General features: G+C 43.9%; 8 protein-coding genes across 11 annotated transcripts; 3 read left to right on the forward strand and 5 right to left on the reverse strand.

Annotated features, from left to right (window-relative positions):
- The first annotated feature begins 9,114 nt into the window (after positions 1–9,114).
- Positions 9,115–22,306, forward strand: cdcp2 (CUB domain containing protein 2). The gene is made up of 7 exons (XM_039003260.1): positions 9,115–9,130; positions 16,073–16,420; positions 16,623–16,774; positions 16,980–17,175; positions 20,981–21,334; positions 21,487–21,665; positions 21,995–22,306. Exons 1-7 carry the CDS (start codon positions 9,115–9,117, stop codon positions 22,304–22,306), a joined length of 1,557 nt encoding a protein of 518 aa, XP_038859188.1.
- Positions 22,307–22,507: 201 nt separating this feature from the next.
- tceanc2 (transcription elongation factor A (SII) N-terminal and central domain containing 2) lies at positions 22,508–24,714 on the reverse strand. Its single transcript, XM_039003545.1, has 4 exons — positions 24,285–24,714; positions 24,025–24,166; positions 23,518–23,714; positions 22,508–23,262 (listed from the first exon to the last, which is right to left on the reverse strand). Exons 1-4 carry the CDS (start codon positions 24,381–24,383, stop codon positions 23,074–23,076), a joined length of 627 nt encoding a protein of 208 aa, XP_038859473.1. The 5' UTR covers positions 24,384–24,714; the 3' UTR covers positions 22,508–23,073.
- An 86-nt stretch (positions 24,715–24,800) lies between these two features.
- Positions 24,801–32,938, forward strand: tmem59 (transmembrane protein 59). Its single transcript, XM_039004320.1, has 8 exons — positions 24,801–25,017; positions 25,461–25,566; positions 26,425–26,519; positions 26,800–26,952; positions 27,194–27,269; positions 28,415–28,541; positions 28,740–28,857; positions 31,685–32,938. Exons 1-8 carry the CDS (start codon positions 24,862–24,864, stop codon positions 31,835–31,837), a joined length of 984 nt encoding a protein of 327 aa, XP_038860248.1. The 5' UTR covers positions 24,801–24,861; the 3' UTR covers positions 31,838–32,938.
- Positions 32,939–36,957: 4,019 nt separating this feature from the next.
- Positions 36,958–43,499, forward strand: LOC120056128 (low-density lipoprotein receptor class A domain-containing protein 1-like). 2 transcript variants are annotated; one of them, XM_039004323.1, is made up of 6 exons: positions 36,958–37,202; positions 37,370–37,409; positions 37,654–37,803; positions 39,197–39,334; positions 41,299–41,427; positions 42,154–43,499. In XM_039004323.1, exons 1-6 carry the CDS (start codon positions 37,173–37,175, stop codon positions 42,309–42,311), a joined length of 645 nt encoding a protein of 214 aa, XP_038860251.1. In that variant the 5' UTR covers positions 36,958–37,172; the 3' UTR covers positions 42,312–43,499. The 2 variants fall into 2 exon arrangements, with proteins under 2 accessions (XP_038860251.1, XP_038860252.1); XM_039004324.1 differs by lacking the exon at positions 37,654–37,803.
- lrrc42 (leucine rich repeat containing 42) lies at positions 41,980–46,695 on the reverse strand. 2 transcript variants are annotated; one of them, XM_039004322.1, is made up of 7 exons: positions 46,139–46,695; positions 45,815–45,946; positions 45,194–45,312; positions 44,851–44,936; positions 43,492–43,605; positions 43,336–43,420; positions 41,980–43,063 (listed from the first exon to the last, which is right to left on the reverse strand). In XM_039004322.1, exons 1-7 carry the CDS (start codon positions 46,540–46,542, stop codon positions 42,714–42,716), a joined length of 1,290 nt encoding a protein of 429 aa, XP_038860250.1. In that variant the 5' UTR covers positions 46,543–46,695; the 3' UTR covers positions 41,980–42,713. The 2 variants fall into 2 exon arrangements, with proteins under 2 accessions (XP_038860250.1, XP_038860249.1); XM_039004321.1 differs by having other exon boundaries at positions 45,194–45,315.
- An 11,955-nt stretch (positions 46,696–58,650) lies between these two features.
- Positions 58,651–65,585, reverse strand: LOC120055398 (zinc finger protein Xfin-like). The gene is made up of 5 exons (XM_039003261.1): positions 65,191–65,585; positions 61,393–62,100; positions 59,837–60,613; positions 58,880–59,473; positions 58,651–58,658 (listed from the first exon to the last, which is right to left on the reverse strand). The coding sequence occupies exons 1-5, from the start codon at positions 65,453–65,455 to the stop codon at positions 58,651–58,653; spliced, it is 2,352 nt and encodes a 783-aa protein (XP_038859189.1). The 5' UTR covers positions 65,456–65,585.
- A 3,888-nt stretch (positions 65,586–69,473) lies between these two features.
- Positions 69,474–78,813, reverse strand: LOC120056129 (zinc finger protein 16-like). Of its 2 annotated transcripts, none has more exons than XM_039004326.1 (6): positions 78,377–78,813; positions 72,472–72,507; positions 72,173–72,206; positions 71,729–71,786; positions 71,369–71,570; positions 69,474–71,244 (listed from the first exon to the last, which is right to left on the reverse strand). In XM_039004326.1, the coding sequence occupies exons 1-6, from the start codon at positions 78,731–78,733 to the stop codon at positions 70,135–70,137; spliced, it is 1,797 nt and encodes a 598-aa protein (XP_038860254.1). In that variant the 5' UTR covers positions 78,734–78,813; the 3' UTR covers positions 69,474–70,134. The 2 variants fall into 2 exon arrangements, with proteins under 2 accessions (XP_038860254.1, XP_038860253.1); XM_039004325.1 differs by lacking the exon at positions 78,377–78,813 and adding an exon at positions 77,459–77,936.
- An 11,500-nt stretch (positions 78,814–90,313) lies between these two features.
- On the reverse strand, positions 90,314–95,967 carry LOC120056130 (zinc finger protein 808-like). The gene is made up of 2 exons (XM_039004327.1): positions 95,598–95,967; positions 90,314–95,495 (listed from the first exon to the last, which is right to left on the reverse strand). The coding sequence occupies exons 1-2, from the start codon at positions 95,694–95,696 to the stop codon at positions 93,864–93,866; spliced, it is 1,731 nt and encodes a 576-aa protein (XP_038860255.1). The 5' UTR covers positions 95,697–95,967; the 3' UTR covers positions 90,314–93,863.
- Between the last annotated feature and the right edge of the window lie 28,192 nt (positions 95,968–124,159).

Raw genomic sequence — 124,159 nt, forward strand, 5'->3', positions numbered from 1 at the left:
CTTCAGATCAGTCTGTTGATGTGAGCCATGACCAGCCTTTCAAAGCACTTCATGGCTACTGACATGAGTGCCACGGGCGGTAATCATTTAGGCAGGTTACCTTCACTTCCTTGGGCACAGGGACTATGGTGGTCTGCTTGAAACATGTAGGTATTATAAACTCAGTCAGGGAGTGGTTGAAAATGTCTGTGAAGACACTTGACAGTTGGTCCGCACATGCCTTGAGTACATGCCCTGGTAATCCGTCTGGCCCAGCGGCTGTGATTGTTGACCTGTTTAAAGGTTTTGTTCACATCGGCTACCGAGAGCGTTATCACACAGTCATCCAGAACAGCTGGTGCTCTCGTGTAAGCTTCAGTGTTGCTTGCCTCGAAGTGAGCATAAAAGGCTTGTGTCACTGGGCAGCTCGCGGCTGTTCTTCCCTTTGTAGTCCGTAATAGTTTTCAAGCCCTACCTCATCCGACGAGCGTCAGAGCCGGTGTAGTAGGGTTCAATCTTAATCCTGTATTGACGCTTTACTTGTTTGATGGTTCGTCTGAGGGCATAGCAGGATTTCTTATAAACGTACGGATTAGTCTCCCGCTTCTTGAAAGCGGCAGCTCTAGCCTTTAGCTCGATGCGGATGTTGCCTGTAAATCCATGGCTTCTGGTTGGGATATGTACGTACAGTTACTGTGGGGACAACGTCGTCAATGCACTTATTGATGAAGCCGATGACTGAGGTGGTGTACTTCTCAACGCCATTGGATGAATCCCGGAACATATTCCAGTGTTGATATGATAAGAGGTCTGATAAGAGTTCTGACAGGCTTTTGAATATGTGCTTCTACCAACACAACCTCCAACAAGATCCATGTCTATTTACCCTTGGGGTCTTCTGAGCTCAGACATTAGATTCTCGTCAGAATAAATGTTAGCTCCTTGTCCATCACATCATTGGCATGTTGTTATTCCTCCATGCGTCTTCCCTTCCCCCTGTGTACTATAACCAAATCATTGTCAGTTAGGAAGGAAAAACACATGGTCTCTCCATCAGACCTGGGTTCAAATATCCTTTTTTTTAATTAGCTCAATCAAGCATAAAGCTAAAGCATTTGAAATAAAAAATATGATATACTTTAAACACAGGTCTCCACAACATCCTAAGTGCCTCAATCAGAGACGGCCTGGGTTTATAGAGGATCATCAGTAGCCATTAGGGAGGGAGGCTTGTTGATGAATGGAGGGGCAACTATACACACCACCTCTCAACCCATCCTCACGCCCCTAAACCACCTCTCAACCCATCCTCACTCACCTAAACCACCTCTCAACCCATCCTCACTCCCCTAAACCACCTCTCAACCCATCCTCACTCCCCTAAACCACCTCTCAACCCATCCTCACTCCCCTAAACCACCTCTCAACCCATCCTCACTCCCCTAAACCACCTCTCAACCCATCCTCACGCCCCTAAACCACCTCTCAACCCATCCTCACTCCCCAAGGGTGCACAACTGACTGGGTTTGCTTGAGTTCCACCACTGCTGCCCAATGTCTAATTCGTCCATAATTAGAAAATACGATTTTATCAACTTCCTGTTTTACTCCACGGAACCCAAGCCATTACTAACGATGTTTGGGAATATGTGTCTGTTCAATTAGAACTTGTTATTGGGACTAATTGGCTAGAATCTTCCCCAAAAGCACGACTGTTCAATAGCCGTTACATCTATAACGTTTTATTATCAACCCAGAGCCATTAGTAGTGGAGTGGTGGGTTCCATGTCTAAATTAATCTCTAAATGGCCTCAGGGTAGGGGTTTACAGTACCAGTCTAAAGATTGGACACACCTACTCATTTATTTTTACTATTTTATACATTGTAGAATAATAGTGAAGACATCAAAACTATGAAATAACACATATGGAATCATGTAATAACCAAAAAAGTGTTAAACAAATCAAAATCTATTTTATATTTGAGATTCTTCAAAGTAGCCACCCTTTGCTTTGATGACGGCTTTGCACACTTTTGGCATTCTCACAACCAGCTTCATGAAGCAGTCACCTGGAATGCTAGGAGTTACCACATATGCTGAGCACTTGTTGGCTGCTTCTCCATCACTCTGAGGTCCAACTCATCCCAAACCATCTCAATTGGCTTGAGGTCAGGTGATTGTGAAGGCCAGGTCATCTGATGCAGCCCTCCATCACTCTCCTTCCTGGTCAAATAGTCCTTGCACACCCTGGAGGTGTGTTGGGTCAATGTCCTGTTGAAAAACAAATGATAGTCCTACTAAGCGCAAACCAGATGGGATGGCATATGGCTGCAGAATGCTTTGGTAGCCATGCTGGTTAAGTGTCCCTTGATTTCTAAATCACAGACAGTGTCACCAGCAAAGCACCATCACACCTCCTCCTCCATGCTTCACGGTGGGAACCACACATGCGGAGATCATCCATTCACCTACTCTGCGTCTCACAAAGACACGGCGGTTGGAACCAAAAATATCAAATTTAGACTCATCAGACCAAAGGACAGATTTCCGCCCGTCTAATGTCCATTGCTCGTGTTTCTTGACCCAGGCAAGTCTCTTCTTCTTATTGGTGTCCTTAATTATTACAACGTTACCATCCTAACATACACGCTTCAAACTTTACGAACTACACCCGAAGACATAAAAAACCTAGCTAACACACCGTTTGATTGCCTTCACTCCAAAAGTGTGTTGCTATGATAATAATCCCCGTTACAACAGTTCTTTAGCCACGTAGTTCCGCTTGTCTTACCATTCCCCCCGCATAGCGAACACGTAAACAATTCAAACACAACGACGTAGACTGACAGGTTAATTGTCAGTTACACTGTATATGTGACTCCATTATGGATTTTTATTTTATTTATCCTTTATTTAACTCGGCAAGTCAGTTAAGAACAAATTCCGATTTACAATGACGGCCTACACCGGCCCAACCTGGACGACGCTGGGCCAATTGTGTGGATTCAGCCTGGATTCGAACCAGGGACTGTAGTGATGCCTCTTGCACTGAGATGCAGTGCCTTAGACCGCTGGGCCACTCGGGAGCCCATTCATTATTTATTCATTATACCCAATCACTACCCAATCCCTAGTACCCAATCACTACCCAATCCCTAATACCCAATCACTACCCAATCCCTAATACCCAATCACTACCCAATCCGTCATTTGTTAACAGTTGGAAGCTTAATGTTTTGTATTTTAGTTGTTTCCTTTCTACCCTTCTCTCTAGTGTGTACTCTTTAAATGGCCAATTGTGGATTTAAAAACGAATAGACTAGTGGAAAAGAATATGGTGAAACTTTCTCTACAGCTAACCCATGAATGAGTACACATTTATCTGTGTATAGAATGGGACTGCAGAGCCTAGTCTGTAGCTAGATAGATCCAGCTGGTGCCACCCAGAGCCCTGGCCGTGGTGCATACATGGTTCAGACCCCAGTCCATCTGGCTGTCAGGAAGCAGAAGGCAGTGCCAGTTCATAGCAGAGCCAATGTGTCACCATGGGGCCTCACTTATCAATCAGGCAACAAATCAGAGCGTAAATCAATGCGTGGGAAAATGTCCATGCAAAGTGTGAGATTTATCAATATGAACTGCTGCTTGAGAATTTGAGTAGATTTACACACAACCCATGACCATACGTACTCACAGTGCCAAGTGGTGGAATAAGGGAACTGCTTGTCAAGCGTAGAATGGAGAAAATAAATGTTGAAAATGTCTGAAATTGTAAGAGTAATAATTCAATAATTTTTCGGTTTCCATTGTGAATTCAATCAACATATCTTGACAGGCATATCTTTTGACCACATCAGTACAAAAAATTACGATAATTATCTATATAAAGTATAGTCATTGGTAAAACTTGAGTGAAAGTGAAACTATTGTGTAAATACCATGAAAGACAGAGATGTTGAGAAATCGACTGAGAGGCTGATCTCACTCTGTTGGAAGACTTGTTAGACTCTGCATTTTGCAGAGAGCGTGTTTTTAGATACAGGTGGGACTTTTTGTTGTTGTTGCAGAAAGTGAAGATTGTCTCATCAAATATCGTTCCCCAAAGCCAATCTTTAAGGATTTTTGCGAGGATTTAAGACCTACTTTTGAATGGCAAACACATGCCATTCCGGTGCACATCCAAGTGCTATCCACCCTTGAGTTTTTGGCAATGGGCACTTTTCAACAGGAGCTTGCCGATCAGCATCTCACAGCCCTCGATGAGCCAATGTTTTTGATGCAATCATCAGCATACACCATCGCACAACAGATTGAAGTCAAGATGGGTTTCTTTGCCATCAATGGGTTCCTAAATACGAACGGAGCAACAGACGACACCCATATCTTCATAAAAGCTCCATCCCAAAATGAGTTCAACTCTGTCAACAGAAAATACTTCCACTCTTAATGTGCAGGTGATTGGTCATGTGATGCGGGAAAAACACTACATGACCAAAAGTATGTGGACACCTGCTCATCGAACATCTCATTCCAAAATCATGGGCATTAATATGGAGTTGGTCCCCCCTTTGCTGCTATAACAGCCTTGACTCTTCTGGGAAGGCTTTCCTACTAGATGTTGGAACATTGCTGCAGGGACTTGCTTCCATTCTGCCACAAGAGCATTAGTGAGGTCAGGCACTGATGTTTGGCGATTAGGCCTGGCTCGCAGTTGGTGTTCCAATTCATCCCAAAGGTGTTCAATAGGATTGAGGTCAGGGCTCTTTGCAAGCCAGTCAAGTTCTTCCACACTGATCTCAACAAACCGTTTCTGTATGGACCTCGCTTTGTGCACGGGAGCATTGTCATGCTGAAACAGGAAAGGGCCTTCCCAACTGTTGACACAAAGTTGGAAGCACAGAATAATCTAGAATGTCATTGTATGCTGTTGCATTAAGATGTCCCTTCACTGGAACTAAGGGGCCTGAAGCATGAAAAACAGCCCAAGACCATTATTCCTCCTCCACCAAACTTTACATTTGGCAATATTGGGGCAGGTAGTGTTCTCCTGGCATCCACCAAACCCAGATTAGTCCGTTGGACTGCCAGATGGTGAAGCATGACTCATCACGCCAAAGAACGCGTTTCCACTGCTCCCGAGTCCAATGGCGGAAAGCTTTACACCACTCCAGCCGACGCTTGGTATTGTCCATGGTGATTTTAGGCTTGTGCGCGGCTGCTCAGCCATGGAAACCCATTTCATGAAGCTCCCAACTAACAGTTATTGTGCTGACGTTGCTTCCAGAGGCAGTTTGGAACTCTGTAGTGAGTGTTGCAACCGAGGACAGGCCATTTTTACACGCTCTTCAACACTTTGCGGTCCCGTTCTGTGAGCTTGTGTGGCCTACCATTTCACGGCTGAGCCGTTGTTGCTCCTAGACGTTTCCATGTCACAATAACAGCACTTACAATTGACCGGGGCAGCTCTAACAGGGTAGAAATTTCATGAACTGACTTTTTGGAAAGGTGGCATCCTATGACAGTGCCACATTGAATGTCACTGAGCTCTTCAGTGTGGGCCATTCTATTGCCAATGTGTGTCTATGGAGATTGGAACAGGTGTGGCTGAAATAGCCGAATCCACTAATTTGAAGACGGTGTCCACATACGCTGCTGAATGTGGTGGCCAGCTGGCCAGGTGGAACGCACGACTCGTTCATTCTGTTGAGGATGGATGGCTTATTGGTGAGGATGGATGAATAGCTTATTGGTGAGGATGAATGGCTTATTGGTGAGGATGGATGGCTTATTGGTGAGGATGAATGGCTTATTGGTGAGGATGGATGAATGGCTTATTGGTGAGGATGGATGAATGGCTTATTGGTGAGGATGGATGGCTTATTGGTGAGGATGGATGGCTTATTGGTGAGGATGGATGAATGGCTTATTGGTGAGGATGGATGAATGGCTTATTGGTGAGGATGGATGAATGGCTTATTGGTGAGGATGGATGGCTTATTGGTGAGGATGGATGGATGGCTTATTGGTGAGGATGGATGGCTTATTGGTGAGGATGGATGGCTTATTGGTGAGGATGGATGAATGGCTTATTGGTGAGGATGGATGGATGGCTTATTGGTGAGGATGGATGGATCATTGGTGAGAATGGATGAATGGCTTATTGGTGAGGATGGATGGCTTATTGGTGAGGTTGGATGGCTTATTGGTGAGGATGGATGGCTTATTGGTGAGGATGGATGGCTTATTGGTGAGGACGGATGGCTTATTGGTGAGGATGGATGGATGGCTTATTGGTGAGGATGGATGAATGGCTTATTGGTGAGGATGGATGGCTTATTGGTGAGGATGGATGGCTTATTGGTGAGGATGGATGGCTTATTGGTGAGGATGGATGAATGGCTTATTGGTGAGGATGGATGGCTTATTGGTGAGGATGGATGGCTTATTGGTGAGGATGGATGGCTTATTGGTGAGGATGGATGGCTTATTGGTGAGGATGGATGGCTTATTGGTGAGGATGGATGGCTTATTGGTGAGGATAGATGGATGGCTTATTGGTGAGGATGGATGGATGGCTTATTGGTGAGGATAGATGGATGGCTTATTGGTGAGGATGGATGAATGGCTTATTGTTCTTCTCTTTGTAGCTGTGTTTTCATTTTTACTGGTCAAGCAACAACTGAGCGAGCAAAATAAAACCTTTAGGTTGTACTCAATCTCTGAAAGTAGCAACTCTATTTCAGTCTGAGAAACGTTTGTTTTTCTTATCTTTGTTTGGTTGCGACGTTGTCTTTCATGGAACAGTGTTGTATTTCCCCACGGGCTTTAAAGGGATGATTTTGACCATATATGGTTAATTAGGGGCGTTTCTAAATGCAAATAGCCAAGGTCTTGTACAAGCACTTAAGGTTGAGAACAATTGGTATTTATCAATGGTTATCTCCTACCGGTGTGCATGTGATGCTCGTAGGATTGTTTGATAAATCACACTTTTTCTATGCGTACCAACATTTAAAAAATCTATTCGGAAGTATTTTAGAATGGTTTCAACACAATTATGATAAATGAGGCCCCAGAGCTGCTAGGCCCATCAAGGTTGCTAGGACCATCAGGGTTGCTAGGTGCATCAGGGTTGCTAGGTGCATCAGGGCTGCTAGGCCCATCAGGGTTGCTAGGTGCATCAGGGTTGCTAGATACATCAGGGTTGCTAGGTGCATCAGGGTTGCTAGATACATCAGGGTTGCTAGGTGCATCAGGGTTGCTAGGCACATCAGGGTTGCTAGGTGCATCAGGGTTGCTAGGGACATCAGGGCCATAGGGGGTTGCTAGGGCCATCAGGGTTGCTAGGTGCATCAGGGTTGCTAGGTGCATCAGGGTTGCTAGGTGCATCAGGGCTGCTAGGTGCATCAGGGTTGCTAGGGGCATCAGGTTTGCTAGGTGCATCAGGGCTGCTAGGTGCATCAGGGCTGCTAGGTGCATCAAGGTTGCTAGGTACATCAGGGCTGCTAGGTACATCAGGGTTGCTAGGTGCATCAGGGTTGCTAGGTACATCAGGGTTGCTAGGTGCATCAGGGTTGCTAGGTACATCAGGGTTGCTAGGTAAATCAGGGCTGCTAGGTACATCAGGGTTGCTAGGTGCATCAGGGTTGCTAGGTACATCAGGGTTGCTAGGTGCATCAGGGTTGCTAGGTGCATCAGGGTTGCTAGGTACATCAGGGTTGCTAGGTGCATCAGGGTTGCTAGGTGCATCAGGGTTGCTAGGTAAATCAGGGCTGCTAGGTACATCAGGGTTGCTAGGTGCATCAGGGTTGCTAGGTACATCAGGGTTGCTAGGTGCATCAGGGTTGCTAGGTACATCAGGGTTGCTAGGTAAATCAGGGCTGCTAGTCCAATCAGGGTTGCTAGGGACATTAGGGTTGCTAGGGACATCAGGGTTGCTAGGGCCATCAGGGTTGCTAGGGCCATCAGGGTTGCTAGGGCCATAGGGTTAGCTATGTAGAGGGGCACTGTGGACCATGTTGATCATTCCTTTATCTATCCACAATGCACTGCATGTGTTTATCCCCTGGTCATCTGTCCATGTATTCCTCCTTTATCCCCTGTCATCTATCCATGTATCCCCCCTCTATTCCCTGGTCATCTATCCATGTATCCCTCCTTTATCCCCTGGTCATCTATCCATGTATCGCTCTTTTATCCCCTGGTCATCTATCCATGTATCGCTCTTTTATCCCCTGGTCATCTATCCATGTATCCCTCCTCTATTCCCTGGTCCTCTATCCATGTATCCCTCCTCTATCCAGGTGTCTCACTGAGATCCGTTATAGCAACAAAACATTTCACCATGTCACTGGATTTAGTTAAAAGTTCGGTACAAAAAATACCAAAATGTCCTTACGTTGATTACTTTTTGCAAATCCAATCCGTTTTCCATGTTGATTTAATGTCATCGCATTGCTTTTTGTGGTTGGGTAGAGGGTAGCTATCACAGTGGGGAGTAGGGAGGGAGCCCTGGAGAAGAGGAAGAATCAGAACACACTCTGGTCACGTTGAAAGGATTCACAGGCCTTAAGACATATGGAGGACTATGGCAACTTCCTGTAACTATTAACTTTGGCACCGACTAGATCACACCCATGCGGAGAACCATGTACATTCTCAAGCTGGTGAATAACCAACGTTCCACGGAAAAGGCCACAGACAACTGACCAGTTCCAGTAGCTGTAAAAGTGGTGAGGAGGAATATTCTACTGAATCTCTACTGTATCCTATGGAGGGACATTCAGTTAAATTGTCTGGCAGCAGGTTTCCTTTCCTTTTTGTTTTGTTTGTTCATATACTGCATCTGAAATGGCACCCTGTCCTCTATATAGTGCACTGCTTTTGACCTAACACCTATAAACCCTGGTCAAAAGTAGTGCACTGTATAGGGCACAGGGTGCTATTTCAGACACAGCCATCTTGAGAGGATTGACTCATCGGATTTGAATATGATCATAATCACCCGTGTTTTTATTTTGATAATTCTATTCTGTATTTTTAATTAGTTTTGTGAATATTCATGTGAGATCATAGCCGGATCAATCTGCTGATTAGGTGAGGTCATCATTATGACTCGGACGCTAGTGGTTAGATGGTAACGGCTAGAGGTACAGCTTAAAACAAGAGTCTTCTCACACACACACACACACACACACACACAGGCACGCACACACACACACAGGCACGGCGCACACACACACACACACACACACACACACACACACACACACACACACACACACAGGCACGGGCGCACACACACACACACACCAGCACGGGCGCACACACACACACACACACACACACACACAATAAATACTTTATCTGAATCCAAGAATGACTCAAATATTTCAAAGGTCTTTGTATACATGGACAGAGAAAGCTACCCATAATACCCACCGACACCGAGAGTGGTAAAACAGCTTAATGAAGTGTCTTTGCTGAGGGCTATAATAGTAGCGTAATGTTTATCTGTCTGTGTCGGGGCCTCTACATCTCTCGCTCCTCCTGTTATGTATTCTAGACTAGACTGCCGCATCACGTCGCTCACTGTGTCATTCATTACATCAGGCTGCCAATGCTTAAAGGAAAACTCTACCCAAAAACTAGATTTTGGTATTCGTTTCATTAGTCCAAAAAGATACTTTTTAGGGTGGAATTTCCCTTTAAATAGATAAGACAAACATACAGACAGACATGTTTTTCGGTGACATTTCACCTGAAAGAACAACTAAGATTATTGCACTGCACCAATGGCTTCTTCTTAGACTGACAGTGTGTGGGGAAAACGTCATGCTGCATTACATTTTTATGGGACTTCCTACGCTAGGCTAATGTCTGTGTTCAAAAGATAATTGGCATCTTTCTCATTCCCCCGCGTCCATTTGTGCTGTATCAGTTTCCGTCTCGTCTTTGAACTCCCATTTTGTTATTTTGCCTTTCCACTAAGCCGCTGTGTGATCTTCAGAAAGTAAGACTCATCCATTGCAATGCAGAACGCCAACCAAGCAGCAACAGTAGCAACTAGCAAAAAAACAAAATGGCCACCTATAGAGAACCACATCCTGCAAGGTCAAGAGAATCAAAGAGACTCCTTATCCTTCATCACACAGCCCACACAGTATAATGCATTCTTCTCGCTCTCTAACGTACCTCAGCCTACTGTTATTGCTTTAGGAGGGAGGATTTAATTGTATAGCTATTGGCCACGGCGATAACTATTGGCCACGGCGATAACTCATCTCCTCTAGTTGTATAAGGACGATCTCAATGGCGGATGTTTATTCACGGTAGTCCTTGATGGAGAGAGAGAACAGTTATAGACCCACCAGTTATAGACCCACAGGAGTAAAGAAAGGACAGTGGTGGAAAAAGTACCCAATTGTCATACTTGAGAAAAGTATATACATCAAAGTGTCTTTTTTTTAAGTCTGCTTAGTAAGTCCGCCAGATCAGAGGCAGTAGAGAGATGACAATGCGTTATATTGATATCTGTGTGAAATGGACCATTATTCTGTCTTGCCTGAGCATTTGACATGTACTGTAGGGTGTACTTTTTGGTGTCAGGGAAATTGTATGGGAGTAAAAAAATGACATTTTTTATTTAGGAATGTAGTGGAGTAAAAGTCAAAAAAATCTAAATCTAAATAGTCAGAAAGTTAAGTACAGATAGCACATAAAAAGACTTAAGTAGTACTTGAAAGTATTTTTACCACTGAGAAAGAGACTGACTGTAAGGGATCTTCTTGTTGGGAACACAAGGTGACGGTTCAGTCATTAGTACAACGTCTGAATGAATATGCAGCCACAGAGTTTCAGGGCGTAGGGGTTGAAAAGATCAACCTACTTGGTTAATTAACGCTAATCCACAAGGCTATGGAGCAGCCTTCTGTCTGGATGAACATGTTTGTGTTGTGTAACAGTATAACTTTAGTACGTCCCCTCGCCCCGACCTCGGGCGCGAACCAGGGACCCTCTGCACACATCAACAACTGACACCCACGAAGCGTCGTTACCCATCGCTCCACAAAAGACGCGGCCCTTGCAGAGCAAGGGGAAACCCTACTTCAGGTCTCAGAGCAAGTGACGTAACCGATTGAAATCCTATTAGCGCGTACCCGCTAACTAGCTAGCCATTTCACATCCGTTACAGTTGCAGCCTGCAGATGGAGGCAGGACACACAATACAACGTCTGAATGAATATGCAGCTCAGAGAGATTCAGAGGGTTGTTATTGTCAAAGAGAACAACTTCAATGACATACCTGGTTAAATAATGGCAATACATAGAGAAGTGGTAGCAGCCTTTCAGACGGTAGCGCAGCAGCACACAACATCTCAACGTACCTTTTAAATAAGATATAACACGTGTCTTGGTGACACTAGTATGGATTCTCCCCCCCCCCCCCCCACCCAGCCGCAAGGTTGTGCTTTTTTTCTACTCCGGCACTAGTTATCTGATTCAACTGTTCAGTTTATGAAACGCTCCAATCATGTCTTGCTACTGCTGTGATAGAAGAAAACACGTGAAATCTAGTGAGGGGCATTCTACCGTTTGCTTCAACTGTACGCTCTAAGTCAACACCAGAATTAAAAAAATATATATCCTAAATCCATTTAGTGCTTTTAATATTTCTGAATTCATAACAGCTTTTAAGTGTTCTAAACATCCTCTCGAGAAATGAAGAATTCTATATGTTATCAGCCTGAGGTATTCACAAGGACCTTTCCACTGTAAACGTGGCTGCTTTGCTGTTAATTGAAAGGTGTTTAGCGGTCATTGGGTTATTTCATTGCTCTAAACAACTTATATCTCACTGAAACACATTTCCTCCAGGTTGTAATATACAAAGCCTTTCGCTTTCAGAAAATTACTCAAATTATGTGCTGAATCTGTCTGCAAAATCGTAATCCAACTTTCTTGGAAACCGGAGGCTTGTATGTATTTTTGGTTCCAGGAACGGTTGTGACTGAGGAAAACATGAGTGATTTTAATCTGGTTCTTATTTATTTCAGTTCAATTCAGGGCTCAGACACAAACCAATCATCAAACAGCTTGACTCCTTACATTTCCCGGAGTTGACTTTCAGGGTGGTTCTCAATGCAGCGCAACAGCGCCATCTAGGAGACCGTTTGTGGAATTGCTGTATATGTCAGCAATTCCACAAACGGTTTTCTAGATGGCGCTGTTGCGCTGCATAGCTTTTTTTCTCACTTTACTCTAGCAGAGGTCTACATCACAAAAACCACAGCAATTTAGTTAAGTGAACACACGTTAATCGGATGTATTGATCAGCCATTAAAGCACTGGAAGGCAGATGAGTAAGACATGCTGATACTAAAGCACTGTGTGCAGTCTCTCTATCTTTATCCCTCTTACTGACAGTTGTGGCTGTTTCCTGTGATATATTGTTGTCCTCTACCTTCTTGCCCTTTGTGCTGTTGTCTGTGCCCAATAATGTTTGTACCCTGTTTTGTGCTGCTACCATGTTGTGTTGTTACCATGTTGTTGTCATGTGTTGCTGCCTTGCTATGTTGTTGTCTTAGGTCTCTCTTTATGTAGTGTTGTGTTGTCTCTCTTGTCGTGATGTGTGTTATTTCCTATATTTGTATTTAATTTATTTGTATTTTTATTCCCAGCCCCCGTCCCCGCAGGACACCTTTTGACTTGCCTAGTTAAATAAAGATTAAATAAAAAATATATCCCGACACTGACCACAAGCAGGCCTAGCTCATGAGGACCTGCTCAACAGTAGGGTTAGAACCAAAACCTGCACACACAGAGCTCCCCAGGAGAAGGGCCAGCCCTGCTTTAAGGCTACACAATGAAAGTGAATGTGTGCCCACTGTCCAGATACTCCACCAACTTCATCAGTGCTCCAACAAGATCTGGGACAGTCTCTCTCCCTCAGTGAACCCCCCATCGCTCTCTCTCCCTCAGTGAACCCCCATCTCTCTCTCTCTCCCTCAGTGAACCCCCCATCTCTCTCTCTCTCTCCCTCAGTGAACCCCCCATCGCTCTCTCTCCCTCAGTGAACCCCCCATCTCTCTCTCTCTCTCCCTCAGTGAACCCCCCATCGCTCTCTCTCCCTCAGTGAACCCCCCATCTCTCTCTCTCTCCCTCAGTGAACCCCCCATCTCTCTCTCTCCCTCAGTGAACCCCCCATCGCTCTCTCTCCCTCAGTGAACCCCCCATCGCTCTCTCTCTCCCTCAGTGAACCCCCCATCTCTCTCTCTCCCTCAGTGAACACCCCCATCACTCTCTCTCCCTCAGTGAACACCCCCATCGCTCTCTCTCCCTCAGTGAACCCCCCATCTCTCTCTCTCCCTCAGTGAACCCCCCAACTCTCTCTCTCTCTCCCTCCCTCAGTGAACCCCCCATCTCTCTCTCCCTCCCTCAGTGAACCCCCCATCTCTCTCTCTCCCTCCCTCAGTGAACCCCCCATCTCTCTCTCTCCCTCAGTGAACCCCCCAACTCTCTCTCTCTCTCTCCCTCAGTGAACCCCCATCTCTCTCCCTCCCTCGGTGAACCCTCCATCTCTCTCTCCCTCCCTCACTGAACCCCCCATCTCTCTCTCTCCCTCAGTGAACCACCCATCTCTCTCTCTCTCTCCCTCAGTGAACCCCCCATCTCTCTCTCTCTCTCTCTCTCTCGCCCTCCCTCAGTGAACCCCCCCCATCTCTCTCTCACCCTCCCTCAGTGAACTCCCCCATCTCTCTCTCACCCTCCCTCAGTGAACCCCCCATCTCTCTCTCTCTCGCCCTCCCTCAGTGAACCCCCCATCTCTCTCTCTCTCTCACCCTCCCTCAGTGAACACCTCCATCTCACCCTCCCTCAGTGAACCCCATCTCTCTCTCTCACCCTCCCTCAGTGAACCCCCATCTCTTTCGAGCCAAAATGAGCCCATTTGGTTTTGTGATAGAGGGATGAAGTGTCCTCCATCCTGGTGCCGTCTCCTTTATAGACTCTGCTGTCTACTTTATAAACACCATAGCAGCAGGATGGTGTCCAGTGTGAGTGTGTGGCACCGTCGTTACTAATTTATCCCATCTTTCTATACACTGTCCTGACAAGCCACCCTCGCCGCTTGTTCACTCGATATCGGTCATAAAAAATGTAGAGGAGGCAAGGCCACGGGGGGGGGTTACCCAACATATCGGGTTCCTCTTCCAAGATCCTATTACAGTTACTGCCACCTCTGCCATCAACCCAGAGCTGTGGGGACAGGACTTTGCTCTTGTTTTTCTATTTATTTGTATTGCCATTGGCTTTGTGATCCTATTTGAAGTGTGACAACAACAACGACAACAACAACATGACTTTTAGGATGGATATACTCCTTTATTTACTCTTGGTTGTTGACAAGGCTGTTTCTAAGAAAGGTGAGATTTTTCCATTGAATATATTTCTAGAACATTTGCCTCAGCAAATTCAGTTACAATGCTCACTGTGCCTTCGGGAAGTATTCAGACCACTTCACTTTTTCAAAAGATTTTACATTACAGCCTTATTCGAAAATAGATTTTTTTTAAATATATATATACATCAGCAATCTACACACAATACCCCATAATGACAAAGTGAAAAAAAAGAAGTTTTTAAATCTTTGCAAATGTGTTACAAATTAAAACCAGAAATACCTTATTTACATAAGTATTCAGATCCTTTGCTACGAGACTCGAAATTGAGGTCAGGTGCATCCTGTTTCCATTGATCATCCTTGAGATGTTTCTACAACTTGGTTAGAGTCCACCTGTGGTAAATTCAGTTGATTGGACATGATTTGGAAAGGCACACACCTGTCTATGTAAGGTCCCTCAGTTGACAGTGCATGTCAGAGCTAAAACCAAGCCATGAGGTCAAAGGAATTGTCCGTAGAGCTCCAAGACAGGATTGTGTCGAGGCACAGATCTGGGGAAGGGTACCAAAACATTTCTGCAGCATTGAAGGTCTCCCTCGGGGGAGAAGGGCCTTGGTCGGGGAGGTGACCAAGAACCTGATGGTCACTCTGACAGAGCTCTAGAGTTCCTCTGTGGAGATGGGAGAACCTTTCAGAAGGACAACCATCTCTGCAGCACTCCACCAATCAGGCCTTTATGGTAGAGTGGCCAGACTCCTCAGTAAAAGGCACATGACAGCCCGCTTGGAGTTTGCCAAATGGCCCCTAAAGACTCTCAGACCATGAGAAACAAGATTCTCTGGTCTGATGAAACCAAGATTGAACTCTTTGGCCTGAATGTCAAGTCTAGAAGAAACCTGGCACCATCCCTACGGTGAAGCATGGTGGTAGCAGCATCATGCTGTGGGGATATTTTTCAGGGACTGGGAGACTAGTTCGGATCGTGGCAAAGATGAACGGAGCAATGTACAGAGAGATCCTTGATGAAAACCTTCGGGACACGTCTCTGAATGTCTTTGAGTGGCCCAGCCAGAGCCCGGACTTGAACCCGATTGAACATTTCTGGAGAGACCTGTGCATCAACGCTCCCCATCCAACCCGACAGAGCTTGAGAGGATCTGCAGAGGAGAATGAGAGAAACTCCCCAAATACAGGTGTGGCAAGCTTGAAGCGTTCTTCCGAAGACTGAAGGCTGTAATCGCTGCCAAAGGTGCTTCAACAAAGTACTGAGTAAGGGGTCTGAATACTTATGTAAATGTTATTTTTTTATTTTTATAGATTTTGAAAAATGTATAAAAACCTGTTTTTCATTTGTCATTATGGGGTATTGTGATGTCATTATGGGGTATTGTGATGTCATTATGGGGTATTGTGTGGAGATGGATGAGGGGGAAAAAATCATTTAAATCCATTTTAGAATAAGGTTGTAACGTAACAATGTGTAAAAAGTCAAGGGGTCTGAATACTTTCTGAATGCACTGTCTATGTGTGTTGTAAGTAACTGTTGTTACTGATGTGTAAATTATAAACTAATACATAACAGGAAACTAATTACAAAACTTTTACAAAACCCTCTGTGAATCTACACTATATAAAAAATAATATGATCTATAAAACTACACCTTTTACTCCTCTACCTTATATTTCCAAGGGGTGAAATGTGGTGGGATCCTCTCTGCCTCTTCCGGCAACATCTCCAGCCCCAACTACCCAGGTCTGTACCCGTACAACATGGAGTGTGTGTGGCTGATTGTAGTGGCCGAGGGGTCCTCCGTCCTGCTCACCTTCCACGACTTTGAGTTGGAGTATCACGTCACCTGCTCCTACGACCACATCAAGATCTATAACGGTGTATCCGAGGATGAGGGAAACCTCCTGGGGACGTTCTGTGGTGTCATGTCCCCTCCTCAGTTCACCTCCTCCTGGAATGTTATGTCGATCATTTTCCACTCCGATCGTCATGTGACTCACAGAGGGTTCTCTGTGAGCTACAGGAAAGGTGAGCTTTAACTTTCTCGCACAGGATAAACAAAGCCATTGATATGCATGTATGGCTTTGCTGAGTACAGCCACTCAAACCTCACAGTACCCACAACAAGGAACAACACAAGGCAGGACCTTGAGTAGTTGGATCAGGTGTTTTAACTTAGAGCTGGGCTGGAACAAAAGCCTGCACACCCTGTCTCTCTCTCTCCCGCTAGATATGTGTGGTGGGGTCCTAACTGGTCTGTCTGGCATCATCTCCAGCCCCGGCTACAGTCCAGATACCCAGTACAGCAACAACGCTGACTGTTCCTGGACGGTCCATGTATCCAACCGCAGCGTGGTCAGTCTGGTCTTCCTCGACTTCCAGGTATGTTCTCTAACATGTAAAGACAATCGATGCATCTCAAATCGTACCCAATTTCATCTATATAGTTCACTACTTTGGGCCAGAGCCCGGGCACTATATGGGGAATAGGGAGCCAATTGGGATGCACATACTGTAAGTTTCTAAGTATCCCGAATGGGTCATAAATATGACGTGAAAAAATAAAAATGTAATTCATTCACTCCAGCTGGAGAACAACGAGGGCTGTAATTTTGACTTCGTGGCTCTCTTCGACGGCCCCACCGTCACTCACAGACACCTGGGGAACTACTGTGGAGGGGAGAAGCCTCCTAAAATTGTTACTACCTCCAATCAGCTGCTGGTGATGTTCAAGTCTGACTTCAACATCGGGGGACGAGGGTTCAAGGCTTACTACTACTCAGGTAGGTAGGATGCTGGAAGACGTATACTACCGGTTTACTGACCACTAAGTCACTCCCTCATGGCTGTCCTGTACTATACCGAGGCACATGGGGAGGGATTAAACTGTCCTGTACTATACTGAGGTCCATGGGGAGGGATTAAACTGTCCTGTACTATACCGAGGCACATGGGGAGGGATTAAACTGTCCTGTACTATACCGAGGTCCATGAGGAGGGATTAAACTGTCCTGTACTATACTGAGGTCCATGGGGAGGGATTAAACTGTCCTGTACTATACCGAGGCACATGGGGAGGGATTAAACTGTCCTGTACTATACTGAGGCACATGGGGAGGGATTAAACTGTCCTGTACTATACTGAGGTCCATGGGGAGGGATTAAACTGTCCTGTACTATACTGAGGCACATGGGGAGGGATTAAACTGTCCTGTACTATACTGAGGTCCATGGGGAGGGATTAAACTGTCCTGTACTATACTGAGGCACATGGGGAGGGATTAAACTGTCCTGTACTATACTGAGGTCCATGGGGAGGGATTAAACTGTCCTGTACTATACTGAGGCACATGGGGAGGGATTAAACTGTCCTGTACTATACTGAGGTCCATGGGGAGGGATTAAACTGTCCTGTACTATACTGAGGCACATGGGGAGGGATTAAACTGTCCTGTACTATACTGAGGTCCATGGGGAGGGATTAAACAGTCCTGTACTATACTGAGGCACATGGGGAGGGATTAAACTGTCCTGTACTATACTGAGGTCCATGGGGAGGGATTAAACTGTCCTGTACTATACTGAGGTCCATGGGGAGGGATTAAACTGTCCTGTACTATACTGAGGTCCATGGGGAGGGATTAACTGTCCTGTACTATACTGAGGTCCATGGGGAGGATTAAACTCTCCTGTACTATACTGAGGTCCATGGGGAGGGATTACACATGGGGAGGGATTAAACTGTCCTGTACTATACTGAGGTCCATGGGGAGGGATTAAACATGGGGAGGGATTACACTGTCCTGTACTATACTGAGGTCCATGGGGAGGGATTAAACATGGGGAGGGATTAAACTGTTCTGTACTATACTGAGGTCCATGGGGAGGGATTAAACATGGGGAGGGATTAAACTGTTCTGTACTATACTGAGGTCCATGGGGAGGGATTAAACTGTGCTGTACTATACTGAGGTCCATGGGGAGGGATTAAACTGTCCTGTACTATATTGAGGTCCATGGGGAGGGATTAAACTGTCCTGTACTATACTGAGGTCCATGGGGAGGGATTAAACTGTCCTGTACTATACTGAGGTCCATGGGGAGGGATTAAACTGTCCTGTATTATACTGAGGTCCATGGGAAGGGATTAACTGTCCTGTACTATACTGAGGTCCATGGGGAGGATTAAATTGTCCTGTACTATAAGGAGGTCCATGGGGAGGGATTAAATATGGGGAGGGATTAAACTGTCCTGTACTATACTGAGGTCCATGGGGAGGGATTAAACATGGGGAGGGATTAAACTGTTCTGTACTATACTGAGGTCCATGGGGAGGGATTAAACATGGGGAGGGATTAAACTGTTCTGTACTATACTGAGGTCCATGGGGAGGGATTAAACTGTCCTGTACTATACCGAGGCACATGGGGAGGGATTAAACTGTCCTGTACTATACTGAGGCACATGGGGAGGGATTAAACTGTCCTGTACTATACTGAGGTCCATGGGGAGGGATTAAACTGTCCTGTACTATACTGAGGCACATGGGGAGGGATTAAACTGTCCTGTACTATACTGAGGTCCATGGGGAGGGATTAAACTGTCCTGTACTATACTGAGGCACATGGGGAGGGATTAAACTGTCCTGTACTATACTGAGGTCCATGGGGAGGGATTAAACTGTCCTGTACTATACTGAGGCACATGGGGAGGGATTAAACTGTCCTGTACTATACTGAGGTCCATGGGGAGGGATTAAACTGTCCTGTACTATACTGAGGCACATGGGGAGGGATTAAACTGTCCTGTACTATACTGAGGTCCATGGGGAGGGATTAAACTGTCCTGTATTATACTGAGGCACATGGGGAGGGATTAAACTGTCCTGTACTATACTGAGGTCCATGGGGAGGGATTAAACTGTCCTGTACTATACTGAGGCACATGGGGAGGGATTAAACTGTCCTGTACTATACTGAGGCACATGGGGAGGGATTAAACTGTCCTGTACTATACTGAGGTCCATGGGGAGGGATTAAACAGTCCTGTACTATACTGAGGCACATGGGGAGGGATTAAACTGTCCTGTACTATACTGAGGTCCATGGGGAGGGATTAAACTGTCTTAAACTGTCCTGTACTATACTGAGGTACATGGGGAGGGATTCAACTGTCCTGTACTATATTGAGGCACATGGGGAGGGATTCAACTGTCCTGTACTATACTGAGGTCCATGGGGAGGGATTAAACTGTCCTGTACTATACTGAGGTCCATGGGGAGGGATTAAACTGTCCTGTACTATACTGAGGTCCATGGGGAGGGATTAACTGTCCTGTACTATACTGAGGTCCATGGGGAGGATTAAACTGTCCTGTACTATACTGAGGTCCATGGGGAGGGATTACACATGGGGAGGGATTAAACTGTCCTGTACTATACTGAGGTCCATGGGGAGGGATTAAACATGGGGAGGGATTACACTGTCCTGTACTATACTGAGGTCCATGGGGAGGGATTAAACATGGGGAGGGATTAAACTGTTCTGTACTATACTGAGGTCCATGGGGAGGGATTAAACATGGGGAGGGATTAAACTGTTCTGTACTATACTGAGGTCCATGGGGAGGGATTAAACTGTGCTGTACTATACTGAGGTCCATGGGGAGGGATTAAACTGTCCTGTACTATATTGAGGTCCATGGGGAGGGATTAAACTGTCCTGTACTATACTGAGGTCCATGGGGAGGGATTAAACTGTCCTGTATTATACTGAGGTCCATGGGAAGGGATTAACTGTCCTGTACTATACTGAGGTCCATGGGGAGGATTAAATTGTCCTGTACTATACTGAGGTCCATGGGGAGGGATTAAATATGGGGAGGGATTAAACTGTCCTGTACTATACTGAGGTCCATGGGGAGGGATTAAACTGTTCTGTACTATACTGAGGTCCATGGGGAGGGATTAAACATGGGGAGGGATTAAACTGTTCTGTACTATACTGAGGTCCATGGGGAGGGATTAAACTGTCCTGTACTATACTGAGGTCCATGGGGAGGGATTAAACTGTCCTGTACTATACTGAGGTCCATGGGGAGGGATTAAACTGTCCTGTACTATACTGAGGTCCATGAGGAGGGATTAAACTGTCCTGTACTATTCTGAGGTCCATGGGGAGGGATTAAACTGTCCTGTACTATACTGAGGTCCATGGGGAGGGATTAAACTGTCCTGTACTATACCGAGGTCCATGTGGAGGGATTAAACTGTCCTGTACTATACTGAGGTCCATGGGGAGGGATTAAACTGTCCTGTACTATACTGAGGTCCATGGGGAGGGATTAAACTGTCCTGTACTATACTGAGGTCCATGGGGAGGGATTAAACTGTCCTGTACTATACTGAGGTCCATGGGGAGGGATTAAACTGCACATTCACTGACACCAGGACTGTGTTCAGTAGAGAGTAAATGTTTTGAAAAGCTGAACCTATTCAATAACAACACATTTTTTGTTACATTTTGGCTACTGTGTGACCTACTTAAAGACAACCCTGTTTTCCCTCATATGTCCATCTGTCTGACAGGTGAATGCCAGCAGGTGCTGTCTGTACCAAGTGCGAATTTCACCAGCCCCCACTACCCTAACATCTACCCAAACAACATCAACTGTCACTGGACCATCAACCTGGCCGGGGGCTACCGCATCAAACTGTTCTTCAACGCTATAGAGCTAGAGGACAGGAACAGCCTATCAGACGAGTGTGACTATGACTCTGTAGCGGTGCATGATGGGAGCAGGGAGACAGCCCCGTTGCTAGGGCGATGGTGTGGCTCGGAACAACCCGGGTCTTTGATCTCTAAGAGCAACAACATGCTGGTGGTCCTCAGTACAGACAGGAACTATGCTTATAAAGGGTTCTCTGCTTCCTATGTAGGAGGTGAGTGTCTGAACTGAAGTACGGCTGGCCGAAAGTTATCCAAACTATCAACTTTACACTTATTTAATCATTCAAGAGACAAATGCAATTACAAACGTGTGTGTGTGTGTGTGTGTGTTCGTGCTTGTGTTATGTCTCCACCTCAATCCCAGTGGTACCAGTTAACATCAGCTGTACGAGGACAGAGTTTACCATCCACATCTCCCAGCAGTCACTGCCTGGGCTGGAACGTGAGAGTATCTATCTGGGGGACCGCTCCTGTACCGCCCAGCTGACACCTACCACCTATAAGATACTGGCACGCTTCGAAAAATGTGGCACTGCAGGCCAGGTAACTAACTACCCACTGGTTGATTCAAATTGTTTCCATTTGAATTCAATTACATTGAGCCAACGTGGAATAGACGTTGAATTGTCATCTGTGCCTAGTGGGTAGCCACTGGCATGATGATGACGCCAGTTTATAGCGGTTTAATTTTTCTTCTTAATTTGTCCATTTTATTGAAGCGACAGGACAGTGTATATGTGAATTGAGGATACTAGAGGATGTGACAAAATAACAGTGGGACTGGGATTTGATCCCACACGGTCACAAGCATATGTTGTCTGATTGTTGTCCATCTGTATAACCCTGACCCTTAACCTCTAACCCCTGACCAGCCACGGCGTAACATCACCATGCTGGTGAACACGCTCTACATCGACTTCTCCGACGGGAAGGGGCGGAGCATCCAGGAGTATGAGGTACAGTGCGACGCCCAGCGCAAGATGGCCACCATTCACATTGTCTCAGCCGAGGAGCGCCAGAAGATGAACGAGCTGGCCCGACGCCAAGCAGAGGGGTCCGGGGGAGGTGGAGGGAAGGAGGCAGACCCAGAGCCTCACGACCCCAGTGATATAGTGTTTATTAGCATCTGTGTGCTGGCTGTTGTACTGATGGTGATTGCTGTAATCTGGCTGGTACTGCTTTAGTAGAGATGGGGGTAAGAGGAGGGAGAAGAGAGCAGAGGTGGGCGATGCAGTCTGTGAGCCAGGACACGTTGAGGTTTATAATGAAAACTGACAGATTTATTTTTGTAATAAAATGACTATATTGCTCATTTCAATTGTACCAAAACAATTATTTAATATTGTCACCACTCTTGACATAACGACATTCAATAAAAACACAGGCAGAGATCAACATTTGATTTATTTAAATATATAAAATCTAAGATGAATACAAAACGGCTCAATTAAAAGATGAATGACCGTGTGCTCCATTGTCTTTCACCATTTTGGAAAAAGGCACCAGTCCAGATTAATGACCGTGTGCTCCACTGTCTTTCACCATTTTCGAAAAAGGCACCAGTCCAGATTAATGACCGTGTGCTCCACTGTCTTTCACCATTTTCAAAAAAGGCACCAGTCCAGTAAAAATATTTGCCAGAATGTCCCAGGTTTCCACACAGGCGTTTGGGGCTGAGGGGCAAGCTTCTTCTTCTTCTTGTGATTAGAGACCAGCTTTTTTATTTTTAAAGCACCAGTCCAGAAACAACTGGTATGTCGCAGTCTTCCTTTGCAGCAGGTCTCATGGGTCTGGGCTTAGCTACCAACATATTTGAGTAGATCCATTTGAGCAAAGTGAGGCTCAGAATCCACCCCATCTTGATCACAGATTTTATGGTAGAACCCTTTCACCCACAAATAACCCTTTTAGATATTCATTTTCCATAGAGAAGGTTCTGAACAGAGTGCATTTACTTCTTGTGGGTGGACACCAGCTGGTTTACTGGGATCTTACTCTCCTTGACTTGACCCCTGACCTCTGGCTGGTGTTTGAGGGCGAAGACCAGCTTCCTGATAGTCCGTCTGTAGGATCCACTGACCAGCCGAGAACTCTGGTGGAACACCTCTCTCTCTATGTTCTCCACCAGACCACTGTCTGTCTGATAGATCACATACAAGGAGAGGAAAATTACTATATTGTCCAATGTTCTAGAATGTCCAACAGAAATTGGTGTTCTGTGAGTATGTGTTCTGTGTATGTGTTCTCCCAAAGACAGAGCAAGAGACACCGAGACAGAGGGAGAGACCGAGGGATAGAGCGAAAGACACTGAGACAGAGAGAGCGAGACAGAGAAAGGGAGACAGCGAGAGATGGGTGTATTGACAATCCCAGCACACAGTAAAAGCCCTCTCACCTCCGCTCCCAGAGCTTCAGACAGCATTCTCCTGGCGTTGTTCCTCAGTCCCTCAGTCTGCTTGTCACAGCGTACTTCTATGGAGGGCTTGTTGGAGTGCTCTTCAATGAAGCGCCTCCATACAGTGTACACTTCAGCCGCTAGGGAACTGACCTCAGGGTCGGGGTGATGCTTACGCATCTTGTTAACAGTGTGGCCTAAGAGGGAAAGAGACGAGAGGAGTTATCTGTGAGTTGGTGTGTACACTGTATTTGTGTACCAGAATGAGATGAGCTGAACATAGAAGACAAACTTTTAACAGGTGTAGGTTTTTAGGAAATTAATTAATACACTACTAGACTGTTTTAATAGATGAAGTGAATGGCAAGGGAAGGGAAGCAATACCATGATCCAAGTTCACAGACAGTGTGCTAAAAGAGAACTAAAGAATGACTCTCCTTCCAGTTTGTGTGATTACCTCAAGTGAAGCGTCCCAATGGCAACAGGGTTGTTGGACATTTCCCTTACCTATTCTGGTTGACTTGAGCACCTCCTTGGACGGCATCTTCTTGTTGAGCTCTGCCAGGGCTAGTAGCAGATTCTCCTTGGTCTGACCAGGCAGTTCCAGCATGGACTTGTACCTTTCAATGTCCTCAATCACCACCACTCTCTGGTACGATAGGAAGACAGATCATAGATGTATTATGTACACATGCTTATTAGGCAGCACTAAGTGCACAATATCATATCATGTTTGACTTGAGAAGCGGTTGGTAACAGACACTTACGCGTAGAGACTCAATAGTTGCTTGTCGATACACCTTTTCTTTACCCTTCGTTTCCTTGGGTACTTCCCCGTTTGGTAGACGCACCAGGAATTTGTCCATTTTCCAAGGTGTCTTGGATTTATTTATGGATGGGGGGGACCGATCATCGATATAGTATTTTATTTGTAATCATTATTAAGAGTTCGTAAACGAACAGAGAAAACAACTCTTCAAAATACTTATTCTCCTGCGAAGAAAGCGCGTTTGTTTTTGTTCGGTTGACAAGCGTCTTAACTAAGCGGCGCGAGTTCACGTACTACCTACCGGTAGATCGATTTCAGTGGCATTGACAATGCGTAAATAGCTCCAAATTCAGGGTGTTTTCTAGTATTATCCCCGTATGGTGTAAAATAAAAACGCCTCAAGAAGATTGGTGGACTTTTCTTTTCTCTTTGAAATCTGCGCCGCTAGGGACTAGTTGTAACATCCACGAGCCAGCCATCCCGAATCATGATTTTATTCTCGCGAGATTTTCACGAACGAGGAAGAAGAAGGAGGAATCGCTTGTTGTTTGTTGGGATTTTCGCAGCAGGCTAAAATGGGGACATTGAAGTCCTTTAGTGTGTTAGTGAGTCTGTGCTTCGTGCTCGCATACACCTCGGCAATCGCCGATGTTTTTGATGGAGTTTTGGGAAATACTGCGTCTTGCCATAAGACATGTCAAATGACTTACAGTTTGCACACATATCCTCGGGTGAGTTGCTGCAAGCTAGCTTGTAATGTTAGCCGTTTTGCTAGCTAAGCAAGTCTACTGACGGTATACCGAAAAACTGGATAAGCTAAACTGTCATTCAGCAACCGAAAAGGTACTCTGTGGCACCTACAATATATTGAGCTGTTGAAGACTTCTGTCCTGTGCATGGCAATAATGAGTGATTCAGATTGGAGGTGCCGAGTGGGCTTTTTTTTCCCCTCGATTGTTTGTAACTTAACGTTACATTTTTGGAAAGTACATAGCGACGGTGACGGGAGTAACGTTAAATGTAGATTACAGTAGTTGCTCAGCGAAACGAACGTACTTTGACGTAACGCTTGCAGAGCTGGGGAATGGGAGTTTGAATCGGAGCTTTCTGAGCGTTAAAGAGCACAAAGATACTGGTTCAGTCCTGTTCATGACTGTGTTCGTTTGTGTTGTAGGAGGAGGAACTGTACGCCTGCCAGAGAGGCTGTCGCCTGTTCTCCATTTGCCAGTTCGTGGGCGACAGCGAGGATCTGAACCAAACTAAAGTCGAGTGTGACTCCAGTAAGATTCTTATGCAATGTCTTCAAAACAGATAGTACTAGTCATGTTGCAAGCTAAGTACATAGACTCATGTGCAGAAAACAGATAATATTGTAAAGGCTGTTTTCAGTTGAACCAAAAGGTTTATTACAAGAATTCTGGGTAAAAGAAAGCAGAAGCAAATAAAATGTCTAACGGGCCTCATGGAAATATATTATATATTCTAATCAGAAAGTGCCAAATGTTCTCTAAACATCAGCTTGAGAGGCTTGTAGGAAGTCAAAACAAAAGACAGTGACTTTTCAAGCTGCTACAGAATCAGTGTTCGTAATGTCATCAATACAATAATAATCAGGGTGTCCTTGTAGAAGAATCTAAACATTTAAAAAAAAGTCATGGCTTGGGGGGGCCGCATTGATTTTGTTATCATCTTAGTTACTCAGATAGCATAAGAACACGGCATAAGCCATAACAAAATGTTTAGAATTGCAGGAAATTAGCTTTAAAACTGTACAATTCTCTCTGCCCCCCCCCAAAATGTGTCTGGGCCAAGAGGACAGAACAACATAGTGACAAGTTACAACGTACACTGAGTATACCAAACATTAGGAACACCTTTCCTAAAATTGAATTGCACCCCCTTTTTACCCTCAGAACAGCTTCAATCGATTTGAATTCGTCATGATATTCCCAATCATGTGTCCTTGCAATCTGCAATATGTCTGACTAAATTATAGAAGATCACCTATACAGTTCTTAATAAAAATTTGTTAAAATTACATCATTTAGACAGTCTTCTGGTTCCACGAGACGAGTGTTATCTGTTCTGTCTGTAACCTGTTTATTTTTTTATGTTTTTACTTCCTGATTCTCCCCCAGCTTGTCATGAAGCATACAGCCAGTCAGAGGAGCAGTATGCCTGCAACCTGGGCTGCCAGAGTCAGCTACCGTTTGCTGAGCAAAGACAAGAGCAGGTAGTGTTCTACCTGCTGCCATTGTTTTGTTGAAGACTGATATTGACAACATAAATATTGTTGGTGAACTGGGTGATATGTAGGAAAATAGACTGGAGACAGCCTATTGGAATAGAAATGTTGTTAACCAAGTGTGTGTGAGGAGCCTGGTCCCATATCTGTTTGTGCTGTATAGCCAAGTCCTGCACCATTGACAATAACATTTGTCAAGAAAGCACAAACATTGCCTGGTCCCAGATATGTGATTCCTACCTGACCCCATAATACTATCATCCTCCAGTTACTGGCCATGATGCCCCGTATCCACCTGCTGTACCCTTTGACTCTGGTGAGAGGGTTCTGGGATGATGTCATGAGTCAGGCCCACAGCTTGATCTCCTCCTCTTGGACCTTCTACCTCCAGGCTGACGACGGGAAGCTGGTCATCTTCCAGGTAGTGTTTTTTTTTTGTGGGAGCAACTTCAACCCTATTCATCCACAGTGGCACTCCTTTAGGATTTGTTTTTCACTTCCTGTTGCACATAGCCACTAATGGAAATTGAGTAGGTATTTTTAAAATTGTATTTAACCTTTTATTTAACTAGGCAAGTCATAAACATAAGTTACCAAACAATTTACCTTTTATCAAAGTAATTGTTGTGTAACTTGAGTATGTCATTTTGTTTTTTTGACAGACTGAACCACAGATCCAGTTCATTCCTGCGTTTGAGCTCCAGAAAGAGGAAGTCAGGGGAGAACCACAGAAGAGATGTAAATCCTCTTTATCATATTCAGAGTTACTAGCCAGCTACCACCCGGTACTCTACCCTGAACCTTAGAGACTGCTGCCCTATGTACATATACCCTGAGTGAACAAAACATTAGGACACCTTCCTAATATTGAGTTGCACTCCCTTAAGATCATCCTCAATTCATCGGTGCATGGACACCACAATGTGTCGAAAGCGTTCTACAGGGATGCTGGCCCATGTTGATTCCAATGCTTCCCGCAGTTGAATCAAGCTTGTTGGATGTCCTTTGTGTGGTGGACCATTGTTGATACACACAGGAAACAAGTGACATCAATAAGGGATCGTAGCTTTCACCTAGTCAGTCTGTTATGAAAAGAGCAGGTGTTCCTAATGTGTTGTACACTCAGTGTACATGTACATAGTCATTGGACACAAGTCACTTGAATAATGTTTACATACTGTTTTACCCACTTCATATGTATACTGTATTCTAGTCAAGGCTCTTCCTATATAGTTACTGCTGTACACACCTTTTTTCTATTAATATACTGTCTATACACATCATTATATATAACTATATCATGAACGAAAGTAGGTGGACGCCTACTTGTTGAACATCTCATCCCAGAATCATGGGTATAAATATGGAGTGGGTCCCACCTTTTCTGCTATAACAGCCTCCACTCTTCTGGGAAGGCTTTCCACTAGAGGTTGGAATATTGCTGCATATATACACCTCTTCAAATTAGTGGATTCGGCTATTTAAGCCACACCCGTTGCTGACAGGTGTATAAAATCGAGCACACAGCCATGCAATCTCCATAGACAAACATTGGCCTTACTGAATAGTATGTTCTGGACTGACATTGCTTGTTTCTTAATTTTGGGGATTTGTGTGTATTGTTATGTATGCTGCACTGTTGGTGCTAGAAACATAAGCATTTCACTTCACCTGCGATAACATCTGCAAAATATGTGTACGCTGCTGATAAAATTTGATGAAAAAAATATATATATTTATCAAATTGACAAACTGGGGGAAAAAACTAAATGCTGTGAGTGTGCATTTAGGATTTACGTATGAACTTTTACACAATCACAATGTTTACTGTGTAATGCAAAAAAAATAAAAAAATGGAAACATGTCCATCTCTCCCGCTCCAGATCCTGGCCTTGGTAGCCCGGTGTACAAGGACTACCAGCGTAGTTTCGTCCAGGAGAGGGACAGGGACATGTATGTGGACCGCAGCATCAATGAGGACGACTACAACCTCTTCAGTTGTCTCTCCAGGTCAGTTACAGAAGGACACGTCTTCTACGCAAACTATTAGGTTTAGATGGTAGGTTTATCAGGCAATACAGCTGAGGAAGCAGGAGGCAAAGGTCGGGGTGCTAAAATATGTAAAGAAGGAATTGTTTGGGAAAAACACTGAGCTCCTGATTTGAATGACTCATTGATGTGTATCTGACATCCCTCTCTCCTCTCTAGGAACCCCTGGCTCCCAGGCTGGATCTTGACCACCACTCTGATCCTGTCTATTCTGGTTCTCATCTGGATCTGCTGTGCTACTGTGGCGACCGCTGTTGACCAATATGTCCCAGCTGAGGTAACTCTTCAAAAATATGAAGGAATATTCTAAAATCCCACAAGTCTTTGCATAAATGCAAAAAAAAATAAAGGGACTATCTTAGCAACGCCACTGGTCCCATGAATCCCACTTAACCTGGGTACAGATGTCAGATCTTAATTTGACCCGTTTCAGGAGGAAAATAATCCTGCAGCAGGAGGATTCGATTGAATGTTTAGAATCGCCACCAGGGGGCGGCTGGCAGAGGTGTTTGTAGGCTATACAATGCAGTACTGTACCATAGTTTCTAAACCCAGGGGCGCAACATAGCGAGACTTCCAGGAACGCTTGTGAAACAAACCAGGCAGAACACGCCAGGGTTTGGTGTTTGAGATGTAAATGAGAGAAGTTATTTTTTATTATTCGTTAATTTTTTCAAAATTTTAAAGGCGCAACCTAGATTTGAGCCAATTTCTTAAGTAGTTGAACATGTTATTATTCAAACCTCGTGGAAGTGACAAACTGACACTGTATCCCATAATTACTAAAATACACAGGTAGGTTATGCTACAGTTAACACCATCTGCTATAAAATTCACTCACTTTAGGCAACGTCATTCAAAACACCAATGTAGGCTATTTTAAACGACACTATAATTCAACAAGATCTAAAGGCATATCCCCATGAAACTGACTGACGTCAAATGGTTACTATGCAGATGTTGAATAATTATCATTCACGGTTGAATGTGGTGGTGTTTTTGTCTTACAGTAGATCTGGAGCTTCCCGAAGCTTCACGTGCAGATCACGTTACGCTCGTGTATGTTCTCTTCGTAGAGAACAGGCTACTCAGACGAATGGTGCCTATGCTGTTTGGTGGAATACTGAGACGGTTGCGAATACTGAGACGGTTGCGAATACTGAGACGGTTGCGAATACTGAGACGGTTGCGAATACTGAGACGGTTGCGAATACTGAGACGGTTGCGAATACTGAGACGGTTGTGATCTTGCAGACATTGATTCAGCTTTGATCAAACATATATTAAACGAGCACCATTCGTCTGAGTAGCCTGTTCTCTACGCAGAGAACATACACATGAGCGTAACGTGATCCGCACGTGAAGCTTCGGTGAAGCTCCAGATCTTTTAATCCAGCGGACTAAACATCCCCAGAAAGTTGGATTCGCAGCCATAGCCTAAAATCAGTTTCTGGTACGGTCATTTATTTCCAAGATCGGGGGTAAAATATCCCTGGACTGCCCGTATTTGAAATGTGTTAATAAATCTAGTCAATCGGGGGGATTAAGTTATTTGTGCCAGAAGGGCGAGGGTCGGAATCGAACCTTCACCGTCACGGATGTGTGCTGAAGGCAGCTCGGGTTGAATTTAATCATTCTAATTCCCTTCTCCCCTCTGCCAATTCGCCATTCTCCGAAGCACCTCCTCACTCACATGGCTCTCTCTCAGATATCTTAATTCTTATTCGCCAATGTCCGTCACGTGATCGGGGTCCTTCTCACAGGCATCTCAGCTCTGAAGTAGGCTACAAGTGAAGACCGACACATCGGGGACGTAACTGTGTGAAATTCCAAGGCACATATTGAAGATATTAGAAGAACTGTCTAAAGCCTCTCCTATCCCCCCCTATATCAATCTCTTATCCCCCCTATATCAATCTCTTATTCCCCCCCTATATCAATCTCCTATCCCCCAATAGTACAAAAGTTTACCTATTCTGTTGGTCAACTTGTCCTTCTGTGTGAGAAATGAACATTCCAAACATAGTCTGGGACAGTTGTGGGATGTGATAGATCCCAAATTAATACAACCACTAGCATAATTATTATTTTTTAAGCAACGAGGCTACTAACGCAATAGATCAAAATGTTGATAAACTATTAGGCTATTTCTTCACATTTATAAGCGCAGCAATGTGCACATGGTAGTAGGCTATAACCGCGACTGTTACAAAATGCAATCAATTAGCAGGATAACACTGTTCTCAAATGCTATCATTCATGTAATAATGCTTTATTATAAAGGTGCAATTTTTTTAACAGTGAAAATTGTCTTAACTCACGCTATGTATGCCAGTCAGGCTCTACACCGGTTGTAAAGTTATTTGGCAACTTTAGTTGTGATACAAACCTTATCAAAACATATATAAGCCTTGGCTAGGCTACATGAGGTGTGCGACTATGATTTTTGAAAAAGTCCCCAAAAAAAGGCATGCACTGTTTCTTGCCTTACTGCACAGAAGCTGGGAGTCATTCACAAGTGATATTGTCACCCATCAGACTTCTTGATTTAATCTTGTCTTTATAAATACTAAATAATATACTGTATGTGAAATTAGTTTTGATTTAGAATGGACCGTTATCATTCACCTGTCTCCGAACAGGCAGGGGGGGAAAATACATGTAATCTATGCACTTAAATAGCGAATGGAAGACGCTTCTCCTGTGGTTCATTTTCATGCCAGCTAGGTAGGCTATAATACACCTGTTGTAAAGTAACGCTTAATAAAATTGTATTTGTCACATGCGCCGAATACAACAGGTGTAGACGTTACCATGAAATGCTTAACTACAAGCCCTTAACCAACAATGCAGTTTTAAGAAAATAGAATTAAGAAAATATTTACTAAAATAAAATTGAAAAAAGTTAACAGCTATTTGGTTAATTATTTATCAGTCTTATGGCTTGAGGGTAGAAGCTGTTCAGGGTCCTGTTGGTTCAACTGACTGGTTGTAGTGAAATGGTACTTAACCGTGGTTTATTAACACATGTTAGCAATCAAGACGGAACCAAAGTCTCCCTATCAATATTGAAAATCCAACTTTTACGTCTTTTGTCTTTGTAGAAACTGAGTATCTATGGAGACATGGAGTACGCCAAGGACCAGAAACTGCTGACCCCTTACCCAGCATCCTCTCTGGTCATCATCACCTCTGGGCAGGAGGAGGAGGCTGGACCCCTCCCTTCCAAAGTTAACCTGGACCAGTCCAATATCTAAACATCTAGGGTGTCAAACCAGCTAGCCTGGGTACCAGTCTGTTTGTGCTATCTTTCCACTTCTTGCCACTCCTAGACTGGCAAGGATTGACATAACACAAACCGATCTTTACCCAGGCTACAAACCAACAGGGGGGAGGATGATGATTAAGAGTAGAAGGACTTTTTATGGAGATTTTCAAGACTACGATTAATCTGGGTCCAGACTAGTGAATTGAAACATGATTGAGGAAGGAAATCTAAGAAGATTACTGAAAAAGCATGCTAAATTGGGTATCCATTGAAAGGGGTGATCTTCAGTCCAGGAGTAGGTTTAATCTGGATCTGCAAACTGAAGCTGGACCTTTTTTTGTTTTGTTTGTTTGTTTGTTTAGAAAGCCCAAGTCAGTCTTACTTTTTCACACTGTTAGAACCTGTTTTAGTCAAACTGCTTCCAGCACATTTTTAATTTTTTTTTGTATTGGCTGTTGTCTTGTTCCTCTCTCAAGCTCTAGAGATTGGCACAAGAATTGGGGGGTGTTAATTGTTGTTCTGTGAATTGGCATAAAGTGAGGCACTATCACAACGATGGCAGCGCAGTTACATTAGCTTATTTTAAAGACGTTCTTTGTTGGTGTGTGTATTCCAGACTCTCATTTGATGTTTTATTGAATAATTCTTTTGTTGTTTGAATTCTCTTAATGAGTCCCCAATGGCCCCCTATTCCCTAGATAGTGTTGTCAAGAAATACTGCACTATAAAGGGAGTAGGGGGGCCTTTGGGGATGTAGCACAAGTTTTTTGTGCCGGTTTCATTTAGAACATAGAAACCCTAAATACATTTTGGTGAAATTACACGGGTCAGTAACGGGCTATGTGCATCTACTATTACCGCTGTATCTATCCCTTTCACTTATTGTGGTCGTGTTTAATCTGTAGTGGTTGGATGGAGGTTTTCTGTTTTATAAGCAGCCCTTTGTCACAACAGAGATTGTTTAAAATATTATACAATAACGCTGAAATGTGACTTGAGATTTGCTTTAGACATGACAGCGCTGTGGGTAGTTGTAACTTTACTTTTCTCCTGATGAGGAATGGTTTTGAAATAAACAAGATTGAGTCAAGCGGCTGTTTGTCTATATGTTATTTTGACAGTGATACTTCAAATAGTTTAACTTGTAGTCATGTTTACCATATTGACCATTAGGTCCTAAATCCTCTAAATCACAGCAACATGGCAAAAGGAGAACTTTGGAAGGAAGGGGTGTAAGTATCCAAGAAGTACCTGCGTCACCCACAAATGATTTCCCTGTCCTCCTCCCTCTCTCTCTCTCTCCACTCTCATTAGTCTGGTCCTCCCTCCCTCCTCCTCCTCCCTCCTTATAACGCACTGTTTTAAGGGAAGAAGGGAAACGAAGTCTATCGACAATCAACGATTGAGTATCTATAGGGACGTTTGAGCTCCAGAAAGAGGAAAGTAAGGGGGAATCACAGTTTATATTTTTATTTAACCTTTAACTAGGCAAGTCAGTTAAGAACAAATTCTTATTTACAATGATGGTCTACTGAGGAACAGTGGGTTAACTGCCTTGTTCAGGGGCAGAAAGACAGATTTTTTTTTTTACGTTGTCAGCTCGGAGATTCGATCAAGCAACCTTTCGGTTACTGACCCAACACTCTAACCACTAGGCTACCTGCTCGTAAGGCCTCACTGTACCATTGTCCACACAAGATCAGAGACATTATCTAATAAATCATGACACAATGTTGTATTGCAATAATTTGGATTTACTTAGTATGAAGTGAAACACAATTTTGATTAAAACGTTTCCATCTCCTACCACAGTTCCAGGCTTGAGCAGCCGGTGTACAAGGACTACCAGCTTAGTTTTGTCCAGGAGAGGAACAGGGACACGTATGTGGACCGCAGCATCAATGAGGACAACTACAACCTCTTCAGCTGTCTCTCCAGGCCAATTCTCACAGGACACGTCTTCTGCCATTGGGCCTTTGAGCAAAGCACTTAACCCCTGAAACTGCTCCAGGGGTACTGCAGACTAGCTGATCCTGCTCTTTCAATCTCTGTGTGTTTTCTGTTCTCAACCAGTAAAGCAGGGGTTGGAACCTAATACTGGAAAATAACATTTTTCGAGGAACAGAATCAGAACCAGGAACAAACGTGATCTCTACTGTTCCAGAACAGAACCGTTATTTTAAAAAGCATGGGAACCAGTTAATAACTTTATTTTACATTCCAGGCACTTTTTTTTCAGTCCCACAAAAAAATGCAACGGGGCGCCACACTTCATCTTCACTAGGAACCCCTGGCTCGCACAATGGATCTTTCTGATCCTGTCTATTCTGGTTCTCATCTGGATCCTGACTCTCATCTGGATCTGCTGTGCTACCATGGCAACTGCTGTAGTTCAATACATCCCAGCTGAGGTAAGTCTTCTCCTAGGCCGAAAACATAAGTGTTAGTATTCTAATATCCCATAACTCTTTGCATAAATGCAAAAAAACAAATGGATATGGAACGAACAAAATTGAAAATGTTTCTGTTGTCTTTGTAGAAACTGAGTATCTATTTGTATTTATTATGGATCCCCATTAGTTCCTGCCAAAGCAGCAGCTACTCTTCCTGGGGTCCAGCAAAATTAAGGCAGTTTATACAATTTTAAAAACATTACAATATATTCACAGATTTCACAACACACAGTGTGCCCTCAGGCCCCTACTCTACCACATATCTACAGTACAAAATACATGTGTATGTATAGTGCGTATGTTATCGTGTGTGTATGTGTGTATGTAGTCATGGCTCTATGTAGTACTGTACACCTCCCATAGTCTGTTCTGGACTTGGGAACTGTGACTTCTCCTCATCTTAGCTACTACTGCATCAATATGTTTTGACCATGACAGTTTTAAATCTAGGGTTACTCCAAGCAGTTAAGTCATCTCAACTTGCTCAATTTCCACATTATTTATTACAATATTTAGTTGAGGTTTAGGGTTTAGTGAGTGTTTTGTTTTGTTCCAAATACAATGCTTTTAGTTTTAGAAATATTTAGGGCTAATGTAACAGTATAACTTTAAACTGTCCCCTCGCCCCGACACGGGCGCGAACCAGGGACCTTCTGCACACCAACAACAGTCACCCACGAAGCGTAGTTACCCATCGCTCCACAAAAGCCACGGCCCTTGCAGAGCAAGGGGCAACACTACTTCTAGGTTTCAGAGCAAGTGACGTAACTGATTGAAACGCTAGTAGCGCGTACCCGCTAACTAGCTAGCCATTTCACATCCGTTACACTCACCCCCCTTTCAACCTCCTCCTTTTCCGCAGCAACCAGTGATCCGGGTCAACAGCATCAATGTAACAGTATAACTTTAGTACGTCCCCTCGCCCCGACACGGGCGCGAACCAGGGACCCTCTGCACACATCAACAACGGTCGCCCACGAAGCATCGTTACCCATCGCTCCACAAAGGCCACGGCCCTTGCAGAGCAAGGGGCAACACTACTTCTAGGTTTCAGAGCAAGTGACGTAACTGATTGAAACGCTAGTAGCGCGTACCCGCTAACTAGCTAGCCATTTCACATCCGTTACACTAACTTATTCCTTGCCACCCACTCTGAAACTAACTGCAGCTCTTTGTTAAGTGTTGCAGTCATTTCAGTCGCTGTAGTAGCTGATGTGTATAGGGTTGAGTCATCCGCATACATAGACACTCTGGCTTTACTCAAAGTCAGCGGCATGTCGTATACATTTTAAAAAGCAAGGGGCCTAAACAGCTACTCTGGAGAATTCCTGATTCTACCTGGATTATATTTGAGAGGCTTCCATTAAAGATAACCCTCTGTGTTCTGTTAGACAGGTAACTCTTTATCCACATTACAGCAGGGGGTGTAAAGCCCTAACACATAAGTGTTTCCAGCAGCAGACTATGATCGATAATGTCAAAAGCTGCACTGAAGTCTAACAAGACAGCCCCCACAATAATGTTATCATCAATTTCTCTCAGCCAATCATCAGTCATTTGTGTAAGTGTTGTGCTTGTTGAGTGTCCTTCCCTATAAGCGTGCTGAAATTCTGTTGTCAATTTATTTACTGTGAAATAGCATTGTATCTGGTCAAACAGTATTTTTTCCAGAAGTTTACTAAGGGTTGGTAACAGGCTGCTTGGTCGGCTATTTGAGCCAGTAAAGGGGCTTTACTATTCTTGGGTAACGGACTGACTTCAGCTTCCCTCCAGGCCTGAGGACACACGCTCTCTAGTAGGTTTATATTGAAGATGTGGCAAATACGAGTGGCAATATCGTCTGCTATTATCCTCAGCAATTTTCCATCCAGATTGTCAGACCCTGGTGGCTTGTCATTGTTGATAGACAACCATTTTTTCACCTCTTCCACACTGACTTTAACGGAATTCAAAAGTACTATTCTTGTCTTTCATAATTTGGTCTGATATACTTGGATGTGTAATGTCAGCGTTTGTTGCTGGCATGTCATCCCTAAGTTTGCTTATCTTGCCAATGAAAAAGTCATTAAAGTAGTTTGCAATCTATGGAGATATGAAGGAACCAGAGTCATTCAATATTGAAAATTTAACTTTTCCGTCTTTGTAGAAACTGAGTATCAATGGAGACATGGAGTACGCCAAGGACCACAAGCTGCTGACCCCTTACCCAGCATCCTCTCTGGTCATCCCCTCCAAGCTGGAGGAAGAGGCTGGATAAGTCTAACATCTTAACATCTAGGGGACAAACCAACATGGCGGAGATCAGAGTTGGGCTCAATTCCATTTCAATGCCAGTCAATTCAGGAAGTACACTGAAAATCCAATTCCAATTCTCTTTTAATGCTCGTCTAAACATTATTTTGATAGTGATACCTCCAATACCTAGCATTTCCTTTAAAGCCGTATTCCCATATTGACTGTTAGGTCAACCGTAAACCCTCAAACACACAGTAGCTATGGCAAAGAACAATTCAAAGGCTTTTAAGTTTCTAAGTGACTATAAACAAACCACTAAAAACTGATTTAGAACTATTGCCCCATTCAGACTTCAGTCCACTGAGCCTTGGTGCCCAGTTTATTATTAACATGGGCATGGCCCACTGTTTAAGGATAGATTCTGTTTACCTTTGTCACTGTGGGCATGTCTGAGCTGGCGTGAGGTGACTGAGGGGAAACTGTTGTTTCCACAATGCCTCAATGGTAACCAAGTAACTATCACTGAACCTATCAACCTACCTATAATTACCTACCATAATAGTATTATGCGACTAGTTTAGCTGTGCTTTAGTAGTACTTAGATATGTTGAATGGGGAATATTGAAGAGCTGCAATATGAAATCTAACCGGACCCACCCACAGCAGGTAATGTCTCAGAAGTGTCAGTTGGAACGGAATTTGTAACAATAGTGTTTTTTTTGTAAACATCCATGGAATCATTTTAATTTCATCAATACGGAAACAACTATTTCCTCTATGTTGGAAAATATTTCCTGGGACTTAAAATGTATCACTTTTCTATTCCATGTCAGAGACTGTTTGATGACCGTTCATTGGGGTCACCTGATAAAGGTAAGACAAATGATTTGTCTGTCATCACCTAGAAATGGTGTGCTTTAATGTGTGGTCCAATTATGGTAAACGTTATGGTTACAGTATGATACACACAGGGCCTCCCAAGGAATCCCAACAATACAGGGCTCTGGCCAAAAGAAGTGTACTAAACAGAGCATAGGATGCCATTTGAGAAATAACTATAGCCTTGTACAGGATCTGTCGCTGGGCTGTGGTCTTTCTCCCGTCTGTCTGTCCACAGACTGCTGTGGAGAGTGCTGCAGGCCTTGCTGTCGGTGCTGCAGCAGACGAGCTGTCTGTCTCTCCAGTATAATACTAACTGTAGGAACAGTCCTGGCTGTAGTAGGGGTTATACTCACTCTGGTCTTTGGGATCCCCAAATCACCTCCTGGTAAGATAAATAAACACACTGGTCTTTCTCTGCTGGATCACTATTATCGAGGAGGGGACTGTGGATATGCCTCTGTCCATTAGTACATTAGTCACACACGATATCTCAGACAGCACTGGCACGATTCTGGCAAAATTTGGGTGAATGGTGCATGTTTTACAAAATCACACTGATTGGCCAGATGGTGGCACTTTAATTAAGCAATAGGTCCCGAGGGGGTGTGGTATATGACCAATATACCACGGCTAAGGGCTGTTCTTAAACACGACGCAACGCTGAGTGCCTGGACACAGCCCTTAGCCGTGGTATATTGGCCATATACCACAAACCCCCCGAGGTGCCTTACTGCTATTGTAAACTGTTTACCAACATAATTAGAGCACTAAAAATAAGTGTTTTGTCATGCACGTGGTATACGGTCTGATATACCATGGCTGTTAGACGATCAGCATTCAGGGCTTGGACCATCCAGTTCATAACAAAGAGATTGAAAATGCTAACTTTGAAATGTCACACCACTCACCCTGTTTGAGTCATGAAATCCCATACATAAGTCCCTCTCCTCACAAGGAGCACATTTGACTCAGGGACCCATAAGGTCCGCCATTGATGGAGTTTCGCCATTTAGAATTGTGTGAAAAACACTTAAAACGCTACTCTTCTGGCACCGAATGTCCGATCTGCACGAAACTTGACATGTGCCATCTTTGGACAAAGGTCTCTCAACGCAATATTTTCCAGACTAGTACTTAAAAACAACATTGGCGTGGTCTGGCACATAAAGAAGTCAAGGATATTCATGTTGTAAATAAATTTGGTACACATATTGCAAACACTGTCAAGACTCAACATATGCAAGAACATTCATATCGACCACACGGTGGCACTATAACAGTCACGTGTTTATATCTCTTGATGTGTTTGACAGTGTTGAAATGTGGCGCACATGCTTAGGGAAACGAGTCTAGCTAACCCACGTGATATCTCAGACACCACTAGTCTGGATTTGACAACTTTGGTAGATGATGAGTCTTGCCATAGATATCTGTCAGTTACAAAATTACACTGATTGGCCCAAGGGGGGGGGGGGGGGGGGGGGGGGTGCGCTGCATCATTCGTAGGGGACGACATGTTTACTGTTGTCTTGTTGTCTTGTTTATCCATGTAATGGAGTGTTATTGTATGCAGTTACTGATATCTGACACAAGATGGCAGTAAATACTACCCTTCGGTGATATCCTGGGTTTGAAGGCCTATTTGTTGTGAAGATTTGGGGCCCTATTCATAAAACATCTCAGAGTAAGAGTACTGATGTCAGATCAGATCAGCGCCCCCCGTTATCAGATACTGATCCCCAGTTCTAGTAATGAGAGTTTGTAATGTCCCCTTGTAGTAAACCGTGTCTGCAGGACAGCAGACAATGCGACAGGCTTCATGTGTGACGACAGAGTGACCTGTATCCCGCCCTCTGACCTCTGTAACGGGGTCGTGACCTGCCCCAAAGGAGCCGATGAGGACACACACTTGTGCAGTTAGTCACTGTTCCAATAATGTTATTTATTTTTCATTTTAATCATTTATTTTTATTTAACCTTTATTTTATAAATTGTATCAAACACGATCATTAAAAAACACATTCATCAGTAATAAGTGATGTACCGATATTACATTTTTGGTCGATATCCGATATTTTCCTTGCCAAAAAAAAAACCCTGATACCGATAACCGATATAAAACATTTTAGCGGCCTTTTAAGCATTCTAGTACAGTTAAATAGTTAACACACACGCGGACGCAGCGGTCTAAGGCATTGCATCTCAGTGCAAGAGGCGTCATTACAGTCTCTGGTTTGAATCCAGGCTGTATCACATCCGGCCATGATTGGGAGTCCCATAGGGCCGCGCACAATTGGCCCAGCATCGTCCAGTTTTGGCCGGTGTAGGCCGTCATTGTAAATAAAAGTGTTCTTAACTGACTTGCCTAGTTAAATAAAAATAAACATAGTTTGCATCCATGAGCTAGCTAGCTTTTTTTATGACAACCACTGTAGGTGCGCATTACTATCACTACGAGTGATAGTGTAATCAATGTGTAATATCTACGTTAAAAAAAGGTATGAACGCGTTAAATTATGTGACGTGCAGTCATATTCAGGTTCTGATTGGTCAACAAGCTTATTTGACGTATATTTTGAGACACGAAAAGACCCAAACAGCGTTCAATAGAAATCATGGTTGAGAATGAAATGACTGAACAAATGAACAATGAAACAGCGCAGCAAGTAAGTGAGAGGAATAGGTTTTGATTGTTTTACTGGTAATGGGGACATAAGTAAACGCAAACAAAACGTTTTGGTCAGTGTGGTGTCTGTAACCTTTATTTAACCAGGCAAGTCAGTTAAGAACACATTTTTATGTACCATGACGGCCTACCGGGGAACAGTGGGTTTAACTGCCTTGTTCAGGGGCAGAACGACATATTTTTTACCTTGTCAGCTCGGGGATTCATTAGGCTACAAGTGGAATAAATTATGATAAACTTCACAGGGTGGTGAAAATGCACCGTGATCTTTTTTGCTCCTATCTAATAAATATCGAGGGTCTTATTCTGGTGACATGATGATCGATGCTCGACTGCCATTTGACAAATAAAAATAGTTTTGCTCTTATCCATAATCTCATCACGTAGACTAGTCTACCCGCACTGTCACTGTGAACTGTTGGCTAGAGCGCATATGCCAAGACCGGCTGCAAGACCAGAGCAGTGGCGGTTCTGGACCATTTCAACTGGAGGGGCCAAGCTGGGGCCAGTTGTACTGTTAGAGGGGTCAGTTACATTAGACGTTATTGTTGTCATCGTTTTCTTCACTGCATTGCAGGCATTAGCAGGCAAAAGACCATGTTCATAATCATCATCGTTGCCACTGTCTAATAACGGATGTAAAAAAAAGAACATTAGCAAAAATGTTCCCCCCCCCCCCCCAGAACCGCTAGTGGACCAGAGTAAGCACATTTGCTATTTAACAGCCTGTGACAAAATTATCGGTAGAATTGAAAATGTGACGGAAACATATTGAACGACAGATTTTTTTTATTTGGTACAAGAAAACTTAGGCGAAAAGGTACATTTTATGTACCCTGCGTCATCAGGTACTGATTTATCAGCAACAAGTCAGTTTGGTGGAAACACACCGCTGTTGGGAAAATGCCCATATTTTCTTTATGCAGATTCTAGAATATTTGCATGAAAATCTGTCACCAATTGGATGTAAACCTAGCTATTGTAAGAAAAAACCTTTCTTCAGTAAAGCAGCTATTAGCAAAACCAATGCTATTCATTTTCCTAAGGACCTTAGTTGGGTTAAGAACCTCAGGGGGACTAGAACCCCAGGGGGACTAGAACCTCAGGGGGGACTAGAACCTCAGGGGGGACTAGAACCTCAGGGGGGAGAACATCCTCTGCTCTAAGTAAACATGTCCATACTTTTCCTTTCAGGTGATCTCCCCAACAACCTTCCAGGTGGTCTTGTGTTTCGATGTGGAAACCCTCAGTTCTGGGTCTTTACTGACAAGAAGTGTAACAACTTCAACGACTGTGGCGACTGCTCTGATGAGATTGGGCCTTGTGAGTTGTATTATTCAAGTTTAATGCTGTTGTCGTGCCATACAGATTACCGTCATATTTAACTAGGCAAGTCAGTTAAGAACAAATTCTTATTTACAAAATGACAGCCTACCCCGGGCCAATTGTGCGCCGCCCTATAAGACTCCCAATCATGGCCGGTTGTGATACAGCCCGGGATCGAACCAGGGTCCCGGGCTGTATCATGCTTGAGTTGAATGGTGCTACTCACTGGTTTTTTCCCCTGCTGTCCAGTAACCTCTTCGTACACAAAGGAGGGATTCTTTATTGTCTCCTTAGCAACCAGGCTGAACTCTTGTTCTGTCTGTTTAGACTGTCACCATTGTATTAACTCCGCTATCTTAAGACACGTGGGCTATGAAAACGGGTTACAACCTGCTTTTATTTGTTTTAATGCTTTAAAAAGGGAGTAGAGCGAAGGAACCCTTATCGCTCACGTAAGCAGTACTTTGTGTAAATGACTAGATCATTTGTATATTTTTATGTTCTTCCCCAGTATATCTGGAGTTAACTTCCTTGTAATTGCTTAAACGCTTTTTTTTTTTTTAAGGAAAATGATCTATCTGATCCTTGGAATAGGTTTTTCTTCAACAAGACATTATTTAAGTATCAAATTGTATGTAATAGACTGTGTTTACCAAGCTCCTATATTCAGACACACACACAGTGACGGAGAGGTGGCCTGTGCTTCTCATCTCCTCTCTACAGATGCTGGCTGTGCCCCCTGTGGTGTGTACTGGTGGCCCTGCATACCAGTGGACTTCCAGTACTGTTCCTGCATCCCTCGCTGTCTATGCCGTGATGGACGCCAGCACTGCTACGACTGGTCTGACGAGTACACCTGCCCCAAAAGTTTAACCTGCTAGGCTAACTGCCACATCCATCCCCTAATCTCTGAACCAAATCGAAGGTCTATACTCCGGCCATGTGAACAGTCTCTCATCAGAGACTGGATCCACACCAATGGTCAGAATCTTGGGAACAGTCACAATAAATAAAACATTATAATTTTATTTGTAAAAAGTTAAAAACGTAAATAAGCTGCAGATTGACTAAGAAAACACTCCCAAGTGTTCTTCCAGCTAAGGAGTGCTTGGGGTCCACTTAAACAAACAAAAACCACCAAAGCTAAACTAGAGGTGGAAGCTGAACTCTGCTGGATGCATGACATCAGGAAGAGTTCAAATTGAGCAGTGCATTGTCACGCCCCCCCACACACACACACACATTTGGGGACTGTGGACCTCGGCTACGGAGGAGACAAAGCATCAGTAACTGTTGAGTAGATCCAAATCGCCTGCTGTGAGAGCTGGTGATGAAGAAGCACGTTTAACAGGAGGGCTGTGATGACCACTGTCCCCGACCTGCTGTTTACCAGGCCTCTTCTTGTTCCGTGAACAGGGTTTTACATGTCCGTTGGTGGACCCTGCGATTTCAATGCTGTTGAGTGACGAGTGCTTAATTTGTCCTCTTTTAGCCCCTGTGCATTGGGCCTGATGTGTGTGTGTGCTTGTTGCTGGTTTATACAAATGTATCCTCTCCCTGGTTTTGTCTTGTTCTTTATCCTGGATCAGAGGTGATGCGCTCAGGATTCCTCTGACAAACTTCTCTCTGCCAACTGAAGAGCAAATAGTATTTGTCTTGTTTACAACAACAGCACCTGTACTGACAGCCAGATCTTGTTTATAAAAACAGCACCAAACTGGCCACTGCAGAGACAGACTGGCTTAAAAAAATAGCCTGGTTAAGATCGGAATGTGCTTATAGCCAATTCCCCTAACCTGTAAGACTGTCCGATTTGGCTAAAGAACACAGATCTGGACCTGGTTAGATTTAAAAATGGTCTTTCATTAAAATAGCGATGTAAATACAAAGGATGTTTACACTTACAAAAGCGAATAGCTGATGTTCTTGACTCTTGGATCTTCTTTAGTTTGGGCCGTTCTGTCGCACTCAACTCCCACCGGTTTACTACCTGTCACAAACATACATGAAACAAGTTATCAATAAACTACTTTAGTACCATAAATGTGCTTTTTGTGTTACCTGTTCTGCCCAGCCTTGTGTTTTACAACAGGAGTGGTCGAAGGCCTCCAGTACTTTCTCAGACAGGACCAATCCAATGCTGTTCCTCACGGTCTGCTTGAATGACGGGCCAACCTGGGAATCAAATAGTATACATTTCACCCTCAGTTCTGTTAGGGATCAGTGGTGCCATCTTGTGGAAGACATGTGACAGATAGGAAACAAAGAGGTCAGTTAGGGTCAGAATAGAATCTTAGCTATGGTGTTGTGTAGGGCTCCAGGCGGTGCGAGCTGCACATTTTACATGGTCACCTCACTCAAAAACATCTTATTTTATAGAAAGCTAAAACCATGGATTTGGTCAAACAGTAAAGTAGTACATTATTCCTGTAATGAAAAAGTGTCTGCCTGTCCCTTTTCCCTGGGGCCTGCTGCTGTGTACCAGCGAGCCACGCTCCCTCTCCCGGGAAATAAAATGTGTTCTGATTGTATAACATTTCAAAATCCTATCCTACGGAAAACACAGCTATCATGTTGTCACCATTGAAGAAAGGAGATTCAGCTTCCTGTAGGTAATTTTTTTCCTCAGCTCTCAATAGCAACTATTTTACAACCAACATATTTGATATGGCTTTGAGATACGGACCATGCGAAATGCGCATAGGCCTCATTGGGCAATAGGCTACAACATTTGAGACATTCAAAATGTACTGTTAGATGAATACATGGCTACTAGAAGTGGGTAATATCTTTAGCGTCAGTGATCTTACTAATGTGTTTTCACTTACTCAGGTGGTGAATTAGCCCCAATTAAAATTAGCCTAAGATATTAGTGCGCATTAAGATGCAGGCTAATTCGCCTCCCGGCTAGCAGCGCTAGCTGTGCCACCAGAGATTCTGGGTTCGAGCCCAGGCTCTGTCGCAGCTGAGTCCGTACGGGAGTTGCAGCGATGAGACAAGACTGTAACTACCACCAATTGGATACCACGAAATTGGGGAGAAAAAAGGGGTAAAATTAAAATTAAAAGACGCATGCTAACTCATCTCTATTAAAAATAAAAAAAATTACAGACATTTCTGGAGCTCTATTTTAACAGTAAAATATAACAAATAGCCTAATTTGTCAAATCAAAATGCATGACAATCACTAGAATATTTTAAATCACAACATGAAAATGACAAAATGTAATTATTGTAGTCTACTACACTTTTTAATAAAGCACTGAATTACTTTATATACTAAAATGTTCTATTACGTGCATAGGCTGGTGCCACCCAACTGAAAACCTTAGATGCACCAGTACCACCAGGGAGGGGAAAATGTTAGTCTGGAGCCCTGGTCTTGTGACAGGGAAAAGTACAAAGTCAAAACCTTCTCACCTTTATGTTAGTTCCTGATACATCAAGACCTTGTAGCTTTGGGAGGCATGTGAGATATCCAACTGCCTTCTCAGTGATCGGGTTGTCTGTTGGAAAGAGAACACAACTGGTTTAGAGCTATGCTGTGGGTCCCCTGGACCATCTAAGACTTCCTGTCCTTGTCTCCCCTCCATCTTCACTAGCTGGAAAGAACAGGACAGATGAAATCATCAAACATGTATGCCATCCCTAAGAACAATCTGCTTTCACGATTCAGATTTCCCTCCTAGCCGTGCAAATAACTAAGGATGAGACTAGGAAGCCATGCTATACTATTGAGATGCCCCCATAACAGACTACTCACAGGACAGGTCCAGTATCTGTAGGTGTCTCAGCCCCCTCCTCATCATCCTGACAGGGGCTGTCAGTCTCTGGAGACCCTGGTCTGACAGGCTGTTACCACCAATGGACAGCTGGACCAGGCTACTGAGAAAAAGGAGAGGAAAACTACAATTGGACCAGGCTGCTGGGGAGACACAGACACAGGACTAACTTTACAAGGAAGTGGATACTCAGCACGCACATCGAAAGCTTAGACATAGAGACCTAAATTGGTTGAGGTTACGATTGGGGGTTATTTCATTTAAAAAAGGCAAGTTAGTTAAGTACCAATTCTTATTTACAATGACAGCCTAACCAGGATGACGCTGGGCCAATTGTGTGTCACCCTATGGGACTCCCAATTACGGCCAGTTGTGATACAGCCCAGAATCGAACCAGGGTCTGTAGTGACACCTCTAGTTCTGAGATGCAGTGCCTTAGACCGCTGTGCCACTCGGGAGCCCAATATGGTTAGGTGAACCACCGCCCAGAACCATTTTAAATCTGCCTGCTAAAGATAGGTCAGGGTCCAGCCTCAGTGAATTAATTAGGCATTGTACTGTACAATTGTACTGTACAACAGAACAAAAAAATCTATTCATACCTGGACAATGCATCTGATGTGAGATGTTGGAAGATGTCGTGGCTGTCTCCCAGTCTGCAGCCAAAGAGATCCAGGCACTTCAGACTATGAAACGTTTTGATCTCTTCCAGCTTTTCAGACAGCAAGGGAAACCTGTACGGAAATAAGGCAACAGGCAGCCAGCCCATGTATGAACTGTCAATGAAGTGCATCGCAAGTTCCTAAATGGGCTGTAGGTTGAAGGTTACAGAATGTTGGTGGTAAAGGTGGGGTAAGTAGGCTAGCTACAATGTGGCATGGAAGGTGTTTATAACCAAGCTTTGTCCCCTGCCAATACTGCCTTACCTATGCCGTAAACAAAGTGACCCGAGCACTATGTCCCCGTATGCATCACTGAACAACTGCAGAGCCTTAGGGGCTGCATCAGGATCTGAAAATATCTGTTTTTCCTCCGCGGTGGCGAAGAGTCTGTCCCCTACTTGTTCAGGAAATCCTTCGAGAGAATCGACATGGTTGATGTTGTACGCTACAAACAGCAGAGATATGTCGTAGAGGGATTTGGCAGTGTACTTCAAACTGCCTTCTTTGTTATAGGTGAAGACGAAATGCTCCTTTTTCAACGCCAGAGGGTTTGTTGTTCTGTGTGATGATGATGAAGGTGGCTTCGTCTCCGCGAGCACAATGTTATTGACGCGACGAAGCTGTCCTCTCTCGCGTACATATACTATGCCAGAGTCAAGGTCGCCCATTTTATAAGACTTTACTACGAATTAACGTCTTTCCACACCATTCATCTAGCTACAGTAGCTAACCATCAAGTCGTTTTATCCAAAAAGTTAACTAACGAGATGTTCGATTCTGCCGCCAGCTTCCGTTAATAATTCTGGCTGAACTGGGCCTGTCTAAAATGACGTCTAGGGTATTATTTCGTCCTTCACAATAAAGGTCCCTCGCGTTGATAACCTACAATTAATGAGGAAGGAAAAAAACTTTTGCTCCGTCAATTTAGTACAACAATATTTCAACATACAACAAAACTCACAAAAGACAAGAGATAAGTTACTAAAGATAACAAATAAAAGAGGACTTAACTATAAACTAAAGTTGTATTATAAACTCAGTAATAGGTAGAAAAGTCAGTTGAAAGATTTAACAGTCATAGGAAAGAAAGTGTTAAGGGTGTAAAATGGCATAGTGATGCCACCTGTTGGTAAATGTTAATTACTGCAACTCCAGTGTTTTTACCGCTGTGCTTGCGATACCCGGAAGTGTTGCAATGTACTGAACAAGACTGCTTACTCGCATCAATGCCCCTGTCTCGTCATTTAACGTCCAAACAGAAAGATTCTTATAACGTTTTTTTTTATATATAACTGAGAATAGGTAATATATCTAAACATGAACTCAAGTGAAGTTTGCTATATCTACAAAAGAGAATGAAAATGTATGAAAACTAAGAGGAACATTGGACTAGATCAGGGATGAGGAACTTTGATGGGGGTGGGGCCACAAAAAAATTTATAAAAAATATCCTCTGCAGCAGAAGTAACTCTGGGTCTTCCTTTGCTGTGGCGGTCCTCGTGTGAGCCAGTTTCATCATAGTACTTCATGGTTTTTGCGACTGCACTTGAAGAAACTTTCAAAGTTCTTGAAATGTTCCGGATTGACTGACCTTCATGTCTTAAAGTAATGATGGACTGTTGTTTCTATTTGCTTTTTTGCCATAATAAGGACTTGGTCTTTTACCAAATAGGGATATCTTCTGTATACCACCCCTACCTTGTCACAACACAACTGATTGGCTCAAACACATTAAGAACGAACAAGGCATACCTGTTAATTGAAATGCATTCCAGGTGACTACCTCATGAAGCTGGTTGAGAGAATGCCAAGAGTGTGCATTACTGTCAACAAGGCAAAGGGTGGCTACTTTGAAGAATCTCAAATCTCAAGTATATTTTGATTTGTTAAACACTTTTTTGGTTACTACATGATTCCATATGTGTTATTTCATAGTTTTGATGTCTTCACTATTATTTTTACAATGTAGAAAATAGTAAAAACATTATTATTTTTTTTAAACTTGAATGAGTAGGTGTGTCCAAACTTTTGACTGGTACTGTATGTATATGTATATATAGCTAGAGAAATGCATTTATTAATGTCTACATTCGTTTTTGACACGTTTATTATATAACATACACCTTAATGCATACTTTTAAACTATATTATGTAAGCTAAACATAAAAACGAATATATAAACACATTTTTTTTGTACTAATGTTACTGTCCCCACTACAACAACTAAAAATACATGTAGTTTTGTCCTTGAAACATTTAATTGAAATTCTGTAGAATTCCATTCATTGCTATGGAGAACTGCTCCTACTGAGGAGAGCCAATATGGCCGACCGGTGGCTTCAAAGCCTCTCAGTAGCAATTGCAGTTCAGGGTTTATATACATCATTGTTGCCGATCCAGTAGCGACGAACCTACCGATTCTACATGTAGAATCACAATACTTGTCAGTGGCCAAGAACTTAACTTTAAGTTAATCAGGGAACACGAACCCACACTTCAGGGGAGCCAACAATGAAAAAAAATAGATAAATAGAAGATTTTTTAAAAGTTTTAAAAAAGGGTGTGGCGCTGTTAAGGTCATCAATGGATTATGGAAATATAGGATATGGATCAGCAGCTCAGACATCTTTAAAAAAGCTAGATGTTATCCAGGCCCAAGCCCTAAGAATATGTTGTGGAGCACTCAGGACCTCTCCGGTGGCAGTGATGTGGGTAGAGTTGGGAGAGATGCTGTTAAAGTTAAGAAGACAACAGCTAGCCATGACATATTGGGTAAATCTACAAGGACATAAGGTTACACATCCTACAAAAAAAGATGCTCCTAGAGTGCTGGGAACATGAACAAAATCTGAATACAAGCTTTGGGTGGATAGGCAATTGCATGGCGAGAGAGATGGGGTTGTTTGGGAGGGTGTTTAATAACCCCTCTGTGGTTCTTCCTGCTATCCCACCTTGGTTTCTCCCTCAATCAGGGATAGATCTAGAGTTGCTTGAGAGGGTAAGAGCTGTTGAGGAAGGAGTAGATTCAGTTGTAAGTGAACATTTTAAGAACACAGTACTATGCTTTCTTTAATATATTCACAGATGGATCTAAGGACCCTAAAACAGGAAGGGCAGGAGCAGCTTTTAGTCTTCCTGAGTTTAATAAAGTGGCAGTGACAAAAAGAGCAACGGATCATTTATTTGTTTACACAATGGAGTTGTTGGTCATACTATTGGCTGCAGAGTGGGTGGAGGAGGTGAGGCCAGACAGGGTAGTAATCTGCTCTGACTCCTCCTGTACAGCACTGATGAGCTTAAAGTCATGTGTGTCCCAGAGCAGACAGGATGTATTGTATGAGGTTTTGCAGTGCTTGTATAGGGTGACACAGATGGAGGTATTACAACCGCCCTACAGGACTCCCAATCACGGCCGTTTGTTATACAGCCTGGAATCATATGGGGAGCCCGTTAAAGAATAAAACGCCTGTAGGGAAACTAACAATGTTGCTCTATCAAATAGAATAATTTCTCCATCCTTGAAATGGAATCCCTTACGCTAGCTAGCATAATTTTAGATGAGTAGCAACAGTTAGCTACTAGTTATGTAGAAAATAAAATAAATTTCACCCTTTTTCCCAAAAAGTATGTGGACACCCCTTCAAATTAGTGGATTTGGCTATTTCAGCCACACCCGTTGCTGACAGGTATATAAATACAATGATAAGCCAATACAATGATAAGAATGAAGTGACTTATGTCCAGTGGGCAACTGTGGATAAGGAGCACAAGAATGACCCCAATGGTGGAACATTCAAAGTCACCATAAAAATAAAAATAAAGTTCCAGACCATCCAGGAGCAACTGCTGGAACAGCTGAACCTGATGCTGCGCAAGTTTAAGATGCACACTTACAACATCATTAATCAGTCGACCCACTACAGGGCACTGAAACAAGGCTTGAAAGCACATTAATGCTTAATTCATGTTGACTTTTCCCGAAAATTACCTCTACGTACGACACAGAAATACAGGCAGTCCACTTCGGAGCATCACACCAACAGGCAACAGTCTACACAGGTGCATAGAGCACATCCAGAGGTCTCCACTATCCATTTTTACAGTGATGGCCCTTGCACTCAGTACAAGCTCATTACATGGAAATTGACAATGAAGTCTGGGCCAAACTAGAGACTGTTTCTTACATTTTTGTTCATTCATTTATTGCAATTCTATATGAAATACAATTGTGTTTGTAAGTGAATTTTGTGTTTTATATGCATAAAATTGTATTTTCTAGTTAATATTAGGTACTGGTAGTCAATATAGAGATCTGAGGATCTGCTTAATATGCTCATCTTTTTGTATTTGTTGTCTTTCTTGCCTTTTGTAGAGGAAGATGGAGAACCCATACTGTGCAGAGGCAGGAGCCACATGCACGCACACACAATGGTTACTGCTTTTATGTTGCTATTTAGACTAAGATATTTTGTGCCAAATATAATGACCTCTGTTTTATCTTTTGTTTAATTGAAGGAAGTTCTGTGACATCCAGTTATACTCACACACACAAGCGCTCATTCCTGTTACTCAGTGCTAATTCCTGTGACTTAATTGTTTTTTTATTTAAAAAAAATATATAGATAAACCACTTATTTTTCAATTATGTTTGGTCAATCATTTAAACAAATGCTTGATACATTTTTAATAAAATTGAGGTTGGGTTCTCGCTTAAAAAACAATAAAAAACGGCTTTGTGTAAAACAAGTCCTATATCGACATAACCTGAAAGGTTGCTCAGCAAGGAAGAAGCCACTGTTCCAAAACAGCCATAAAAAAAAGCCAGACTACGGTTTGCAACTGCACATGGGGACAAAGATCGTACTTTCTGGAGAAATGTCCTCTGGTCTGATGAAACAAAAATGTAACTGTTTGGCCATAATGACGTTATGTTTGGAGGAAAAAGGGGGAGGCTTGCAAGACGAAGAACACCATCCCAACCGTGAAGCACTGGGGTGGCAGCATCATGTTGTGGGGGTGCTTTGCTGCAGGAGGAACTGGTGCACTTCACAAAATAGATGGCATCATGAGGTAGGGAAATTATGTAGATATATTGAAGCAACATCTCAAGACATCAGTCAGGAAGTTAAAGCTTGGTCACAAATGGGTCTTCCAAATGGACAATGACCCCAAGCATACTTCCAAAGTTAGTGCAAAATGGCTTAAGGACAACAAAGTCAAGGTATTGGAGTGGCCATCACAAAGCCCTGACCCCTGATCTTTTGTCAAGCTGAATGTTTGAAATATGAGTAGGTGATTTGAGTCAATAAATGGTAATTAAATTGTTTTCTTTTCAACTTTCACAAAAATGACAAATTGTGGATTGAGTGGTCATGGTAAAACATGTTTTTAAATTATTCAATAGTATCCATGTTTTAAAGCTAAGCTATTGGCGGGATTCATATTCACTTTTATGATTGGTTTGAAGACAATGGCCTTTGTAGGCATTCTTAGCTTAAAGGGCAAACACTTATGAGTAGCCAATGTGTATGATTACTGTTAGGACCAGCAACAGCTCATAGGTGGATCCATATGTACCTTTTTAGACATTTTCTAAATTAATATATTATAAAGGGAACTTTGTAGTAGTTTTATGATATAGAAAAGTTGTGGGCAGAACTGAAAAAGCATGTGCGAGCAAGGAGGCCTACAAACCTGACTCAGTTACACCAGCTCTGTCAGGAGGAATGGGCCAAAATTCACCCAACTTATTGTGGGAAGCTTGTGGAAGGCTACCCGTTTGACCCAATTGAAACAATTTAAAGGCAATGCTACCAAATACTAATTGAGTGTATGTAAACTTCTGACCGATTGGGAATATGATGAAAGAAATAAAAGCTGAAATAAATCATTCTCTCTACTATTATTCTGACATTTCACATTCTTAAAATAAATTGGTGATCCTAACTGATCTAAGACAGGGAATTTTTACTAGGATTAAAATGTCAGGAATTGTGAAAAACTGAGTTGAAATGTATTTGGCTAAGGTGTATGTAAACTTCCGACTTCAACTGTAAGTGAAAAGCTAACACAAATATTAGCGCTGTAGCACATATTGCGGGACTTTGTGTGAACGGAGCCAAATTAACTAATCGTCTCGTTTAATTTATATAACAACGTTCCAACCTTGTTTAGCATCTAGTCCAAAATGTGGCATTTTGTATTGATACACTATTTGTATCAATTTGCATCGGTTTCAATAGGGAACTTTTATTTTGAAGGCAAACCGCAAACACCACTATTGTGGCTAATCCTTATTGTGGCTAGCGTCACAAAGGTTTGGCTCTAAGCTAATTGTACAATTTTTTTGTTACTGTAAATACTAGAAAAGTGAGCACCAAATTTGCACGGGCAGAAATAGGAATCTCATATAAATATGTTTTTTTTTACCGTCAATAAGTAAAACAGGGAACCTACAAGATTTGCATTCAGAATTTGACATTTATTAAAGAATACACCAGCAGATACAAAACAACAAAGCAAACTTAAGAGTGCGTTTTTGAACACAGGAGTAAAAAAAAAACGAAATAATTTGAACTACTCAACGAGTACGGTTACATGCACACAATAATGCGATTGTGGATAGTCTGATTAATATAATAATTTGATTAAAACGTTTACATGCTTTGCAAGAAGAGCCATTTCCCTAATAATCCTGTTTACATCTTAAATCTTAACCTGATGGCACTGATAAATGCAGAAAATTGCCAATAAAAATAAACATTCTACCACAGTGACCATGTTATTTTTGTGAGGCATATTTGATTCGAGTTCGGACTTATAAAGTTTGTATGTGAAAACTACTTATAAGACCCGTTGTTCCCGAACTCACTTCACTCGCGCTAAAGAGTGAGGCTCGCTCGGCTGGCGCAAGCACGTGTGCAGATCAAACACACAGGTAGAATGCTGATTAAATCCAGGAACCACACCGAAACCACAGACATTATTTTTTACACTTAAAACAACTTTTACTAGTTGAATGTAGCCAAATATTTTTTACTAATATGCAAATGAGGCAATACATCATTAAATATGCGCATACAACACAAATACATTTTTCGGGACACTGAATTAAGTCAGCCTAAATATTTTCATTTCATTTTAAGACAGTCCAGCACCAGACTTGTCCAGAGCAGATTGTGGATACATATTTTTTTAATCTTTCTATCAGTAAAATAAAGACATTTACATTTTTCCAAATAAAATGTTACCTAGAATAAAAAAATGTAGAGCATATCAACAATTCCCTCTGGGCAAGTCTGGATAATATATCTATGGATAACCACACAACGCGGTGAATGCTGATGCTTCTGAAGCTGATGAAAAGGAGTTGGCATGTGGTAAGAGTCTGACTTTCAGGAAATGGCAGTTAAAGACAAAGACACTGAATTTAGACCCAATCATCATCATCTCTTCAAAGTAAGTTACTAAATGAAGTACAGTTTGTAACAATCTCTATGAAATGGGCTTGGAAATTGTGTAATTCAATGTAGTGAGCTTTGAAATTATCGATGCATGTCCGGTTGAGCTAACGTGCGCTAATGTGATTAGCTTGACGTAAGTAACAAGAACATTTCAGAAAGCTTAAATTCTTGTTAATCTAACTGCACTGTCCAATTTACAGTAGCTATTACAGTGAAAAATATCATGCTATTGTTTGAGAGTGCACAACAAAACTATTATCATGGCAACTGGTTTGATACATTCACCTCTGAAGGCAAATAATGTACTTACATTCAGTAATCTTGCTCTGATTTGTCATCCTGAGGGTCCCAGAGACAAAATGTAGTATAGTTCTGTTTGATAAAATCCATTTTTATATTCAAATGTAGGAACTGGGTTCCCCATCATCTAGATGTGTGAAGGTTAGTGTTTCTGTAGGGAAGCTATTTATCCATAATTTATGACATTCCTGGGAGTGTGTAAACTTAAATTTCGTATTACCATATCATTTTTGTATGTTGTCTATAGTTATGTACTTGAAAATGTATCAATTGACCAATTCGGCACAGTTGGGCAGACTTGATACAACATTTTGAACAGTAATGCAATGGTTCATTGGATCAGTCTAAAACGTTGCACATACACTGCTGCCATCTAGTGGCCAAAATCTAAATTGCTCCTATACTGCTAAGTGATATAATGGCCTCTCTTGCATTTCAAAGATGGAACAAAAAATAAAAAACACGTTTTTTTCTTTGTATTATCTTTTACCAGATCTAATGTGTTATATTCTCCTTCATTAATTTCACATTTCCACAAACTTGGTATTAGGAATTTGCATATCCTTGCTTCAGGTACTGAGCTAAATAAAAGGAGTTAGATTTGGGTTTGTCATTTTAGGCAAAAAATGAAAATAAAAGGGTCCGATCCTTTTAAGGCATTCTAATAATTAGAAAGATTACTCAGAAAACCAGGCGTTTTAATCGGCGTATGCTTTCTTCGATTTTGACCCAACGCCGATTAAGATAAACGCCTTACTCTGCTTACATGACTATTGCATAATATGCTCACTGCCATAATCAGTTTAATATTGAATTATTACTGTGCATGTAAACATACCCATTGAGTAATAAACATTGATCCAACGTCTTCATACAAAACAAAAAGATATGTAGCCCACATGTTAAATTGGATCAATGATCCATACGTTTGATGCAGGAAGAAAAACGTTGATTATAAATAGTTTTTCCTTAAACACTTTTTTTTCTCCCTTCTATATACATTATTGGAGAGATACCTGATGACAACTTTATAAACTAAGAACTACTAAAATGTTCATTTTCCATAGCCCCAGCATTTGAATATCTTTAACATCCTTGGGGCTCCCGAGTGGTGCAGTGGTCTAAGGCACTGCATCTCAGTGCAAGAGGTTCGAATCCAGGCTGCATCACATCCGGCCGTGATTGGGAGTCCCATAGGGCGGAGCACAATTGACCCAGCGTCGTCCATGTTTGGCCAGGGTAGGCCCGTCATTGTAAATAAGACTTTGTTCTTAACTGACTTGACTAGTTAAATAAAGGATTAAAAAAAACACAAAATGTATTGGAAACAAATATGACATCACAATTTATTTGGACTTCTAAATTGTTACCAATAGCAGCCAATTGTCCCATACTCATTAACCGGTGTTGATTGAGTTTTGATGAGGACCAAACAACTTTCAGTAAGGGTGCATCCCAAATTATAACCCATTTCTTATATAGTACACTACTATGGTCTCTGGTCAAAGGTAGTGTACTACAGTGGCAAGAAAAAGTATGTGAACCCTTTGGAATTACCTGGATTTCTGCATAAATTGGTCATAAAATGTTATCTGATCTTCACAACAACAGACTGTCACAACAACAGACAAACACAGTCAGCTTCAACTAACACACAAACAATGATACGTTTTCATGTATTTATTGAACACACCGTGTAAACATTCACAGTGCAAGGTGGGAAAAGTATGTGAACCCTTGGATTTAATAACTGGTTGACCCTCCTTTGGCAGCAATAACCTCAACCAAACATTTTCTGTAGTTGCGGATGAGACCTGCACAACCGTCAGGAGGAATTTTGGACCATTCCTCTTTACAAAACTGTTTCAATTCAGCAATATTATTGGGATGTCTGGTGTGAACCACACTCGAGGTCATGCCACAGCATCTCAAATCAGGTTGAGGCCAGGACTGACTGGGTCACTGCAGAAGGTGTATTTTCTTCTGTTGAAGCCATTCTGTTGTCGATTTACTTCTGTGTTTTGGGTCATTGTCCTGTTGCATCACCCAACTTCTGTTTAGCTTCAATTGGCGGACAGATAGCCTTACATTCTCCTGCAAAATGTATTGATCAACAGAAAAATTATTTTGCAAGTTTATGATAGCAAGCTGTCCAGGCCCTGAGGCAGCATAGCAGCCCCAAACCATGATGCTCCCTCCACCATACTTTACAGTTGGGATAAGGTTGATGTTGGTGCACTGTGCCTTTTTTCTCCACACATAGTGTTGTGTGTTCCTTCCAAACAACTCAACTGTAGTTTCACCTGTCCACAGAATATTTAGCCAGTAGCGCTGTGGAACATCCAGATGCTCTTTTGCAAACTTCAGACGTGCAGCAATGTTTTTTCGGACAGCAGTGGCTTCTTCCGTGGTGTCCTCCCATGAACACCATTCTTGTTTAGCATTTAACATATCGTAGACTCAGATGTTAGCATGTTCCAGAGATTTCTGTAAGTCTTCAGCTGACACTCTAGGATTCTTCTTAACCTCATTGAACATTCTGCGCTGTGCTCTTGCAGTCATCTTTGCAGGACAGCCACTCCTAGGGAGAGTAGCAACTAGAGGTCGACCGATTATGATTTTTCAACGCCGATACCGATTATTGGAGGACCAAAAAAAGGCGATACCGATTAAATCGGACGATTTTTATATATATATATATTTTTTTTTTTTTTGTAATAATGACAATTACAACAATACTGAATGAACAATGAACACTTATTTTAACTTAATATAATAGATCAAATCAATTTAGTCTCAAATAAATAATGAAACATGTTAAATTTAGTTTAAATAATGCAAAAACAAAGTGTTGGAGAAAAAAGTAAAAGTGCAATATGTGCCATGTAAGAAAGCTAACGTTTAAGTTCCTTGCTCAGAACATGAGAACATATGAAAGCTGGTGGTTCCTTTAAACATGAGTCTTCAATATTCCCAGGTAAGACGTTTTAGGTTGTAGTTATTATAGGACTATTTTTCTCTATACCATTTGTATTTCATATACCTTTGATTATTGGATGTTCTAATAGATACTTTATTGCCAGCCTAATCTCGGGAGCATTGCGAAGAGCTGTTGGCAAATGCAGGAAAGTGCTGTTTGAATGAATGCTTACGAGCCTGCTGCTGCCTACCACCGCTCAGTCAGACTGCCCTGTCAAATCATAGACCTAATTATAATAAACACACAGAAATACGAGCCTTAGGTCATTAATATGGTCAAATCCGGAAACTATCATTTCGAAAACAAAACGTTTATTCTTTCAGTGAAATACGGAACCATTCTGTATTTTATCTAATGGGTGGCATCCATAAGTCTAAATACTGCTGTTAACATTGAAGGTTGTGCAATGTATGTCATAATTATATAAAATTCTGTCAAATTAGTTCGCAACGAGCCAGGCGGCCCAAACTGCTGCATATACCCTGACTGCAAGTGACACAATTTGCCTAGTTAATATTGCCTGCTAACATGAATTTCTTTTAACTAAATATGCATTAAAAAAAATATACTTCTGTGTATTGATTTTAAGAAAGGCATTGATGTTTATGGTTAGGTACATTAGTGCAACGATTAGGCTTTTTTCGCAAATGTGCTTTTGTTAAATCATCCCCCGTTTGGTGAAGTTGGCTGTCTTTGTTAGGAAGAAATGGTCTTCACACAGTTCGCAACGAGCCAGACGGCCCAAACTGCTGCATATACCCTGACTCTGCTTGCACGGAACGCAAAAGAAGTGACACAATTTCCCTAGTTAAAAGAAAGTCATGTTAGCAGGCAATATTAACTAAATATGCAGGTTTAAAAATATATACTTGTGTATTGATTTTAAGAAAGGCGTGGATGTTTATGGTTAGGTACACATTGGTGCAACGACAATGCTTTTTTCGCGAATGCGTTTGTTAAATCACCCGTTTGGTGAAGTAGGCTGTGATTCAATGATAAATTAACAGGCACCGCATCGGTTATATGCAACGCAGGACAAGCTAGATAAACTAGTAATATCATCAACCATGTGTAGGCAAATAGTGATTATGTTAAGATTGATTGTTTTTTATAAGATAAGTTTAATGCTAGCTAGCACCTTACCTTGGCTTCTTGCTGCACTCACGTGACAGGTCGTCAGCCTGCCACGCAGTCTCCTCATGGAGTGCAATGTAATCGGCCATTATCGGTGTCAAAAAATGCTGATTACCGATTGTTATGAAAACTTGAAATCGGCCCTAATTAAATCGGCCATTCCGATTAATCGGTTGACCTCGTGGCAACAGTGCTGAACTTTCTCCATTTATAGATAATTTGTCTTACCATGGACTGATGAACATCAAGGCTTTTAGAGATACTTTTGTAACCCTTTCCAGCTTTTTTTCAAGTCAACAATTCTTAATCTTAGGTCTTCTGAGATCTCGTTTGTTCGAGGCATGGTTCACAGCTTCTAGTGAACAGCAAACTCAAATGTTTTGAGTGTTTTTTTATATGGCAGGGCAGCTCCAACCAACATCTCCAATCTCGTCTAATTGATTGGACTCCAGGTTAGCTGACTCCTGACTCCAATTAGCTTTTGGAGAAGTCATTAGCCTAGATGTTCACATACTTTCCCCAAACTACACTGTGAATGTTTAAATGATGTATTCAATATACACAAGAAAAATATAATTTGTGTGTTAGTTGAAGCTGACTGTGTTTGTCTATTGTTGTGACTTAGATGAAGATCAGATCAAATTTTATGAACCAATTTATGTAGAAATCCAGGTAATTCCAAAGGGTTCACATACTGTTTCTTGCAACTGTATGTATATAGGGAATAGGGTGCCATTCGGAACACAAACTAAGACTCTTTGGCCCTTGATTAACCTGTATGAAGTCTCTGATGAGCTTTCAGGCTGCTCTTCTGAGTGAAAGTCTTACCACATATCTCACAGCTGTAGGGCTTCTCACCAGTATGAGTGTGCAGGTGTCTTTCAAAATGACTATGGCGATCAAAACTCTTTCCACAAAAGGAGCATATGAAACATCTATTTCTTGTGTCGTCTGTAGTGGCACTGCTGCCCTCTGTACTGTCAAAACTGTCTATGCCAAGGGCAAATAAAATCCCCTCTTGACTGTAGTTTGGTTCTGTGATGTAAGCGCTCATTGCCGTTTCCTCCTCTACAGGTAGTTGTGGCGGTGGTACCCGGGTATGAAACCTGGGTAGTATTGTCCCATCACCATCCTCCCTGTTCCTTGCATGTAGAACCATCCCTGCATACTGCTCTTGCTCAATCACATCCAACTTGTCTTTCTCTTCCTGAAAAGACACGTCTCCCAGTTCCACCTCTCTAGAAGCTGATGTGTAGAACCCGTGGTGGTGGTGCAGTCCATCAAAAGGACTGTGATGGTATTTGACACTGGGTGAAACAGGATGGGAGTTCTGCTGCTTTGTCACATCGGAGGAGCAACCTGGATGTAGTGATCCAGACTCAGTATCACTGTGCCTCTCTGTGAAAGATCTACACAGCTGACTCTCCCTCTCATCCATGACATACTCTGGGTCGTCCTGGTAACCTGGTTGCTCTGTGCTTTGTTGATGTGGAGGTCCTGACTGACTGAGTATCTGGGATTCAAACTGCTTCTCTTTCTCTGCTTCCCCCACCAACCCCTGCCCCCTGCCCTCCTCCTCCTCCTCACTGTACCCGGAGCTAGGCTGTGCTTCAGCAGATGTGGGCTGATCCCTCGGTTCTTCTGGGTACTCCGAGGGTCTAGGATAAACGTCAGGCTTCTTATCATCTAGCGGAGGTTGACCCGTTAGCATGTCAGCACCGTCTGCTTGACAGGAAAAAAAGTATTGAGTATTTTAGCGTAGATTTTAACAACATGGCAATTTAAACAATGAACTGTTTAACGTCATCTTAAACCACTGATAGAAAACGGGAAAACACTTTGTATCCATCCCAAATGGCACCCTATTTTGTATGTAGTGTACTACTATTGATCAGAGCCCTTTGGGTCCTGGTCAATAGTAGTACACTATAAAGGGAATCGGGCGCCATTAAGGATGTAGCCGTAATTATATAACAGTTATACTGTCTGTTAATTACAGAATAATTGACTGATTTACACACTTAAGAGCAAGCTTTTTCATGTATTAAAAGCATGAAAAAAATCTATATTATTCTCATCTCTTACCTCTGTGTGTCTTTAGATGCCCTTTGAGGCTACCCTTCTGGTTGAAACACCTTCCACATATGTCACAACTATACGGTTTCTCACCCGTATGAATTCGCTGGTGCCTTTCTAGATGACCAACACGCTCAAAAACTTTCCCACAGAATGAGCAGATGAAGCACTTCTTGTCCTTGGTGACTCCTTGGAAGGTTTTCACTTTCCTTTCCGGAAAACTGGAGAAGATGGGAGGATGGTTCAGAGAAGCCCCGTCCATGACCCGTGAGTTTGGCTGTACTGTACCGTCACTTGCTATCAAGAGTGTGTCTGAAGATCCATAATGTTTCTGCCTGAGCTGTAAAATCATATCCTCGCTGACATCTACATATGGTTTCCCTGGAAATGAACCACTGCTGCATGACGCCTCCACCATTCCTGGGACAGGAAGTACAGGAGAGTGATCAGTGAGACACTGGGAGTTCTGACCTGAACTGCTGAAATATTCTGAATTGCTCGTCTCCATATCGTTGTCTGCTTGCGGACCGGACATCCACGGCTGGCTGTCTCTCTCGTACATCGACAATTCCTCATCCAGTTGCTGTTCTGCTCTCCCTGCAGTCTGTTCTTCTGCTTTAGGATCTAGTGTCTGGAATGCATCCTTCTCCTCCCCTGGCTCAGACTTCATAGGCATCTGAGGAGCAGTTTGGAACACTTCGTCCTTTCCGTTGCAACGCTCTTCCTCAGTCTGACGTCTATCCAGGGGAGGCTTCTCTTCGTTGTTAGCTAGTCCGTCCATCGATACTGTGTGGAAAGATTACATTTGATTGATAAAATATCGATGCATCGGTCATGTCCTAAATAGCACCCTATATGGGGTCTGGTCAAAAGTAGTGCACTACGTAGGGAAAAGGGTACCAATTTGGAGTGTACATGGAATGATCTGTTGTATAATAGTGTACTATCTGCTGTCATTAGCTAGTGATTCTAGTCTCTTACCTCTGTGAGTCTTCAGATGCCCTTTGAGGCTACCCTATGGGCCCTAGTCAGAAGTAATGCACTATATAGGGAATAGGTTGTTATTCGGTATGCGTACATGGAATTGTCTATGACCTATAACCTAATAAGTGATTCTCATCTCTTACCTCTGTGAGTCTTCAGATGCCCTTTGAGGCTACCCTATGGGCCCTAGTCAGAAGTAATGCACTATATAGGGAATAGGTTGTTATTCGGTATGCGTACATGGAATTGTCTATGACCTATAACCTAATAAGTGATTCTAATCTCTTACCTCTGTGAGTCTTCAGATGCCCTTTGAGGCTACCCTATGGGCCCTAGTCAGAAGTAATGCACTATATAGGGAATAGGTTGTTATTCGGTATGCGTACATGGAATTGTCTATGACCTATAACCTAATAAGTGATTCTAATCTCTTACCTCTGTGAGTCTTCAGATGCCCTTTGAGGCTACCCTATGGGCCCTAGTCAGAAGTAATGCACTATATAGGGAATAGGTTGTTATTCGGTATGCGTACATGGAATTGTCTATGACCTATAACCTAATAAGTGATTCTAGTCTCTTACCTCTGTGAGTCTTCAGATGCCCTTTGAGGCTACCCTTCTGGTTGAAACACCTTCCACATATGTCACAGCTGTACGGTTTCTCACCCGTATGAATTCGTAGATGCCTTTCAAGATGACTGTAACGTTCAAAACTCTTTCCACACAGTGTGCAAATGAAGTGTTTATTAACCTGGAAAAATCTCTTGGTCCTCGCTCTCCTTGCCGTATTATAATTTGGGTCAGAACCCAATACACTTTGAGGGTCTGGATTTGACTGTACTGTGCCGTCGCTTGTTCTCCTGAGCGCGTCTGACTGCCGATAACGTTGTTGCTGTCTGAGCTGTAAAATCATATCCTCTCTGACGTCTGACTCTAAATATGGTTTCCCTGGTAATGAAACATTGCTGCATGATGCTGCCGTCATTCCGGAAGTTCCAGGAGAGTGATCGGGGAGACACAGTGAGTTTGTCTCCATATCATTATCTTCTTGTGTACTGGACATCCACGTCTGGCTGTCTCTCTCGTACGTTGACAGTTCAGCTTCAAGACGATGCTTGTATTTTCTCCTTGTAGTCTGCTCTTCCTGTTCATCCTCCCCTCCCGGCTCAATCTTGACCAGAGTCTCATCCGCAGGTCCAACGGCTTCATCCTTTCCGTTACCATCTCCCTCAGGCTGCAGTTTTTCAAGTGAGGTCCTCCTCACAGAAGTGGTACCGCTTTTACCAGTCCCTGTGAAAATATTCCGTCATCAAAATCCTTCATTGTTTGTTTTAACAGTAATCCAAATGGATTTGGATTATACACACACACACACACACACACACACACACACACACACACACACACACACACACACACACACACACACACACACACGTTATTCTTATTGTGGTCTTTTTTTCTTAATTTTTTTACTTTAGTTTATTTGGCAAAATATTTTCTTAACTCTTCTTGAACTGCACTGTTGGTTAAGGGCTTGTCAGTAAGCATTTCACGATATTCGGCGCATGTGTTATTCGGCGCATGTGGCAAATAAAGTTTGATTTGAGGCTGTCGGCGATTGGGTTCAAGGGTTGTAAATGGTTTGTAATAATAAATTATTTGATTTCACAATCCTACTATCATGACAGTGAGTAAGCCTTGTTCGAGCCAGGACGGCCCATAGGGCAAGAGCGTCCTGTTCCTATAGTGGGATGCACAAGTACACCAAGGGGTCACATTGAATTTTTCACAGCAAACACCCCCCCCCCTCAGAATTTTTTAGCAGCAGCATTGTTTATGCCCGTTAGCAGCCGCCAACGGGCGTTGAATGCATAGGGCTAAATGTGACATGGGTCAGGTGTAACAGCGAGGCCTACACTATATTCACAGTACGTGATCCTTGGGTTGGCTGTGTGCCAGCGGAACACTTTTTTGGGGACATTTGAATCATCAATATATTGCTATAACTAGCAACTATGTTTAGACTTTAGAGTTTGATCTATCTAAAATTGATCCCAGTGGTGGAAATGCAGATGGGCAACCCTCTGATGTAGCCCACCATTTAAAATCAGGTGGGCTACATCAGGTGATAATGCTTATTGCTAAATAGCACAGCGGCCTGATTTACTTTAACTAGGCAAGTCAGTTAAGAATAAATTGTTATTTACAATGACGGCCTAGCGGGGAACAGTGGGTTAACTGCCTTGCTCAGGGTCCAGGGGGGAACAGTGGGTTAACTGCCTTGCTCAGGGTCCAGGGGGGAACAGTGGGTTAACTGCCTTGCTCAGGGTCCAGGGGGGAACAGTGGGTTAACTGCCTTGCTCAAGGTCCAGGGGGGAACAGTGAGTTAACTGCCTTGCTCAAGGTCCAGGGGGGAACAGTGGGTTAACTGCCTTGCTCAGGGTCCAGGGGGGAACAGTGGGTTAACTGCCTTGCTCAGGGTCCAGGGGGGAACAGTGGGTTAACTGCCTTGCTCAGGGTCCAGGGGGGAACAGTGGGTTAACTGCCTTGCTCAGGGTCCAGGGGGGAACAGTGGGTTAACTGCCTTGCTCAAGGTCCAGGGGGGAACAGTGAGTTAACTGCCTTGCTCAAGGTCCAGGGGGGAACAGTGGGTTAACTGCCTTGCTCAGGGTCCAGGGGGGAACAGTGGGTTAACTGCCTTGCTCAGGGTCCAGGGGGGAACAGTGGGTTAACTGCCTTGCTCAGGGTCCAGGGGGGAACAGTGGGTTAACTGCCTTGCTCAGGGTCCAGGGGGGAACAGTGGGTTAACTGCCTTGCTCAGGGTCCAGGGGGGAACAGTGGGTTAACTGCCATGCTCAGGGTCCAGGGGGGAACAGTGGGTTAACTGCCTTGCTCAGGGTCCAGGGGGGAACAGTGGGTTAACTGCCTTGCTCAGGGTCCAGGGGGGAACAGTGGGTTAACTGCCTTGCTCAGGGTCCAGGGGGGGGGAACAGTGGGTTAACTGCCTTGCTCAGGGTCCAGGGGGGAACAGTGGGTTAACTGCCTTGCTCAGGGTCCAGAGGGGAACAGTGGGTTAACTGCCTTGCTCAGGGTCCAGGGGGGAACAGTGGGTTAACTGCCTTGCTCAGGGTCCAGGGGGGAACAGTGGGTTAACTGCCTTGCTCAGGGTCCAGGGGGGAACAGTGGGTTAACTGCCTTGTTCGTGGGCAGAACGACAGATTTTTACCTTGTCAGCTCAGGGATTCGATCCAGCAACCTTTCGGTTACTGGCCCAACGCTCTAACCACTAGGCTACCTGATATTGACCAATATGTTATATCGGGCTCATTTCTTGAGGGGGAAATTATATTTGAGATGTCATCATCATGTTATTTTGGAGTAGGATTTCCTTCTAAAAAGGTCACCAGAACTGACTTTGTCAGTCCCCCCCCCCCCCCAAAACTGTTAGGTTCTTCCGCGACCCCAAACTAGGAACCCCCATCTCCCAAATCAACCAATGAATACAACCCGTGGACAGGATACTTGTCTGTTGTAGGGCCTTACTCCCAATCCATCTCCTTAATGTGAGTGCTAAACAGTCTGTGTTCAAATCAATGATTTATATATACACACTAGATGACTAATAGGGGGTGCTGTATTGAAGCCACTGTGCCTCCATCTTGGCTCTACCCCACTATTGTAAAGAAATATTTTGGAAGTTATAGAAAACGCATTTATTAATGTCTACATTCCTTTTTGCTACATGTATTTTATTAGACACCTTAATGCACAGTTTTAAATTAGATTTTTAAATACATTACAAGTTTTCCTTAAAGTCGTTTTTTGAGATTACTCAACGTTACTGTCCCCGCTACAACAATAAAAATACTTAAATGCATGTAAATTTGTTCTTGAAACACTTAATTGAAATACTGTAGAATTCCATGTATTCCTATGGAGGACTGCTCCTACTGAGGGGAGCCAATATGGCCGACCGGTGGCTTTAAAGCCTCTCAATGCCAATGCATAGCGTTCACAATCCAGGATATATATATATCGTTTGTTCAAACCCTCAACCTTCCAATCTCAGGGCGTAGGCCTGCACTCTAACCACAAGGCCACTGAGTTGGTTATAATGATAGTCATTGCTATTCCTCTCCCATCCCATCCCATTGGGCAGTCAGAGATATGACTGGAGGACATGAGGCCTTCAGACTGCACATTTTTAGCCCAGGGCTAAATGCCGTGAGAACGTGTGTAGGCTGATTAAATAAGCTTAGTTACATTGTTTACCTGCGAAATGGTCATGTAATATTGCTAGAACCCTAATGTGACTTGCACAGTTAACTATTGATAATTGATTGATAGTAAAAGTGAGTTACTACTACGTCGACCCACCTTTTCTCCCAAGATTCTCAGCAGCGACTGATCGACCATGATGGATGCGTTTTCGAGGCTGAATCCCTCGAGCTCTTCGAAGCTCGCTGTCAAGTTGTTGTACATTATTTTTCAGGACGTTGATTTCATTTTCCCGTCGACACATTTCTACACGTAACACAACTATGCCATCGTCGACTACTTTGCTAATTTCTGCAACCGCAGTTTTAGAAAGTACCTCTATGATGGAAGCGATCTGAGCCCGGAGAGAAACACTGCTCAACATTTTCAAATGTTTGCGAAAACTAAACAGAGTTCGGTCTGACTTCTGCAGAAGATTTAAACTTTGTATCTAAGTAATATGCTAATAATGTTTTGAAAATGGTAAATATGCTAGGAACAATTTGATCCGTGTAGTTCTGAGCAGATAGTTGCATGCACCGCTGTGAAGCAGGCAAGGATAAAGTACTTAGGTACTTCCGGATCACGGATTTTCGGAATCCTTCAGAATAAGAGTCCGGTCATGTATACTTTGTGAATTAATAATTAGGGCGAAAATTATGGAAAATGTCCAGAATTATCTATATATGTTATTATTGTTATCATACAAAGAGTAATTAAAAATACTTCTATTAGATATGTGATTTATTTGTTTATTTTTTCAAGCCGCAATGGTCAACAATGTTTTTTGTGTGTACTCAGGAGCACTTCTAGTTTCCAAATCCACAGAGTTTACACCCAGAGCATCGTCGGTGCTCATTTTGAGGCCCTTTAAAATCCAATTATCATCATTAGGATAATGTAGATAATTTACAGGTATACCATCAGTTAAAAACCTCTCAGGGATAGGCGTCCCGCTAGCGGTGAAACTGGAGGGCGCGCAATTCAAATAAATAATCATAAAAATGATGGGTATTAAACATTTAGGTACATACAAGTGTCTTATATCGGTTGAAAACTTAAATTCTTGTTAATCTAACTGCACTGTCGGATTTACAGTAGCCATTACAGCGAAAGCATGCCATGAGATTGTTTGAGGACGGCGCCCCACATCAAAATATTTTTCCACCGGCACAGGTTTCATAAATTCACAAATAGTGATTAAATATTCACCTACTTTTTGAAAATCTTCCTCTGATTTGTCATCCTAAGGGTCCCAGCTATAACAAGTACTGTCGTTTTGTTAGATAAAATCCTTCTTTATATACTAAAAAGTGTGTTTAGTTGGCACCATCGATTTGAGTAATCCACTCGTTTAACATGCAGAGAAAGGAATCTGAAAATCTACCCATAAACTTTGTTTCAACAAGTCAAAATATGTTTCTTTTCACTCCTCAGATACACTAAAATGTAATCAAACTATAATATTTCTTACGGAAAAAACTATGTTCAATAGGAAACCGATTTTAGCAGGTGCGTCTTGTCTTCATCTCGCGCCCAAACACGAATTTCCAAGACTGTGTCCCTGTACTAAAACTAATATTTCTTATTCATTTTGGAAGTTACAAGCCTGAAACCTTGAACATAGACTGCTGACACCCCGTGGAAGCCATAGGAATTGCATCCTGGGAGCTAGAATTCAGTATGCCCCTATACTTTCCATTATAAGAGCATGGTTTCTCTCAAAAACTAAAATTCTGGTTGGTTTTTCTTTGGATTTTCTCCTACCATATCTATTGTGTTATATTCTCCTACATTATTTGAACATTTCTACAAACTTCAATGTGTTTTCTTTCCAATGATACCAATTATATGCATATCCTGGCTTCAGAGCCTGATCAACAGGCAGTTTACTTTGGGCATGTCAGTCAGGCAGAAATTGAGAAAAAAGGGGGCCTAGCCCTAAGAAGTTTTTAATTAACACTCCATCTACAGATCACATTGTTTCCATTGTTTCGCTTAAGCAGTTAGCTTCTTACCTAATCACATGCTAATAGTCGGAATTTGGCACCTCCATTATAAGGCAATCCAAGAGTGCAAGTCTGATATAAAATGGCGTTTAATTTCATACTGTAAGCAAACAAAGAGTAAGCTAAATGTATTCCATTGTGATTAAGATATAGTCCTGAATTAGTCAGTCAGCAGAGTTAAAGTGACAGTACAAAAGTGCAGACTTGGACGCTGGTTTTATGGACACAATCGCTAGTTTTTCCTGTAAAGTGCTATATTTGTACCATTGAGGGCCAGTTTCCCAGACACATAGTAAGCCTAGTCCTGAACTAAAAAGCTTGTTCAATGATGATTCTCCATTGAAGGTGCTTCTTAGTCCAGAACAAGGTTTAATCTGTGTCTGGGAAACTGGCCCATAGTGTCCGGGGCCCCACACAAACTTTTTTGTTCAAACTCATCTGTTTTGTATGCTAGGGACTCTAGTGAGTAGGCTGGACCCTGGTTCATCTGTTTTGTATGCTAGGGACTCTAGTGGTGTGGGGGCTGTGCTTTGGTAAAGTGGGTGGGGTTATATCCATCCTGTTTGGCCCTGTCCGGGGGTATCATCGGATGGGGCCACAGTGTCTCCTGACCCCTCCTGTCTCAGCCTCCAGTATTTATGCTGCAGTAGTTTATGTGTCGGGGGGCTAGGGTCAGTTTGTTATATCTGGTGGATTTCTCCTGTCTTATCCGGTGTCCTGTGTGAATTTAAGTATGCTCTCTCTAATTCTCTCTTTCTCTCTTTCTTTCTCTCTCTCGGAGGACCTGAGCCCTAGGACCATGCGTCAGGACTACCTGGCATGATGACTCCTTGCTGTCCCCAGTCCACCTGGCCTTGCTGCTGCTCCAGTTTCAACTGTTCTGCCTGCGGCTATGGAACCCTGACCTGTTCACCGGACGTGCTACCTTGTCCCAGACCTGCTGTTTTCAACTCTCTAGAGTCAGCAGGAGCGGTAGAGATACTCTGAATGATTGGCTATGAAAAGACAACTGACATTTACTCCAGAGGTGCTGACCTGTTGCACCCTCTACAACCACAGTGATTATTATTATTTGACCCTGCTGGTCATCTATGAACATTTAAACATCTTGGCCATGTTCTGTTATAATCTCCACCCGGCACAGCCAGAAGAGGGCTGGCCACCCCTCATAGCCTGGTATCTCTCTAGGTTTCTTCCTAGGTTCCTGCCTTTCTAGGGAATTTTTCCTAGCCACCGTGCTTCTACACCTGCATTGCTTGCCGTTTGGGGTTTTAGGCTGGGTTTCTGTACAGCACTTTGTGACATCAGCTGATGTAAGAAGGGCTTTAAAAATACATTTGATTGAACACTATACATGTCAGCTACTACAGTGACTGAAATGACTGCAAAACTTAACAAAGAGCTGCTGTTAGTTTCAGAGAGGGTGGCAAGGAATAAGTTAATCCTAAATGTTTCTAAAACTAAAAGCATTGTATTTGGTACAAATCATTCACTAAACTCTAAACCTCAACTAAACCTTGTAATAAACAATGTGGAAATTGAGCAAGTTTAGGTGACTAAACTGTTTGGAGTAACCCTCGGCTTGGAGTAACGCTGCTCTACCTTCTTAACAGCACTATCAACAAGACCACCAGAGGTCTCTTCACAGTCCCCAAGTCCAGAACAGACTATGGGAGGCGCACACTACTACATAGAGCCATGACTACATGGAACTCTATTCCATATCAAGTAACTGCTGCAAACAGTCAAATTAGATTTAAAAAACTGATAAAAATACACCTTATTGAACAGCAGGGACTGTGAAACAACAAACATAGGCACAGACACATGCATACACACACACACACAATAATATAAGCACTATACACACACGTACACATGGATTTTGTACTGTAGATATGTGGTAGAGTAGGGGCCCAACACAGTGTGTTGTGAAATCTGTGAATGTGTTGTAATGTTTTTAAAATTGTATAAACTGCCTTAATGTTGCTGGACCCCAGAAAGAGTAGCTGCTGCCTTGGCAGGAACTAATGGGGATCCATAATAAACCCCAGGAAGAGTAGCTGCTGCCTTGGCAGGAACTAATGGGGATCCATAATAAACCCCAGGAAGAGTAGCTGCTGCCTTGGCAGGAACTAATGGGGATCCATAATAAACCCCAGGAAGAGTAGCTGCTGCCTTGGCAGGAACTAATGGGGATCCATAATAAATACATTTCTGCATTCGTATGTGAAGCACGTGCATAATGAACTGTACAGTTAACCACTCTGTTGAACAATTCTGTTCACGTCACAGAACTGAGCGGACTATGAATCAGTGATATAGTTGGATATTATATTGAGCTTGAATATTACATTGACTTCAAATCTTAAAAGTTGCACGAAAATCTATAAAGGCAGTATTTCAAAATGGAACTTTAATCATCATGACAGCAAATACAAAAATCCTCTATAAAAATATAAGAAAACTATTTTCTAATATGATATTTCAACAACTATTAAAACAACTGGAATTCCAAATGATTCAAATATGTAGAAAGTCATCAATGCATGTTATATAACATCAACACAAACTAAGTACTGGTTAAAGTAGTAGTAAATAGCTAATTTTCATTTCCTGTTGAAAAATGTTTTGCTACGGTATGCCCTATGAACACAACACTGGTGTGATCAATCTAAGTCTTCTAGAGCTACATTTCTTTCTCCAGCAGTTCTAGATGTCCCTCTGGGCCTCACCTTACCTCCTCCTCTCCCTCAGCCTGTGGGAGCCTCCTCTCCCTCAGCTTGTGTTATTCTCCTCTCCCTCAGCTTGTGGGAGCCTCCTCTCCCTCAGCTTGTGGGAGCCTCCTCTCCCTCAGCTTGTGTTATTCTCCTCTTCCTCAGCTTGTGGTAGCCTCTCCTCTCCCTCAGCTTGTGGAAGTCTCCTCTTCCTCAGCTTGTGTTACTCTCCTCTCCCCCAGCCTGTGTTACTCTCCTCTTCCTCAGCCTGTGATACTCTCCTCTTCCTCAGCCTGTGTTACTCTCCTCTCCCTCAGACTGTGTTACTCTCCTCTCCCTCAGACTGTGTTACTCTCCTCAGGGCCATGATAGCGTTGGATGTGGTTCTTCAGACTGACATTGTGATTGAAGCACTTCTCACACAGCTGGCACTTGAAGGGCCTCTCCCCTGTGTGGAGGCGCATGTGGGACTTGAGGTGGCTCGCTTGGTTGAAGGACTGTTGGCAGACCTGGCACATGTGGGGCGTCTGCCTTGTGTGAATAATCACGTGCCTCTCCAGATGGTTTTTGTTAGAAAATTCTTTGTAACAAGTGTGGCAGATGTTTCTATTCAGGTTGCTGTGGGTTCGTAGGTGGCTGTTCCTTGCCATTAGGTCATAAAATTTTTCGGAGCATTCTGAGCACTGGTAGGGAGAGTTCTCATCCTGATGGCTCTCCTCGTGTGTCAGTTTGTCTGACCTGGTTTTGAATGGCTGCAGGCAGAACTTACAGGGGAAAACATGGTCGGGGTGGTGGAGGTGCCTGTGAATCTTGATACCCGTTTCAGTCCTACAGCGCTTACCACAGTCTACACAGCGGAATTTCTTGATCTTGTGCTCACACCGATGGTCCTTCTTGTGAGGAAAGATGCCACAGTCTGTACAGAGCAACCGATGAGGTTGTGTGTTGTGTTCCCGTCGTACATGTTCCTTGAAGCTGTCCGGGTCCTCGAACTGCATGTAGAATCGGTCAAATCCAACAGCTTGTTGGACCTCACTCACACACACACCACAGGCGTACAGTTTCTTATGGCGCTGTGTGGTGCAGGCGAGTACGGGCTCGGCTCCACAGTCAGTACACCACTCCACAAGTCTCTCTTCTTTCTCTATTCCGCTCTGAGAATTATCAACGTCGGCCTTTTCTGTTAGACCAGAGGAACCTGCCATTTCCAAATCCTCAGAAGAATCAGAGTCCATTACAATGTCTTCCTCATCAGACGGCTCCCACTCGATCTCATCTGATCTCTCCTGCTTATTCCGTTTCTTGGGCTTTTCGTCCTCCTCACTCTCTTCGTCCGAGGACCGAGAATCATGTTCACACAACTCCTCAGTGATTTCCATAGTCAAGCAAATGTTCTCTAGGTCTGGGTCTCTATCTTCACATGGCTGGGACAATGTCCCTCCAACCGCCTTAGGAAAGGAAAACAAAATATAATTACTTTGGATTACAGGCATGTCAGAATCTTGTTAAGAATGTTGTGTGCAGAGTTTGTATTTCATTGTGTACACTATATTGTATCCTGTGCATTCCCACCTCTTCATTCAATCCACAGGTTTCCTGGGCAAAAGAGGGCTGGCTCATCCATTTCCTGTGGTGACTGCAGAACGGGCACGTCTGAACGACAGAGAAGCAACCCAGTTCATCCTGGATCCTGGCATCACAGTCGCAGCCACACCTCTCGCAGAGCAGGAAGAGCTGCATCAGACAGACTCTGTTCACACACACATCTGCACTCCTGTGGATGGAGGGGAAGCAACAGAGGGGTTTTAAATCGTACCACAATCGTACAATCTCTAAACACTTCAAAAATTAACAGTCAATGACCAAATACATCTGGGCTGTAGGATTGTTAAGTACCGATAACAAAGAGGTGGTGGGATTATTTGAACGTACTCAGGTGTAATGTCAATGCTGGTTCCAGAATCCTGGACACGGGGACGGGTCAGAACACCTGTGAACATTCACATTGGAACATCAATGACATTTTATGAGACAGAAATTCTACCTGTCTTCATTGTTACAGTCTAATTGGAAAACTAAGTGGAATCGTCATGGACAATTTACCACCATTTCTTGAAGTGGAATGAAAAAGATGCCTGTACAATAGACCAGTGTTGATATTTTAGAAAAATATGAAGTGAGATAAGATCTGAGGAAGGAAGGCAGGTAAAATCCAAAAACAAGACAAAACGGTGACCAGTACGACGCAGAAATCGTTTAGTTAACTATTCAAAGATATTAGCAAAAATATATACAAGACAGAAAAACATGACGAAAACGTGAGTGCTGTTTACCACTGACAAGAAGGTGGACAACGCTGAGTTATTTTATACTGACCTTTGTTCTTCCTTCCAGGCAATATTGGAGCCACCTGTATAGATACATCTGTGATCACTTTTCATTGTAAAGACATCCCAGTAAACATGTCAATGTCTACATCTCACATGGAACCATTTATATAGTGCCCATAGGGTTCTGATCAAAAGTATTGCCCTATATAGGGTGGCATTTGGGAACGCATTCAACATGACCTTCAACCAGGGATGGCACCATTCATCAGTCTCTACAGTAATGAGGTAGGGCTAGTTATATTAAACTGTAAAAAAAATGTAGTGGTTGATATTGCACCGACTCACCTCTGGTGTGATGAGCGCTTCAATACTCTTCAGATACTGTAAAGAAAATACAAAATGTTAGGCTACACATCATGAAATATATTGAGACAAATTACAGACGGTAGCCTACATGTAACAAAATAGAACTCAATTGATTGAACATTAAAAATGTTTCCAATATGATTGAAATAAAATATAAAACAGTATGTTATATACCTAATGCAGTCATCTCGGTTCTCATTTGAAGCACCTTTTTATAAATTGTTTGTATCAATTGCAAAGACATTGGCAAGTTATGAATTTGTAGTTAACTTTGTTCTGAAGTCATTGGTGGTCACATAGAGACGGATCAAACCATGTGATTCTGTTTAGCGGAGATCTTCTGTGTATAAAGTGACGCAGGAAGGCAAAACGACACACACCGCTCGCCCGTATTTTGATTTTGACCACCCACACCAGACGCGATCAGGACATGCAGGTTTAAATATCAAAACGAACTCTGAACCAGCTATATTAATTTGGGGACAGGTCGAAAAGCACTAAACATTTATGGCAATTTAGCTAGCTAGCTTGCTGTTGCTAGCTAATTTGTCCTGGGATATAAACATTGGGCTGTTATTTTACCTGAAATGCACAAGGTCCTCTACTCCGACAATTAATCCACGGTAAACCAAGTTAGTTTCTAGTAATCTCTCCTCCTTAAGGCTTCTTCTTCGGACTTTATATATGGCGGTTGGAAACCAACTTTAAGGTGCATTACCACCACCAACTGGGCTGGAGTCTGAACCTCAGTTCATCTTTCAATCACCCAAGTGGGTATATGCTCCTAAAGGTGAGACTTGCAGCACATCAAGGGTCACAAATAGAACCAAGTTCTATGCGAACGAGTAGTGTAGGTGCAATGATTGAATAACGTGTACATTCATTTTGCGACGCGGGAGGTGTGGTCAGCATGTTAGCTTACAAGTGTTTAAGTGCAACGATTAAAAACAATGGTTTTGCGAAACAGCTCGGAGAGTTAACGATGCTCCTACGAAGGTTCTAACGATGAACTTAGCCTTGAGATGCTTTTGGGAAACCGGGTCCTGATAGGCTGGCAAGAGTAACTGAGACCACTTGATCAATCCAGACGGATGACACACACACAGACACAAAACAGTGGACTGACTGGGCACGTTTGAGTGGTAAGGTGAAAGAAGCCGACTGTAAACAGAAGTCCGACACATAAAGTTGGGGTAGGTACATACGCACCGGCAGCAAGTCGGAAATCTGCAATTTCCAAAAAAACACGACAATGGCATTCGTCTTTGTTATTTCCGATGAAGTTGATGCTATCGAAATTCCACTTCTAGACGAAGCTGAACGTGATCACCATGTTGCAAGGAATGAATATACTGATGAGGAAATGAGTTACCAGCCCAAGCTCTTTCTATCATCCACAACACTCGTTTCATATTTTTGTGATGGTTTTCTCAAAATATAACAAGGTAGTGAGTTTATTGGCTACTAGATGGAGAACATATAGGTGTTTTGCAGCATATTAGACATGCTCTGTTGTTGCCATTACTTCATCCCTTGTAACGTCCTCATTATTATGTGTGATTGTGCCACATGGAACTGTGACAGATTCTTACTGTATTGTAATTGATTGCATGTTAGCGTCACTACAGCCTGCAGTGTGTATTTAATTCTCAACCTTCATGTTGTTTTTCTCAGTAAGCATGTGAAGAACAGAATATAATTAAAAATCACACGAAGGACAAAACACTGTACAGAAATCACCAACTAGATTCAGCCGTGGGTCTACAGCCGTGTCCCCATGTGCAGTTGCAAACCGTAGGCTGGCTTTTTTATGGCGGTTTTGGAGCAGTGGCTTCTTCCTTGCTGAGCGGCCTTTCAGGTCATGTCGATATAGGACTCGTTTTACTGTGGATATATACTTTTGCACCCGTTTCCTCCAGCATCTTCACAAGGTCCTTTGCTGTTGTTCTGGGATTGATTTGCACTTTTCGCACCAAAGTACGTTCATCTTTAGGAGACAGAACGCGTCTCCTTCCTGAGCGGTATGACGGCTGCGTGGTCCCATGGTGTTTATACTTGCGTACTATTGTTTGGTTAGATGAACGTGGTACCGTCAGGCGTTTGGAAATTGCTCCCACGGATGAACCAGACTTGTGGAGGTCCACAATTTTTTTTCCTGAGGTCTTGGCTGATTTATTTTGATTTTCCCATGATGTCAAGCAAAGAGGCACTGAGTTTGAAGGTAGGCCTTGAAATACATCCACATGTACACCTCCAATTGACTCATATGATGTCAATTAGCCTATCAGAAGCTTCTAAAGCCATGACATCATTTTCTGGAATTGTCCAAGCTGTTTAAAGGCACAGTCAACTTAGTGTATGTAAACTTCTGACCCACTGGAATTGTGATACAGTGAATTATAAGTGAAATAATCTGTCTGTAAACAATTGTTGGACAAATGACTTGTGTCATGCACAAAGTAGATGTCCTAACCGACTTGCCAAAACTATAGTTTGTTAACAAGACATTTGTGGAGTGGTTGAAAAACTAGTTTTAATGACTCCAACGTAAGTGTATATAAACTTCCGACTTCAATTGTGTGTGTGTGTGTATATATATATATATATATATATATATATATATATATATAAAAATTTGCTTAGAAAACTTGAGGGACCAAATAAAATCACCCGCAGGCGCCAATTGGAGAACCCTGCCCTACAATAACCCATGTGTAGCCTACAATATGTATTACATTTGATTGACACTTAATATTCAATCAACACATTTGAATTTGTTTGGTTACAACAATATTACAGGCGAAACCAATTATGGGCAATAAGATTGGACAACATTACAGTAACACAGATATATTACCGCAAGCAGGATATTTCATTTATTTATGTTAGAAATGTGGATCATATGTAGGCCTACATAATGCGATCGTAAGGATCAATATGTATTTAAACTCTAAATAGTAATCCATCCAGAACAGTCAACATGCATTAATAGTAACCAATGATAGGTGGCGACATCAACCATTTGAGTATGTAGTGCCTTTTGCTTCCAAATAAAACCCAGAAAGTTGTCTCCCACAATGCTTTGGTTCCGACTTCACATTGCAGTTGGCGAGGAGCATCTGCAAAACATTTCAAGTCGACTTCTGTCGAAAGTTCATGACCTTTGGTCACATGGTTGTTGTAAAGGTCACGAAGTCGACATGTTGTCTCAAGCCGGACAATTTTTATACCCATAACGCAACACAGTTTGAAAGGCTGTGACCAACGTCTTGACAAAAAGTGATACGCTTCAACACATCCATTGCTTTGATGATAGGGGTTGAGTTCATTCATTGGAAGGAGTTTCGGGTTTGAGAGCAATGGCGGAAGCAGAAGCAAAGGCTCGTTTCTGTTGGCGCGAGTAAAGATGGAGGAAATTAGTGGAACACTGAAACATCGAAGAATGGCTACAGTTATAAACCAAGCCTCACTATAATAACGCCTCATTCCTTGTTGGAGTGCGATTCATGAGCAAGGATGGTTTTTTTGGGGGGGGGGAAACCCGTCTGAGGTCACAAAGATGGTGAAGGATGCATTGGGAGAAGTGGAGTCAGAGTGACCAGGATTGGTATGATGTTGATTTTCAAATTATCGATGCATGAAGTGGAACGCTATGATTATTGGAATAGGTCACGGATAAATGGTGTCATATGTGGCGTCTCGATGGAGATTGAGGCTTTATGGATTAAGATGAACATGCCAGGAATAGTTGATTCACGTCACTTAACCCGCACTGTCAATGGACAGGAGGAAAGCCTTTCTTTATTATTGATGTTTGATGAAGAAGTTCTCCCGACCCTTGTAAAGCTGGGATATATGAGATATACGGTGGGAGCTTATGTACAAAAGCTACTTCAATGTCATAAATGTAAAAAGTTTGGCCACGTGTCAAGTGTTTACAAACGGAATATCATTGTTGAAGATTCTGAGGATGGACGGTGTTCCAATTGTGATGGGAATCACATTCCAGAGTTCTTTGAGTGGCCTGTTAGGGTGAAGGAGGTCAAAGTAGGATGGATCAGGGCTGTCGAAGGTGTCCTATGCAGAGGCAGTAAAAATTGAGGTGTCCTATGTAGAGGCAGTAGAAATTGAGAAGGTGTCCTATGCAGAGGCAGTAGAAATTGAGAAGGTGTCCTATGCAGAGGCAGTAGAAATTGAGAAGGTGTCCTATGCAGAGGCAGTAGAAATTGAGAAGGTGTCCTATGCAGAGGCAGTAAAAATTGAGAAGGTGTCCTATGCAGAGGCAGTAGAAATTGAGAAGGTGTCCTATGCAGAGGCAGTAGAAATTGAGAAGGTGTCCTATGCAGAGGCAGTAGAAATTGAGAAGGTGTCCTATGCAGAGGCAGTAGAAATTGAGAAGGTGTCCTATGCAGAGGCAGTAGAAATTGAGAAGGTGTCCTATGCAGAGGCAGTAGAAATTGAGAAGGTGTCCTATGCAGAGGCAGTAAAAATTGATAAGGTGTCCTATGCAGAGGCAGTAGAAATTGAGAAGGTGTCCTATGCAGAGGCAGTAGAAATTGTCAACGCAACGAGTAGAGATGATATCAGTGGATGCCCAACAGGATGTGGATGTCAGTCAGTTGAGAGATCCTGAAACACTAATCGTAAAGAAGGTTGATTTTGTTGTTTATTGCACAGGTGATTAAGATGTACAGTTCAAAGTAACAACAACAAAAAATCGAAGAAACTGGAAATCCTTCTGAAAGCAGCTAAAAGTTATTGGATTTCATGGCTGAAACATTGCAGGGAATACCGTCTGAAGTAACGTCTGACTCTCGGGAGACTGAACAAGTTTACAATTTCTGATCAGAGAGGGTGGAAAATATACTAATTTCAGCAAACTCTCAGTTGATTTGGCCGATACATTAAATACAGGACTACGGTGTTGGCTGTAACTAAGTAACTTAGTCTAGGTAGGCTAGGTTACCTCTAATCGAGATCTTTTCTTCTGTGCTGGTGTTGGTTGATCGGATGTCTTCCGTTTTGTTGTGAAGGAAAACACCGATGGTATCGCGTCCCTTTTTAGCTGCCGTCGATTTGGCTTCCCCATCAATTCAGATTGATAATCCCTCAAATAATCTTCTGGCCGAAAATGTTGACTACAGACGCGGATGTTTTGATACTTGGCCACTGGTGTGTTGACATTGTAAATATTATTCTTGATAGCCGCGAGCCATTTACGGCATCGGGGTATATCTCCGGTAGGTAAACTGTGAAAGATTACTCCTTCTTTTTGGGCTTGTTTGTAATTAGCACAGTATGGTACAGAACACCACACGGGCATGACGACGACAACAATATAGTCAATATAAATATATAAATTATGAGATTACAGGTTTGACTTCTCAACGCGTTGTTCGTAACTGCTTGGCGAGCGAGTTTTTGGACTAGCCCACGTAAACGCCATTTCCACTTTACTTCCGGGTCATGTCCCCTAATTTTCGGTCGTCACTAGATATCACAACCCCAAAATCAATAAACCCCGCCCATTTCTAAAATATATCTTCTTAAAATCTGATGTTAAACCTAACTTTAACCACACTGCTAACCTTATGCCTGACCTTAAATTAAGACCAATAAACAATGTAGACTTTGTGGCTGTGGTAACTAGTGTAGTGACAAACCTTCAAGGCTGGAGCAGAGTAGCCTGGTTGACGCGCGACAACACAGCGACTCTGTAATTTAACGTAGTTTACGTTAGCTCGCAAAGTTACAAATCACGTCGTAGGGTAGCAGCTAACTAATTACGTTGGTTTGCGATGGAATCATTTGCCAGCGTATTGTGGAAACGAGCTAGATTTTGGTTTAGCTAGATAAACAACTGTTCGATAGCTACTGTAGTTACCTCAGCTCGACTTCTTTTCTGCTGCGCTGATGATGTTGGCTGATCGGATGCCTTCCTCTTTGAAGTGAAGGGGAAAATCGATGGAATAGCTTCACTTTTCAACGTGCGACGACCTGGCAACCCCATCAGTTGAGACTTCAGGTCCGTTTCGAAATGCTCTGGCTGAAAGTGCTGGCTACAAACACGAACATTTGGATATTTATCCAGTGTAGTATTCACATCATAGGCTGCGTTCTTTATTGCCGCCAGCCACTGTCGACTACGAGTAATATCTCTGACAGGTAACCGATGAAACGTTACCCCAGCAGCCTGTGCTTGCTTGTAGTTCGCACATCCAGGTACTGAGCACCACACCATGACTAAACTTTACAGTTGTCGACTAAAATAAAAGCTGTTGATCGATAATTGTGAACTGGATCCACTTGGTTGTTACCACAGCCACAAAGTAGTAAACCCCGCCCAATTCTATTTCTAATAAAATTAGATGTTTTACCTTAACCACACTGCTAACCTTATGCCTATTGTTGATAAATCGTTTACTGTTGACAGGAGAACAAGAGGAGACAATAGGACGAGGTGGATAGTTTTATAATAAGGCCGTTTAATCACATGTAAAGATATCTTAGTAAAATCTTGCAGCAAGGCTCTTTCTGTCTGATTCTTATGGAACCGTCCGGAAAAGAGGGTAGTTTCAACAGTTGTACAGTTTTATATAGACAACAAGCAAAGTAGATTGATCTGCGAGTCTGGCCTTCCGATTGGTCGATCTGGGTCTTGGGTAGTCCTGAACAGGCCTGGTGTCCACGTTCCATTGGTTCCTGAGATAATTCTTTGTCTTGAGCTCCAACCCTGAGTTGTGTGTGTCTGTGTGATTGTCATGGGGGAGGGGAGTTGTGGGTGTCGTGTATATGTCTAATGAGTCCAGCATATGTCCAAGAGAAAGAGGGGGTGTGGGCATATTGTGTCAACTATAGCTAATGTTGAGAAGTTGTTAAAACAAGTTACCAATATCTAATACAATTTCTTACAAATCCCCCTCTTCACGTCTCACAAGAGACGTGACATAAAAGTATATAAAAAGACAAAACTAAAGGATAAAATTTGTCAGAAGACAAATTTTTAATTCCCTCTCTTCACGTCTCACAAGAGACGTGACATAAAAGTATAAAAAGACAAAACTAAAGGATAAAATTTGTCAGAAGACAAATTTTTAATTCCCTCTCTTCACGTCTCACAAGAGACGTGACATAAAAGTATCTTAGTCCTCGAATAGATAAACAGGTCCAGCTTCCCCATCATCAAGCAATGGGAACATTTGGGCCCTTTCCTGAATAGGGTCTATGGCGGCAGTGATAACACGTCTAGCAAGCGTCCGCGCACATGGAATGCAACAGCATCCACAAAGTACAAAAATGCCTGCAAATACGGAAATAGATACTAGGATAGAAGAAACCAGCGTCTTATATTTACCAAAAGCATCCATCCATGAGTCCCACATAGAAGTGTCCACTCCAGAATGCTGTTTCATCTTACCATTAAGGGTACGAAGTCCCTCCAATGCTACAGTCAGACTCCCATCCGTAGCTGTGTTATTGGGAATGAAAGTACAACACTGTTCACCAAACATTGCACAGACCCCCCCCGTTCAGTCAATAACATATCAACCGCGATTCTATTTTGAAATGCCATCAGGGACGTAGCTGCCAATTGTCCATGGACCGCCTCAAAGCCTTGTTGAGTCCAATTGCCCAGTTTCTGGACATTAAAATGAATGTAGTTAATTATGTCCACATTTTTACTAACTGTTCACCACCAACAGACAGAAGATTCAAACCCAGCTGTCACTTGGTCCACCAGTTTATATTCATCTGGCACCCCCTAGGGACACCAATAGCATCAATGTAAGTTGAGTCGTAAATGAGCAAGGACCAAAAAGGAGACCACTCCAATAACTACACCTGGAGTGGCCAACCACACATTAGTAAACCAAAGAACGAGAATATGTTAAACCCTCAGGTCCATCCCTCTATACAATCTGTACCAGGTGGGCTCGTCGCCACCCGGGAACTTCAAACCTTCACAACAGGGAGGACAAACATCACTTTTTATTCATTCAACAACATCATCTACAGCAAACCAAGGGTCCTCCTCTGTCAGGCCCACTCTCCTGCGGAAGCTTGTTTTCGTATCAGCCTCTCCAACTGGAGCATCAAGCAACGGCATCATACCAGAGGCCCCTTACACATCTGTAACAAACTTCTTCAAACAAGGTATGATACAAGCAACACAGAAATGAAAAACAACAACTAGTGTCAGAAATCCAGTAATCATCATCGCAGCGTACTTACCAAAACAACCACCCAGCCAGGGGAACAGTCCACTCTCCTCCACACCTGCAAGACCCTTCATCTCCACTGATAACCTTGCCAACCCACTCAGAGCTTTTGAAATGCTCCCATCCGGACTAGTATTGTTAGGAACAAACGTGCAACACTGTTCTACAATCCTTTTACATACACCTCCCTGGTTGGCCAGACTTATGTCCAGTGTTAGTCTATTGTGTCTACTGGTTTGTGAGGTAGCATCCAATTGTTCAGCCATCCCTGTAAGTCCTGTGTGGGTGTGTTTAACAAATCATCATTAATTATAGTAGATATAATTGATCCAGACCTTTTGTTTTAGCATCAACAATAGCTGGGCCAATGATGGGCATCAGATGCCACAGGCCATCATTCCTGTTTAATGTCTGGAATTCGTGGGGGACCCCTATTGGGACCCCCAACAGGTTGGTGTGCATGTTATCTGTACCCTCGGACCAAGGAGCGTCACGGTTCTGCCGTCTCCTGGGTTGGTACCGAGTCTCTGTGTCATGTACAGCTCCCAGAAGTTGGTTAGCTATAACCTCAATAATAGGCAATGGTGGTATCAGACTGGCCAAAACACATGTGCAACGACAATTTCCTTTCAAAATGGGGTCAACCGCCTGGCAGGTCCACACATCCACCATACATCAGCAACACCTCTAGTTAATAGTGGCATTAGTGATGCAGGTAGTAGTAGGGAGCCTTCCATAGTCTATACCTCTACCTGTACCAGTGATACAGCTGTTATATCCCCCATATGCCTTAACTCCCCACGGTACCTTCTGGGGAGGGACTTCTGGGAACACAAGACTCAGAGTTTTACACAGGGTTGAATTTGGCTTGAACTTTCCAATATGCACATCCAACCTTCCCCATTACTTAGGACAAATGGGTGAGCAGCCAGAATAGGTCTGGCATGTCCACATACGACACAGTCCTTTCTATTAAGTGTTTTGTAGGCCAACCACATATTCTCCCTTTCCTCATAACCAGTTTCAGTCCCCAAATGTTCACTATCTGAGATGTCTTTTATATTTATTATCTGTACCAGATTGGAGAGCTTAGGTGATGGCGTGGGACTTGGTCTTGAAGTGGTGGAGGAGGCCGGCTGAACCCTGGTCCGTTGGAACTGGTGGTGGTTCTGGCAGCACTGCGATGGTAACATCCCCATCGTATCCTAATCAGACATCTCAGGACTACAAGCAGTCCTGTAAAACCCCACCCTCTCCCCGAGAACACATCATCAGCCAGAGATCAAACAACACTTTCACTTCTATGAATGTACACAGTGTTGAGAGGTCGGGGTCAGGGGATTCTTCATTAAGGAGTTGATCCCCGAGCTCTATTAGCAACGGTTCTTCTCCTTAACTCTGTGATCATTCGGCAGTGTCAGTGTGTCTCACCCTCCAAGTGCGATATGCCCCCAGGTCGAGTGATTCACCTTCTCCCTTAATTCACCTGCAATGCATAAACTCCTGGACATACAGGTTTGGTTAACAAACAGTTTCTCATGTTCTTTCTGATTATATATTTAACTTCTATGCCTATTTTTTTTAGCTAGAAATTTTTAATTTTAAATAAGTTTATTATCCAATAGGCCCCATCCTTTCCTAGACCACAATGTACCCTCCTTCGTTTGATACCTGGCTCTGGCCAGGTATCAACCTTACCTACCCTAAATAATGACTTAATACATCATATCATATAGGAACGTCCCTTTTATTCGCCGCATATCCAATTCTCCCTTGGGCGTACATTCATATCTATTCTTTTCCAATTCTCTGTCAAGTGACTTATCTACTTTGAAATGTATCTGTGCTGCTTATATATGTTAACCCCTTTCTCTCCTATCTTATTTCACAGCCTACCTTGCTCATTTCCTGGTCCACCCTCCCCACTCTGCTCTCAAACCTTCAAGGTCTCAACAGTGCGGGGTAGACCCATCTGTCTGCCTTTTTCTAATAATAGTCAATAACAACTATGTGTTCCTTTACAATATTAACTAAGTGTCTCACTGTTTTGACTTTATCTGCATGGATTTAAAAATAACAACAGGTCTTATAGTGTCAATCTCTAAAGTCCTAACATAACCTTAATTAACCTATCTCTATCTTCTAATGGCCAATACAAATGCTTACCTTATGGTCAAGAGTTATAAACTCTATTATAATCAATTTACCTCAAAACTAGTATCCCAAATGACACAACCTCATTATTCTCACTACATTTTCCCCGTGAGTGATCAAGTCACCGGAAAAATGCAACGAAAACAGAAAATAGGTCAAAAGGTTACACCTACATTCGTGTTCCATATCTAGACATACCAAAAGAACCCTTTATCTTCTCAAAGTCCCTTGCCTAAATAAAACTCAGAAAGTAAAACTCCTATTCCCATATGAGTGTATTCTTTTAAGATATCTTATCTCTGGGAACACGGAAACCCTTAACCTTAATGTTTACTTCAAAAAACAAAATTATGTCACCAGCATTCAACCAGGCCCCCCGTCGGCTGGGAGACCATTGGGTGCTGCAATACTGCCATCTTCTGTCCATTCTCTGCACAGCTCTCCACCCACTCTTATTCAACCTTCTCAATTTGAGCCATATTAGTTTCTTATTTTAACTATTGTTTTCTAAATTTTTAAATTTTTAAATTTTTTAATCTATTATTACCTAGTTAGACTAGAGTGTCCGTGACATACATCCATGGGGATCCGGTTATAGTTATTCTATTAACCATGTGAAAGTGCCCAGGGACACCCCAAATATCAGTAGGAATATCACAAATAAGGGGCCAGATATCCCTAGCCTTGCCCCGGGAGGGAGAAATATCCCTCTAACTGGGCGAGGTTCCTTTATCAGGGGAGGCGGAGTTTGATGCCGCATCACCTGAGTCAGGAATGTCTTCATTTGGAATCGAATTTAAGCTGTTTAAATCAGCTCTTACTTCTGTCAGTGTTCTAGAAGGGATTGGGGCTGGAGTGCAATGTGTGAGGTGGTGCCAAGGTGCGCCTGATTTACCTTTGACCTGGACTGAGTGTGAAGTAACCTCCCTCACTTCGTACAGTCCAGTCCACCTGGGTTCTAGCCACTTTCTCTTGTGGACTTTCACCCCACCCAGTCACCAATTTTTCCTTCAGTGGTGCCGGATCTCCCGTCAGCTTCCCCGTTGGACCTTGTGAATCTGTGTGGAGAGAGCTGCAGAAAGTTCCGTCAATTATCAGACATTACAATTTGTTGTACATCAAGGGCGGGCATATGACCTCCCTCCCTTGGTGAACCCAGCATGACTCCTCCAGCCATTGTCTCATGAGGAGAGAGATGGGTGCCTGCACCTGGAGAGGCTATCATGGCCAGCAACGCCAGGGGCAGGACTTTAACCCAAATCAACTTCAAACCTGCACATACCTTTGATTGGCGCGTTCCACGAGACTTATGAGATTGTGGCCTGTACACTAACCCCATCATTAAACAACATCCATTAATCAGTTGACATTTACACATCCGACCCTATTGGTACATGGAGCGTTTGTCATTAAACAATACACACCCAATCTTTCCTCCACCTGTCTCAGGTGTTGGTTACTGAAATGGGACCCGTTTGTCGGATCAGATTTGCCTCGGAACTCCATACCTTAGTATGAGTTCGGTTTGCAGCTACTTAATGACCGATTTTGCATCCTCCCTTGCTGTTGGTATTGCCTCAACCTATTTAGAGAACCTGTCTACCATAACTAACAGGTACCTTTTCCATTTGTCACATTGTCTTGCCCCATATCTGTGTAATCTATGCTGATGTCCTGCTAACCCATTGTGGTCCATCAGTATGGACTGCTCCATGAGCATACGCTGAGTCGGTGTAGATGTTTACAGTCTTTCCTTCAGCCTTTTCCAAAGCTTGTGTTAACCCTATGATTTCTGCCAGTTGGGCCGATGCAGGTTGTGGGATGATGGCAGATTCCAAGGTCACGTGTGACCCGTCTGGAAGCTGTTGTACCACTTCGTATGCTGCTATGTTCCCTTCCTCTCCTCTATAGCAGCATCCATCTGTGTATAACCATAGGTCCGGGTTGGTGAGTGGTTCGTCCCCCAGGTCAGGTCTCAGTTTCAGTTCTTGTGCAGCTCTTTCTGCACAGGAGTGGGGCAGACCTTCTTCAGCATTGAGTGCGTCTGCCATGTTTTTGTCAGTGTTGCCAAATGTGATGTGTGATTGTGTGCATTTATTCTGGATTTTCGTTTTTCTTTCAGCGCTGAACGTGAATTCTTTGCTCATCAGATATGCTGCAACCCCATGGTGGGTGTGGATTTCCAATGGATGGCACATTATCATGTGGGCTGTTTTTCCAATAGCTTTTGCCACTGCAGCCACATACCTGGAGCATGTGGTTTGTCCTTCTTCAATGTGGCCCAGTTTGGAGGAGTGATACCTCAACACTCTACTCTCCCCCTCTAGGTTCTGGAAAAGGATGGATGATGTAAATCCTTCTTTTTCAGAAAGATCCAGATGGAACTTGTTTTTTTTAGTCAAGTGCTGTTAAGGCTACTGCCACTTAGAGATCTGTTTTCAAGAGTGCAAAAGCCTTTGATGCTTCAGTAGTCCAGGTCAATGATGAGTGTAGGTTAGTGGTGAGCAGCTTCAGGGCCATGGGGCATATTCGTCAGACATGCCCTGGAAAGGGGGAGGTGATTGCTGATTCGGGTCTGGATTGGGGTGATTGTATGCGGGTTGAAGGGCCGCACGTGGTTGATACATCATGGGACGGACCCCTCCCCCTCTTCTGTCCTGCATTCTCTGATCCAAGTATTCATTGAATTTGTGTTTGGGGACGATAGTCGTGGTCATTTTGTCGTTAAGCTATGTCTGGGTCTATTATTATCTTTGTATACTTTAGCCCGTCACTGATCGAAACCAGCGATGTATTTTTTCTCTCTAACCCCCCCCCCAGTCTCGTGTCCGACCCGCGTGGACAAAGAATTTTATTGCCGTGTATTCGATGAATTATTTTCGTTTTCCAACAATATTTCAGCTATATCTTTTTGAAACAATATACAAATATATTCACGCGCTCCTGATATAATTGGAATGACAGTTATAAGATCTTTTATTCGAAAGATATTATTGCTTTTAACTTTTTCGATTAATTTGAACTTTTTTCCGATTAATTAAATACTTTGCCAAAACATTTAAGAAATTTCCTTTGGGAACAATATACTAGTAATTCAAACGCTTCTAAAATAATTGTCAAATTAATTCTAACCCTTAAGGATTTATCAACAGCACGAGAGGGAAAAATCAGGTCAACTCATCAACAGAAAATAGTTGCTTCACAGCAACATACACATTGACACGGCGGTCACTTTAGCACAGCCCCAACTTAGCATATGGCTAATTAGTAGCAATCGGCCTCGTGGAACGTTCAATCACCCACATTGATTTGGCGTTATCGACTAGTCTCGGTTCTGCTCATGCAACTTATTTCATATTTCATCATTTAATTTCATCAATTCCTCACTGGTATATCAGACTACTTGGAATACATTTCAGACAAAATTCATTTAATTCCTCACTGTTATCAGACTACTTGGAATACATTCAGAATAACACGCATAGCCTTCTGTCTACTGGAATGCCAACTCCAGTAGACTCAGGTTCGCTATTACCAACTTGATCACACAATATCACAATTTCATCAATTCCTCACTGGTATATCAGACTACTTGGAATACATCTCAGACAAGATTCATTTAATTCCTCACTGTTATCAGACTACTTGGAATACATTCAGACAAAATTCATTTAATTCCTCACTGTTATCAGACTACTTGGAATACATTTTTAACGCAGATATCCTTACACTATGCCTTAGATTCTAAACAATTCCACATAAATTTAGCAACAATTCACTCACCACAGTACTTCTGATCATTGAATTTAGATATTGGCTATAATACAATATGCAGATTTTGATTAAACAGGCATCTGCTTACCTTTTAGTATCGAGCTCTCTGATCAGTTTCCTGGGTGGGTTGAATTGCGATTCTCCCTCGAAAAGGTCACCTCTCCTCTGGAATCTTTCTCCCTCTCGTCTCCTGTCCGATTAATTTTCTATTGGCCGAATTCAAAGATGCAACCATCCTCTGCTACCAAGTCTGTTGATAAATCGTTTACTGTTGACAGGAGAACAAGAGGAGACAATAGGACGAGGTGGATAGTTTTATAATAAGGCCGTTTAATCACATGTAAAGATATCTTAGTAAAATCTTGCAGCAAGGCTCTTTCTGTCTGATTCTTATGGAACCGTCCGGAAAAGAGGGTAGTTTCAACAGTTGTACAGTTTTATATAGACAACAAGCAAAGTAGATTGATCTGCGAGTCTGGCCTTCCGATTGGTCGATCTGGGTCTTGGGTAGTCCTGAACAGGCCTGGTGTCCACGTTCCATTGGTTCCTGAGATAATTCTTTGTCTTGAGCTCCAACCCTGAGTTGTGTGTGTCTGTGTGATTGTCATGGGGGAGGGGAGTTGTGGGTGTCGTGTATATGTCTAATGAGTCCAGCATATGTCCAAGAGAAAGAGGGGGTGTGGGCATATTGTGTCAACTATAGCTAATGTTGAGAAGTTGTTAAAACAAGTTACCAATATCTAATACAATTTCTTACACTATATATATTTTTTCGACCTAGTTTACGACCAGTAAATGTAGATGTCCCGTTCTACAGGTGAGATGCAGAAACGCACTTATTGCGTGTGCCCTATTCAACTAGGCAAATCAGTTAACAACAAATTCTTATTTACAATCACGGTCAAACCCGGACGACGCTGGGCCAATTGTGCGCTGCCTTATGGGACTCCCAATCACGGCCGGATGTGATACAGCCTGGATTCAAACCAGGGACTGTAGTGACGCCTCTAGCACTGAGATGCAGTGCCTTAAACCGCTGCACATTCGGGAGCCCATATTATATTGTAAAGACTCTGGGTTTATAAGCGCGGATATCGACTCTGCCGTCGATAGTGCGCTGGACTTCGGGCTAGAACGTCGAGGGTTCGAGACCTGCTCCCTGCTGTTTCATTACAATATGTTAATAACATATTAATGGTCATATACAGTGAAAGAGCAGCGGTGAAAATTGTCTTTCAAATTGAATATCCCTGGCCTGGGGGCTAGGGTCAGTCTGGCCTACCTGGTGTACTGTGTGATCTTAGGCATGTTCTCTCTAATTCCTCTCTTTCTCTCCCCTCCCGGAATGCCTGAGCCCAACTCTGTCACCAGTCCCCCCAGTTGTACTGCTAATCCTCTATCTTTGTCTCTCTTTTTCTTTCTCTCTCTCTAAGGGCTTTATTGCCATGGGAAATATATGTTTACATTGCCAAAGCAAGTGGAATAGACAATAAACAGAAGGGAAATAAGCTATTAGAAATGAGCAGTAAACATTACTCAAAAGTTTTAAGATAATACAGACATTTCAAATATTATATTGTCTATGTACAGTGTTGTAACATAGTTGAAGTATAACAAATAGTTGAAGTATGAAAGGGAACATAAACAGATAAATATAGGTTGTATGTACAACGGTTTTTGTGCTCCACTGGTCGCCCTTTTTAGTGGCAACAGGTCAACAAATATTGCTGCTGTGGTGGTACAGTCCTCTCTGAAAAGCCAACTGACACGGACTCCTGAGGTGTTCTCTCTCTGAAAAGCCAACTGACACCGACTCCTGAGGTGTTCTCTCTCTGAAAAGCCAACTGACACCGACTCCTGAGGTGTTCTCTCTCTGAAAAGCCAACTGACACCGACTCCTGAGGTGTTGAACTGTTCCACCCTCTATATCCACTGTAGTTATTGCTTGATCTTGCTGGTAACCTATGAACATCTTGAATAACCATCTTGACTTAATGGCCACATGTACTCAAAGTTTCCCCAAGGCATAGCCAGAAGAGGACTTTGCCACCCCTCCGAGGCTGGTTCCTCTCGAATCTTTCTTCTTAGGTTCCTGTCTTCTGGGGAGTTTTTCTAGCCACTGTATTTCTGCATCTCAATTGCTTGAGTATCTGTAGAGCACTGTAAAGAGCTTTATAAAATACATTTGGTTGATCTACTTGTTTGCTTCTGTACCATTTAAACAGAAGTTATATCACTATACAGCTATTTGCTTCTGTACTGTTCATTCTATAGAAGTTGTCTCCAATAAAGGGGTGTGATTTGGAATCCTCAGACTCTTCTAATAGGACCCAGTGTCATACCAAAGATTTTGTTTATATGTAACCCAAGATAGACCACAGCCTGTCGTTTCCAATGCGAGCAAATGAATCATAGTGGGCAAAACAAGCAAGGAGGTGGGCAGAGCCAAACACGAACTAGCGAGATCCTATAGGCACGTTCCAGCATGTATTTGCATATTTCTGTTAGGGAACGCCTACTCTTTGAAGTGCTGGTGCAATACTTAAATTCGACCTTGCATTCATTCTAAAGAACTAAAGGCAAAGTCTACAAAACTTAGTCCACTCTGTTCATAACAGATTCTAGTTTCTGAAATAGAAAAGTATATTGAGATCAAATGTTGCATCGATGAGAAAAATCCATCATCTCCCACTGCCGGCCCGTGGGCTTCACCATATTTGGTAGTGAGTGGAAACGCCAACACGATGCTTCACATTTATACACTGTAGAAAAATATAAACGTAACAATTTCAACGATTTTGATGAGTTACAGTTCATATAAGGAAATCAGTCAATTTAAATAGATTCATTAGGCTCTAATCTATGGATTTCACATAGGCCCACCCACCGGGTAGCCAGGCCCAGCCAATCAGAATGAGTTATTCCCTACAAAAGGGCTTTATTACAGACAAATACCCCCCCCCCCCATTTTTAAGGCAGAAAGCTACGGCCACCGCTGTCAAAAATTGTGATTATCATTGAAGGTCTCTATGACAACACTATACAACTATTTGTTATGTACTGTTGGAACTCTAAAAGTTGTTTCCTACAAAAAGGGGGGTGATTTGGAATCCTCAAAGACTGTACTGTGCTTCTACACCTGCATTGCTTGCTGTTTGGGGTTTTAGGCTGGGTTTCTGTACAGCACTTTGAGATATCAGCTGATTTAAGAAGGGCTATATAAATACATTTGATTTGATACTAATAGGATGCAGTGTCATACCACCAGTAGGGCCTTTAAAAAATTTTTTTAGCACAAAGCTACTATCACTGCTGACAAATGTTGGCCTCTATGACAACACCACACAGCTATTAACAGTACTAACCCTGCTATAGACGTATCACAGAACTGTTTATAACAATGTATAGCACATCTACCAATGCACGGATGTGTGTCAAGAGCATAAACTATTTTGTTTCTGAATCGTCAGACCCCTGAATGGGAGCTGCATGTGGAACAGTGCCATATAGTGGAATGGAAATTAAACTAGTATTACAGATATTGTTTTATGTATAATATTAAACTTTCAAAATATACATTTAACTCATTAATAGTCAGCGTTGTTGTTTTAATACACATTTCGATGTCCCCTTATTAACACAATGTTCATAACATTATTATTTAAAAAATGTTAATTACATGGATTGCATATTTATTTCATTTACACACCTTGACAGAGTACCTACTTACAAATAACCACTACTCAACAATAAGCCTCAATACCTCCTAAAATAGCATGAAAAGGGGAGGGTCAGAGAAACAGAACGCATCTTGAAATAATAAATTACGATTTGTGATTATTGGGTCCAATAAATGGAGGTCTTTTTATTTGTACATTTTTTTTTTGTTGTTGTGAGATTTGGACCCCGGTAAATCTCGCTGATTTCACAGCGCTGTAGCAGAGAAGATGGAAAATATAACAAACTCCAGCAAACTTTGAGTTGATCATCATTGTTTATTTCCCCATTATTATTTATTTTTTTACCTTTATTTAACTTGGCAAGTCAGTTAAAGAACAAATTGTTATTTTCAATGACGGCCTTGGAACAGTGGAAAGTGACTGTATTGTAGTCAGTCAGGAAAACCACCCAATTCAAATGGTGCTCCGACTCTCCCCCTCCTGCTCAGTACTAGAGTTTAGTTCCTGACTCTCCCCCTCCTACTCTCTCCCCTGCTCAGTACTAGAGTTTAGTTCCTGACTCTCCCCCTCCTACTCTCTCTCCTGCTCAGTACTAGAGTCTAGTTCCTGACTCTCCCCCTCCTACTCTCTCCCCCGCTCAGTACTAGAGTCTAGTTCCTGACTCTCCCCCTCCTACTCTCTCCCCTGCTCAGTACTAGAGTCTAGTTCCTGACTCTCCCCCTCCTACTCTCTCTCCTGCTCAGTACTAGAGTCTAGTTCCTGACTCTCCCCCTCCTACTCTCTCTCCTGCTCAGTACTAGAGTCTAGTTCTTGACTCTCCCCCTCCTACTCTCTCTCCTGCTCAGTACTAGAGTCTAGTTCCTGACTCTCCCCCTCCTACTCTCTCCCCTGCTCAGTACTAGAGTTTAGTTCCTGACTCTCCCCCTCCTACTCTCTCCCCTGCTCAGTACTAGAGTTTAGTTCCTGACTCTCCCCCTCCTACTCTCTCTCCTGCTCAGTACTAGAGTCTAGTTCCTGACTCTCCCCCTCCTACTCTCTCTCCTGCTCAGTACTAGAGTCTAGTTCCTGACTCTCCCCCTCCTACTCTCTCTCCTGCTCAGTACTAGAGTCTAGTTCTTGACTCTCCCCCTCCTACTCTCTCTCCTGCTCAGTACTAGAGTTTAGTTCCTGACTCTCCCCCTCCTACTCTCTCTCCTGCTCAGTACTAGAGTCTAGTTCCTGACTCTCCCCCTCCTACTCTCTCTCCTGCTCAGTACTAGAGTTTAGTTCCTGACTCTCCCCCTCCTACTCTCTCTCCTGCTCAGTACTAGAGTTTAGTTCCTGACTCTTCCCCTCCTACTCTCTCTCCTGCTCAGTACTAGAGTCTAGTTCCTGACTCTCCCCCTCCTACTCTCTCCCCTGCTCAGTACTAGAGTTTAGTTCCTGACTCTCCCCCTCCTACTCTCTCTCCTGCTCAGTACTAGAGTCTAGTTCCTGACTCTCCCCCTCCTACTCTCTCTCCTGCTCAGTACTAGAGTCTAGTTCCTGACTCTTCCCCTCCTACTCTCTCTCCTGCTCAGTACTAGTGTTTAGTTCCTGACTCTCCCCCTCCTACTCTCTCTCCTGCTCAGTACTAGAGTTTAGTTCCTGACTCTCCCCCTCCTACTCTCTCTCCTGCTCAGTACTAGAGTCTAGTTCCTGACTCTCCCCCTCCTACTCTCTCCCCCGCTCAGTACTAGAGTCTAGTTCCTGACTCTCCCCCTCCTACTCTCTCTCCTGCTCAGTACTAGAGTCTAGTTCCTGACTCTCCCCCTCCGACTCTCTCTCCTGCTCAGTACTAGTCTAGTTCTTGACTCTCCCCCTCCGACTCTCTCCCCTGCTCAGTACTAGAGTTTAGTTCCTGACTCTCCCCCTCCTACTCTCTCTCCTGCTCAGTACTAGAGTCTAGTTCCTGACTCTCCCTCTCCTACTCTCTCCCCTGCTCAGTACTAGAGTTTAGTTCCTGACTCTCCCCCTCCTACTCTCTCCCCTGCTCAGTACTAGAGTTTAGTTCCTGACTCTCCCCCTCCTACTCTCTCTCCTGCTCAGTACTATAGTCTCGTTCCTGACTCTCCCCCTCCTACTCTCTCTCCTGCTCAGTACTAGAGTCTAGTTCTTGACTCTCCCCCTCCTACTCTCTCTCCTGCTCAGTACTAGAGTTTAGTTCCTGACTCTCCCCCTCCTACTCTCTCTCCTGCTCAGTACTAGAGTTTAGTTCCTGACTCTCCCCCTCCTACTCTCTCTCCTGCTCAGTACTAGAGTTTAGTTCCTGACTCTCCCCCTCCTACTCTCTCTCCTGCTCAGTACTAGAGTCTAGTTCCTGACTCTCCCCCTCCTACTCTCTCTCCTGCTCAGTACTAGAGTCTAGTTCCTGACTCCCCCCCTCCTACTCTCTCCCCTGCTCAGTACTAGAGTCTAGTTCTTGACTCTCCCCCTCCTACTCTCTCTCCTGCTCAGTACTAATCTAGTTCTTGACTCTCCCCCTCCTACTCTCTCTCCTGCTCAGTACTAGAGTCTAGTTCTTGACTCTCCCCCTCCTACTCTCTCTCCTGCTCAGTACTAGAGTCTAGTTCTTGACTCTCCCCCTCCTACTCTCTCTCCTGCTCAGTACTAGAGTCTAGTTCTTGACTCTCCCCCTCCTACTCTCTCTCCTGCTCAGTACTAGAGTCTAGTTCTTGACTCTCCCCCTCCTACTCTCTCTCCTGCTCAGTACTAGAGTTTAGTTCCTGACTCTTCCCCTCCTACTCTCTCTCCTGCTCAGTACTAGAGTCTAGTTCCTGACTCTCCCCCTCCTACTCTCTCTCCTGCTCAGTACTAGAGTCTAGTTCCTGACTCTTCCCCTCCTACTCTCTCTCCTGCTCAGTACTAGAGTTTAGTTCCTGACTCTCCCCCTCCTACTCTCTCCCCTGCTCAGTACTAGAGTCTAGTTCCTGACTCCCCCCCTCCTACTCTCTCTCCTGCTCAGTACTAGAGTCTAGTTCCTGACTCTCCCCCTCCTACTCTCTCCCCTGCTCAGTACTAGAGTTTAGTTCCTGACTCTTCCCCTCCTACTCTCTCTCCTGCTCAGTACTAGAGTCTAGTTCCTGACTCTCCCCCTCCTACTCTCTCTCCTGCTCAGTACTAGAGTCTAGTTCCTGACTCTTCCCCTCCTACTCTCTCTCCTGCTCAGTACTAGAGTTTAGTTCCTGACTCTCCCCCTCCTACTCTCTCCTGCTCAGTACTACAGTTTAGTTCCTGACTCTTCCCCTCCTACTCTCTCTCCTGCTCAGTACTAGAGTCTAGTTCTTGACTCTCCCCCTCCTACTCTCTCTCCTGCTCAGTACTAGAGTCTAGTTCCTGACTCTCCCCCTCCTACTCTCTCTCCTGCTCAGTACTAGAGTCTAGTTCCTGACTCTCCCCCTCCTACTCTCTCTCCTGCTCAGTACTAGAGTCTAGTTCCTGACTCTCCCCCTCCTACTCTCTCTCCTGCTCAGTACTAGAGTTTAGTTCCTGACTCTTCCCCTCCTACTCTCTCTCCTGCTCAGTACTAGAGTTTAGTTCCTGACTCTCCCCCTCCCTTTCCCTGCTTCTGAGAGCCGGGGCCATGATGCCGTTGGATGTGGATCTTCAGATGGACTATGCGATTGAAACACTTCTCACACTGCTGGCACTTGGAGCGCATGTGGGCCCTGAGGTGTCTCTTTTCAGTGAACGAGCGTTGGCACAGCTGGCACGTGTGGGGTCTCTGACTACTGTGGACGGCTGTATGTTTCTGGAGGTGTTTAAGCTGGAAGAAACGTTTGTCGCAGATGTCACAAATGTATCTCTTTGAACCTCTGTGGCTCTGAAGGTGTCTGTCCCGTAGATTAATGTTCTTGAATCTTTCTGAGCATTCCGAGCACTGATAAGGATGCCGATGGTTCTCCTCGTGGGTAAGCTTGTCCTGTTTGGTTTTGAATGGCACGAGGCAGAACTTACATGGGTAAACACTGCCTTTCTGGTGGAGATGTCTGTGACACTTCAGACCCTGTTCACTCAGACAGCGTTTACCACAGTCTAGACAGCAGAGCTTCTTGATCTTGTACACACACAAATTATCCTTCTTAAAGTGACGCTTGCGCTCTCTCTCCTCCTCTCTCTCCTGCTCTCTCTCCTGCTCCGTCCCACATTTTGTCTCCCAACTCTCCTGCTCCTGAGAGCCGGGGCCATGATAGAGTTGGATGTGGTTCTTCAGACTGACGCTGTAATTGAAGCACTTCTCACACTGCTGGCACTTGAAGGGCCTCTCCCCTGTGTGGAGGCGCATGTGGGACTTGAGGTGGCTCGGCTGGGCATACGAGCGTCGGCACAGCTGGCACTTGTGGGGCTTCTGGCCACTGTGGACGGCTGTCGTTGGACCTCTGTGGCTCTGAAGGTGTCTGTTCCGTAGTCTAATGTTCTTGAATCTTTCTGAGCATTCTGAGCAATGATACGGATGCCGATGGTTCTCCTCGTGGGTAAGCTTGGCCTGTTTGGTCCTGAATGGCTTGAGGCAGAACTTACATGGGTAAACACAGCCTTTCTGATGGAGACGTCTGTGACTCCACAGACCCTGTTCACTCAGACGGCGTTTACTACAATCTCGACAACGGAGCTTCTTAATCTTGTACACACACAAATTATCCTTCTTGATGTGACGCTTGCTGCAGTCTGTACAGAGCAACCGATGAGGTTGTGTGTTGTGTTCCCGTCGTACATGTTCCTTGAAGCTGTCCGGGTCCTCGAACTGCATGTAGAATCGGTCAAATCCAACAGCTTGTTGGACCTCACTCACACACACACCACAGGCGTACAGTTTCTTATGGCGCTGTGTGGTGCAGGCGAGTACGGGCTCGGCTCCACAGTCAGTACACCACTCCACAAGTCTCTCTTTCTCTATTCCGCTCTGAGAATTATCAAAGTCGGCCTTTTCTGTTAGACCAGAGGAACCTGCCGTTTCCAAATCCTCAGAAGAATCAGAGTCCATTACAATGTCTTCCTCATCAGACGGCTCCCACTCGGTCTCATCTGATCTCTCATCTGATCTCTCCTTTCCCCTTTTCCTCCGAGGACAGACTTCCTCATCATAGTCACACATCTCCTCAGTGATTTCCATCGTCAACGAACAACTGTCATCCTGGTCTCTGTCCTTACATGGTTCCTCACGAAAAGAAACAAAAACACATTTTACTATCAGCATGTCTGCATCATTCTCTAAAGGGTTCTGTGATGATGTCACTGAGGTAAATAACTAAATACCCACCTCTCCATCCAGTAGCTCCGTCTCTCTTTCTCCAGACGTTTCCTCAGCAACAAAAGGATGGCTCATCCACTTCCTGGTGTGACTGCATATTGGGCACATCTGAATGACAGAGAAGCTCCTCTGTTGGCCCTGCAAGCTGACCTTGCACTCAAATCCACACCTCCTGCACCACCGGAAGAGATGCAGGAGACAGTCTCTGTTCACACACAGGTCACCACTCCTGTGGATGGAGGTGAAGTGACAATTAACAAAATTGTGCTCATCACAAAGTGCTGTTAATGTAAAAGCCACTTAAGACTACACTAAATAAAAACAAACGCAACATGCAACAATTTCAAAGATTTTACTGAGTTACAGTTCATATAAGGAAATCAGTCAATTTAAATAAATAAATTAGGCCCTAATCTATGGATTTTACATGACTGGGAATACAGATATGCATCTGTTGGTCACAGACAGCAACAAAAAAAAAGTAGGGGCAGAGTTGATCAGGCTGTTGATTGTGGCCTGTGGAATGTTGTCCCACTCCTCTTCAATGGCTGTGCGAAGTTGCTTGATATTAGCAGGAACTGGAACATGCCATCATACACGTCGATCCAGAGCATCCCAAACATGCTCAATGGGTGACTGCTGGTGAGTATGTAGGAAGAGATGGAGACCCGCACACTGTCGAAAAAAGGAATAAATCCAAAACTGACGCTTGAATGCAAAATAAAGATGTTGATCATGTGACATATGCAATTATCCTTGAAGTAAAAGCCAGGTGTGTGGTCCAACGATTTACACTGATGATGGCCTGAGGCCGAAATATTTGTGCTTTGTTTTCACCTTTCATTTATGTACTTGTTGGACGTCCTGGATCTTTCATTTATGCACTTGTTGGACGTCCTGCCAAATTCTCTAAAACGACGGAGGCGGCTTATGGTAGAGAAATGAACATTACATTCTCTGGCAACAGCGCTGGTGGACATTGCTGCAGTCAGCATACCAATTGCACACTCCCTCAACTTGAGACATCTGTGGCATTGTGTTGTGTGACAAAACTGCACACTTTAACGTGGCCTTTTATTGTCCCCAGAACAAGGTACACCTGTGTAATGACCATGCTGTTTAATCAACTTCTTCATATGCCACACCTGTCAGGTGGATGGATTATCTTGGCAAATGAGAAATGCTCACTAACAGGGATGTAAACACATTTGTGCACAAAATTAGAGAGAAATAAGCTAAATGTGCTTATGGAAAATTTCTGGGATCTTTTATTTCAGCACATGAAACATGGGACCAACACTTTACATGTTTTATATGTTTGTTCAGTATAGTTTTAAGAAAAGATGGATGCCTCAAAAGGTAGTTAGTTCCCGGTTATGTTACGATCCCCTTTAGACATGTTGATATTTTGACATCCTGTATGTGGAATCATCAGTGAAGTGAATGTGGACTTACTCAGGAGAAACATCGACGCTGGTTCCATGAGGACGTGTTTGCACAGCTGTGGAAAATGAGATGCATTGTTTCATATGTCACGCTGATATTTTGCCCAGGGTTCAGTGTGAACACAGTAATAAACAATTATATTATTCAAAATGTGTAAAGTACAATGCCTTCGGAAAGTATTCAGACCCCTCGACCTTTTCCACATTTTGTTACATTACTTTTTTCAGCAATCTACACAGTATACCCCATAATCACAAAGCAAAAACTGTTTTTTAGAAATGTTTGAAAATGTATTAAGGAATAAAAACAGAAATACCTTATTTACATAAGTATTCAGACCCTTTGCTATGAGACTCACAATTGAGGTCAGGTGCATCCTGTTTCTATTGATCCTCCTTGAGATGTTTCTACAACTTGATTGGAGTCCACTTGTGGTAAATTCAATTGATTGGACATGATTTGGAAAGGCACACACCTGTCTATATAAGGTCCCACAGTTGACAGTACAGCAAAAACCAAGCCATGAGGTCGATGGAATTGTCCGTAGAGCTCCGAAACAGGATTGTGTCGAGACACAGATCTGGGGTAGGGTACCAAAACAATTCTGCAGCATTGAAGGTCCCCAAGAACACAGTGGCTTCCGTCATTCTTAAATGGATAAAGTTTGGAACCACCAAGACTCTTCCTAGAGCTGGCCGCCCAGCCAAACTGAGCAATCGGGGGAGAATGGACTCAGTCAAGGAGGTGAACAAGAACCCGATGGTCACTCGGACAGAGCTCAGGGTTCCTCTGTGGAGATGGGAGAACCTTCCAGATGGACAACCATCTCTGCAGCACTCCACCAATCAGGCCTTTATGGTAGAGTGCCCAGATGGAAGCCACTCCTCAGTAAAATGCACATGACAGCCCGCTTGGAGTTTGCCAAAAGGTACCTATAGACTCTCAGACCGTGAGAAACAAGATTCTCTGGTCTGATGAAACCAAGATTGAACTCTTTGACCTGAATGCCAAGTGTCACGTCTGGAGGAAACCTGGCACCATCCCTATGGTGAAGCATGGTGGTGGAGGCATCATGCTGTGGGGATGTTTTTCAGCGGCAGGGACTGATAGACTAGTCAGGATCGAGGCAGAGATGAATGGAGTAAAGTACAGAGAGATCCTTGATGAAATCCTGCTCCAGAGTGCTCAGGACCTCAGACTGGGGCAAAGGTCCACCTTCCAACAGGACAACGACCCTAATCACACGGACAAGACAACGCAGGAGTGGCTTTCGGACAAGTCTCTGAATGTCCTTGAGTGGCCCAGCCAGAGCCCAGACTTGAACCCGATCAAACATCTCTGGAGAGACCTGAAAATAGCTGTTCAGCGACACTCCCCATCCAACCTGACAGAGCTTGAGAAGATGTGCAGAGAAGAATGGGAGAAGCTCCTCAAATACAGGGGTGCAAAGCTTGTAGCGTCATAGGGGCAGCAGATAACCAAGTGGTTAGAGTGTTGGGTCAGTAACCGAAAGGTTGATGGATCCAATCCCTGAGCTGACAAGGTACAAATCTGTCGTTCTGCCCCTGAACAAGGCAGTTAACCCACTGTACCCCGGTAGGCAGTCATTGTAAATAAGAATTCGTTTTTTACTGACTTGGCTAGTTAAATAAAGGTTAAATAAAATAACAAAACATTTAAAAAAATACCCAACAAGATTCGAGGCTGTAATTGCTGCCAAAGGTGCTTCCTCAAAGTACTGAGTAAAGGGTCTGAATACTTGTGTAAATGTGACAATTTTGTAATCTAAAAACGTGTTTTGCCATTATGAATATAGTTATTGACGAGAGAAAAAAAAACAATAACACATTTTAGAATAAGGCTGTAATGTAACAAAATGTGGAAAAAGTCAATGGGTCTGAATTCTTTCCGAATGCACTATATTGTAAAGACGCGTGTGTGTGTGTGTGTTGCGTGGTATACCGGTAACTTCAAAGGTAGGATTCATATAGGGCTAACTATATAAAACAATATCTTTCTGGTTGGTGCTCCTGACAGGGAGAGGGAGGGAGGGAGGTGTGTTTGATAGTTGTCAAGATCATTTGTATCCCCATCCTTATGGAGTGTCAGCACATATGTGGATTTTCTTTTGGAATACTTCCTGTTAACAAAGCCTCCAGGACTCCAATGTTAACAAAGCCTCCAGGACTCCAATGTTAACAAAGCCTCCAGGACTCCAATGTTAACAAAGCCTCCAGGACTCCAATGTTAACAAAGCCTCCAGGACTCCAATGTTAACAAAGCCTCCAGGACTCCAATGTTAACAAAGCCTCCAGGACTCCAATGTTAACAAAGCCTCCAGGACTCCCAATGTTAACAAAGCCTCCAGGACTCCAATGTTAACAAAGCCTCCAGGACTCCAATGTTAACAAAGCCTCCAGGACTCCAATGTTAACAAAGCCTCCAGGACTCCAATGTTAACAAAGCCTCCAGGACTCCAATGTTAACAAAGCCTCCAGGACTTCTTTATCAGTGAATTTCCCAAAAAGAAAACTCCTGGCCAGCATTTTCAGTATCATTCAATAGATTTTCACCATCAACATCCAAACTACTCTTTTTAAAAGCTGGCTTTGAAATACATTCAAATATAAAGCCTACAGGGATGAAATGATGATTAAATGCATTAATTATATCAATTTTGTCAGTAATAGGGCCAGAATCTAAATTAATTTATTGGGGGAGAGAAGAGGAGACACAACCCTTCAGTGATTTTAACAGACAAAATGTAGCCGAGTTCCCTGTACATTCAGATAGATTATTATGTTGATTCACTGATTTAGCTTTTTAAACTAAACTAGTTTGACACACAGATTTCTCAATTGCCTAAAAGACTGCCAGTCTGGGCCCGAGTCTGTGAATCTAGCTTTGGCCCAGGCAGCATCTCTGTTGTGTATGTCTTCAGATAGCTCTGGACTGAACCAAGGGCAAGACTGATTTTTAATTCTCTGTTTTTTAAAAGGGAGCATGTTTATCTACAACACAATGTAAAACCTTTGAGAAGTGGTTCAGAGACAACTCTGGGTCAGGTACAGGTGTAATACAATCAAAGTCACCAAAATAAAGGTCTCAAAAAAAAAAAAAGAAGGCCTGTCAATTGAAATCTTAAAAATTCCTTTTTGATAAAACGAGGTTTGGATCGAGGCATCTGTATATACCTGACACATACAATGGGACAGCGGTCACTAATATCCAAAGCAAATACCCCACTCCCAGCATATTTCTCTGGAGTATTTGTAAATATGAGGTCAATCAAAGTCGATCATTGTAGGTAATAAACTACAAATATTAAAATGTCAAACCTTTTCTGCATTTAAAATCATACAGAGTTTCAAAACAAGTCAGATTACTTTGAGATTTCAGAACAACAGGAGACTCAAAGATTGGATTATACCAATTAGGAAAATAAAACAAAGTCGGAATAGCAATGACATTGCTCCGGTTAGCACCATTATGTCACCACTTTCAGATACTACATGTGGAACTCTCATAGAGACCAAAGAGGACATGGTAAAAACTGACTTACATGTAATGTTAATATTGTCCTCACGTCAACTTAGTTGACCAACTGAAGAGTAGGTTTCATGCAGTGTCCCCCTGACTGACATACAGATCATTATGTAGTGTTGTCCCGACTGACATACAGATCATTATGTAGTGTTGTCCCCTGACTGACATACAGATCATTATGTAGTGTTGTCCCGACTGACATACAGATCATTATGTAGTGTTGTCCCGACTGACATACAGATCATTATGTAGTGTTGTCCCCTGACTGACATACAGATCATTATGTAGTGTTGTCCCCTGACTGACATACAGATCATTATGTAGTGTTGTCCCCTGACTGACATACAGATCATTATGTAGTGTTGTCCCCCTGACTGACATACAGATCATTATGTAGTGTTGTCCCCTGACTGACATACAGATCATTATGTAGTGTTGTCCTGACTGACATACAGATCATTATGTAGTGTTGTCCCCCTGACTGACATACAGATCATTATGTAGTGTTGTCCCGACTGACATACAGATCATTATGTAGTGTTGTCCCCTGACTGACATACAGATCATTATGTAGTGTTGTCCCCTGACTGACATACAGATCATTATGTAGTGTTGTCCCCTGACTGACATACAGATCATTATGTAGTGTTGTCCCCCTGACTGACATACAGATCATTATGTAGTGTTGTCCCCCTGACTGACATACAGATCATTATGTAGTGTTGTCCCCCTGACTGACATACAGATCATTATGTAGTGTTGTCCCCTGACTGACACAATGACATACAGATCATTATGTAGTGTTGTCCCCTGACTGACACAATGACATACAGATCATTATGTAGTGTTGTCCCCTGACTGACACAATGACATACAGATCATTATGTAGTGTTGTCCCCCTGACTGACACAATGACATACAGATCATTATGTAATGTTGTCCCCTGACTGACACAATGACATACAGATCATTATGTAGTGTTGTCCCCTGACTGACACAATGACATACAGATCATTATGTAGTGTTGTCCCCTGACTGACACAATGACATACAGATCATTATGTAGTGTATATTCCTTCCTCCCATTCCTCCAGCCAAATCACAGGTAGGCCTTTGCAAATATGAACAAATTAGCCATTCTATGCAGTATTCTATCATACAGTGTGAAGTTACATTTAAAACGTGTTGTATTAAATAGAAGTGTGAATATCAGTGACAGGTTTTTAATTTAGCACATGAGCGTAACGTTTAGGAAACGGGAACAAGTGTCCGAGGGACAGGGCGAACAGGAGTCCAGGCCAATCTGAATTTATCCCCCTGTGATACTTGGCCCGTTATCGTATCATTAGTAAAATGTTGCTATCGTGACAACACTACTAATGAATATCATTAGTTAAATTGTTTCACAAACCTTTATTTTTCTTTTGCACTTTGAAGAACTTCTTCGCAGAGAGCTGTGTGGACAGATCTGGAGTCAATTTCAATCATTCTGAACATCATAAAATAGTTAGTCAACCAAACACCCATGATATACCCTCCTTCCCTGATACCTTCTCCCTCCCTCCCTGATACCCTCTCCCTCCCTCCCTGATACCCTCTCCCTCCCTCACTGATACCCTCTCCCTCCCTCACTGATACCCTCTCCCTCCCTCACTGATACCCTCTCCCTCCCTCCCTGATACCCTCTCCCTCCCTCACTGATACCCTCTCCCTCCCTCCCTGATACCCTCTCCCTCCCTCACTGATACCCTCTCCCTCCCTCCCTCCCTGAAACCCTCTCCCTCCCTCACTGATACCCTCTCCCTCCTTTCCTCACTGATACCCTCTCCCTCCTTTCCTCACTGATACCCTCTCCCTCCTTTCCTCCCTGATACCCCCTCCGTCCTTCCCTCCCTGATACCCCCTCCGTCCTTCCCTCCCTGATACCCCCTCCTTCCCTCCCTCCCTGATACCCTCTCCCTCCCTCCCTGATACCCTCTCCCTCCTTCCCTCCCTGATACCCTCTCCCTCCTTTCCTCCCTGATACCCTCTCCCTCCCTCCCTGATACCCTCTCCCTCCTTTCCTCCCTGATACCCTCTCCCTCCTTTCCTCCCTGATACCCTCTCCCTCCTTTCCTCCCTGATACCCTCTCCCTCCCTCCCTGATACCCTCTCCTTCCTTCCCTCCCTGATATCCTCTCCCTCCTTTCCTCCCTGATACCCTCTCCCTCCTTTCCTCCCTGATACCCTCTCCCTCCTTCCTTCCCTCCCTGATACCCTCTCCCTCCTTTCCTCCCTGATACCCTCTCCCTCCTTCCTTCCCTCCCGGATACCCTCTCCCTCCTTCCCTCCCTGATACCCTCTCCCTCCTTCCCTCCCTGATACCCTCTCCCTCCTTTCCTCCCTGATACCCTCTCCTTCCTTCCCTCCCTGATACCCTCTCCCTCTTTTCCTCCCTGATACCCTCTCCCTCCTTTCCTCCCTGATACCCTCTCCCTCCTTCCCTCCCTGATACCCTCTCCCTCCCTCCTTCCCTCCCTGATACCCTCTCCCTCCTTCCCTCCCTGATACCCTCTCCCTCCTTCCCTCCCTGATACCCTCTCCCTCCTTCCTTCCCTCCCTGATACCCTCTCCCTCCTTCCTTCCCTCCCTGATACCCTCTCCCTCCTTCCTTCCCTCCCTGATACCCTCTCCCTCCTTCCTTCCCTCCCTGATACCCTCTCCTTCCCTCCCTGATACCCTCTCCCTCCTTTCCTCCCTGATACCCTCTCCCTCCCTCCCTGATACCCTCTCCCTCCTTTCCTCCCTGATACCCTCTCCCTCCTTTCCTCCCTGATACCCTCTCCCTCCTTCCCTCCCTGATACCCTCTCCCTCCCTCCTTCCCTCCCTGATACCCTCTCCCTCCCTCCTTCCCTCCCTGATACCCTCTCCCTCCCTCCTTCCCTCCCTGATACCCTCTCCCTCCTTCCCTCCCTGATACCCTCTCCCTCCTTCCTTCCCTCCCTGATACCCTCTCCCTCCTTCCTTCCCTCCCTGATACCCTCTCCCTCCTTCCTTCCCTCCCTGATACCCTCTCTCTCCCTCCTTCCTTCCCTCCCTGATACCCTCTCTCTCCCTCCTTCCTTCCCTCCCTGATACCCTCTCCCTCCTTCCTTCCCTCCCTGATACCCTCTCCCTCCTTCCTTCCCTCCCTGATACCCTCTCCCTCCTTCCTTCCCTCCCTGATACCCTCTCCCTCCTTCCTTTCCGCCCTGATACCCTCTCCCTCCTTCCTTTCCTCCCTGATACCCTCTCCCTCCTTCCTTTCCTCCCTGATACCCTCTCCCTCCTTCCTTTCCTCCCTGATACCCTCTCCCTCCTTCCTTTCCTCCCTGATACCCTCTCCCTCCTTCCTTTCCTCCCTGATACCCTCTCCCTCCTTCCTTTCCTCCCTGATACCCTCTCCCTCCTTCCTTTCCTCCCTGATACCCTCTCCCTCCTTCCTTTCCTCCCTGATACCCTCTCCCTCCTTCCTTCCCTCCCTGATACCCTCTCCCTCCTTCCTTCCCTCCCTGATACCCTCTCCCTCCTTCCTTCCCTCCCTGATACCCTCTCCCTCCTTTCCTCCCTGATACCCTCTCCCTCCTTCCCTCCCTGATACCCTCTCCCTCCTTCCCTCCCTGATACCCTCTCCCTCCTCCCTCCCTGATACCCTCTCCCTCCTCCCTCCCTGATACCCTCTCCCTCCTTCCTTCCCTCCCTGATACCCTCTCCCTCCTTCCTTCCCTCCCTGATACCCTCTCCCTCCTTCCCTCCCTGATACCCTCTCCCTCCTTTCCTCCCTGATACCCTCTCCCTCCTTTCCTCCCTGATACCCTCTCCTTCCTTTCCTCCCTGATACCCTCTCCCTCCCTCCCTGATACCCTCTCCTTCCTTCCCTCCCTGATATCCTCTCCCTCCTTTCCTCCCTGATACCCTCTCCCTCCTTTCCTCCCTGATACCCTCTCCCTCCTTCCTTCCCTCCCTGATACCCTCTCCCTCCTTTCCTCCCTGATACCCTCTCCCTCCTTCCTTCCCTCCCGGATACCCTCTCCCTCCTTCCCTCACTGATACCCTCTCCCTCCTTCCCTCCCTGATACCCTCTCCCTCCTTTCCTCCCTGATACCCTCTCCTTCCTTCCCTCCCTGATACCCTCTCCCTCCTTTCCTCCCTGATACCCTCTCCCTCCTTCCCTCCCTGATACCCTCTCCCTCCTTCCCTCCCTGATACCCTCTCCCTCCCTCCTTCCCTCCCTGATACCCTCCCCCTCCCTCCTTCCCTCCCTGATACCCTCTCCCTCCTTCCCTCCCTGATACCCTCTCCCTCCTTCCTTCCCTCCCTGATACCCTCTCCCTCCTTCCCTCCCTGATACCCTCTCCCTCCTTCCTTCCCTCCCTGATACCCTCTCCCTCCTTCCTTCCCTCCCTGATACCCTCTCCCTCCTTCCTTCCCTCCCTGATACCCTCTCCCTCCTTCCTTCCCTCCCTGATACCCTCTCCTTCCCTCCCTGATACCCTCTCCCTCCTTTCCTCCCTGATACCCTCTCCCTCCCTCCCTGATACCCTCTCCCTCCTTTCCTCCCTGATACCCTCTCCCTCCTTTCCTCCCTGATACCCTCTCCCTCCTTTCCTCCCTGATACCCTCTCCCTCCCTCCCTGATACCCTCTCCTTCCTTCCCTCCCTGATATCCTCTCCCTCCTTTCCTCCCTGATACCCTCTCCCTCCTTTCCTCCCTGATACCCTCTCCCTCCTTCCTTCCCTCCCTGATACCCTCTCCCTCCTTTCCTCCCTGATACCCTCTCCCTCCTTCCCTCCCTGATACCCTCTCCCTCCTTCCTTCCCTCCCGGATACCCTCTCCCTCCTTCCCTCACTGATACCCTCTCCCTCCCTGATACCCTCTCCCTCCCTCCCTGATACCCTCTCCCTCCTTTCCTCCCTGATACCCTCTCCTTCCTTCCCTCCCTGATACCCTCTCCCTCCTTTCCTCCCTGATACCCTCTCCCTCCTTTCCTCCCTGATACCCTCTCCCTCCTTCCCTCCCTGATACCCTCTCCCTCCTTCCCTCCCTGATACCCTCTCCCTCCTTCCCTCCCTGATACCCTCTCCCTCCCTCCTTCCCTCCCTGATACCCTCTCCCTCCTTCCTTCCCTCCCTGATACCCTCTCCCTCCTTCCTTCCCTCCCTGATACCCTCTCCCTCCTTCCCTCCCTGATACCCTCTCCCTCCTTCCTTCCCTCCCTGATACCCTCTCCCTCCTTCCTTCCCTCCCTGATACCCTCTCCCTCCTTCCTTCCCTCCCTGATACCCTCTCCCTCCTTCCTTCCCTCCCTGATACCCTCTCCTTCCCTCCCTGATACCCTCTCCCTCCTTTCCTCCCTGATACCCTCTCCCTCCCTCCCTGATACCCTCTCCCTCCTTTCCTCCCTGATACCCTCTCCCTCCTTTCCTCCCTGATACCCTCTCCCTCCTTTCCTCCCTGATACCCTCTCCCTCCTTTCCTCCCTGATACCCTCTCCCTCCCTCCCTGATACCCTCTCCTTCCTTCCCTCCCTGATATCCTCTCCCTCCTTTCCTCCCTGATACCCTCTCCCTCCTTTCCTCCCTGATACCCTCTCCCTCCTTTCCTCCCTGATACCCTCTCCCTCCTTTCCTCCCTGATACCCTCTCCCTCCTTTCCTCCCTGATACCCTCTCCCTCCTTCCCTCCCTGATACCCTCTCCCTCCTTCCTTCCCTCCCGGATACCCTCTCCCTCCTTCCCTCACTGATACCCTCTCCCTCCTTCCCTCACTGATACCCTCTCCCTCCCTGATACCCTCTCCCTCCCTCCCTGATACCCTCTCCCTCCTTTCCTCCCTGATACCCTCTCCTTCCTTCCCTCCCTGATACCCTCTCCCTCCTTTCCTCCCTGATACCCTCTCCCTCCTTTCCTCCCTGATACCCTCTCCCTCCTTCCCTCCCTGATACCCTCTCCCTCCTTCCCTCCCTGATACCCTCTCCCTCCCTCCTTCCTTCCCTGATACCCTCTCCCTCCCTCCTTTCCTCCCTGATACCCTCTCCCTCCTTCCCTCCCTGATACCCTCTCCCTCCTTCCCTCCCTGATACCCTCTCCCTCCTTCCTTCCCTCCCTGATACCCTCTCCCTCCTTCCTTCCCTCCCTGATACCCTCTCCCTCCTTTCCTCCCTGATACCCTCTCCCTCCTTTCCTCCCTGATACCCTCTCCCTCCTTTCCTCCCTGATACCCTCTCCCTCCTTTCCTCCCTGATACCCTCTCCCTCCCTCCTTGATACCCTCTCCCTCCCTCCTTCCCTCCCTGATACCCTCTCCCTCCCTCCTTCCCTCCCTGATACCCTCTCCCTCCCTCCTTCCCTCCCTGATACCCTCTCCCTCCTTCCTTCCCTCCCTGATACCCTCTCCCTCCTTCCTTCCCTCCCTGATACCCTCTCCCTCCTTCCTTCCCTCCCTGATACCCTCTCCCTCCTTCCTTCCCTCCCTGATACCCTCTCCTCCTTCCTTCCCTCCCTGATACCCTCTCCCTCCTTCCTTCCCTCCCTGATACCCTCTCCCTCCTTCCTTCCCTCCCTGATACCCTCTCCCTCCTTCCTTCCCTCCCTGATACCCTCTCCCTCCTTCCTTCCCTCCCTGATACCCTCTCCCTCCTTCCTTCCCTCCCTGATACCCTCTCCCTCCTTCCTTCCCTCCCTGATACCCTCTCCCTCCTTCCTTTCCTCCCTGATACCCTCTCCCTCCTTCCTTTCCTCCCTGATACCCTCTCCCTCCTTCCTTTCCTCCCTGATACCCTCTCCCTCCTTCCTTTCCTCCCTGATACCCTCTCCCTCCTTCCTTCCTCCCTGATACCCTCTCCCTCCTTCCTTCCCTCCCTGATACCCTCTCCCTCCTTCCTTCCCTCCCTGATACCCTCTCCCTCCTTCCTTCCCTCCCTGATACCCTCTCCCTCCTCCCTCCCTGATACCCTCTCCCTCCTTCCCTCCCTGATACCCTCTCCCTCCTTCCCTCCCTGATACCCTCTCCCTCCTTCCCTCCCTGATACCCTCTCCCTCCTTCCTTCCCTCCCTGATACCCTCTCCCTCCTTCCCTCCCTGATACCCTCTCCCTCCTTTCCTCCCTGATACCCTCTCCCTCCTTTCCTCCCTGATACCCTCTCCTTCCTTTCCTCCCTGATACCCTCTCCCTCCTTCCCTCCCTGATACCCTCTCCCTCCTTTCCTCCCTGATACCCTCTCCCTCCTTTCCTCCCTGATACCCTCTCCCTCCTTCCTTCCCTCCCTGATACCCTCTCCCTCCTTCCTTCCCTCCCTGATACCCTCTCCCTCCTTTCCTCCCTGATACCCTCTCCCTCCTTTCCTCCCTGATACCCTCTCCCTCCTTTCCTCCCTGATACCCTCTCCCTCCTTCCCTCCCTGATACCCTCTCCCTCCTTCCCTCCCTGATACCCTCTCCCTCCTTCCTTCCCTCCCTGATACCCTCTCCCTCCTTCCTTCCCTCCCTGATACCCTCTCCCTCCTTCCTTCCCTCCCTGATACCCTCTCCCTCCTTCCTTCCCTCCCTGATACCCTCTCCCTCCTTCCTTCCCTCCCTGATACCCTCTCCCTCCTTTCCTCCCTGATACCCTCTCCCTCCCCTCCCTGATACCCCCTCCCTCCCTCCCTCCCTCTCGTATAGTAATGACCAGTTACAACTGTCTACCAATTTGGTTGCATTCCAGATATTCATTCCATCAAAAAAATCACCCGTTTTCCCCGTTTCCGCTGGACTGACTTCCTGTACGCAGTCTTGTTCTCCTTTTCATCCTCATCATCCTCATCTTCATCCTGCTCCCTGGAGAACTGCCAGAACTCCTCATCCGTCAGCGCAGTGGCATCTTCATCGTCACTGCCCGGCAACACAACAGTAGTCTCTGCTACATTCTCTCCAGAGCAACTGGGATCTCCATCCTCCAGTGACAAAGGTGTCATCTGTATACGTGTAGAACATACGCGCAGTTATTAACCAGTGCAATGGAAAGAACCAATGGAATAGTCCCAAAAGTGCAAACTGAACTCCAACTAAATCAAGCACTTCTCAGTCACTGTCAACGGGTCTAACTGTAGCTACTAGGGTTGTGACGATACGAGTATCGCGATACTCCAAGGTATCGTGGCAAGGAAACAAAAGATGAAGCGGTTTTAATTTTCCTGAGGAAATCAGTCCTGATGTTGGAAATATGATTATGTTGTCACTAAGAGTCAGATGTTTATTTTCCAAGCTATAGCACACATTTTGATATAAAGCAGGTTTAAAAGGACCAAAGAGTTTGGCATGCTTCGTGTTTTCTTTCGGGGAAAAAATTATCAAGTATCGCGATATCGCCACAACACTAAAAACACAATTTTTGTTGGTGGGTTAAGCCACACAGTAACACAGGAATGTTACACCAAGACCTGACATAAAGTACAGTCATGATGGAAGGGTCTGACTGCTGAAACAATTGGGGAAGAATATACTATGGAATAATGCTACGACTATCTACAGTGCCTTCAGAAAGTATTCATACCCGTTGACTTATTCTACATTTTGTTGTGTTACAGCCTGATTTCAAAACGGATTCAATTGATTTTCTCTCACCCATCTACACACAATCCCCCAAAGACAAATTGAAAACATGTTTTTAGAAATGTTTGCAAATTTAGTGAAAATAACATACAGAAATCTAATTTACATAAGTACACACCTCTGAGTCAATACATGTTAGAATCACCTTTGGAAACAATTACCGCTGTGAGTCTTTCTGGGTAAGTCTCTAAGACAGGGGTGTCAAACTCCTTCCATGGAAGGCCGAGTGTCTTCTGATTTTTGGTTTCTCCTTTTAATGTGTCCAATTAAGACCTATATAGTTCCTATCTAATCGGTGACCTTAATTCATCAATTAAGTACAAGGGAGGAGTGAAAACCCACAGACACTCAGCCCTCTGTGGATTGAGTTGGACACCGGGCTCTAAGAGCTTTGGACACCTGGATTGTACAATATTTGTACATTATTTTATTTTTAATTCTTCAAGCTCTTTCAAATTGGTTGTTGATAATGGCTAGACAGCCATTTTCAAGTCTTGCCATAGATTTTCAAGCCGATTTAAGTCAAAACTGTAACTAGGCCACACAGGAACATTCAATGTTGTCTTGGTAAGCATCTACAGTATGTATTTGGCCATGTGTTTTAGGTTATTGTCCTGCTGAAAGGTGAATTCATCTCCCAGTGTCTGTTGGAAAGCAGACTGAACCATGTTTTCCTCTAGGATTTTGCCTGTGCTTAGCTCTATTCCGTTTCCTTTTATCCTAAAAAACTCTCTTGTCCTTGCCGATGACAAGCATACCCATAACATGATGCAGCCACCACTATGCTTGAAAATATGAAGAGTGGTACTCAGTAATGTGTTGTATTGGATTTACCCCAAACATAACATTTGTATTCAGGACATAAAGTTAATTTCATTGCCATATTTTTGGCAGTTTTACTTTAGTGCCTTATTGCAGACAGGATGCATGTTTTAGAATATGTTGTATTCTGTACAGCCTTCCTTTTTTCACTCTGTCATTTAGGTTAGTATTGTGGAGTAACTACAATGTTGTTGATCCATCCTCAGTTTTCTCCTATTACAGCCATTAAAGTCTGTAACTGCTTTAAAGTCACCATTGGCCTCATGGTGAAATCCCACCATCCAAAGTGTAATTAATAACTTCACCATGCTCAAAGGGATATTCAATGTCAATTTATTTGTATTTTTACCAAACTACCAATAGGTGCTCTTCTTTGCGAGGCACTGGAAAACCTCCCTGGTCTATGGTTGAATCTGTGTTTGAAATTCACTGCTCGACTGAGGGACCTTACAGATAATTGTATGTGTGGGATACAGAGACTAGGTAGTCGTTCAAAAATGATGTTAAACACTATTAGTGGACACAGGGTGAGTCCATGCAACTTATTATGTGACTTGTTAAAAGCACATTTTTACTCTTGAACGTATTTAGGCTGTCCATAACAAAGGGGTTGAATACTCAAGACATTTCAGCTTTTCATTTTGAATTAATTTGGAAAAAAATCTAAAACCTAATTCCACCTTGACATTATGAGGTATTGTGATGTCATGATGGGGTATTGTGATGTCATGATGGGGTATTGTGATGTCATGTTGGGGTATTGTGTGTAGGCCAGTGACACACAATCTCAATTGAATCCATTTTAAATTCAGGCTGTAACACAACAAAATGTAGAAAAAATTCAAGGGGTGTGAATACTTTCTTCAGGGTATGTAGCCACATTTTAGGAAAACATACCGGATGTTCATCTCTACTCACCACTGGATAGGGTGGGCTGGTCAGTAGGCTTATTGGTTGGTCTTCAATAGCGGTCTGGGTATGGCAGGCAGCAAAGTCTTTATCATAAGATAATGTAATTTCTCTCCTCTTTGTTAAGCTACTGTGACTTGAAACACAAACTCCCATTTTTGCAAGCTTGTTTTGGCATCTCGTCCTGGTTCGTCCTTGCCGTAGCAACATTGAGGTCCTGTACATGGCTGCACACATATTCTTTGAACGAGCCCTAAGTAGTAAGGCACCAGCCATGGCCACCATAGAACTTTTTGCTGATTTGGGTGTATTTGGATTCAAGTCCGCTGTAGCTGAGCTAGTGGATAGAAACCGGAAGAAGGTTGGAGCTGAGTTCTTCCACTCATCGGTCACAGTGGTCCAGTTGAAGGTTTTAAGTGAAAGGGGACTAGTCTGGCGTAGTACTGAGTTAAAACGCATAGAAACTAAGGTGACGCATTCTTTAGTTACCAACTTCAGCACTTCCTCCAACATCGCGTGGCCCAGGCCAGGGATTGCCATTAGGTTTTTGGGGATAGCTTTGAAACGACCCCGCACTAAATTATCTGCAACTGTCTCCCACGGTCCGGTAAGTACTCTTGTTCGTAGAGATGAGCCGACACGAAAACTGACCTACATTAAAATAAAAAAAAATCCATAAGAAAAGATGTTGTTGCACATTTTCCATCCACACAGAACAGACAAAGGTGAAAAGGATTGTGGCTGGAATTTGTCATTTCATTTGTCATTTCATTTGTCATTTCATTTGTCATTTCATTTGTCATTTAATAGATTTTTCTACCATACTTACTTTTGCATCTTTATAAGTTTGATACCTTCGGGATCCTGTTGTTGTTGTTGTTGTTGTTGTCGTTGTTGTTGTTGTCGTCTGCCCACTAGCAAGTCTGCCAACTGCACTCTACAACGTAGAGAAAAGCAAACGGGGGGGGGGACAGTTTTCACAACAACACAGCTGTCATTTTCCATGCATGTTACCATGTTAGACCTGTAACACAACACTGTATATTCTAAGAAGAAGGGTTGCAAACTTCTGGTAACTTTCCCTGATTCTCAGGGTTTTCCAGAAATCTTAGGTGGAAGATTTACAGAATCAAAAGGGAAAAAGCAGAAAATCCTGGAAACCTCATACTGGGATTTCTGGGAATTTTCTACCATAATTCTTAGCATATTTTTGGGGACTCATTGCAAATGCATATACACAAGAGGCTGTATCGTCTGACCTTCACAGTCTGTGTTGAAAAAGCAACAGGAACTACAGCAGATTGTTGGACCACTGATGTTGACATCCGGGATGCTGCTCCTGTTGTTGTAGTACCAGGCTCACCTTTTGGTTTGGCACCAAGTCTGCCAACTGCACTCTACAATGGGGACAAGAGAAAAGGAGGGAGAGATGTCATAACACAGCAGCCATTCTCCATGCATGCTACCATGGTTTACTCAGATCATACCTGCAACACTGCAAATCCAGGCTGTATCACATTCGGCCGTGATTGGGAGTCCCATAGGGCGGCACACAATTGGCCCAGCGTCATCTGGGTTTGACCGGGGTAGGCCATCATTGTAAATAAGAATTTGTTCTTAACTGACTTGCCTAGTTAATTAAAGGTTAAAGTTTTTTTTTTAAACACTGTGCATTCTAAGCCTCTTCTTAGAGGAATGATGGCAAATGCATATGAGCAAGAGGGTGTAGGGTTAAAGTTGTCCCTGGAAGCTGATCTATAATGCTTCTTATTGTACAATGAACAAAAATATTAACGCAAAATGTAACAGTTTCAAAGATTTTACTGAGTTACAGTTCATATAAGGAAATCAGTCAATTGAAATAAATGAATTATGCCCTAATCTATGGATTTCACATGACTGGGAAAACATATGTATCTGTTGGTCACAGATACTTAAAACAAAAGGAGGATGTGGATCAGAAAACCAGTCAGTATCTGGTGTGACCACCATTTGCCTTATGCAGCGCAACACATCTCCTTCACATAATTGATCAGGCTGTTGATTGTGGCCTGTGGAATGTTGTCCCACTCCTCTTCAATGGCTGTATGAAGTTGCTGAATATTGGTGAGAACGGGAGCACGCTGTTGTACACGTCGATCCAGAGCATCCCAAACATGCTCAATGGGTGACATGTCTGGTGAGTATGCATACCATGGAATAACTGGGACATTTTCAGTTTCCAGGAATTGTGTACAGATCCTTGCGGCATGGGGCCGTGCATTATTATGCTGAAACATGAGGTGATGGCGGCAGATGAATGGCAATGGGCCTCAGGATCTCGTCACGGTATCACTGTTCATTCAAATTGCCATCGATAAAATGCAAATGTGTTCATTGTCCGTAGCTTATATAGGCCCGTACCATAACCCCACCGCCACCATGGGGGAACTCTGTTCACAACGTTTACATCCGCAAACCGCCATCGTCAAAGGTGAGCATTTGTCAAGATCGTGGTGAGGACGACGAGCACGCAGATGAGCTTCCCTGAGACGGTTTCTGACAGTTTGTGCAGAAATTCTTTGGTTGTGCAAACCCACAGTTTCATCAGCTGTCCGGGTGGCTGGTTTCAGATGATACAGCAGGTGAAGAAGCTGGATTTGGAAGACCTGGGCTGGCGTGGTTACACATGGTCTGCAGTTGTGAGGCTGGTTAGGCGTACTGGTAAATTCTCTAAAACAACGTTGAAGGCGGCTTATGGTAGAGAAATTAACATTCAATTTTCTTGCAACAGCTCTGGTGGACATTCCTGCAGTCAGCATGCCAATTGCGTGATCCCTCAACTTGAGACATCTGTGGCATTGTGTTGTGTAACAAAACTGCACATTTTAGAGTGGTCTTTTATTGTCCCCAGCACAAGGTGCACCTGTGTAATAATAATCATGCTGTTTAGTCAGTTTATTTATATGCCACACCTGTCAGGTGGATGGATTATCTTGAAGAAAGGAGAAATGCTTACTAACAGGGATGTAAACAAATTTGTGCAAAACATGTGAGGGAAAAATATACTTTTATTTTTTTTTTATCCCCTTTTCTCCCCAATTTTCGTGGTATCCAATCGCTAGTAATTACTATCTTGTCTCATCGCTACAACTCCCGTACGGGCTCGGGAGAGACGAAGGTCGAAAGCCATGCGTCCTCCGAAGCACAACCCAACCAAGCCGCACTGCTTCTTAACACAGCGCGCCTCCAACCCGGAAGCCAGCCGCACCAATGTGTCGGAGGAAACACCGTGCACCCGCCCCCCTCGGTTAGCGCGCACTGCGCCCGGCCCGCCACAGGAGTCGCTGGAGCGCGATGAGACAAGGATATCCCTACCGGCCAAACCCTCCCTAACCCGGACGACGCTAAGCCAATTGTGCGTCGCCCCACGGACCTCCCGGTCGTGGCCGGCTGCGACAGAGCCTGGGCGCGAACCCAGAGACTCTGGTGGCGCAGCTAGCACTGCGATGCAGTGCTCTAGACCACTGCGCCACCCGGGAGGCCCGGAAAAATATACTTTTTGTGCATATGGAAAATGTTTGGGATCTTTTTTATTTCAGCTCATGAAAAATGTGACCAACATTTTACATGTTGCGTTTTATACTTTGGGCAGTAATTTCTGCTCGGCATCAGCCAAATTGTGTACTTCAGTTGCACTTCTCCACTAGGCCGGGAATTTACGAACGGGTATTCTAACAGCAAACAACGCTGTGACTGATGTATAGATACTTTTTCCCCCGGTTCTTTTCTCAGTGTAGCCAGCCTACTTTTCTCAGGTAAAATGCTAGATTAACTTTAAGCAAAACATTAGGAAATATGATGCCCATGCATAGTTTTTTGCAAAAAAAGACATTGCTTTTTCCATTGTAAGCTCATTTACCTGTGTGGCTGCAAGTCAAATAGCGTTGCACTTCTATTGTCATCTGATGAAAATGAAGCTATTTTCCACCGAATATGTTGCACTAATGTAATTTCTGTGAAGGAAAACTATAGTTGCACGTCCCTGATCACTCTATTGAAACAAAAAGAAAACACTTTCGATATAAAACGCGACCCGGTCAATACACAGCTTTCTCCTGTTGTGCCATTTACAAACACACGACTGGCTCAACTGTTCTGGGGGACTACCGTAAAGCTTCATAATGTAAAACAATGTGACCGGTGATATGAAGAACCCGATCTGCTTTATCTCCTAACGTATTGCACAAGCTGACTGCAGGTATTTACTTAAAAAGTAGCTACAAATATAAAAATGTATTGAAAAACATTTTCAGATGGTATTGAAAAACCATCCCGTGGCTATTTCCATATACCCGGTATACAGTTTATATGGTATACCGCACAAGCTTAAAGCTGATCCTTGATCTGTACCTAGGGGAAACTTCCCCCTGGATACCACAAGAGGCTGTAGTCTGACCTTCACAGTCTGTGTTGAAAAAGCAACAGGAACTACAGCAGGTGGTTGGACCACTGATGTTGACATCCGGGATGCTGCTCCTGTTGTTGTAGTACCAGGCTCACCTTTTGGTTTGGCACCAAGTCTGCCAACTGCACTCTACAATGAGGACAAGAGAAAAGGAGGGAGAGATGTCATAACACACATAACCGATTGCGCCACCGAAAAAGGCCTTCTTCAGTGGCGTAAAGGGGTGACACTTCCAAGACTGAGGAGTGTGTTTCCCCCTCACACTCACTCCACAGCGACCAAGTGGTTGAGCTGTGCACAACTGCAATATTTATTTATTTTTTGTTCCCCTAAGAGATTGTCAGTTAGATATGCTCTCTGCAAGGTTTTGTATATATGACCTATCATCTGAACATCATTTTCTGACTCAAATAGGATTCCCTCAAAGTTGCTCTGATGTCCAAAAGATTTAAAATCAAAAATATTGTAATATGTAACTTTTAAGTTACATGCATTTAAACTATCTACATTCGTCAGTCCAACATTACTTATTAATTTTGTCATGGAAATACATTTATTTCCTGTTACCAAGTTATTTACAGTTTCTATGCCTTTAGTTTTCCATGTGGACCAATTTATCTGTGAAATCGGGAAAAGCTATCGAAGGATTGCTCCATAAGGTTGTGTTTTTAGGAAGTGATATTGGTTCTTGTAGAATACGTTTCATTTTCTTCCATATTGTTATAGTGTTCTTAACTATGAAGATGTTCATGTTAGCTTTATCCTTTAAAAACAGACACGTGAAAAGATTCTGAGGATGAGAATGAGTATCTTCAATATGTACCCATTGTTCCTCTTTAGTGCATTTAACTATACTGTATGTTGCAAGTAAAAGACCCGGGTGGCGAGTTGGTACAATTCCAAGTCTGGGAGGTTAAACCCATCCTCAAACTTAGGAAGATGTAAAACTTTCCTTTTTTTATTCTATGAATTTGATTTTTCCATATAAAAGTATGTTATGACCGAGTATACTTTTTAAAGAATTGTCTTTGGTGGGGTAGTTGGCAATACCTAAACTAAATACAAAAACTTTGTCAGCCATGCCATTATGAAGAGGTTGAATTTACCTGTAAGATTTATGAGAAGATTATTACATTTAATTAGATCTGCTTTCATATTGTTGAGTAATGGAATAAAGTTATCTTAATATATTTGTTGTCACTTATTAAGCATTTCATATTGTTGAGTAATGGGATAAAGTTATCTTTATATATTTGTTGTCACTTATTAAGCATCTTTAAGTATACCACTTTAAGTGGTCCACAAAGGATTGCTGTAGATCGTGAGTTATTATTTTTATGTTTCCTATTGCCCTTATTTCAGTTTTTCAATGTGCATTCTAAGCATATTATTGGGGGACTCATTGCAAATACATATGAGCAAGAGGCTGTATAGTCTGACCTTCACAGTCTGTGTTGAAAAAGCAACAGGAACTACAGCAGGTTGTTGGACCACTGATGTTGACATCCGGGATGCTGCTCCTGTTGTTGTAGTACCAGGCTCACCTTTTGGTTTGGCACCAAGTCTGCCAACTGCACTCTACAATGGGGACAAGAGAAAAGGAGGGAGAGATGTCATAACATTCTCCATGTGTGTTACCCATAGAGATCGTATTAAATTACTAGAGGGGCTATGTCATAAACCTTCAAAGTTCCAGAATGGTATGATAATAGAAGCCATTTTGGGGAGAAATCCAAACCAGTCTAATTGGAATGAATGCAGTAAAAGCATGGTCCGTGCTATCTGGAATACTTTGGATGTCCCTACCCCATTGAAGTTGACATTTAAAATGGGGTTAAGGTTAAGTAAGGGTTAGGGATAAGGGATACGGTTAGGGTTTAGGATAGGGATGTCCCAAGGATGCTGGATAGCTGACCGTAAAAGGCCTAGGTGATGCATTTCATGCTTTCTATTTATGTAGGAAAATAAAAGTTAAGCATGTGATATTACAGAAACTTTGTCACCCTAAAATATTGTCATATAAGTATAAATACAGTTTATACAGTTTTTATAACAATTTTCTTTATACATTTCCTCTAAAATATACAGTATGTAAACAGACCATAAATGTATCAATGTTGGTTTTCTTGGAAAGGTGTGAAATTAAGCAATAAAGCCTGAGGGAGTGCCTGGACACAGCCCTTAACCATGGTATATTGGTTATATACCACAAACCTCTGAGGTGCCTTATTGCTATAAACTGGTTACAAACATAATTAGATCAGTGAAAATAAATGTTTTGTCATACCCGTGGTCTCATATACCACGGCTGTCAGCCAAATCAACATTCAGGGCTTGAACCACCCAGTTTATAATATGAAACAATATCAGAACTTGTTGCATTTTAAAACTGGTCTAAATCCTAACATCAACTGATTTCAGCCAGTGTGTATAGCCTAAAATCTGTATATAATGACGTTGGTAACCAAATGCTCATGTCTCCGCCCTAACAATGGGAGTTGTTGTCCCAAAAGAAACAAGCTTAGGTACAAAAATAAGCCCATAGAAACGCATTGGGTTTACATGTATTCTGGGCAGATTTAGGCGAGTGAAACCTCTCGCTTCGCCTCTTTCTCTCTGGTATAGTTGTGGATTGACTGCATTCGTTCCTATGGAATGTTGGCACATTTGGCAGTTCATTTGAAAAGATGTATGGAATCATTCCACTAAAGCTGGCGGGATAAATCTTAACGCTACAGCATACAATTACATTCTAGACGATTCTGTTTCCAACTTTGTGGCAACAGTTTGGGAAAGGCCCTTTCCTGTTTCAGCATGACAATGCCCTAGTAAATGAAGTGAGGTCCATACAGAAATGGTTTGTCGAGATCGGTGTGGAAGAACTTGACTGGCTTTCACAGAGCCCTGACCTCAACTCTATTGAACACCTTTGGGATGAACTGGAACGCCGACTGCTAGCCAGGTTTAATCGCCCAACATCAGTGCTCAACCTCACTAATGCTCTTGTGGCTGAATGGAAGCAAGTCCCTGCAGCAATGTTCCAACATCTAGTAGAAAGCCTTCCCAGAAGAGTGGAGGCTGTTATAGCGGGGGAAATCAACTCTATATTAAGGTCCATGATTTTGGAATGAGATGTTCAACAAGCAGGTGTCCACATACTTTTGACAATGTAATGTAGTTTGTCCATTCTGGTATTCTAATTCCTAATTCTATGATGATAAAAATGTAAGCATTTGTATCAGACCTGCATCCCAATACTGCACTAGTATAGTTGCAAGTACTACATTGCAAGTGTTGTAGTTGATAAACCGCCCTGGCATGTGATATTTGATTATGAAACTATGACACAGATTATACATTTTCATTGGTCCCCAATACTGGGAAATTGAGGCTTTGGAAAAAAAGTAACAAAAACGATATGTTTAGCAAGCCGAATTTTCCGTAATGAGAGCACTAACGTTCCGTTTTGGTGGAAATCTCAGGGGATTTCGCAAACCTACCAGAAACATTTCACTTCCGGCCGCATTCAAATGTTTTCTGTGTGGCTGAATTCTCTTCAAAATGTAATCAGTCCATGGAAATATGGTGGGAATCGCGGTGGATTTAAGCTTTTTCTTATGTTTGGCGCCCATCTTCTCTGCCATCAAATCCTTTTCATATTCCTCTGGTCTGAAGTGGTGTTCACACACTAAGAAATGTTTATGCCTTTCCACTGGTAAATTTACATCCTTTTGTATGGCTGCTAACCATCGTCTGCATCTTTGCACATCATTCGCCGGCAAGCAATGATAAAGAATATCTTCATCTTCCTGTGTGTTACAACCCGGTACAGCACACCAACCCACCATTATCACTGTGCTATCAAGTCAGTTGCAGTCGACTCTCTTTGGTAAACTAACGTTAACGAGCCGACCTTTTTGGTAGTCTCCCTCGGCAGACGTGTGGCCTCTCACATTAACAATGTTTCAGCATAGGTCTGCACAGATACAACAAAACGATATTATAAGGGATATAAATATCTGAATGCAAACATCCGTTTGGTATACTCAGAGACGGAACTGTGCGCGCAGGATATCCGTCTGTGTTACTTCGTTCATTGCTATATGGGATCATTGGGACGTACACACCCCATTGCTAACGTTTAAAATTGTATTATTTTTAACTAGGCAAGTCAGTTAAGAACAAATTCGTATTTACAATGACGGCCTGAGGTGAGGACGACACTGGGCCAATTGTGCGTCGCCTTATGGGGCTCCCATTCACGGCCGGTTGTGATACAGCCTGGAATCGAACCATGGTCTGTAGTGACGCCTCTACCACTGAGATTGCAGTGCCTTAAACCATTGCGCCACTCGGGAGCCCCAAAAGGCATCCTCCAGCGATTTTTGAATTTTTGCTGTTGAAAAGAGAATACCATTATAAATACAGTAAAGCACACATACTAAGAAAAAAAAAATTGGAGCAAAATAATAAAATAAAATAAAAATGTACACAGTTGCAAACTTCAAGGAGTAGGGCATTCAAGGATGGCTCCCTATTGCTGGTTTCCACTAGCTACCACAGCCACAAATTCTATATCGTATATCTTAAAAATGTATGAAAACAAAAAAAATGCTTTTTGGTCTTAATTGAAGGTTAGGGTTAGGCATAAAGTTTGGTTAAGGTTAGGGTTTAGGGTAGGGACGTCCCAAGGATCCCTCATAGCACTGACGTGTTACGTCCCGGACATAAGTGATGCATAAATCTTAATTTTTGAGTCATTTCGGGGAGAATTTTAGCACAGAGATTCTAAACAATACTGTACAGTCTTTGAAGTTGGCATTTTAACTAACCATTGTCCTAACAGGCCTCTCCGACATGTAAAAAAATACATAATGTAGGCTCTATTCATGGCATTTCTATCTGCAACGTTAGGCAACTGAACGTGGACCTGGGGTGTATTCATCACGCTGATTCTGTTGCAAAAAGTTATCGAATCAAATCAAATGTATTTATATAGCCCTTCGTACATCAGATGATATCTCAAAGTGCTGTACAGAAACCCAGCCTAAAACCCCAAACAGCAAGCAATGCAGGTGTAGAAGCACGGTGGCTAGGAAAAACTCCCTAGAAAGGCCAAAACCTAGGAAGAAACCTAGAGAGGAACCAGGCTATGAGGGGTGGCCAGTCCTCTTCCGGCTGTGCCGGGTGGAGATTATAACAGAACATGGCCAAGATGTTCAAATGTTCATAAATGACCAGCATGGTCAAATAATAATAATCACAGTAGTTGTCGAGGGTGCAGCAAGTCAGCACCTCAGGAGTCAATGTCAGTTGCTTTTCATAGCCGATCATTAAGAATATCTCTACCGCTCCTGCGGTCTCTAGAGAGTTGAAAACAGCAGGTCTGGGACAGGTAGTGTAGCCGATGTGAAATGGCTAGCTAGTTAGCGGTGGTGCGCGCTAATAGCGTTTCAATCGGTGACGTCACTTGCTTTGAGACCTTGAAGTAGTGGTTCCCCTTGCTCTGTAACGATGCTTCGAGGGTGGCTGTTGTTGATGTGTGCAGAGGGTCCCTGGGTCGGGGCGAGGGGACGGACTAAAGTAATACTGTTACAGTAGCACGTACGGTGAATAGGTCAGGGTTCCATAGCCGCAGGCAGAACAGTTGAAACTGGAGCAGCAGCATGGCCAGGTGGACTGGGGACAGCAAGGAGTCATCATGCCAGGTCGTCCTGAGGCATGGTCCTAGGGCTCAGGTCCTCCAAGAAAGAGAGAATTAGAGAGAGCATACTTAAATTCACACAGGACACCGGATAAGACAGGAGAAGTACTCCAGATATAACAAACTGACCCTAGCCCCCCGACACATAAACTACTGCAGCATAAATACTGGAGGCTGAGACAGGAGGGGTCAGGAGACACTGTGGCCCCATCCGATGATACCCCCGGATAGGGCCAAACAGGAAGGATATAACCCCACCCACTGTCTGTTATGTCTGTTTTGCAACAAAAAAACATTTACTCCAAACGGAAAACGTTTTGCAAAGAAAACAAGAGTTTCTATTGGACAAATACAGGCAGGCCCCGCCCCGTTTCGTTCCTTTCCGTTGCAAGACATAATGAATACACCCCAGGTGTAAACGTCCCCACCGGACACAATGGGCGCGTTCGACATTGCAGCGCACTTTAAAGGCAAGATTGACTAATCTACCAATCACCTTGCATCATAAATAACTACTCAATATTATTTGTAGATCAGTCAGTCGCGTCATAAATGTACCCGATACAGCACGGTTTTGATGCTCTCGAACACCAGCCAATGTGTGTGTGTGTGTGTGTGTGTGTGTGTGTGTGTGTGTGTGTGTGTGTGTGTGTGTGTGTGGTAGTACTAGTCTTATCAAAACGATGTCTTGGGTGAAAATTATATTGGTCGCGGGTTTTTGGGCTTCTTCCAAATTGTCATTATCTATTAATTTCCCTGTGACCTGCCTATCAGGCAGTGAGGCAGGCTGCTGTTGCTGAGTGAGTGAGTGGAAGGAGCTTCATATGTCATTGGAAGGGAAGGGCGAACCGGAGGGGTGTGTAGAGCGCTTCGCTCAGTGACGTGAGATTCAACAACGAACAGCAGCACAGCTACCTCTCCCTCAAAATGCTTCTTTGCTTGATTCTTTGTATCCTGACCGCCCCGAAGTCCTTCCAATCATTACAGCCAACATGGGAAGGGAGAGAAACTGAGAAATAATCATCAAACCGTTTCAGAGAGAGGATCGAACAATGTGCTTTCTCTCTGGGTATGTAGCAAACTAGCTAGTAACATCTGCCAGAAAGTTAAAGTCAGAGGAGAGTGGGAGCAACGTGCACAGGTGAGGACAAAGGAACGAACCAATTTGACACGCTAGTTTAGAGCATCACAGGAGAACAATCAGACTGACAGAAGGCTGCACATATTGCATGCCACTCCAGCATTGCACCTGTAGATCACCTGGAATGTGTTGTTGAAGACATTGCAAATGTAACGGATGTGAAATGGCTAGCTAGTTAGCGGGTACGCGCTACTAGCGTTTCAATCAGTTACGTCACTTGCTCTGAAACCTAGAAGTAGTGTTGCACCTTGCTCTGCAAGGGCCGTGGCTTTTGTGGAGCGATGGGTAACGACGCTTCGTGGGTGACTGTTGTTGATGTGTGCAGAGGGTCCCTGGTTCGCGCCCGTGTCGGGGCGAGGGGACGGTTTAAAGTTATACTGTTACACAAAGAAAGGAATCAATTATCCACAGAACAAAATGCACAGCGCTCATAAATGCAGTTATAGGGCCCGCAGTGCATGAGGAAATAATAAATGATATTGGGAATGAGTCTTACTCATTGATTATTGTTGAAAGTACTGATGTCACTAACAAGAAGCAAATGTGTGTGGTGATAAGATACAACAGCAAGAAACTCTCAAATCACACAAACACAAGAAAAAAGCAGGGTGAGTAATAGGGAGTTAGACTTTAAAGACAGATGACAGAAGGAAGTAGCAGCAGTACCAACTTATATGGGGATCACTAGCATGTACCTCCTTTGGCCTCTCCCTGGCTGGAACCCTTTTTTCCTAGTGTCCCTTAAGGTCCAAGAAATGGCTTCACCCTGCTAGTGGGGCTCCTGGTTGGTCTAACCGAGCACTTCACCCTGCTAGTGAGGCTCCTGATTGGTCTAACCCAGCACTTCACCCTGCTAGTGGGGCTCCTGATTGGTCTAACCGAGCACTTCACCCTGCTAGTGAGGCTCCTGATTGGTCTAACCCAGCACTTCACCCTGCTAGTGGGGCTCCTGGTTGGTCTAACACAGCACTTCATCCTGCTAGTGAGGCTCCTGGTTGGTCTAACCCAGCACTTCACCCTGCTAGTGGGGCTCCTGGTTGGTCTAACCCAGCACTTCACCCTGCTAGTGGGGCTCCTGGTTGGTCTAACCCAGCACTTCACCCTGCTAGTGGGGCTCCTGGTTGGTCTAACACAGCACTTCACCCTGCTAGTGGGGCTCCTGGTTGGTCTAACACAGCACTTCACCCTGCTAGTGGGGCTCCTGGTTGATCTAACCCAGCACTTCACCCTGCTAGTGGGGCTCCTGGTTGGTCTAACCCAGCACTTCAACATGCTAGTGGGGCTTCTGATTGGTCTAACCCAGCACTTCACCCTGCTAGTGGGGCTCCTGGTTGGTCTAACCCAGCACTTCACCCTGCTAGTGGGGCTCCTGGTTGGTCTAACCCAGCACTTCAACATGCTAGTGGGGCTTCTGATTGGTCTAACCCAGCACTTCAACATGCTAGTGGGGCTCCTGGTTGGTCTAACCCAGCACTTCACCCTGCTAGTGGGGCTCCTGATTGGTCTAACCCAGCACTTCAACATGCTAGTGGGGCTCCTGGTTGGTCTAACACAGCACTTCACCCTGCTAGTGGGGCTCCTGGTTGGTCTAACCCAGCACTTCACCCTGCTAGTGGGGCTCCTGGTTGGTCTAACCCAGCACTTCACCCTGCTAGTGGGGCTCCTGATTGGTCTAACCCAGCACTTCACCCTGCTAGTGGGGCTCCTGGTTGGTCTAACCCAGCACTTCACCCTGCTAGTGGGGCTCCTGATTGGTCTAACCCAGCACTTCACCCTGCTAGTGGGGCTCTGGTTGGTCTACATTTAACATTTACATTTAAGTCATTTAGCAGACGCTCTTATCCAGAGCGACTTACAAATTGGTGCATTCACCTTATGATATCCAGTGGAACAGCCACTTTACAATAGTGCATCTAAATCTTTTAAGGGGGGGGTTAGAAGGATTA

This window comes from Salvelinus namaycush, chromosome 11, assembly GCF_016432855.1.
Source record: "Salvelinus namaycush isolate Seneca chromosome 11, SaNama_1.0, whole genome shotgun sequence".
NCBI lineage: Eukaryota > Metazoa > Chordata > Actinopteri > Salmoniformes > Salmonidae > Salvelinus > Salvelinus namaycush.

What these genes read in the sequence shown, in the direction of transcription:
- cdcp2 (XM_039003260.1), top strand. An exon ending in CTCTGTGAGCTACAGGAAAG is followed by an intron (nt 16,421 to 16,622) that starts GTGAGCTTTAAC and finishes CTCTCCCGCTAG; the next exon opens with ATATGTGTGGTGGGGTCCTA. An exon ending in AATGTGGCACTGCAGGCCAG is followed by an intron (nt 21,666 to 21,994) that starts GTAACTAACTAC and finishes ACCCCTGACCAG; the next exon opens with CCACGGCGTAACATCACCAT.
- tceanc2 (XM_039003545.1), bottom strand. Translation starts at nt 24,383, where the DNA reads ATGGACAAATTCCTGGTGCGTCTACCAAACGGGGAAGTACCCAAGGAA. An exon ending in CAACTATTGAGTCTCTACGC is followed by an intron (nt 24,167 to 24,284) that starts GTAAGTGTCTGT and finishes CTATCGTACCAG; the next exon opens with AGAGTGGTGGTGATTGAGGA. An exon ending in GCTCAAGTCAACCAGAATAG is followed by an intron (nt 23,715 to 24,024) that starts GTAAGGGAAATG and finishes TTTCCCTCTTAG; the next exon opens with GCCACACTGTTAACAAGATG.
- tmem59 (XM_039004320.1), top strand. Translation starts at nt 24,862, where the DNA reads ATGGGGACATTGAAGTCCTTTAGTGTGTTAGTGAGTCTGTGCTTCGTG. An exon ending in GTTTGCACACATATCCTCGG is followed by an intron (nt 25,018 to 25,460) that starts GTGAGTTGCTGC and finishes TTTGTGTTGTAG; the next exon opens with GAGGAGGAACTGTACGCCTG. An exon ending in TAAAGTCGAGTGTGACTCCA is followed by an intron (nt 25,567 to 26,424) that starts GTAAGATTCTTA and finishes ATTCTCCCCCAG; the next exon opens with CTTGTCATGAAGCATACAGC.
- LOC120056128 (XM_039004323.1), top strand. Translation starts at nt 37,173, where the DNA reads ATGAAATCTAACCGGACCCACCCACAGCAG. An exon ending in ACCGGACCCACCCACAGCAG is followed by an intron (nt 37,203 to 37,369) that starts GTAATGTCTCAG and finishes ATTCCATGTCAG; the next exon opens with AGACTGTTTGATGACCGTTC. An exon ending in CTCTGATGAGATTGGGCCTT is followed by an intron (nt 41,428 to 42,153) that starts GTGAGTTGTATT and finishes TCCTCTCTACAG; the next exon opens with ATGCTGGCTGTGCCCCCTGT.
- lrrc42 (XM_039004321.1), bottom strand. Translation starts at nt 46,542, where the DNA reads ATGGGCGACCTTGACTCTGGCATAGTATATGTACGCGAGAGAGGACAG. An exon ending in ACAGATACTGGACCTGTCCT is followed by an intron (nt 44,937 to 45,193) that starts GTGAGTAGTCTG and finishes TCTTTCCAACAG; the next exon opens with ACAACCCGATCACTGAGAAG. An exon ending in TATCAGGAACTAACATAAAG is followed by an intron (nt 43,606 to 44,850) that starts GTGAGAAGGTTT and finishes TTTGATTCCCAG; the next exon opens with GTTGGCCCGTCATTCAAGCA.
- LOC120055398 (XM_039003261.1), bottom strand. Translation starts at nt 65,455, where the DNA reads ATGTTGAGCAGTGTTTCTCTCCGGGCTCAGATCGCTTCCATCATAGAG. An exon ending in GCATCTGAAGACTCACAGAG is followed by an intron (nt 60,614 to 61,392) that starts GTAAGAGACTAG and finishes CTTTCCACACAG; the next exon opens with TATCGATGGACGGACTAGCT. An exon ending in GCATCTAAAGACACACAGAG is followed by an intron (nt 59,474 to 59,836) that starts GTAAGAGATGAG and finishes CCTGTCAAGCAG; the next exon opens with ACGGTGCTGACATGCTAACG.
- LOC120056129 (XM_039004326.1), bottom strand. Translation starts at nt 78,733, where the DNA reads ATGGTGTGGTGCTCAGTACCTGGATGTGCGAACTACAAGCAAGCACAG. An exon ending in AGAAAAGAAGTCGAGCTGAG is followed by an intron (nt 72,508 to 78,376) that starts GTAACTACAGTA and finishes TTTTCTTTACAG; the next exon opens with TATCTGAAGAGTATTGAAGC. An exon ending in CCTGTGGATTGAATGAAGAG is followed by an intron (nt 71,245 to 71,368) that starts GTGGGAATGCAC and finishes TCCTTTCCTAAG; the next exon opens with GCGGTTGGAGGGACATTGTC.
- LOC120056130 (XM_039004327.1), bottom strand. Translation starts at nt 95,696, where the DNA reads ATGTGCCCAATATGCAGTCACACCAGGAAGTGGATGAGCCATCCTTTT. An exon ending in CGGAGCTACTGGATGGAGAG is followed by an intron (nt 95,496 to 95,597) that starts GTGGGTATTTAG and finishes TCTTTTCGTGAG; the next exon opens with GAACCATGTAAGGACAGAGA.